General features: G+C 45.0%; 1 protein-coding gene across 1 annotated transcript; it reads left to right on the forward strand.

Annotated features, from left to right (window-relative positions):
- Nucleotides 1-27,250: 27,250 nt before the first annotated feature.
- LOC147663870 (astacin-like metalloendopeptidase) lies at nt 27,251-108,352 on the forward strand. The gene is made up of 12 exons (XM_086950140.1): nt 27,251-27,319; nt 29,527-29,557; nt 29,656-29,721; nt 39,611-39,748; nt 39,857-39,974; nt 42,986-43,161; nt 57,060-57,141; nt 93,279-93,406; nt 106,052-106,167; nt 106,324-106,549; nt 107,835-107,953; nt 108,086-108,352. Exons 1-12 carry the CDS (start codon nt 27,251-27,253, stop codon nt 108,350-108,352), a joined length of 1,536 nt encoding a protein of 511 aa, XP_086806266.1.
- The last annotated feature ends 35,034 nt before the right edge of the window (nt 108,353-143,386 follow it).

Raw genomic sequence — 143,386 nt, forward strand, 5'->3', positions numbered from 1 at the left:
CGGGTACCTTCTGTGAATTCTATGAATCACTCTACAAAGTAGACCCCCTAGCAGAGCGGGACCAATCTCTCTATTTGGACTCGCTTGAGCTCCCCCAGGTTTTCCCCGCCACCAATGAAGCGCTCAGTCAGCCCGTAACAAGGGACGAGGTACAAAGGGCGATAAATGCACTAAAACTTCAAAAAGTCCCGTGGCCTCATGGTTTTAGCGCCCAGTTCCACAGAACTCGCCGTCTGACTGATCTCTTTAATAGATAGCATCCTCTCAGCAGGTATCTCCATCGATGGGGAAGGCGGTAATTCCTCTGATCCCCAAAGCAGGGTAAAGTCCTCAACTGTACGCATCATACAGGCCTATTGCCCTTTTGATAGGGAAACAGGAGGTTTTTAGATCAGTTATTGGTGGGTGCACTGCCAGTTTATACGCATACAAAATATAAACACAATGAGTGTCCTAGGTGCTAATCGGCGAGTGGACAAACCTGAACCACTCCTTTGAGTAGAAAAACTACTACTGTCTAATACACGGATTGCCGATGCACTCTGAATTGGGTATATAGATTGTTCAGTAACAAATTCACAACAATTCAAACACCAAATCGACAGAAGTGACAAAACTCCAGCAGATGAGTGAATCTTGGAGTCTTTAATGCAGAATACAGCCAGCCGACACGTGTTTCATCGCCTTCGCGATTCCTCAGGGCTGAAACAAACAAATGAGTAGCATCGAGCATGTGTTTTGTATAAATTAATTTTACATACATGACCATGGTATATGGTCTTTACAAACATTATTTGCTTCCCACTGCAGTGAACATACAATGATTCACCTCAGATTTATCTTATTTGAGCCACCACAATACATCCGTGTCGAAAATAGGTGTCCAATACCGATATTCTATATGGACGTGCTTGTATATGGTGAGTTGTGATGGCTGTGTGGAGGGACAAAATTAATAATAATGTACCCGAGGCGGCAAGCAATGAAAAGTGTTTTACGTCGCAGCGGAAGTGTACTATCCGTGTGCGGCTCATTCATCCTTCATGCTAGTCATTGTGAAGCAGTGAAAACATGTGCCATTCTGAGAACATACCTAGATGGCCGTGTCAACGTCAAAAGGTCTGCATATTTGGATAAAAAAGAGAAAAGAAAAAACCGAAGAAATCTCATCACTAATAGTCCTTTTAGTGATACTAAGGCAAGAGATCACCAAGGTAAGACTGTCTGCCAAATATAAAGTGCAGGCTCACCGGTAAGCTGGTGATAATTCCGACCCAGCCGGGCCCTTGACCAATGGCACTCGGTATGAGTGTATACAGCAACGATTATATTCTTTGTTTCTGTGACAGAATAAAATAATATATGTCACCATACATATGTGGTATTTTATCATTACCACGATGCCCTGAGGTATTTATCCAAAACATATCCGAATGTCTCTGTAGTTATCTGACTTGTTTTACTTCATTTATGAAAACACCAAAGAAATTTCCCATACAACACATGTGACTATATGTCCTCGTATTCCTAATTATAAGTAATTAGGCACATTTTACGCTTTCAGTCTGTATCCTATCAATCCACTTACATATTTGTGGGTATCATGAAGTATAAATGGGGCTCGGAGGTCACCCGATATATTTCACATAGATGGGTGATATCCTGTTCTCGAAATGAGTGCTGTTAAGAGAAATTAAGCTCGAGTAAAAACATTTCTATATATGACTTGTAGTAGGTAAGCTCGTGCCCTGGATGACCGTTTGTTTAATCTTACCTATGTAAGTCTTGCGAGAGGATACCGGTTGTGGTTCCTGTCAAACGGACCCCAGGCTGGAAAAAAATCAATCATAAGGGTATTTAGAGTTATGGTCGATTCCGAGGACGGAATCATCGTATATAATCTCTTAATTCATTTGTGCTGGCGGTCGCGTAACTCTCTTACCCGTGTGCGGCTCTCCGAACGTGTCTAGCGGGTTCCCTTTTCCGAGCCCTTGTTCCTGTTTGGACACGTGACTGTGTCCAAGCAGACGTTATATGCGTCTTGACGTAATGCGTTTCATAGACTAGAGCGAGTGTGTTCATGGCGAATTCGTCCATGTTGGGTTGCCCGTTTTGCACAATGTAGATTAAAACGTAGCGATTACGGAGAGGTAGTTAGTGTGAACAACGGTATTATATTTATACCGTGAGCGAAAAAAAGGGCTTAATTACAAAGGTTTATACATTTTAAAACCTATGACATTTCTAGGTCTATTCCAAAAACGTAAAACGTTAAAGGTAATCTGAACAACAATATTATATTTATACCATATACTGGTAGACATGGTTCAATGGGAAATTAGGTGTTTCCAAATATTAACTTCGTGCGAAAAAGTGCAAAGTGACACTATAATCCTGACATACTTCTCAGTAGGGTAGTGTGCACCGTGGATGAATATGATTGACCTGATAGTGAATAGCCCAATCATACCGTGACTTAATATCATCTCTTTTGTCAATTACTATTCAAAAACATATTGTCTGCATTGTCGTTTACTCATTTCCTAGATCTAAATCCACAATATCATCGAGTGCAGGAGAGTTCTCCAAGGTTTAGGAAAGATTTAAATGTTAAAAAGTCCTTGCAATCATAAACACAGTTCTGCATAATTTGTGACTATCATGACAATCAAATGTAAATGAAATACAGTAATAAATTGATTCAATCTCCTAGGAAGTACTGCATTTCCTGGTCATAATTCAGTCCTAATTCCACAGATTTTAAGCGCATAATCCAGGTTGCTTCAGTGCGTCTAAGTCTGGGCGGCAACCGGGAATTGAGACTTAGACGCACTGAAGCAACCTGGATTATGCGCTTAAAATCTGTGGAATTAGGACTGAATTATGCATTATTCATATATATTTGAAGAGTTAATATAGATAACTCAAAAGATGTACTGACCATTGTTTACATTTACGGATTGGCCATTTGAGCAAAGGTACTTTCCGTTTCATTGAGGCCCGCTCTTACCGAGTCAAAGAGGAACATCCATTTGGCTTCACGGATGTTAAGGACATTGGAAACACTGCCTCTTCTGGCACCTAGTATAACTCTCTCGAGAATAACCCACCTAAGGCTCTCTGGTGAATGTTGTTTAGCTTTGAAATGGTCAACTAGTGGAGCTCCCACTACCTCGCATCTAATTCTACGTATGTGTTGCAAAATCCTGACTTTTGCTTTCTGCTGGGTCTGGCCTATGTAAATTAAATCACATTCACATAAAATGGCATAGATTACGTTCTGGGTGTTACAGTTCGTCAATGATTTCAAAGTGATTTTGTAATCCTTGTGTTCAAAAACCTTTGTCTGGATTGTGCTATCACATGCTTTGCACTTAGTGCATCTGTGATGACCTGTGACTGGTGGGAGATTCCAGAGTGATAGAATGGTTGTGGGTTCTGTAGGAGGGAGGAATGATCGAACAATATGATCCCTGATATTCTTACCCCTTTTAAAGGCATGTAGAGGTAAGGTTGGATATCCAATATCATCAGCCAATGTTTATTTATAATTTTTTTATCCTGTTACTCTCTGTTGTAAAAGTGGTCACACAGACCATCCGAGTATTCTGTTCATCATTACACCGTTTGAGTTGTAATAAACATTCTCTAGGGTTGTACCACGCTAGTTTCTTAGCCCTTTTCACCAGACGCCGGGGGTATCCTCTATGTATCAATCTATTCATAAGGTCATCTGCTTGCTCCATGTAATGTACTTTGTCTGAGCAATTCCTGCAAATTCGTAGGAATTGTCCGATGGGTAAATCATCCCTGAGGGACCTGGGGTGGTGACTGCCATACTGAAGGAGCGAATTGCGCTCAGTAGGTTTACGAAAAAGAGTCGTCTTCAGAATTCCATCATCATTATAGATCGTGAGATCCAGGAAGTCGACATGAGATGAGTCAGATTTGAATGTAAATTTGATGTCTGCAGACTGTAAATCCAACCAAACCTGGAAGGCAGGCAGCTCAGTATCGGTTCCATTCCAGATTAGTAGAATGTCGTCTATGTAATGGACCCACACTCCAAGATGGTCTTTAAATGGGTTCAGGTCATTGAGGATGATGTCTTCTTCGAAGGCCGCCATAAAGAGAATCACCAGATCTGGAGCAAATGTGGCCCTCATAGCCACTCCCTTAGTTTGTAAGTAGAAGTGGTCCTGGAACATGAAGAAATTGTGCATCATGGCCAGCCGTAGAAGTCCTATTATGAATTCTGTAGGTACTGGTACGGGAGCCGTCTTTTGATTTAGATAGCGTGTAATGATGGTTAGTGCCTCCTCTTGCGGGATACTTGTATATAAGGAGGTTATGTCGCAGGTGACCAGCATCTGTTTCTCAGCATCGTAGGGCAGACCGTCCACAATACTTATGGTGTGCATTGTATCGCGGAGATAGGTAGGGGTCGCCTCGGCTAGGGGTTTAAGAAAGAAATCAATATACCGACCCAATGGTTCCAGCATAGACCCACACCCCGATACAATGGGTCTACCCGGTGGCTCACTCAGGTTCTTATGAATCTTTGGTAGGGTGTATATAGTTGGTAGCCTTGGGGTCTGTTGATTTAGATAGTTGAATTCCAACTCACTGAGGAATCCTTTGTCAAGGCCCGACCTAGTCAAAGATAAGATATCAGATCCAAGTACCAAGGAGGGGTCAGTGTTAAGTCTTTTATTGCTGATGCCGTCATTTAGCTGTTTGTAGATTTCCTTCTTATAGTTCTTAGTGTCCTGGACCACAATGGCACCACCTTTATCAGCCGGCTTAATTATTATTTCTCTGTTGTTCCCAAGAAATCGAAGGGCCTTTTTCTCATTCCTATTGATGTTAAAGGGATGATATCGGCGTTTCTCCAGAATCTGGTTGACGTCACGTAGAACCACTGCTTCATAAGCTAGAATTTTGTGTGACATGGTGTTTGCAGGTGGTACAAAGGTAGAGGGAATTCTCAAACCGGTGTATGATTTGCACTGGAAGGGTACTTTGTTTTGAAAAAAGTACCTAAGTCGAACTTTTCTAAAGAACTAATAAAGTTCAGATCTGATGGTAAATTGGTCAGGGATGTTAGTCGGTACATACGAGAGTCCCTTGCCCAGGACACTGAGCTCATCCTCAGAGAGTTGGTAGATGGAGATATTTACCACCGGATTGGGTGGAATCACAACCGGTATACATTGCGGCGGGTGGATATCTCCCTGTGCTGTTCCGGTTGGAAGCGTACCTGCTTCTGGGGCCTGCCGCGGCCACCGTTCCAGTTCTGGTTCCCTGATTGTTGGCCTCGTTGGTATCCTCTGGACCAGTTTTTGCCTCGGTTCCTGGGGGGTTGCCATTGCCCTTGTCCCTGTTCTAAAAAAGGTTGCTGGCGGGGTAGGTAATTGTATTCTTGTCCGCTATGGGAATGGCTAGGTCCGGATTGGTCAAAATCCCCGTCGGAGCCGTAGGAGGAATCGGAGAACGTCTTATAGTTGCGTCTCCCTCGTGGGTGACCCGCGCCCTTGTTGGTAAAACGAACTTGAGTATCTTGACGATAATAATCCTCCTGTAAATAGGGGTAGGTTTTCTTCTTATCGTAAAGCCGTAGGTCACGGGCCAACTTCTTGAGTTTTTTATTATGCGTTGTCAGCTCAAAATCTTTAAGTGTAGCCTCCAGAGTGGTTAAAGCCTCTTTAGCATTAGTCAGTGCTTTGTCACCATTGATTTCAGCTTTGTGTGCTGCAATTTCTTTCGAAATGGACTGTACTTGTTCTCCAGCAGTCTCAACCCCCAGCAACATCCAGTGCCGGGAGCAGTTATTGGCCACATAGCTGAAACTCTCCTTGAATTTCGGGACCTCAACAAAGATAGCCGGTTCGATCTTAATTTGGAGGCCTACTGGGATAATGTTCTCTTGAAGATAGTGGGTGAACAGATGGCCGTGCCACCTTGTTCGGATTAATTTCTTTTCCAATCTCTCTAGACGGGCTATCTTATCTATCGGTCATAACGTATGTTTTCTCTGATGTATTCCTCGTGTGCTCTCAACATATGACCATGTATTTCCTCTCGGCCTTTTATTATTTTAGGAGTTTTTGGGATCCTATGTGACCCATAGTAATACTTATTTATCAATTTTCCATACAGATTCATTGCCCCACCTTCCATATCCCCTGTCCTGATGAAGACCCTCTAGCAAGGTTTATACTACGCCTGCATCCACTTGGGTCGAAACGTCGACACTTCCTCCAGTGTTCAGCCTCTTCCCTGATTTATCATTTGTGATTTTATTTGAGGCATGATTGCTAAATTAATTGATAAGTTATTTGTTCCATTGTGTTAACTTATCATTATTTCGGGTGTATTCAGGTCTCAGTGACCCCTGTTACAAATCCCATACCTTCACTATCCCAGCACTACCCTTCCCTACTCCATTTTTTAGGGGCATTATATGTGATTTACTATGTATTTATTTTATGAATGAGTTTTTACAATACACGTTGTGATTAAAAACAATGCTGTTATAGTTGTGTTTGTATTCACTCAAGTGATTTTACGGTTGAGTTAATTGTGTGATTATCTGGGACCACTTTGTCTGTAATACCGGCCATGTCACTCCTGGTCTACCTAGTGGAACGAGCCTGGTAATGTGATTTTGATGTTGTAGGGCGCCTTTAAACCAGAACTGATTCTCTTGGTAAGTTAATGGAATTTCAACGTCCTCATAAGGAACGTATTCCGTTGGAGGTTCCTCTACTTTGTAGTAGTGAAACTCGTGTGTGTCTCCATCTGCTAGAGGAAAGTGAATCCATGAATAGAATACCTCTGTATGCCGGTATTCATGTGCCTCTATAACAAAGATTACTTTACTACCTCTCAATGATTATTTATCATTTTGTAAGTTATAGTTTCCCTTACATTTCCTGGGATGATTATAGCATCCGGGTCATTCTCTAGGAGATTTCTGTCATCTAAGGCTGCTTGAGCTGCTGCTGCAGCTCTTTCTAATTCTTCGTCAGTAACCATTATTGTTACTGATTGAAGAGTTTGCAGAACAAGTTTCAAGGAAACAAAGATTAGGTGCGCAATATTTTGTAACACTGTGTCCTGCAACGTTGAACAAACCAAAAAACTAATACATAGAATTTTTCGTCCTACTCAGTTTTAGCGGATATTATCCTTTCACCCACTCCAGACGTCTAGTGTAGTATTAGTATTTTACGGGATAAAAGGGGTCTGTGTGAAAAGCATTACTGAGTTACTCTAGTATCTAGCGTTAAATTATCGCCTTACCAAATGTTGGGCGCCATGTAGTGTAGTTCCTATAGTCCCATAGGCTCTGAGCATCGGAATAATAAATCCTGTGGTTTAGACGTTGGACTGAGGTCGACTAGGTCTCTACCAAATCTATTAGACTTAATTGTGAGTGCCAGCTAGCTCAGAGGCCACTAGAAACTTTCTCGAATTCACAAGAAGGGATTCGTTTCTGACAACCGCATAAACATGACAACTTTGTTTCCCAAGAATAAGAAATCAGTCTCTAGAGTCACGGAAACAATAGATAACTATTTTACTCAGTCAATCGTGCATGCTTCGTTTCACCAGAGGTGCTGAGAAAATAGAGAGACGGGCGTTTTCAATAAAAAGTATTTATTGAACAGTCTTCTTTCTCGAGCATAAGAAACGTACCGCTACAATCGTAATACTGGTTATAAAGTACAAGGCATATAATACGAAAAGTATTATAAAGTAGTACTGTAAAAGCATGATATGGTTTCTAAGCCATAAATTGCCTAAAACATATAAAATACATGCAGTGATAAAATAATGACTAAAAGTACTCAACACGTGCTTCTAAAATATGCCTACCCCGGTGTACCTAACCTAAGTCTAGTGCAAGGGAAGTAGTAAGTAAGGAGTAGTTTAAGTTTAGTATTTCTCTGCCAAGAATCTATCCAAGAATTCTCTAAAGGTCTAATCAGCTCCGTACCTTGGTTTAGAATGAAGGAGGTCTTGTATCTCTATCTCAGGACTCGATTTCCCAGCAACCCGCAAGGGTAGCCTGGAAACACTGAAGCTGGATTGCTTGGCAGTAGAAAAGACAGCGTCTCTCAGTGCGTCAGCAGGAGGGTCTGCTTCCTTCGGCACTTGCTGCTGCAGGGCGTCGGGCAAGTAGTAAGTCGATCTGCTCCATACCACCATGTGCTTGTCTGGGCAAATCTAGGCATATTTATACTTTGAAGGTGCCGAGTTTGACGTATGATTGGACTTAATAACGTCATAAAAAACTCAGTTCTTCAAAAAGTCCATGATTTCCTAGATAAATTAGTATTCAGGCAAGGGGAAGTCCCTAGCTGCTGAAGGCGGGTTTCTCTAAGAAATCGTTGTTGATTCTTGGAATTTAGTGGAAGTAACCATGCCGCTTTTGGGCTGCATAGGCTCAGTCTAAATATGGTAATGATTTCTATGCCTATATAAGGATAGGATAATCTATACCTATATAAGGGCATGAATCGGGAAAAAATACACTAGAGTCCTAGATTCATTTACAACAAATCCAGGGTGAAATATACTAAATTTAAATACCTTTACAACACGTAACTCACCACCCACAGACTGGCACGCATGTACCCTATTGCCATGGACGTCTTCCCCAGATGCAGAGACCAAGGAGTTACTTTTACGCACATGTTCTGGACTTGCACTACCATTCACGTATTTTGGTTGGAAGTGGCTACTGTGCTCGCGGCGGGTGGAGGTGGAACCCTTCCACTTCCTGTTGGGAGTCACAAGACGCAAATTGTCGCGTAAGAAAATGAACAAATTCCTGGATCTCGCTCTGGGCTTGGTTAAACGTAAAATTGCCATGGCCTGGAAAGCACAAACGGGCCCCAAGATTGCTACATGGCTGCTAGATCTGCAGAGGGCACTGGTCTCAGAATGTACAAATCAATGAGAGGTTGCGGCAAGGGCATCAGCCCCTCCAAGGCCAGCCCCAGCACAGAGGTAGGAATATTTAGCAGTGGTTGAAACTAGAATCGCTACGGGCATCCCTCCTCTCTAAATATACCTACGTTAGCAGGGACGCGGGGTTATATCCCCCCCACTTGACTTACTCCTTCCTCCTCTCCCCCCACGCATCTACTTTCCCTCCCTCTAATACTCACTTTTATTCTTATCCTTGAGGTACATGACAGTACACAGCCCATCACACCCCTATGTTTATGTACATGTCACTTCCTATCGCACCAGACCGGCGAACCTACCTGCGATGATCTTTACATATAGAGATCAGTTCTTCTTCTCTTTTTCATGTTATATTTTATTTTTTTCTTTATTTTAATATTTCGCTGTGTTTCTCTTGTTCAGATTTATAATTTATTCCACAGATGTATGCATTATATCATAGAAATGGGCTTGAGGAGCAATGATCAATTCTCCTTTTGATAATTTAATTATAACTTGATTACGTTTGGCTGTGCGGTGCTGCGGAGTGAAGCAGCAAGCCACCCAGCATAGTAGACAGAGAACTGCTATTTTACTGAGTGTTTCCTTATGCCCCTACCTGTGCCATTCGATTTTATTGCTAATCTACAATGTTAACAGTATGCTTCAATTGTCATGCAAATGCTCTGCATGTTACTTTATTAAAATAAATAAACATCATTTATAAAAAAAATATTGTCGCTTGGGATGGGCAACTGCAAAACAGCCAGTAAACAATTTGCTAATTCTGGTACTGACATAGCTGTCCTTGTCAATACTGGTACACCAGAAGATTGTGCTTTTTTTTACATCACTATCAATATGTGACCTAAAATCCTCCCATATCTTGCCTTTGGCATCTTCACTAATTAAAAATTCTTTAAACGGTTGCCACGTAGATAATATAGCATTCACATCCTCTAGGATTGAGAACCTTCAGCTAAATGACACAGTTCGGAGGACACTTTCTCTGACACACAGCGCACAAAATGAGAAATATTTGATTTTTAGTTCCCGCGCATAACAAAACAGTGCACCAGAAAGGACTAAAAAGTAAATAGGATTATTCATTTACTCTGAACATTGTAAAGATGCTTTCAGTATACCATCAAGCAAGTGATAATGATCTCTTACAGGGAAGCACATCATCTCAGGTGTCAATTTTGACAGATCATCACTCAACTTTTTCACATACATAGCTGAATCACTGCAAATACAAACAATATCACTTCAATCTTTTTTGAACTCGGTAAGAAATGTTTGCAGCAGATTCTAAGTGACACTGCGTTCTATGCTTTCCAAAAGTTTGGTGTCATGTTTGCATCACTATCCCAGATGCTTGTTGACAGCACTCTTTTTATATATACCTGTCACTACACCTTACATTGAATATTTGAAGCCTCATGAATTCCGCTCCACAACCCCAGTCGGTCTCACCACAATTAATAAAACAGAAACCTCACATATCCTTGGTGAAACACCAAGGGCCCGATGTAGGTAGCCCTTTACCGATCGGAATCGGCCAAAAATACCGATTTTCGGCCGTTTCCGATCGGTAAAGGGCTATCGCGATGTAGGGGCACATTTTCGGTAATTTTACCGAATCGTTATCATTACCGAATCGGTAAATTTACCGAATCGGTAATATTTACCGATTCGGTAATGATAACGATTCAGTAAAATTACCGAAAATGCAATGTAGGTAGCCAATGTTCCATCAGCACATGGCTTACAGAATCGGTATTTTACCATGGAATACAAATCCATGGTAAAATACCGATTCCTGTGTACATGCACATCTGTGCATGTACACATGTGCCATGTGACAGACAGACGTGCCCTTAGGGCATGTCTGTGTGCCACATTGCACACATGCCCGTTTTGGGGGTGCTAGAGGGTGTCAAAGTGACACCTCCTGCACCCTTGCCAAATTCGGTATTTACCGATTCGGTAAATACCGATTCGGTATTTGACTTTAATCCTATGGGCTTCAAAGGCCCATAGGATTCAATAGCAAATACCGATTCGGTATTTACCGAATCGGTAAATACCGATTTTGTAAGGAATCGGCAACGATTCCAGATGTTGGGACCTACATCCCATTTACCGATTTTGAAATACCGAATCGGTAAAATTCGGTATTTCAAATTCGGTAAATGGGATTTACCTACATCGGGCCCCAAGTAACTCTATTATTACATGCTAAAATGCATATAATCATGTCACAAAAGTGAATATGGAAATAAAGCAAGCAGTGAGAGAGGTGATGATTTTGATGTCCTCACTAACCTAGTGTGATGACAAAGCAGATGCCTTGAGCCTGCCCTTGAGGAATGTTTTGATATTGGATACTATAATATTCACTAAAGTCTAGAATCTCGCCCCATAATGCTTTGCTGGGCCTTTGGTTGGTATTGTATTTTTGCCCATAACTTTGCTTGGGGTGGTCCTAGGAGGATGGGACCACCACAGTCATTGAGCATGATATGCTCTTTGTGTACAAGGCACCTGCTTGGTCCTCCCCCTAGATTAGGGGGGACCCCAAAATCATCACCTCTCTCATTGACTGATGTTTTTCAAAGTTCACTTTTGTGAGTTGGTTACATGCTTTGTAGCAAGTAAAGGCATAAACGTTTTATCAATGGAATGTGGGTGCAGTAACCTTTTCCCGAGTTTTTGTATGAACTCAGTTGTCGTGTAATAATATGTTTTAAACAGTCAAAGTCAAAGTCAAAAGAGACTTTATTTCGATTGATTTTACAATCATAAAAGTACATTATAGAAAAATATTTGCATCAAATTTATAAAAAATTTCATATGTACAATACTAACTAATACATAGACAAAACAGTAAATTAGTCTTTAAAAAGAGAGTCGCCTACACAATGTAACCCAGGTAGACAGTTAAATGTAAATTGTGCGTATAAAAATTTACAGTGCAGAAACCGCTAATTGAGATCGGATTTTCAGACATGCCTTTAAAAAGTGAGCTATACATTTGGCAACAAATTGTGTGTCTGAAAACTGTAGTGCCAAGAGAGCAGGTCTGCATCTTCTCAGTCCTATTTGTCGGAGAAGTGGGACCAACCAGCGTTTACGCGGGGTCTCGTAGAAACTACAAAATAAAATTACGTGCAAAGTAGACTGATGAGTATTGTCATCGCAGGGACATCTAGTTAATTCACGTGTCCAGTCTAAAGCCTCGGGGAACGAGACAAGACGATAGAAGGAATCAAAACGAAATCTTGTTAAAACATATCTATCATAATTTGACAAATAAAAGGACAGATATGGTTGGATGCCAGGGGTGGATTGAATCGCCATTAATTGACTATTTGATTGTTTACCGATTTCTGAGCACATACGAAGATCTCTTAGGTGGGTGACACATAGATTCTTCAGAGTCTTTCTGGGTATATCCATAAGTGAGGGAGGGTTAGTGAAAAAAGCTGGACAATTCAAATCATTCAGAAAGTTAAACACATAAAGTAACCAAGGAATCTTTTTCCAGTGGGTCAGGGACAGGCAATCGGTTATTAGCAACCGGGTAAGATGGCATTGCTCTTTGGTCCATATACGGTGCCAGAGGAGGATCGGTTGGTATCTAATGGTGTTAGTTAGATAGTCCAGACCGAGCTCGGTATGACTACCGTAATTTGGAGCACTTCGAGGGAGGGCTAATACATATTTCAGAAAATCATTTTCGGTTACTTGGAGCTCTCCGGCAGGAGCATAGCCCCATACGCCCGCTCCATAAGTAGCCACACTCAAACATTTGGCTTGATAGATTTTAAGTAACTCAGCGGGAGCGGGCTTGCCCAACTTCCTGGAAAAAGAGGTCAGCGCCGCTGTTGTGCACTGGAACTGCATTTTCTTACTGGTGATGGCAGGTTTCCAGGAGATCTGATCGTCGATGAGGATCCCCAAGTAAGGGTATTTCCTAGCGTTTTCTAATCTGATATTGTCAATACAAAGGGGTTTGCGTTTCTGAGCTTTCTTGCCTATATACATAACAAAAGTCTTGGATTTGTTTACTTTTAAACCAAGAGAAAGCATATAATGGCAATACTTGTCCAGCTGGAGTTGGAGCTGATTTAGGGTTCTCACCAGGATGATGGAATCATCAGCATATAGTAGTGCTGGAATTGGCCGGGGGTTTATGCAGGGGAGATCCTTGTTGCCTTCCAGCATCGCTTGCTCCAGACCATTTGTATAGATAGTAAATAACAAGCATTTACAATGCAATGGTCTCGGCAATATTATAGGTAGAGCTATTGGAATTGCTCATTATTTTTTTTATCTTTTTTGTATCCCTAAATAAATGGCATTGTCATTTGTATTGGCATTAGCTTTGTTTTTTGCATATGTGATACCTATTGCATTAGCAGAGAGAGAGTGAGGTAGTGAGATAGGGAGAGCGAGTGAGGTATTGAAAGAGAGAGAGAGTGAGGTAGTGAGAGAGAGTGAGGTAGATAGAGAGTGAGGTAGTGAGGGAGAGGGATGTTGTGAGGTAGTGAGATATAAGCATAGAGTGATGTTGTGATGTAGTGAGATAGAGAAAGAGGTAGTGAAAGAGAGTGAAAGTGAGTTAGTGAGATAGAAAGAGTGAGGTAGTGAGATAGAGTGATTGAGGTAGTGAGTTAGAGAAAGAGAGTGACGTGAGCTAGAGAGTGAGGTAGTGAGAGAGTGAGGTAGTGATGTTTTGAGAGAGAGAAGTTGTGAGATAGTGAGGTAGTGAGATAGTGAGGTAGTGAGATAGAGTGGAGTAGTGAGGTAGAGAGTTATGTAGTGAGAGATAGGTAGATAGAGAGTGAGGTAGTGAGAGACAGAGAAAGTGAGGTAGTTAAAGAGTGAGGTAGAGGGATGTTCTGAGGTAGTGAGATAGAAACAGTGAGTGAGTTTGTGAGGTAGTGAGATAGAGAGTGAGGTAGTGAGAGAGTGAGGTAGATAGAGTGAGGTAGTGAGAGAGATAGTGAGGTAGTGAGAGAGATAGTGAGGTAGTGAGAGAGAGAGTGAGGTAGTGAGAGAGAGTGAGTTAGTGAAAGAGAGAGTGAGTTAGTGAAAGAGAGAGTGAGTTAGTGAATGAGAGAGAGTGAGGTCGTGAGAGAGAGAGTTCGAAGGGACAGTATAGTGGAGCTGAGGAGAGAGTGAAGGGATGGTGCAGTGAGAGGCTGAGGAGAGTGCATCAGTGAAGGGACGGTACCGTAAGAGGCTGAGGAGAGAGTGCAGCAGTGAGAGATGGTGCAGTGGAAGAGTGAGGGCTGCAGCCTGGATGGGGGGGCGGGGCTGAGCAGAGAGTGCAGCAATTAAGGGACAATGCAATGGGGGGCTGAGCAGAGAGTGCGTCAGTGAAGGGATGGTGCAGGGAGAGGCTGAGGAGAGTGCAGCAGTGAAGGGACGATGCAATGGGGGGCTGAGCAGAGAATGCAGCAGTGAAGGGACGGTGCAGTGGGACTGAGGAGAAAGTGTAGCAGTGAAGGGATAATGCAGTGAGAGGCTGAGGAGAGTGCAGCAGTGAGTGGCTGAGGAGAGTGCATCAGTGAAGGGACGGTACCGTAAGAGGCTGAGGAGAGTGTGCAGCAGTAAGTGATGGTGCAGTGGAGGAGTGAGGGCTGCAGCCTGGATGGGGGGGGCTGAGCAGAGAGTGCAGCAATGAAAGGACAATGCAATGGGGGGCTGAGCAGAGAGTGCGTCAGTAAAGGGATGATGCAGGGAGAGGCTGAGGAGAGTGCAGCAGTGAAGGGACGATGCAATGGAGGGCTGACCAGAGAGTGCATCAGTGAAGGGACAGTGCAGGGAGAGGCTGAGGAGAGAGTACATCAGTGAAGGGCTGGTGCAGGGAGAGGCTGAGGAGAGAGTGCATCAGTGAAGGGATGGTGCAGGGAGAGGCTGAGGAGAGTGCAGCAGTGAAGGGATGATGCAATGGGAGGCTGAGCAGAGAGTGTATCAGTGAATGGACGGTGCAGGGAGAGGCTGAGCAGAGAGTGCAGCAGTGAAGGGAGGTGCAGAGTGCAACAGTGAAGGGACGGTATAGTGGAGCTGAGGAGAGAGTGAAGGGATGGTGCAGGGAGAGGCAGAGGAGAGTGCAGCAGTGAAGGGACGATGCAATGGGGGGCTAAGCAGAGAGTGCATCAGTGAAGGGACGGTGCAATGAGAGGCTGAGGAGAGTGCATCAGTGAAGGGACAGTGCAGGGAGAGGCTGAGGAGAGAGTGCATCAGTGAAGGGACAGTTCAGGGAGAAGCTGAGCAGAGTGCAGCAGTGAAGGGACGGTGCAGGGAGAGGCTGAGCAGAGTGCAGCAGTAAAAGGACGGTGCAGTGGGGGGCTGAGCAGAGAGTGCAGCAGTGAAGGGATAATGCAGTGAGAGGCTGAGGAGAGTGCAGCAGTGAAGGGGCGGTGCAGTGGGGATGAGGAGTGAGTGCAGCAGTGAAGTGACGGTGCAGTGAGAGGCTGAGGAGAGTGCAGCAGTGAAGTGAATTGTTTAACAGAAACCGTAAACGAAAAAGTAACATTACATTACAAACAAAAAAATTATCCATAAAGCAGCTCTTACCTGTATAACTTCCTTGAAGCGAACAACACAAAATGGCTACCGGAAATGCGTGCCCCACCCAAACGTCGGAAATACCGGAAAGGAAAAGAAAAACACTTTCGTCAAAAGTACAAAATGAAACCAAAAAAAACCAAAAGCACTTTCGTCAAAAGTGCAAAGAATTTAAAAAATGTTGAAGTATACTGTATTTAATGGTAACATTTCATAAAAACACACCTAATGCAATGCATGGGGGAATAAGAGACCTGTCCGGCCCCATTTCTTCCCGCACATAGACATTCTGAGAGTTACACACTCTGTAATAACCTAACATCTGGGCCTATTTGGTAACCACCAGACCTCCTCCTGTGCACATAGACTCGACCTTCTTCGTTCCTTATTTTTCTCTCTAGCACACACACCACACCCTCTGGGCGCTACAAAATCAGTCACAGCCTATTTCCAAAGTGTCCGTGTGGTATCCGGAGTGTAGCTCACACCACTCTAGGGGAACATACTGAACTCTGTGAGCTACAAATTAGCAGCCTAAGGCCACAATAGTATTGTCAGCAGGGCAGTCTGGGAAGAGCACAGACTCTCAGTGGAACACAGCCTCCATGGGCGCACAGAAACCACGGGGAGCATGCACAAGGAGCATCCGTGTGAGATGTACATTCTAATAGTCTAAACGCAGCTTGTTTGCAATGCTATTTATGTATATTCTTTTTTAAACAATTCAATGGGACTCGTTTAATGCTTTTAAGAAGTATGAAAAACTAAGTCTTTCCTGGCGGGATTTTAACTTGTGAACTGCAAGTTGCACCTAAAACTCTAAAGCAGGTGCATCAACCCACTGAGCAAGCATAGGGCATAATTCAAATCGTTGTACAAGGACCTCATTCCTGATATAAGAATGCCCTTGCACCCAGAGAACTTAGCGTATCTGGAAAATGTCAGGGAACAGAGACATCCCTCTGAGAACACGAGGGGAGGCGGTATGTTAATGTCTGGGTGCGGTGCTTCCTTCGAGCAATCAAAAGGGCTGTCTGGAAAGAAGTGTATTACATTGTGATTGAAGAGGTGTGAATTCCGTGTGAAGTGGACGTGAAGGCCTGTCCCCCACTGTGCCCTGGAGACGCGCTGGCGATGGGCGCTCTACTGTGCTACAACATACACCCACCCTCCACCCATATCTCCAGTCCTCTACAGCAAAGGTACATGGGCCTTTCCCGCCTAATACTACATGCCTTTCTACGAACACTTGTTTTGTTTGGGCATTGACTACAAGGGTCGTACATACTTGTGAGTGCAGTAAAAACAATATGCAAGTGCAGTGCAAATTATTATCGAATAAAATTGCAGTATCATGCAAGCGTGTTATATAAATATGCAGTCTACCTTAATTTTTGTTTTTCACGGCTCCGTTACTTACATATAAATGATGCTAGTAAGTACATCAACATGAGGTACATCTGACTTGAAAAACCAAAGAAAACGTAATTACATTAACCGCAGTCTTGCAAGCATAACAGTAGGAATACAATTGGAAAAAGTCGCTCTAAAATAAAGAGTACACCAAATTTTTAAAAATTTTTGTGGATTTCTCTTACCAATATGTCGCTCTGCACGTAGCTGTGTAGCCCTATGGTAATTTGAAGTCGGAACACGTCCCTGATGTTAAAAAGACTTTAAAGATAACTTACCTTATACATGCCCTTACACAGAGCTGAAGCAATGAGTACGCAAGTTGTGGGCCAAGGTAGACCTGTAACTGAAAAAAATAAGATTATAAAAGCAATCAGAGCGCACAGGACACGGACACACCGGAAGAAGGGGGCCATACATGGCGGGATGACGATAACACGGAGAAAGCCAGACAGCGACAACTGCAAACACAGCTCACAAGACACGGGCACACCGGGAACACAAGTGATAGAAACAAAACACAGAAACAGAAAAATGTAAGCAAGAAAGACAATATAGCTTATTTGACTGTTTGTGCATCACGGAGAGAGCGCTACGGCCACTACTGGAAAGGGAGGTCACAGGACACAGGCACACCGGGAAAAGAGGTCATAAAACAAACAGAAAAAGAGAGAATGGGAAAGATAAAAAAGGCTTACGTAATGCTCCTTGCACCACGGAGAAAGAGGGACGACCTCTACTGCAAACGGAGCTCCTGACGTCGGAAATACCTTCTTCACAAGGGGCACACCTGCAACCGAAACAAAAACAAAAAAAGAAATATCTGAATTGTTTGATAAACAGTAAACGAAAAAGTAACATTACATTAGAAACAAAAAAATTATCCATAAAGCAGCTCTTACCTGTATAACTCCCTTGAAGCACATGACATACATTCGTTCCAAGCAGAAACAAACAGCACACATACACAAACAGAAAGGAACAGACAGCCTCAGCACAAAGCGTATTCATGTGGTATAAACAAAGGCACATACACACATGCACAAAGTTTCATAAGCACACAGTCCAGTTTTACTCAAATGCGCACTCACGTGGATACAGGCATAGTTATTAAAGTTAAACACGCCACCACACGCACTTACGCTCCTCCATGTTTGCACATAACTCACAGATGGTAGGAGTTCTATATTTGTTTTATTTGGTAACCAAAGCTTTGCAGACGTGACGAAAAGTAATGTATGTACAAGTGTGCGTTTGGTGTGCTGTTGCTTCAGCCCGTTATTTTTGGCTGCTCTATTATGCTCAATTGTACACATGGCGTTAAAGTTTGAAGCTAAAAAAAAAAGGAATACATAACTTTGAAATGTATTGTGAAACTAGGAGGGGTGGGTGCGGTGTCAGTTGCTGGCTACAGCGGAGCGTGAGAGAAGGGGTGACATTTTGCCAGCATTAGAATTTTGCTGAGCTGAGAGGTGTGAGACCCATGCACTGTAGTCAGTGAGAGCGCAAGAGGCAGTGTGCTCCCTTTGGGACTCGCATCCTCAATCCTTCTTGGGCCTACATTTGAAAATGGAGCCTCTGGGTGCCATTGCCAAACGTTTAATGACGTTGTTTTGCAGCACACAGCGGGGGTGTTCCTTTCCACATAATATAGTCGCAAAGACAATGGGCGAGCTTTGTAAACACGAGGGCCTGACAGCTGTACTTTTAACCCATGCGCCTTAGGAGGGTCCCCGACCCTGAGAGGTTCGCCTTTACCCATGCACACTTTGTGGCCCGGCAGTAGCCCCCCATTTCCACTCCGCGTGTACCCTCGCCCCAAGTGGTGCTGTCTCTCACACAAGGAGTGCAGAGGTCGGCCTGGGTGTGATCCAACAGGGTGCCCAGGAGGACACACGACTCGTGAAATGCGCACTGATTACCACATAAATGAAGGCCGCGGAGCCGCCGGCGGTGGCTGAAGGGGGCACAATGCCCTTGGACAGCACTGTCCTAACCTGCTCTGGTACCTAACAGGGAGCCATTCTGCCCGAACACCAGCACTGCCTCCGCTCCCTTCTGCTGATAAAAAGCAGCCTCCCCATGAGGGACGGATGCCCGGCTGTCTGTAGGCCATGCTCCATCACTTTAACAAAGAAATAAAAAGCTTACTGTAAATAACTCCGGGACGTTGAACATGTGTTCGGGGAGGGCCGCTGGCTCGGGAGGTGGTACTTTCCTCAGCGGGGAGGGCCGCTGCTGCCCGGGCTCCGTGTGCGATCCTGCAAAGCGGGGCCTATTAATTCCCCCAGCCCTAAAGAAACAGCTTAGGATCGTCTGTCTCAACTGAATGGCTCTGACAAATCTGTGCCTGCAGCAGCCCGTGTTAGGAGAGCCAATGGCGGACACAAGCCAGGCACGGCCTGGCTCCGACTCCAGGGCTCGGCTCGGAAAGGGGCCGGGGACGGACGCGCCGAGGGTCCCTTTGTGCCGGGCCACGCTACGCTGTGTGTCACGATGCCAGGGAGGGAACCCGGACAGAGGTATGACTCGGTCTGCGGCGGAGGGAGGGGGGTAAGCGGGACGGAGGAAAGCTGCGGGCAAGAGGACAGCGAGACAAAATGGCGCGAGGCTGAATGCGGGAGGGAGGGGTGGGGGCCGGGGAGCGGCAGAGCACGACGGAGGAGAGCTGCAGCAGAGGGAGGGGGGGGGGAGGCGAGAGCACAACGGAGGAGGGCAGAGGGAGGGGGGAGGCGAGCGGAGTCGTGCAGCTCTTAAAAGCAGCATGGAAAGGATGCGTGCATCTACGAAAACACGACCACATCTCTCCGAGGCAAGGAGACAATGCCTCGGAGAAACACACGGCCATTTTCGGATTCGGGGGCGTGTTTTTGCGCCCTGAGTGACAGACGACGTCACAGGGCTAAAGAATGCAAAAAATCACGCCCCCGAATCCGAAAAAGACGGAGCTTCTTTGGAGGGACGGCTCTCTCCTTCAATGGCTGGCCTCCTTTTAGGAAGCCAGCCAATGGGAGATGAGACGAAAAGAGAGGTGGGATAAAGGAGCCACTCTAAGTAGCATTAATTCTCCTGACTTCCGGTCTTGGCCTTCGGCCAAGCCTACAGTCCCTCGACCTAAAAACGGAGCAAGGACGCACCCCTGTCTGACGCCTTTTGCTCTGCTGAATGAATCCGATAGCTCTCCATTGATGCCATACCTCACACATGCTTTAGCATCCGTGTAGAGCTCTCGAAGGAATTTCAGAAGTGGAGGCTCTACTCCCAAGTTGCTCAGAATCTCCCACATCTTAGAGTGTATTACGCAATCAAATGCGGAACTTAGGTCCACATAGACCAGATAAAGATTTCCGCCTTTGGCCCTAGCATATTTACCCATTAGTAGTGTCAAATTAAGGGCCTGTTCTACAGTACCCAATCCCTCTTGAAACCCAAACTGGAGGTCAGTTATGATCTTCTTCTCTTTGGCCCAATCCTGGAGACGCTCCAGGATTAGCCTCCCGGCGACCTTACCCAGTGAGTCCAAGAGGGAGATGGGTCTGTAGAAGGCTGGGTTATCGCGTTCTCCCTTTTTAAAAATGGGTAAAAGCACAGATGAAGACCAAGAGTCAATTAGGCCGGTCTGTGAAGCTGCGGACATAACTTGCGTGACAATTGGGGACCATAGGTCTAAGTTACTCACAAAGATGTCAAGAGGAACTCCATCGGGGCCAGGAGCTTTCCCGGTCTTCGAGGAAGTCAGTGCAACCATGACCTCCGCGAGATCGAAGTGGAGGTGATAGGAAAAATATTATCCATGGTAAGGACTTCCTCCTCGATTTGGGAGGTCAAGGTTGCAGAGGAGGAATCCCCAAAAATCTGTGAGTAGTGAGCCACCCATTTTCAGCAGATACGGCCACATCTAGGTGTCGAACAGCTGTAGCGTCCGCTAAAAAGGGGGACTTAACTGTTCGCCAAAATAGCGAGCTATCCTTACTCCTTGTGCTCTCATGCAGTTGGGCCTAGTGATTGATTTTTGTTTCCCGTTTTCGGGTTTTTTGGGCCAGTTTGTAATTCCTTCTTAATGTGGCTATTAAAGCCACGTCCCTATCTTGACTATGAAGTGCTCTTTTTAGCGCACAAAGGGCTTTACGGCAATGGGTATCGAACCACCCCCGGGAGTCCTTGTCGTGGGCCTTATGTTGGCGAGTGAGCTCCTGCTGGATAGCTTTTAGGATATTAACAAAACTAGAAAGGATCATATGGGGAGATGAGGTCTCCGCTAAACATTATTAGGGGAAGAGTTTTTTGGATAATCTTTTTAGTAACCTCATTGGGGTTGATCTTTGACCATTTTACTGTGTAGCCATTGATTTTGGCCATCACCAGAGATTGCTGGGTTAAAAGACTAGTCTTGCTGTGGTTTGGTGAAGCTAAATTAAGTATAATGTTAATACTGTTAGAATAGTGATCACTTGAAGGATCAGTACCAGTTGTGAAGTGTTTTAAGCGATTCTTTAGGGTTTGCGAACACAGAATGTAGTCAATGGTGGTGGAAAGACCTCTACCATGAAAGGTCGGCTTAAACTCGACAGGGGGACACAATGTTTCGTTCGCAAACTCAAGTTCTAATGAAATAAGACAGTCATTCAAAGTAGTACCAGTACTGGAGTGATTAAAATGAGAGATAGGGGAATCATGTTCATCTTGGAGCCCGCAGATACCTTTTTTATAGTCGCTACACAAATAAACATTAAAATCTCCTCCCCACACAACATAACATTGTAACTGCGGATTCTTAGCTTTCTGTTCATGAAGATATAAAGTGATTTCTGACAATGACTTTACACACTCAGCGGGGGAGGAATTGTTATACATGTTGATAAAGTAGTAGATGGAACTTTTATCAAAGACTAGCTTTAGGATTTGAACAGTTGGAGACACTAAAGGTACCTCTGTGGTCGTGGACGAAATTTTATTAGAGAAATAAATTGCTAAGCCACCCTTGGGTCTTCCATGCGTGGACGGACGGGCGGGGATGTGGAAAGTTTTGTAACCCTGAATGTGGATAGGGTCAATGGCCCAGGTTTCCTGGAATCAGACTATGTTATGCTTGTTAATCACATCAATCCATGACTGGAGGTGGATCCTAGATCTGAGGCCCGCTACATTCCAGTATATGACTGGGAGATCCCAAGTAAGTGGTAGGGTGGGATTTAAGTTCTGTGAGTTAGCAAGAGATGGTGGGTCTCGGGGCTGAGTATTTGGGAGAAGGGTGGAAGAAGAGAGATGTAATTCGCATAAGGTTGAGATGTTAAGTGGTTGCCTCTTGTATGGCTCTTCAGGAAGGGATGAGTGATCATGACTAGGATCTTGATCCAGAAGGGTTGTCGGGTAGAGGGATAATTCCGTCAGGGGGGTAAAAGGCTCTATAAGAGAGCCAGGAGAGGATGTGGGGATTGCTCCTGCCAACAGTGTTCCTCTGGAGATATAAATAGGTTGAATTTGGGTGTTGTTTCTGCCTTTAGCATTGGTGGAGGGAGCTGATGGTCAGTCAACCATATCAAGACATTCATATCTGTTGGTTAGAGGTGGGTCTCTCCAATTAGTAAAGTGACCAGGAGCTGGATTGCTGAATCCATAGCCTGCCCAGTGGCCCCGGTCTCTGTTCCCATCCCAATTCCCCACTCTTGTCCAGCTCCAAGGGGGACCAGCATTGTGTCGTGGGGCCGGGGGGTAGAAATATGACAGGTTATGGGTGGCTATCCCTTCAGTGGATGTGTGGTCTCCCCAGGAGCAGATGTGCTCAACTGTATTTGGGTCGGCGAAGTTCACTATAACGCAGTCACCCTGAATGTTTTTGGGCTCAGTGCCTAGCCAGGGGACTCTACGCACAATGGTGACTCTGTGGTCCAAAAAAGTTGGTAAAGGTCTATTATTGGACAACCAGTAAATTACTTTGTTTTTTAACGACCAGACCGGTTCATCCTGGTTGGGAGAAAGTTCCGGGACACCTGTCATAATTACTACGTAGGGAGATGCCTCAGGCGGAAGATGGATAGGATGCCCCCTCCTCTTTCTATTTCTCGGGATGGTGTTAAATCCAACAGGGTGTTTTGGGAGGGTGGGGGCCGGGGTAGGTAGGGCGGGAGGAGGTTTTGGTTGAATAGACGTCTGTGTCTTGGAGTTGGTAGAGAGTTGGATCGATAAGGGATTAGGTGGTTTGGGGAGTGCTTGGACCTTAGTTGTAACTAATGGTGGCTGTTTTTGTAGCTGTTTCTGTGGGGCCTTTTGGTTCGTATTAGGGGGATTTGGTACGGTCGAGCCTGTCTTAGGTGTTTTTGCATTCTGATTAAGGGGCCTCCCTTGAGCTGGGATGGTAACTTTGTTGGTAGCTTTACTTGAATTCAAGGCTAAGGTCGATGGACTGTATAGGGAGGTGGGAGGTGGGAGGGGTTATAAGGATGGTTTTGGGGGGAGAGTTAGCAGAATGATGAGGTTTATTAGTTTTCCTCTTCTTTTTTGGGGGGATTGCACCCTCACGTGAACCCCTATCTGCGGATGAAGTGGGAGCCACACCAGTTTGGCTTGTGAAAATAGCTGGAGATTTTTCCAGTGACTGCAGCAGATGTGATTCTGAGAGATCTAGGGATGCGGACAGATCCACCGTACAGGGAACAGTATGAATCTCCGCATGCTCTATCAGTGGAGGGGGTAACTCTGCGGGGTGCTGTTTTTTTTTTTGCTGTACCCAGCAAGCCCATTGAAGAGCGTCTGGCAATAGCCAGGTCCTGTGAAACTCTCCGTTCCAACAGGGTAATACCCTGCTCAATGGCCTCATTGGCTTTGGTGATAAATTGGTCTATCGGCCCGATAACTTGAGCTGCAGCCTGGGCCTGTTTTTTGACAATGTTCCTGGTGGTTTTGGGGGATATAATGCAGTGTGGTTCGTTACAAGGATAACAGAATTAGAGGTACTGACTGCAAACTAGAATCAGCTTGATTAAAAATTCGTACAGTAACAGGAGTAATGAAGGGGGAGGAAGCAGAAATAAATAGGATGGCCCAGTCCAGTCTTGCCCGGTCTTGAACGGGCTTAAACGGGCCCGCACTTGGCCCGGGCTTCGCCCCGCATTTTGTCCCGCGCGCGTCCCGCGTTGCGGGAAGGACTAGTCGATTTATGGTGCTTCAAGCAGGGGGGCGTGGCCGCCGGGAGAAGAGGCACCAGCTGACAGGAGTGAAGGCTGCTGGTCCTCGCAGTCCCCCGGTGAAGGCAGCAAGTAGTTCGTGGTCAAGCGCACGCTGGGAGCGTGCAGCCAGTCCGCCGAATGCGGAAATGCTCCCACCAGCGGCGCGACCCCCAAGGTGAGCTTTTACAGATGATTGTCCCTCCGTGGGCGACGAGAGTCCTCCTTTCAGCAAAGTGGCGAGTGTCAGAGCAAATGAGCGGCACCCGCGCAGCAGTTGTCGCGAAAAGTAAGTAGCGGCCGGTGGGGGGCGTGGCCGCCGGGGGAAGAGGCACCAGCTGACAGGAGTGAAGGCTGCTGGTCCTCGCAGTCCCCCGGTGAAGGCAGCAAGTAGTTCGTGGTCAAGCGCACGCTGGGAGCGTGCAGGCAGTCCGCCGAATGCGGAAATGCTCCCACCAGCGGCGCGACCCCCAAGGTGAGCTTTTACAGATGATTGTCCCTCCGTGGGTGACGAGAGTCCTCCTTTCAGCAAAGTGGCGAGTGTCAGAGCAAATGAGCGGCACCGGTGGGGGGCGTGGCCGCCGGGGGAAGAGGCACCAGCTGACAGGAGTGAAGGCTGCTGGTCCTCGCAGTCCCCCGGTGAAGGCAGTAAGTAGTTCGTGGTCAAGCGCACGCTGGGAGTGTGCAGGCAGTCCGCCGAATGCGGAAATGCTCCCACCAGCGGCGAGACCCCCAAGGGGAGCTTTTACAGATGATTGTCCCTCCGTGGGCGACGAGAGTCCTCCTTTCTGCAAAGTGGCAAGTGTCAGAGCAAATGAGCGGTTTTAAACAGAAATCTCACATACCTTTATTAAGAAATAATTATAATTGCCTGCTAAACCACATATAACCATCTCACAAAAATGAAAATATAGCAAGCAGTGAGAGAAGTAATGATTTTGGGGTCCTTCCTAACCTAGGGAGAGGACCAAACAGATGCCTTGACCACAAAGAGCACATCATGCTGAAATGATTCGATGGTGGTCCCATCCTCCTAGGACCACCTCAAGCACAGGTTTGGGCAAAAATACAATCCGAACCAAAGGCCCTGCAAAGCGTTATGGGACGATATTCTAGAGTGCAGTGAATATTATAGTATCCAATATCAAAACAATCCTCAAGGGGCAGGCTCTTTCTGGCTCAGCTGAGAGCTTATACTATAATATTACCCAAACTCTGGAATCTCGCCCCATAATGCTTTGCTGGGCCTATGGTTGACATTTTATTTTTGCCCACAACTTTGTTTGGGATGGTCCTAGGAGGATGGGACTGCCACCGAATCGTTCAGCATGATATGCTCTTTGTGTTCAATGCATTTGCTTGCCTTCCCCCAGGTAAGGGGTGACCCCAAAATCATCAACTCTCTCATTGCCTGATGCTTTTCAAAGTTCACTTTTGTGAATTGGTGATTTGCTTTTTAGCATGTAAAGGTAAAGGTAAAGTTAATTCACCAATGGGTTGTGTGTACTGTAGGTAATTCCATTGTGTAGCGGAGTGGGATTCTTGCATGAGTTCTGTGTTTTCAATGAAATGCGTAGTTACTAAATCTCTGCAACTTCCACTAACGGAGCGGAGTTCATTGTCCAGGGTTACTACCAATACTGACTCACGAGAAAAGAGGGCTAATGTATCAAGGGGTTTTACCCATTCTATGTAGGTAAATATGATAGTACAAATTGGGAAAGATTTTTAAAGAAACCACCCATTTTGCCTATCAGTGAAAGAATCATATGTAGCCCAAAAAATTAAACAAGATCTAAACATGCTTCTAAAATCAGCATCTGTAGAACACAGACCAAAAAACTGAAAAGAGCAAAAGGAAGAAGAAACAATATTTTAGTGACATTTCTAAATAACAAAACTCAAGCAGTGTAGTCCAGTCTTTCTTGCTAGTACCTTGTATAACAATGTTACATTGTATTGGCCCCTTCAGGAAGAAATAAAAACGACTCTTTCCCTTTCCTTTTCCTTTGAATGGCATTTAGTTTGTGGTTGTACAGATGTTTTTTCAGAGCTTATATGTTTACACTGGTGATTGCTATTTCTCTTTCGGTGGGGATTTAGCAGTTATTAAATGATTAAACCTAAAACAGGATAGCCTAATCATGCTTTTATTCATAAGAACCTAGAAATTTTCATATAGACAAATTGTTCATTTTTAAGAAAATTAAAAAAAAAATTTTACAAGCATAAATTGTTAATTTTTCAGTAACTAATAAAATGTATTGCAATGGTTTATAATTAACTGCGCAAATAAACTTAAAGTTAAACATTCATCCACACACCCTATTCATCCACCCATTACACTCCATCCTTCAGCCCATCCGTCTATCCATCCATCCATGCACCCTATCCCTTCACCCATCCAGACACCCACCTACCCATTGAACTCCATTTGTCCGGCTTTCCATCTAGCCATTCATCTAGCCACACACTATATTCCTCCATCCAATCAGCCATGCACCCACCCATTCAACTCCCTCCACCCATCTACACACCCTATTCATCTACCCAACAAACCCACCCATTCATCCATTGATCTCCCCACATATCTCTCTCAGTCTGTTTGACTTATGTCTATCTTCAGAACTATAAACTTAAAATACACTTTGTTTACATGAATACAATAGCCTTCTCAGATGAACTTCCAGCCAATTGACTGCTCTTCTTGCTTCACAGGTGATTTTCTCAGCTCCTCGTCTTTTGGTGCCCCGACGACTTTGGGCGATGGTTGAAGAGCCAAACCCTGGGATGGGCGTCTGTGTCCAATCACAGACTCGCCCTCTTTACAGAGGTAATAAACAGTGCTTGTGTTTTTCACCAAAGCTGCTATTATGGTGCAGGGTCTGTAACAACCAAAACGTTCTGCTCTAAAAACCTGCTAATTATTATTATCTTGGAATTCACTACCTCAGAGGCGGCCTGAGGCATCTCTTCCAGCACAGACACACCTTGTGATCTGCGCCGAAGCCCGTGTCATCCTTCATTCTGAGAGCTGATTGGAGGATGCGCATCCTCTTCGGGTATATAAGGGCTCGATCTGAAGTCAACAGAGCATCCACCTAATGGACGAAACATTGTGACAGAACTGGAGGATGGACGGAAGAGCATGGGCCCTGGTCGCAGTGTTTCTGCTGAGCACCTGCTGGAGCTCACCTGTACAGGTGAGAGCCTCTCAGCAGCGCTACGTAGAGCTGTGTGCATGTGCAGGCAGGATCCGAAGTAACTGTGTCATAATCACCTGTGTGCAACTTTAGACTCTGAGGTGCGCATCTCTATGAGTGCACCCGAACAAGTGAGAAGAGAAGTAACAGATTTTTTTTTTATAAACACATTTTTATTGATTTTACAAAGAAAAAACAGCCAATCATCAAGGTTCCATGACAGTAAAGGAATGCATACAATATTCTGGACAATCCAAGGGACAAGTGCATATAAGTCAAAAGGACCGCATTTGGAAAATCCCCTATTAAACTAATCAAAGCCCCCCAACCACTTCCCCCAAACCCTACGATGCTTCTTGGGGCAGCCACGTGCAGCATACAATGTTTTTTCTTGTGCGGCACACCAGTCGACCCCCGCCCGCCACTTTCCCACAGTGGGAGGGTCAGGACTGTTCCAAACAGAGGCTATTCCCTCTTGGCCACAACCATTGCTGTCGTATAAAACAACTTTTCATGTCTGGACCCGTCCAACCCATCCGTGATGCCTAGGATCGCATGCTTCGGATCGTGAGGAATCTCCCACCCCAGCACCTCAGTGAGCTCCTCCTCTATGTCTCCCCAGAAGTACGTCAAGCGCGGACATGACCACACTACATGGAAAAAGTCAGCCGGCTCGTGGCCGCACCTCACACAAGCGGGGGACAGCTGGAACCCCGCGCTGAGCACACGAGCCGGTGTCAAATAGGCTGCATGCAAAAAGTAGAGCTGTATCATGCGCAGTCTGGCTGAGGCCGTGACTGTCCTGGGTGCCATAAGGGCGTCGCGCCAGTCTTCTTCTTCCAGGGAGCCCACCCATTCCTACCATTGGATCCACAGCTGCTCAAGTGAGGTGGGGGTATTGTTAATGAGTGTCCGATAGATGCGGGAGACGCCCCCCCCCCTCCCCAGGTCCCCCAACATGATCTGTGCCTCAGGCGGGCTATGGTCCAGGGGAGGAAGTAACAGAGGTATATTCACCTGTGTGCAAGTGCAGGCTCCCAGGTGTGCATCTCTGTGAGTGCACCTGTACAGGTGAGAAGGAAAGTAACAGAGTTATATTTACCTGTGGGCAAGTGAAGGCTCCCAGGTGTGCATCTCTGTGAGAGCACTTGTACAGGTGAGAAGGGACGTAACAGTGTTAAATTCACCTGTGGGCAAGTGCAGGCTCCCAGGTGTGCATCTCTGTGAGAGCACTTGTACAGGTGAGAAGAGAAGTAACAGTGTTAAATTCACCTGTGGGCAAGTGAAGGCTCCCAGGTGTGCATCTCTGTGAGTGCACCTGTACAAGTGAGAAGGGAAGTAACAGTGTTATATTCACCTGTGTGCAAGTGCAGGCTCTCAGGTGTGTATCTATGTGAGTGCACCTGCACAGGTGAGAGTCAAAGTAACAGTGCTATATTCACCTTTGTGCAAGTGCAGGCTCTCAGGTGTGTATCTATGTGAGTGCACCTGCACAGGTGAGAGTCAAAGTAACAGTGCTATATTCACCTTTGTGCAAGTGCAGGCTCTCAAGTGTGTCTCTGTGACTGCATCGGCACCGGTGAGAAACAGTTACTGTTTATGGAGACCCACAACTTACAAAAACTCTCATGTTTGTTTAACTACGTGTCCACTTGCACAGGTGTGAAGTGCAACAACTGTATTATTTAGATCTGCAGCACATCTCGCTTACCACGTGTAGCAGAGATGGGGTTCTAGACAGGAGGGCATCACACCTGTGTTCACCTGTGCGCCCTGGAATGGGCATAGTGACTGAAACTATATGGAGTTAAAATAATCTTATCTACACATATCCTTGTAGCTTCTATGTGCTATAAGTGCAGTTGCATGTTTTGAACAGTGTGTATGAATATCAACACCTTTCTCCTAGTGTACAGATAGTACTGGTGTACCTACTCTCTGTGTACAATGTGCAGCTAGTTCAGTTGCCTTTATACCTTCAATGGCCTGTGTGAAGTGTGCACATGTAGGTACATACTCTATATAGTGTGTAGATAGTAGAGGTAAATTAACATTGTATCTGCTTTGTACAATTTGCACAGACTTGATGCTGTCTTCTGATCATTAGTATAAGTTATCTGAAGTTTAGAAGATTTGTTTCTAATACATCCAATAAAGTACAGTAACACATCCTAATAATTAAACATTTAAAACCTTTCCTTCAGCAGGCAGTCTTTGAAGACCCAGAGGCACATCATGGTAAGTTACATGTTATTCCCTCAGTACTATGTGTGAAATGTACACAGGGCCAGCAAGTTCAGTACTGATCGTTGATGGAAATGTGACTTTACTTCCAGATGCAGAACCCCCACATGAAGCAAAGAGCTTGGATTTGTTTGAGATCATCATCAACGAGAACAAAGGTAAGATACAAACAGGGCATTCTGGGACTGAGGTTGGGGGGTACCTGCACATGGTGCCAGCTCTAGTCGAGCCTTGGAACACACACATGTACAACATCACACACACACATACACGCAAAATCACACATGTAGAGTGCTACAAAACACACTCAGATTGTGGTACATCAGAGAAGCATCTGGTTTCCCATGTGATGTATCTGAAAATGACCTTAACTCTCTGGTGCGGAGTAAGCTTGTGTGCTTTAATAGGCTGTCATCTTTCCCCCAGTGCTCCTTCTAGCCCCTTAATTTTGAGCACCCCCTGATAGAGGTAGTTGTTCCTGAGGCAGAAGCCGGGAACTAGAGGGTATTAACTTATGGTTGGGTGAATTTACTGTTTTTAAAATACTTTTGAGAAACGCTTGTCTAGTGCAGAAGCGATTTTTATGCTTTGTGTGTAATTTGTTCCTAATTATCTGCTCCAGCCCTACTTACCCCACTCGCTCCCCCCGTGGGTCAATTTCCCCCAGGCAGCCGATTTTGGGCTTACCTGGACGCGTGATCCCTCTCGTAGGCGCTCTCCCACGGTCGCCATCTTGGGTGAGTGAGGTCGGCATGCTAGTGTTGCACCTGACGCTTGCCTCACCCTTCAAATGAGGATATATGATGTTACAACGCGTCCCTTTACAACGCATACCATGACCACGGATCCATTACAACGCAGGTCATGTTACAACGGATCCCTTTACAACGCAATTCACTACAACGCAGGTACTATTACAACGCAATACCATTACATCGTAAGTATAATTGCAGGTAAGTAAATAAAATTAATATTTAAAGTAAATAATTATTAATGTATTATTAATTTAAATTATTTATCATTAAAAAATGAAACATATATTTATACAATTAATTTTAATTTTTTAAATTGTAAATATATATTAAAAATAACCCTGTACCCCAAAACCCAACCCCAGCCCTAAAACCTAAAAATACCCCTGTACCCCAAAACCCAAACCCAGCCCTAAAACCTAAAAATACCCCTGTACCCCAAAACCCAAACCCAGCCCTAAAACCTAAAAATACCCCTGTACCCCAAAACCCAAACCCAGCACTTAAACTTAAAAATACCCCTGTACCCCAAAACCCAAACCCAGCCCTAAAACCTAAAAATACCCCTGTACCCCAAAACCCAAACCCAGCCCTAAAACCTAAAAATACCCCTGTACCCCAAAACCCAAACCCAGCCCTTAAACCTAAAAATACCCCTTACCCCAAAACCCAAACCCAGCCCTAAAACCTAAAAATACCCCTGTACCCCAAAACCCAAACCCAGCCCTAAAACCTAAAAATACCCCTGTACCCCAAAACCCAAACCCAGCCCTAAAACCTAAAAACTTACCTATAATTATACTTACGATGTAATGGTATTGCGTTGTAATAGTACCTGCGTTGTAGTGAATAGCGTTGTAAAAGGATCCGTTGTAACATGACCTGCGTTGTAAAAAATCCGTGGTCATGGAATCCATTGTAAAAAATCCATGGTAACAGTTGTACACCTTCAAATGAACCACGTCACCCGTACGTACAGCGGACAAGTGCAGCGGGCGCGCCAAAGGTAAGCCCGTCTGCGCCTCTCCGCGCCAGACCGGGCCCTGGGCCCTGCATTATCCCCACCAACACTCCTCAACCTCTTTTTTAGTCTAGGGATTTTCTAATGCATCATAGGCAGCCTCCTTATTCGATCTGCACTCACACTATTAGTATGATGGACCCCTCTACTCGTTGCCCCAGCTGCCCCTTCCAATTTATGGGACATGACCCCTGTCCCCCCCCAGTAGTTCCACTCAATATGGCCTTGCTTAATTGTCGCTCCTTGCCCAAACATGCCCCCGAAATCTACATGCTACTTCAAGATGGTCACCTGGAGGTCCTGTTCCTCACGGAAACTTGGCACTCACCGGATTCCAACTATGACATTGGGCGAGCCTTGCCTCCTGGCTTCCTGATTCAACGACTAGACAGACCTTCAGGGAAGGGAGGAGGAATTGCTATAATACACAAAGAGCACTTGTCCTGTCGACTTACCGACAGTCCGATTGCAGACTGCGATAACATCCTGTTCCTCATTCAAATCTCCCCTCTGAAATCTTTATCAGGGCTTCTTGTCTACCGTCCTCCGGGCCCCTTAGGGCAATTTTGCAGCTCCCTTCTAGGAGCCTCATTCGCTCTGGCTAGTACTTTCCCGAATTGTACCATCTTTGGTGACCTAAACCTTCATTTTGACAACCCAGGCGCTAAAGGGGCATCTGATTTGCAAGTTGACCTTGCAGCATACCAACTCCACCTGCTCAACGATCAACCTACCCAAACCAAGGGCCATCTTCTCGACCCTCTTTTTTTTAACATCCCGGATCTGAAGGTACAAAACCCTGTTGCCCTTCCTTGGACTGATCACGCCCTAATTGCTTTCTGCTGACATATTCCGGTGTCCTACCTGTTTAAATCGTCTCCCAAAACCCTGGAACGCCGCTGGTCGAAATTGGCCACAGAAAACTGGACGCAACTTCTTGAAAGCTCCCTTCCACCTCACGATCCCCTTATCCATATAGCGGACATTACGTTTTCTGCTTGGATTGAGGATTCTCTCGATATAATCCTCCCTAAGACACCGGTTCATACACCTGGTGGGAAGCCCAAGTCACCTTGGTTCAATAATGACCTCTGCATGCTAAAAAAACCTCTGCAAAAAAAACGAAAGAGCCTGGAGGATAGAATTTGACCCCCAAAAAAAGAAAGAATATAGTCGATCTATTTTAATCTATAAAAAGGCCCTTAAAACAACACAAGCTGCTTTCTTTGAGGAAAAAATCAGAACCGCCTCCTGTTCCTCAAAGGAAATTTTCCGTATAGTAAATGAGCTTCTAAAAATCCCACAGGCTCCCCCCCCCCCCGCAGACCCCACTGGTGACCGCTGTAATAAGTTCGCTGAATTTTTCAATGCGAAAATCCAAACCATTCTAAAATCCATCCCTCCCCTCACAGGAGAAATCCCTTCAGAATCCCTTCTCAGTACACAGCAACAACACAGTCCTTGCCTAAATTCCTTTTCCCCTATCAAAGAGGATACTCTTCTCCCCATCTTTCTCTCCATGAAAAGTGGCTCTCCACTTGACACAGAACCACCCAATATTTTGAAATTAGTTGCCCCTACTATCCTGCCCCCATTGGTCAAACTCATTAATACCTCCCTACTACAAGGCATTGTGTCTCACGGCTGGAAAAGGGCCATAGTAAAACTCCTCTTAAAAAAACCTCACCTTGACACGGCTGAACTGGGTACCTATCGACCCATCTCTTTACTGCCCATAGTCAGCAAAATAGCTGAAAAACTTGTCAACCAGCAGCTCTCAGTCTATTTGGAAACGAATGGGCTCCTGTATCCTTCCCAGACGGGTTTTCGCCCGGGTCAGGGCACTGAAACAGCCATGATTGCGGTTGTCGAGGAGGCTAGAAGGATCCTCGATTCAGGAGGATCAGTGGCAGTGATCCTCCTGGATCTGAGCGCAGCCTTCGACACAGTGAACTATATTACTTTGACCCACCGGGTCAGGGAACTGGGAATCTCGGGGTCTGCACTGACTTGGTTGAATTCTTTCCTTCACAACTGTTCCTTCCAAATTTTGGAGGGAACCTCTAAATCCCGTCCCACCCCTGCACACTGTGGGGTCCCTCAGGGCTCGTCCCTGAGCCCCACCCTTTTCAATGTTTATATGTCCCCCCTGGAGAGAATAGTCACCCCCCACGGGGTTAAACTTGTGACTTACGCTGACGATACCCAGCTTGTGGTCTCTCTCAGCCAGATCAATCATCCCCCGGATGATCTTTACTTCTGCCTCCAAGACATTTCACACTGGAAGGATTGTTCCCATTTTAAACTTAACAGTGATAAAACTGAGGTTTTAGTATTGGGCAACCAGTATCACTTCATTCCATAGAATTTGTGGCCTTCTTGCATGGGGTCTGCCCCGGCTCCAAAACAATCCTTTAAGAGCCTGGGTATGTGGCTCGACCAGGATCTCGCGTTTACTACCCAAGCCAGGAAGTCAGCGGGGGTCTGCTACGGCATCCTTAGGTCTACCCGCAAAATTCTTCCCCTGCTCCCCCAAGACTCTAGGAAGATCCTGATCCAGAGCCTTTTGCTATCTAGACTGGATTATGGTAACGCTCTGTACCTTGGTGCCCCTAAGAAAGTCCTCGCCAAACTTGTAATGTAAAACATACTTATATAGCGCATGCTGTCACCCAAAGGGTATCCTGGCGCTTTGACTCAACATACATCACAAGCAGAGAGGGATCACACAGCCCTAGGAAAAAGAATTGACTTCAGCCCCTTTTTTAAAAGAGACAATTCATTCATACTCCTTAAAGAAAGTGGAAGAGAATTCCAGAGTCTAGCAGCAGTGAAGCCAAAAGAGCGACCACCCATCCGTTTCCTCAGGATTCGAGGAACTGCCACTAAATAAGCAGAAGAGGAGAGTCGGAGTCTGGCTGCCGAGTACCATGTATATAGATTCTGAAGTGCCATAGGCCCCAGACCATGAAGTGCCCTAAAGACAATGCAAGATGCCTTGAAGCAGATCCGCTGATGTATAGACAGCCAATGAAGGTCCCTGAGTGCTAGAGAAGAAGAGGCTGAGTGCACCCGCGAGAGGGCCAACTTGGCTGCCATATTCTGAATCCGCTGCAATTGTCTAATCAGGGAACTAGGGCCACCTAGAAGCAGTGCATTGCAGTAGTCAAGTCTACTGAGTATAATACTACGCAATACTTCAGGTCTGGCCGACGCAGGCAGCATAGGGAGGATCTTGCGCAACATTCGTAGCAGCATCATACAGGTGCCAATGGTCTAGTTCACGAAGTCATCCAACTGCAGATGTGGGCCAAAGATAACACCCAGATTGCGAGCCGCATCCGCTGCTTCGACAGTGACCAAGGTAGCAGGAGGCCAGAAGTCCACAGGCAGAGGGCAAGGAATTTTATCCAATGAACAATGCAGTACCTCTGTCCTTGATCCATTGAACTGGAGGGAATTATGTCTCAACCAGTCCGCAGTGGCTAGCATACAACGGTGAAAGGTCTCTGTAGAGACAGCATCCTTACCTTCAAACGAGAAAATAAGTTGCGTGTCGTCAGCATAATTTATTACAGTAATGCCGAAGGATTTAATCAGCCTGATCAGGGGGCAGAGATAAAGATGAAATAAAATGTGGCCGATCGCAGACCCCTGGGGCACACCTTGCCCCACCATTCTGGTATCAGACCTAAATGGAGGTAAAGCCACCACTTGATGTCTATTGTGAAGGTAAGAGACCAGCCAGTCCTGAGCCGAGCCGACCACCCCATTCTTTTCCAATCTTCTGATTAGAGTAGAGTGGTTCACCGTATCGAACGCGGCCGACATGTCGAGCAGTACCAAAAATACTGCTCGACCACTGTCGACACGCGAACGAAGATCATCCAGAACAACCACCAGTGCAGATTCCGTGCCAGAGCTGGCCGGAAGCCAAACTGGGCTACATCTAAGCAGATATTTGCCTCTATAAAGCTTGATAGAGACTTAGTGACATATTTTTCCAAGATTTTGATTGGAAAGGGCAATAAAGAGATGGGCCTATAGTTCGCAGGACAAAGGGGGTCTAAAGTGGCTTTCTTCAATAGAGGGGATACCACCGCCAATTTCCAGCAGTCAGGAACCATGGCAGTGCTAAGAGATTGGCAGCAGATTGAATATAAGAGAGGAAAAGCTTCGCTTGAAACAGCTTCCAAAACTTATGTGGCAGCGGGTCCAATGGAGAACCCGAAGAAACACTATTGGCCAAGGTACAAAAAATCCTCATAAGATGGAAGGGGAAAGCTAGACAGCATCGAGTAAGCAATACTCTCCCTATTATCAGCTGGGGTCAATATAGACAATGACTAGCTAGTAGGCTGGGTGTTGAGAGTACTTGAAGCAGAGAGACCACTCAAAATGGCAGTGATCTTGTCCTCAAAAGTAGAAGCCAGAGAATCACACAGTTCCTGCGAAGCAGGAATACTATTAGTGGCACAAGCCGGGTTGGAAAGGTTGTTAACAATTTTAAAAAGGGTTTGTGACTTATTAGGAGCATGTGCTAGCGTGACCTCTAAGTACTTGGCTTTAGCGCTTTTTATCTGAGCTTTATAACCCAAGAACAACTGCTTGAAAAGAGTTTTATCTGACTCAAGATATTGCTTCCTCCAAGTTCTCTCTGCTTGTCTGCAATGCAGTTTCAGCTGAAATAGTTTGTTGGAGTACCAGGGGGCAGTATGCTTGGGCCTATCCTTCACTTTCCTTAGAGGAATCACTTTATCTTAGGATTCAGTAATCTGTTGACAGAGGCTCAGATAATTCTCCCCTCTGTAACTTCATTAGAGCAATTGTTCCCTCTTGGTGCTGGCACTACCATAACTGCCTCCATGGTGGGCACCATGTCCTTCCTAAGTGTCTTGCATGTCTGTTGGTGTCTGTACCCCTACTCCTAGGTGACACAGCCACACCTGCATACTCATATCACGGACCTTTCACACTCCCTGCACCTACAACCGCCTACTGGAACTTCCATCTTTGATTCTTCCTGGCTCCCTACATCTGGAAGACCTTCTGAATTTAAATCAGCTGAACCCCAGGTCCAAAGCTTTGTAGAATAACTTAAGTTTCTCAAGCTTGAAAGGTACTCTACTACAGGTGTCTTCCTTTGAACCCTCTCGACTGTCCCTGCCACTCAGCGGTGTCCTAGTCAGGAAGACATTTCCTTGCCTCCTACTGACCCAATCAAGGTTCTAGAGTCCACTCATCCTGCAGCTGATGCACACACGGCCTCTGTGAACTCTGTGCTGTCTTCTCCTGGGACTGGCACCACTGGGAACGATTGCTTTTCTCACCATCGGCATCATTTCTGTGTACCTATGCATAGGGCTTAGATTCAACATGCTTTACGAAATGAGTGAGTGTCAATAAAACAGGCAACAAGACCATAGCCAGAAACAAAACAAATAACAAATGGAACATTGAGTGGTGGCTGGATAGAGATGTAGGCAGAATGGTTGTGGGAGTTCATGTGCTCATATCACTTAGAATCAGTTTTAATAAAGGTACGTTTTCAGTTCTCTGGTAAAGGAGCTGAAGTCTTAGGACACAAGAGAGACACAGGAAGCAGGAGCTATGTTCTTGTGTTTATTCAAAACAGTGGCTGACATAGTGTCTGCCTCCCTTTAAAATATGGCTTCTCCAGAGGTAGGAGGTTAACACTAAAGCATGATTGGCTGTCGCTGGAGGCCATTTGCATTTTGACCTACCGGTGAACTTCAGTCCATACAAGAAGAACTTCTCTCAAACATTGGCCTATATTTTGTCTAACAACAAACTCCTCCCTCCACCCAACTGTCACTTTACTGTGTTGGAAGCGTTCTTCCATGAACTGGACAGCACTCAAGTGAAGCTTCTCTTTTTTTAATTGATATTTGAACATAACAATACAAGTTGTATTTGCTCAGAGGGGTCTAAGTAATAGATAATATCAGAAAAAACATTGCACCCAGAAGCAGTCATCTCTGAACCTGGGCCAGTATAACATAAAGGGCACATTGTCCATGATTGCGCCACGTTGCACCTTTAAGCAGGTGCGCAAGATGTAAACAGGGACTGTGTACCCTATTACAATGAATGCGCTGTCCCCAGGGCAGCGGAAACCTCATGCTGCCCTGGGGGCAGCACATTCAGTACAATATGGAGAGGCTGCTCCAAAGCTGCTCTGTGTTTCTCTGTGCAGGTGGCAACCCCCCTGCACTTTAAAAAGGGGTTTTACAGATCCCCCTGCTGGAGTGTTCAGTGACTACACACTCCTGCAGGTAGATGTGTGGGGGATCCATGGGACCCCTTTTCCCTCTCCAGAGGTCTGCTTACAGGGGGCGCACTGACAGTTGGCCTCCTAGGGCATGTTGGATACATCGCGGGCACAGAGGCAAAGAGCTCTCCTCATTTGCATACGGCAATGCCCCTATGGAAAAGAGGGAACGCCTTCTGAAAATAGTGCTGGCGCTACAAGTGAGCCAGGTGTATTGGTATTAGAGCTGTCTGCAGTCCCTTATATAAAACAATAGTGCCCTGGTGAGGGAAACTATGGGTGCACATGCCCTCGCACCCTAGGGGCATTACATATAATACGGCCCTGGTCTCCTTAGAGAAAATAAGTAAGAAAGGCGACCAAACTGACATTTCCCACCAGTCATCATTTAACATAACATCACATGTGTAGCACACGTCTATTTCGACCCTCCCATACATCCTTTAGGCCTGTAAGTGTATATTCCGCTAGAGGTGTAGCTCCGACTATTGGCCAGGTCCCTTCTACCCTCTATTATTAGGGCTTGTGGTGCTTGCGTGATTGTATGATTGTCTGGTGGGTTGGATTGTTATTTTTGTCTAGGGATATGGCTATCTCTGCTTCTCGTTCCTGGTGTCTCTCTCATCCTCCACTTGATGTGCTCTGAGTGTGCCTCATACATCTCTGGGTCGAGAGGTAGAGGGTGCAGTGAAGCATATATCTCAATTGTGTCTTTGCCTGTGGATACATCTTTCATCCAATTGTCTACTTCAGGAATGGTTCCCCATAGCAATTCACTACAATTCTGCAGTTGGCCTGTGATGCTGCAATAACTGTAAATCAGTTAATCCAGCGTGGCATCTTTTAAGGGCTACAGCTCCTGTGAGATGGTACATGTGATCCTACACGACTAAACTAAGTGATGAGTATAGGTACCAGGCTAAGGGGATAAACTCTGTATGTGCTGCCTGGCACCGCAGGCAGGTATGGGGCCCTGATGGATCAGGTGTAAATTATTTATGATTAGGGATCACGGTTTTATGGTATTTCTTTTTTGAACATTTCCATCTGTATTTATCTATGTTTATTGTTTACTAATTTTATCTGTATTTATCTACATTTATTTTGGGTTTTGTGGAAAAATGAAGCTGAAGTTAGTATATTTACACATTTATTTAACACTTGTGCGTGAATACCTATTAGGTTTCAATGCTGTAAACACCCGCAGAAGATAAGTCAATTAACTTATAAGAAAATATGCAAATTTCAGTATTAACCTTGTGCATATCTACTGCTTTTAAAGCCTCTTCACTAAAATTCCTTTCTGTTTTAACCCTGTTTCTTATCAATCCCCACAGCTATTTGCCTGGCAGTCATGGCAGACAGTATTTACAATTACTCAAAAAGCAACCCAATTTCCGTTTGTATCCACATTTAAAAATAAATACAGACAAGAAAATACATGTTTTCTGTCTTTTTTTTAATCTTTAAAAATCAGTAAAAATGGAAAATAGGGAGCCTTCTTCATGATGCAAAAATGTAGCAGTTTACGTCTATTATTCTGGGAGACCTTCTTGGTTTGCAACCAACAATATTTCCATTGTGTATCATTCAGCACCTCACAGATGTCTGCTATCCATGCCTGTCTGCTGTGAGTGGAGCCACATTTTCTAGCTGCTGTGAGCATTGTGTATAATTCAGAAACCTATGGTGTGGAATCTGGGGATCTGATTAGATTACCTGGATCAATGGTCTGAATTGCAGAGGTTCCTCCAAGAACCCTGGACCACTTTTCCAGATGTTGTATTAGTCTCATGTGAGAAATTACTGCTCAAATTCAAGTACCCCAGAGTTGTTATTTACATTTTTTTACTGGGCTAATGACTGGATCTCCAGAAGGTTTCAGCTTCCTTCCTCCCACTTTCCTTGCATGCCTTACCTACTGCTAGATATAACTATAGGAGCTTTGATTCCATCACTGAGCATATCTGCTCTAATTCCAGAAAGCAACCAGCTCCTGCAAGGTGGAGACATCGCTGTGAAACCTGGCCGGAGTGCCATGATATGTAAGGACGACAGCTGCTTTTGGCCCAAATCCAGTGATGGGACGGTTCAAGTGCCCTACACTCTCAGCGGTTACAGTGAGTGTCTGCTGTGGTGGTGGAGGTTGCATCTGGGAGAAGTAGTTACACTGCTTGGTCTATCTGCCCTCATTTCTCCCTTCTTACAAACTCTCCATTCTTCTACAGGTGACAGCGAAGTTGCTAGCATCACTGATGCTATCTCAGAATTTACAGCATTGACCTGCATCCGCTTTGTGGATCGCACCACGGAAACGGACTACCTCCAGATTGCACCGGGAGATGGGTAAAGACAGGGTCTGCTCCTGGGTGACCCCTATAAATGCATCATCATCTTGTGGCCACTGCCTCACCTGGGGGAACCAACTCTCTCAGTCCTTTAGTTCAACATGGTCCCCACATGTTCTGTAAAATGACAGTCCAATATTAGCGCAACATCAGTGTTGGTGGGTCCCTGATCTTGTAGGCACAAGTGTGTGATCCAGGACATTCTCTCAATCAATCCTCTTCAGTAGAAACTCTACTCATCACACAGTGTTTTTTCTCATACCACAAATCCCAAGTCACTGCCATTCTACTATCACATAAATAACTAATGTCTGTATCCTCTCACTGCCCTTGAAAGAATTGCTACACTGAATAATCATCAACATAGATCTGGAAAGTGGTGTAGACAGAAACAAGTCCTGGTACATAAGATATATGTGCAGTATATGTGGGTCCACAACTAGGTTGGTGATCTGTTTAGGATTGATAGGTAAGGTGGTAGATATTGATACCGCAGCATATCGTGTACACACAGTGGGGCATGTCCTTGAGCCACTTGCACCACCGTAGAGTCACTTTTTGTGATGCTCAGGAGGGGCAAACCATCAAATCATATTTATGAAGCCACTCAATTCCACTTTGCATGGGTTTGAATGGCCTCATAGAGATGGAGTAAGGCAGGGCAGCGCAGGTCACTGAGATTTCTTACTCTGTGCTAAAGAGGCATTCCATGGGCGTAGTGGTGAGTGTTGCTAGGCAACACCAATGGAATTTGATGCTTCCCCAGATTTAAAAGACCGTGTTCACCTGGGGATGTCCCAAAAACGTACGTCACACGAGGTGAGGCATAATAAGTAGAAATAACTTTATCTCTCCTGTTTTATTCCTTTATCTATGTGTGCTGCATTCTGCGCACACATAGAAAGATGAAAATGCCTCTATGGATTATTTCTGTGCACAAAGCTGCCTCTTCCTGCACTAAAACAATCCTCCCGACAATGCAGGGTGCCTGTATTCATGCTAGACTGCTGAAGCAGCACCAGCGCATGGGGACAAGGACTGGAATGCATCGTATTGGGTAAATATGGTGCCTTCCTGCCCTTTCACTTTGACGTAGAGCAGTACAGCTTGGTGACTTGCTGTACTTTCCTATGCAAAGTCCCCATAAATATCTCTCAAAGAATGTTAACATTCCTTTGCTTGCTCTGGTGGGACCGTAGCTAGTTTGGTGAAATTGTTTGTAGTTAAAGGTAAGGCGGTGGACACTGACACAACAGCTTACCATATTCAAACTGGATGCAACAGATATCATCATCATGCCTCTGCATGCGTTGGTGGGTGGATAACTAGTGTGGTGCAATGTTTATTGGGGTACAGATCAAAGAGAAAAGGTAGTTACAATTAATCTTAAAAGAACGACACTGACTACTGCGCATTTGTGTCAGTATTGTTGAAAAAAATAATAAATCCATAGCTTGATAGACGTATGCACAGGTATGCCCAAGTGGTTAATTGCAGAGGAAAGCAGTGTTGTTTGTCCATAAATATTATTCTATGAAGGCAAGGTCAGCAGCAGCATGGCAGATAAGAACTTCAGCAGGGCCTGCAGGCATGTCCTATTCAGAACAGGGATTCAGGAGAGATTTAAAAACATGGCTCTTCAATCAAGCTTAGATCATGCTGGCCACGTCTATACTACAGCCTTACCTGAGCACTGGGATGCCTCAGTCGAGGTAGCTGCGTGCTGTACAAATATCTTTGACTGCTTGATTGATTGATTGTTCAGATCCAAGAGGAAGGTAGGAGCACTGAGCTCCACCAACATCTGCAGGGAGCACACAGGTCCACTGGGATCCAAGTCCACAAAGTGACCAGGGGGCTGCAGAGCAGCTCCACCTTCTGTTTTCAAAGCCAGGCAGTGGACAGGCTGCCACTTCCAGTCTTTATCAGTGCATCTTTGCAAGTTTAAGCAGGAAGCCATTTAGGTGCAGGTGAAAGTTTCCCTCCTTTGAGAGGAGTCTGAAAGGCCATCATGCTACACTGCATTGTTTTGGACAGTTGTACGAAAAAGCAGCAGCGGACCTTAAAGTGCCGCACCTAAACTCCAGTTCCAAAATAAGTCAATATTCAAATCTATTTTTCTGTGCTGCCAACCCCGACACCAGCTGCTGTTTGGCGTCGCTGTGCTCTCCAGATCAATTAAACAATTTTTTTTGGGTGCGCCCCCATGAGCATTGAAAAAATTGTTTTGGACAGTGTTTAGGTGCAGATGTATGGAGGGGCTGCTACACTTTCCATGAGGCTACTCTAGTAGTAAACCTTTTGATTCCCCTCCAGTCTCTGAAATAATGGACAGCAGAGGAAGAAGAAGGAGTAGGAGTTGGGGGTTGAGTGCCCTGTGTACGAATGTCAGGTTCAACCTTGAAACTGACATCTACAATGAAAATATATTTGTGATTGGCCATGGGTCACCCTACCTATAGGTGTCCAAGTAGTGTTTGTGAAGCATTTACTGGACATACATGTTCCAATGATCAGTCATTATTGTCCATAATATTCACAAACCTAAACCAAATACCTTGAACCTCAGCCCATTGCCATACTTTGCATAGTGAGACAGGTAGATTACTACCCTGGGAAAATTTCAGCATCTCAAAACGAAGAGTCAGCACCCATAAGCTAGAACGTGAAGAGAGAAGTCAAAGAACATCTATGTTCTTAATGTTACAGGAATCTGAGACGATAAGAGAGATGGTCTCCTCTTCTCAGGGCGTGCGAAAGGGCGGCCCTAAGAAAGATGGAGAAGGGGCCCCACAACCTGCCAAAAAACAGAAAGGTAGGGGATTTCTGGGTTAAAAGCAAAAAGGTATCAGGAATTGCACAGCTGTTGTGGTGGGTCTGACTTTAATCCTTCTGTCTCGGGGGTATCTAGTACTCTGTGTTACTGAGGCTGCTCTCTCTATGAGGTCACTGTTCTCAGGTTTCAGGGGTTCTCAGAACTGTCTCTCTTTTGCTCCATGTCTGTCCCAGCTGCTGGTCTTTCATGGGAAGAACCGGCGGACCCCAGGCTGTATCAATAGGAGGTGGTTGCCTAGAGAGAGGAAGCATCCAGCATGAGCTCGACCATACCCTGGGCTTTCACCATGAGCAGAGCCGCAGTGACCGCGATGACTACGTGCAGATCATGACAGAGTTCATTTCAGATGGTAAAGTAACCCTCCACTCTGACCAATCACTGCTCCTGATCATAGAGAGCTGTTTTATGTTGTTAGATGAATCATGTTATTAACAATAATGTTCAGTTAAAGAGTGATGCCAGAATCACCAAAAGCCACCAAAGTGAAAGGGAAGGTGAGGCTGGGGGTTTTGCTGTTATCAGGAGCCTTCTTGCAGTATCTGCCACCCAGCACAACTCTCCTGCATTAAGCAATTATGACATTGTTGGATTAACTTAACATAAAGTTCAATAACTGAAAACACGACTGCTTAGTGCATGGCATAGCAGAGTGGAGAGGCACAGGTTGCACTCTATTATCTCAGAACCCACCCACGAATCAGTGTTCTTTGCACCCTGTGTGGGTCTTGTGCATTTACTGATGTGCATCTCCAAAACCAGGGCTACTCCTGTGTATCTGTGTGAGCAGAAAGGCATAGGAGGCAACTGTGCATCTGCAATGTTTGAATAGAATATCAGACATCAACCTGACCACTATGTATTTCTATTTATTGATATAAATAGATAGACAGACAGACAGACAGACAGACAGACAGACAGACAGACAGACAGACAGATAGACAGATAGATAGACAGATAGATAGATAGATAGATAGATAGATAGATAGATAGATAGATAGATGGATGGATAGATGGATGGATGGATGGATGGATGGATGGATGGATGGATGGATGGATGGATGGATGGATGGATGGATGGATGGATGGATGGATGGATGGATGGATGGATGGATGGATGGATGGATAGATAGATAGATAGATAGATAGATAGATAGATAGATAGATAGATAGATAGATAGATAGATAGATAGATAGATAGATAGATAGATAGATAGATAGATAGATAGATAGATAGATAGATAATCAACATCCCCATTATTCATCCTAGAATAAGGCACGGACACCACTTCACTTTCTCAAGTTTATTGCAGTATCTTCTGTCATGACGCATTTCGGCCAATCCTGGCCTTGATGACATACACGCTGCAATAGTAAAGCACACTTTTTTTATATTGATGACATGATGTGTGAACATAAACAGCATACTATAACGAACATGACATTGCGAAATATTTAGTTAAATCATGCAATTAATAAACTATCTAAAGCCAAAATATTGAGACATATTTCATTGCTGCACATAATTGGAATGAGTATATAATATATATCTATATATCTATATATATATTCACTGAAAAAACCATAGGTTTCACACCAGTTATAGTTACCTGGAAATTTTACTGACATAAAACCATTGAAATTCCCACGTTATAGTTAGTTGGACTCACTATAACTTGCGCGTGTAATGCACTGCTGATGACATCACATATTACATCACTCATGACATGATCAGTGACATCACTCATGACATCACTGATGACACCATCCTTGTGACAGAGTAACAGACTTCCTTTCAGTGTAATGTAACCCTTGAAACACATATTAAAAAAAAATGCTAAAATTTTCACTTTTCACTAGAATTTTGAGATTTAACATTGAAAAAAATCCTAACTATAACTACCTACTGGCGACCGCCAGTAGGTAATATACACATATATATATATAGAGAGAGATATATAGATATATATAAACTAGCTGTACCCGGCCACGCGTTGTTGTGGCTAAGTCTGGTTAAAAGGAAGAGAAAGAAAAAAGTAAGCGCACGTTTCTAATCTGTTTAATTTCACAATGCTTGTGGGTATACAATATGTTTTTGTCACTATTGTCTGAACGCGTCCCTTGTAGTTGTTGCGCAGCAAGCAAATCGATAGGGTCCGTTCGGCCTTTCGTTTAAAAACACAAGTGTATTGCACACGCGATTATTCTAATCCAACGTTGTGTATATATAAACACGTGCTAATGTTGCAAAGTGAACCAACTCCTCCCCCCTCCCTCCACCCACTTCCCGGTCTGCCATCCTGACACCAACTGTCCATCCTAATCTACTTAGACTATTGTCTCTATTCATCCTTTCTTAATGTTGCATATTGAACCAACTCCTCCCCCCTCCCTCCACCCACTTCCCGGTCTGCCATCCTGACACCAACTGTCCATCCTAATATATGTAGAATATTGTCTATATGCCTCCCTTGTATTTGTTGTGCAGCAACCAAATCGATAGGGTCTGTTTGCGTTGCAAAGTGAACCAACTCCTCCTCCCTCCCTCCACCCACTTCCCGGTCTGCCATCCTGACACCAACTGTCAATCCTAATATGTGTAGACTATTGCCTATGTGTGTCCCTTGTATTTGCTGCATAGCAACCAAATCAATAGGGTCTCTTTGGCCGTTCGATTAAACAAACGCGCGTATTGGACACGCGCTTATTCGAATCCAAAGTTGTGTATATATAAACACCTGCTAATGCTGAAAATTGAACCAACTCCTCCCCCTCCCTCGACCCACTTTCCAGTCTGCCATCCTGACACCATCTGTCCATCCTAATCTATGTAGAATATTGTTTCTATGTGTCCTTTCTTAATGTGGCAAAGTGAACCAACTCCTCCTCCCTCCCTCCACCCACTTCTCGGTCTGCCATCCTGACACCAACTGCCCATCCTAATATATGTAGACTATTGTCTCTATGCGTCCATTTTAGTTGTTGCGCAGCAACCCAATCGATAGGCTCTGTTCGTCCTTGCGATTAAAAACACACTCGTATTGGACACGCGCATATTCTAATCCAACGTTGTGTATATATAAACAGGCGCTAATCTTGCAAAGTGTACCAACTTTTCCCCCCTCCCTCCACCCACTTCCCGGTCTGCCATCCTGACACCAACTCTCCATCCTAATACATGTAGAGTATTGACTCTATTTGTCTTAATGTTCCCTAGTGAACCAACTCCTCCCACCTCCCTCCACCCACTTCCCGGTCTGCCATCCTGACACCAACTGTCTATCCTAATATATGTAAACTATTGTCTTTATGCGTCTATTGTAGTTGTTGTTCAGTAACCAGTCGATAGTGTCTGTTCGTCCTTTAGATTAAAAACACGCGCGCATTTGACACGCACATATTCAAATCCAAATTTATGTATATATAAACACGCGCTTATTCAAATTCAACGTTGTGTCAAAATTTCAAATCAATCGTTGAAGAACTTTCGTAGATTTAAGATTTTTATCAAACGCACATTGACATTTGTATGTGTCTGTTTCTGCTTTCGATTAAAAACATGTGCATATTCGACACGCGTGTATTCGAATCCAACGTTGTGTATAAAAAAACATGCGCGTATTCAAATGCAACTTTGTGTCAAAATTTCAAAGCAATCAATGAAGAACTTTCGGAGATTTGAGATTTTGAACAAACGACCAGTTACATTTTTATTTATATAGAAGATATATATATATTTATAAATATGTATATATATGCTCATATTCACGTAAAAAAAAGCAAAGGTTACAGGGATGTGATAGTTAGTTAATAACATTTTAAATCTCTTACAAATTCACTGAAAAAAACAAAGTTTACAAAAACCAGTGAAATTCTGCAGTTAAAATTACTTGAGCTAACAGTATATAGAGACATATAGATCTATATTGATATAGATATAACGATATATGCTATTGTGCAGGATTTGACTGCTGTGTGATCTCTGTCTAACAGTATGAATGGTTTTCCCAGAAACCAGGGTGATCTCTGAGCATCGTGTGTCAGATACTCAACAGTATCTTTTAGGAAAATTCAGATCAACAAACAAAAATTCACATGAATGACTCCTGCTATCCAATACTTCTCTATTCCCAGTGCACAGCCTTTAATATCTTCTTGCTCACCAGTCTAACTGATTTACTCAGCACACTCAAGACTATTTCTATGAAGGCACCATCCCTTCGTTGAGATGCCCTCATACCTCTTATCAACACAGTAAATTGCTCTCTCAGTGAATGTACTTTTCCTGACAACCTCATACTACAACACATTCTCGTACTGCTAAACAAGCCCAACCTAGGTCCAGACAACTTACCAACTACTGTCCTATGACTCACATCCGATCTCCCTGCTCACCTAACTGGACTAAGTACTTGAGAGAGCCATCACCCAACAGCTCACTGAATTCCCAGGCCAAAACCACTAGCTGGACGCCTCACAATCAGGATTCTGTGCCAGCCACAGCATTGAGACCATACTGACTGCCACCACAGATGACATCAGAATGTTATGTTATGTTATGTTATGCTATGTTATGTTATGTTATGTTATGTTATGTTATGTTATGTTATGTTATGTTATGTTATGTTAGCAGGAACTTCTAGAGCGCACGGTCACCAGAAGGTTTCATGGCGCTAATCTCGAAAAGTGTTGCGGCGCAATGGACTATGCCTGGGCTTGCTCAAACAACCAGGTCTTTAACGCCTTTCTGAACCCCAGCAGGTTGTCGCACATCTTGATTGCTAGTGGTAAGGAGTTCCAGAATTTAGGGGCAAGGTAGGAGAACCTGCACCCTCCCTGACGTTTGAGCAAAGGTAGTCGGTAGCTGAAGATGAGCTGACCGTAGGTTGCGAAGTGGGACATGCTTTACAATCATGCAGCTGATGAATTTGGGGCTCCTACAGTGTAATGCCGTAAAGACTAAGCACCCTGTCTTGAAAGCTGCACGTTGGGCCATAGGCAGCCAGTGAAGTTTGGATAGCCAAGGTCTGGCTGAATGCCCTTTAGGTTGTTTGTAGATTAATCTTACAGCCTGGTTCTTTACTAATTGTAGACGTTTAAGTAGGAACAAAGGCAGGCCAAGGTAGATGGAATTAGAGAAGTCGAGACGTGAGAGAACCAGTGCTATCACAAACCTGTATGAGGGCAGAGTGGGTCAGTAAATGGGCAATCTTTCTGATTTTACGCAATTGGAGAAAACAAGTGGAGACCACTACCCCCACTTGTCCTCTAAGCGAGAGATCTGCATTTATAGTGACCCCCAGACTTTTCATGGAGGGGGAGGGAAAAGGGGGTGATCCAAATTCTGTTGGCCAATAGTGTGGGCCCCAGAAGATCTCACTCTTCTCAGGCAACACTAATTCCGTCTTGCCCGGGTTGAGTTTAAGATGGTTGAGGTCCATCCAACGCTGATTGTGAAGCATAGTGGCCTGGAATTCAATGTCTGAGTCAGGAGAATCCAAGGTAAAGACTAGCTGAAGATCGTCAGCATAATTGAAGGTCATTATCTTTCTACTTTTAAGTGAGTAAATGAGAGGCCTAAGATAGAGATTAAATAGGTGTGGGGACAGGGACGAACCCTGTGGCACCCCACATGTGATGGCGAGCTTAGGGGCAGTAAAAGGGCCAAGTCGCAGTGCTAGTGTTCTGCCCTCAAGGAAGGACTTCATCCAGTTGTATGCGGAGCCTGTATGCCGGCCTGTTCGACATGGTCCATTAAAATTTTACGAACACGGCTGACAAATCCAAAAGCACCAGGGCCTGAGGGACACCCTTGTCCCCATTTGCTCTCAGGGTGTCCAATACTGCACTGACACCGTTGAGTGAGCGGGCCGAAAGCCAGCTTGATGTGGCTCTAGGTATTCTGATTGTTCAAAAAAATTGGACATGCACCTTGCCACATGGGCCTCTAAGATCATGGCCAAAAAAGGAAGGAGAGAAATGGGGCAATAATTTGAAGGGCTCAGGGGGTCAGCCCCTGTTTTTTTTAGTAATGTAACCACAATTGCGTTCTTGAAGGCACTGGGGACCTTACCCTGTGCAAGGGACTCGTTAAGGAAGGGAAGCACACTGTGAGGTAAGGCAGAGTAGGCGTCCCTCAGGATGCGAAGTGGACAGCAGTCTGACAGGGACTGAGGACATATGGCCGGAATCTGAGCCAAAATGGCTTGATTAGTTGACAGGTTGTCCAGTTGTTCTGTACTCACGGTGGTGGGAATGCTAGCTTTGATGATGGAAATTTTGTCCAGAAAGAAATTATTTAATGAGTTACAGAGCTCTTGGGTGGGTGTCTGACTGGGGAGTATTCTCTCAGCATTACAAATGTCATTGACAATTGTGAAGATTTCCTTAGGCTTATTATGTGCATTTAGTATTCTGGCTGAAAAATAGGCCGCTTTGGTTTCCAGTATGGCTTTTTTTATGCTCTTTATGAGCCAACGAAAACTGCAGTTTATCTTCAATGGAATATGCACACCTCCATTTTCTCTCTTTTTGACGGAGCTCGAGTTTTTGTTTTTTGAGCTCAATGGTAAACCATTTGTGTGCATCTGAGTGGCGAGCACGAGAACATTTAGATAGTGGAGCATGAGCATTACAAGCCAGCAGTAGCAAGTCCGATATGTTCTTTTCCAAAGAGTTAACATCTGGGTTGAAGATGGGTACTGAACTGGCCAAAGTTTTAACAAATCCTGATTTATCAAGGATTATCCACTTTCTTGTCAAACCTCCAGCCGCCGTGGGGGTTTTAATATTAAACTTTATAGTAGCTGTAAATTTTTTTAAATGGTGATCTGACCATATACATGGTGAGATTATGGGCACCGTCAATGTAAGGTTTGAGGACCAAATTTGGTCCAGAATATGTCCCTTTACATGGGTTGGGGAGGATAAGTGCTGAACCAGATACAGGTTAGAGGGCGATTCAGAGAGTTCTGCGGCATGTGACCCGCCAAGGGAGTCATGGAATCAATAGTTCAAGTCACCAATAAGCAGAATATTGGCATAGTTTGTGACAATGTTGGCCATTTGTTCGCTCAAGGAGAGAGGAAAGGTAGGCATGGCCTGGGAGGTCGATAAATAACACACAGATGACAGACCCAGTGCTAGTGTCAAGTTTAATAACAATATTCTCTACCTCCGGGAGATCGAGGGGAGTAATAGTGGTAAACTTGTAATTTTTGTGTATAATAGCGGCTACACCGCCACCAGCCTTCCTGCAGGCCGATTAACAGATGAGATATAATAACCTAAAGGGAGTGCCGCTAAGATGTCCGGAGTAGAGTCCTGGGTTAGCCAGGTTTCAGTGACCAGGAAGATATCTGTTTTTTTTAAGTAAGTAGCAAAAAAATATCTAGCTGGTGTTTAACCATGTTATGTTATGTTATGTTATGTTATGTTATGTTATGCTATGTTATGTTATGTTATGTTATGTTATGTTATGTTATGTTATGTTAGCAGGAACTTCTAGAGCGCACGGTCACCAGAAGGTTTCATGGCGCTAATCTTGAAAAGTGTTGCGGCACAATGGACTATGCCTGGGCTTGCTCAAACAACCAGGTCTTTAACGCCTTTCTGAACCCCAGCAGGTTGTCGCACATCTTGATTGCTAGTGGTAAGGAGTTCCAGAATTTAGGGGCAAGGTAGGAGAACCTGCACCCTCCCTGACGTTTGAGCAAAGGTAGTCGGTAGCTGAAGATGAGCTGACCGTAGGTTGCGAAGTGGGACATGCTTTACAATCATGCAGCTGATGAATTTGGGGCTCCTACAGTGTAATGCCGTAAAGACTAAGCACCCTGTCTTGAAAGCTGCACGTTGGGCCATAGGCAGCCAGTGAAGTTTGGATAGCCAAGGTCTGGCTGAATGCCCTTTAGGTTGTTTGTAGATTAATCTTACAGCCTGGTTCTTTACTAATTGTAGACGTTTAAGTAGGAACAAAGGCAGGCCAAGGTAGATGGAATTAGAGAAGTCGAGACGTGAGAGAACCAGTGCTATCACAAACCTGTATGAGGGCAGAGTGGGTCAGTAAATGGGCAATCTTTCTGATTTTACGCAATTGGAGAAAACAAGTGGAGACCACTACCCCCACTTGTCCTCTAAGCGAGAGATCTGCATTTATAGTGACCCCCAGACTTTTCATGGAGGGGGAGGGAAAAGGGGGTGATCCAAATTCTGTTGGCCAATAGTGTGGGCCCCAGAAGATCTCACTCTTCCCAGGCAACACTAATTCCGTCTTGCCCGGGTTGAGTTTAAGATGGTTGAGGTCCATCCAACGCTGATTGTGAAGCATAGTGGCCTGGAATTCAATGTCTGAGTCAGGAGAATCCAAGGTAAAGACTAGCTGAAGATCGTCAGCATAATTGAAGGTCATTATCTTTCTACTTTTAAGTGAGTAAATGAGAGGCCTAAGATAGAGATTAAAGAGGTGTGGGGACAGGGACGAACCCTGTGGCACCCCACATGTGATGGCGAGCTTAGGGGCAGTAAAAGGGCCAAGTCGCAGTGCTAGTGTTCTGCCCTCAAGGAAGGACTTCATCCAGTTGTATGCGGAGCCTGTATGCCGGCCTGTTCGACATGGTCCATTAAAATTTTACGAACACGGCTGACAAATCCAAAAGCACCAGGGCCTGAGGGACACCCTTGTCCCCATTTGCTCTCAGGGTGTCCAATACTGCACTGACACCGTTGAGTGAGCGGGCCGAAAGCCAGCTTGATGTGGCTCTAGGTATTCTGATTGTTCAAAAAAATTGGACATGCACCTTGCCACATGGGCCTCTAAGATCTTGGCCAAAAAAGGAAGGAGAGAAATGGGGCAATAATTTGAAGGGCTCAGGGGGTCAGCCCCTGTTTTCTTTAGTAATGGAACCACAATTGCGTTCTTGAAGGCACTGGGGACCTTACCCTGTGCAAGGGACTCGTTAAGGAAGGGAAGCACACTGTGAGGTAAGGCAGAGTAGGCGTCCCTCAGGATGCGAAGTGGACAGCAGTCTGACAGGGACTGAGGACATATGGCCGGAATCTGAGCCAAAATGGCTTGATTAGTTGACAGGTTGTCCAGTTGTTCTGTACTCACGGTGGTGGGAATGCTAGCTTTGATGATGGAAATTTTGTCCAGAAAGAAATTATTTAATGAGTTACAGAGCTCTTGGGTGGGTGTCTGACTGGGGAGTATTCTCTCAGCATTACAAATGTCATTGACAATTGTGAAGATTTCCTTAGGCTTATTATGTGCATTTAGTATTCTGGCTGAAAAATAGGCCGCTTTGGTTTCCAGTATGGCTTTTTTTATGCTCTTTATGAGCCAACGAAAACTGCAGTTTATCTTCAATGGAATATGCACACCTCCATTTTCTCTCTTTTTGACGGAGCTCGAGTTTTTGTTTTTTGAGCTCAATGGTAAACCATTTGTGTGCATCTGAGTGGCGAGCACGAGAACATTTAGATAGTGGAGCATGAGCATTACAAGCCAGCAGTAGCAAGTCCGATATGTTCTTTTCCAAAGAGTTAACATCTGGGTTGAAGATGGGTACTGAACTGGCCAAAGTTTTAACAAATCCTGATTTATCAAGGATTATCCACTTTCTTGTCAAACCTCCAGCCGCCGTGGGGGTTTTAATATTAAACTTTATAGTAGCTGTAAATTTTTTTAAATGGCGATCTGACCATATACATGGTGAGATTATGGGCACCGTCAATGTAAGGTTTGAGGACCAAATTTGGTCCAGAATATGTCCCTTTACATGGGTTGGGGAGGATAAGTGCTGAACCAGATACAGGTTAGAGGGCGATTCAGAGAGTTCTGCGGCATGTGACCCGCCAAGGGAGTCATGGAATCAATAGTTCAAGTCACCAATAAGCAGAATATTGGCATAGTTTGTGACAATGTTGGCCATTTGTTCGCTCAAGGAGAGAGGAAAGGTAGGCATGGCCTGGGAGGTCGATAAATAACACACAGATGACAGACCCAGTGCTAGTGTCAAGTTTAATAACAATATTCTCTACCTCCGGGAGATCGAGGGGAGTAATAGTGGTAAACTTGTAATTTTTGTGTATAATAGCGGCTACACCGCCACCAGCCTTCCTGCAGGCCGATTAACAGATGAGATATAATAACCTAAAGGGAGTGCCGCTAAGATGTCCGGAGTAGAGTCCTGGGTTAGCCAGGTTTCAGTGACCAGGAAGATATCTGTTTTTTTTAAGTAAGTAGCAAAAAAATATCTAGCTGGTGTTTAACCAGGGAGTGGGTATTAAGGTAGAGAATGCGCAAGGCAGTATGTTTAGTTCTTGAGGGGCCGAGGGTCGGGGAATGGTGAAAGGTGGTAAAAGGAAGGGCAACATGATGGTACTGAATTTGGAGGATACCGTTGTCCATGATGCGGTTGTGAGCCACAGAATCAAAGGGGGGACATGGTCGAGCTAACAATCTAAGTTCCTTAGCGGAATATTTAATAATTTGGCCATAGTTTGTGGTCCCTGGGCCCGTGAGGGCCCGGACAGGCACAGACGGGCTTGCCTTTGGCGCGTCCGCTGCGCTTCCGCACAATAGCGTGCATTTATGCCTGAACCCCGCCTCCGACTCCTCCTCCTTACAGCCAATTGGCTAGGCCTAGGGGTGGAGATCTAGCAGAACTTCAGGGATAGAAGCAAGGAGCAAGCAAGCTAAATTTTAAAAGAAAGTTCCCAATTCAATTTTAATTTTAAAAACAATTCTGAGCTCATTTAGCAGGTTCTAAGAGTGAAAAGCTATCAGCAGCGGTCCACGCGGCAACACAAGACAAAAGACAAAATGCTCCTCGAGCATGGAGAAACCATGGTCCTGATCCTCCTTGACCTCTCCATGGCATTCAACACCATCTCCCATAACACCCTCATCAATAGACTCTACAACATAAGCATATAGCAATGCACCCTCAAGTGGATTGCTCCTTTCTTACAGGATGCACAAAGAGGATCCAACTGCCACCCTTCACCTCCTCACCCAAAGACATCATATGCAGCGTACCACAAGGATCATCCCTCAGCCCTACCCTGTTCATCATCTACATAACCCCCCTCATAGATGCTGTCAGATCACTAGTACTCAACATAATCTCTTACGCAGATGACACTCAACTGAGACTCTCACTCACCGAGGACCCCTCCAATGCCAAAACCAACTTCTGCAATGCTATGACCAACGTAGCCAAATGGATGAGAGACAACTACCTCCAACCCAACTCTGACAAAGCTGAAATACTGATCTTCAGGAAGAGCACCACTGCATGGGACCACAGGTGGTGGCCTGCAGAACTCGAAACTACACCCACAGCGACCGACCATGCATGCAACCTCTGTATCATCCTCAACAGCCAACTGACCACGAAACGGCAAGTCAATGCAGTTTCCTCCTCCTGCAACCATACACTTCGCATGCTCCTATACTCTTCAGTTGGATCCCAACCAACAACAGAAAGACCGTCACTCAGGCCCTCGTGACCAGCCACCTCAAAAACGGAAATTCCCCCTAAGCTGGAATCTCCACCAAGCTCCTCAAAAGACTCCAGACCATACAGAATGCTGCAGCCAGACTCATCCTCTTCCCAAATGAGCCCACATCTCTCCGCACCTGAGAGAACTCCACTGGCTCCCTGTCCAGAAGAGATGCCAGTTCGAGATTCTCTGGCATGCCTGCAAAGCCCTCCATGACATAGGACCGCCCTACATCAACCATCGACTGAACTTCCACCAACAATCTAGACACCTACGCATCTGCTAACTAGCTCTCGTACACACACCCTGCAGCCGTTGGAGCGCAGAGGTGGCTGCTCCTTCTCCTAAATTGTTTCCAAAACCTGCTACAACCTTCCCCTTCAGCTCCATACAGCCCCCTTGCTGGAAGAATTCAGAAAGAGACTCAAGATATAGCGCCCAGATACCACTAGGGGTGACAGTATTGCACTTTACAAATGCTGATTGATTAATTTATTAACTTCCCCTTTATTGGAAAGACCATCAAAAAAGGTATCACCCTACAAATTCAATAGCACATCAACAATAACAGCCTCTTACAGTGTTTCTAATACAGATACAGATCTTGTTTCAAGACAGAAGCAACAACAATACAAAGTTAATACCAATATCCACACCCCTGGCAATACGCATGGTCTTTGATGATACGTTCTTGCAGTGGTTCATCTCCTACCTCACCAACCTCAAGCAACCATCTGAATAACACAATCTCTCGTTTATAATTTTATCAGAGTATGACATTCACTGACTCATATCTTGATTCAAGCTCAGTCAGAACTAGATGTTCATCACCTACCCAGAAGTCAACTCAACTGCAACAACTTTAGGCTGAAGTCTGGTTTAATCCTGGTAAGCATACATGAACCTTCATAGCTCCTGCCAACCTGACCACTAATGTGAAAATTCTTGAACTCATCCTCGACAAAGATCTCTTCTTCAATTAATGCATTACCAAAAAAACAAAGAGTATGTGGAATTACCAGTAAAGTGTACCTAACCTTAAACAAAATCAGGTCAGTCGTATAAGTACTACCAGTATCCCACTTTGATGGAGGCAATGCTCTACTCAGCGGTTGTACCAACTCCACACTTGCTCACCTGAAAGGAATTCCATATGCTGCAGCTCACCTCGTCAAAGTCCTGAGAAATGTGATCACGTCACTCATCAGTAAGGAACTTTGCTCTCTCTTTCTACAGGCCTGCTTCATGTTTAAACCAAGGAATGACAACACTTGTTTCGTGACTAATATATAGTTCCTTGGATTAATCTTGATAAAAGATCCATGATACAGTGCCAATGGCTATGATAATTGAAGGATAGTTTCTCCAGTAAGAGTTTTCTGAAATGTATTTCTCCATGATGACAGATCAATTAGAGGATATCAGAGCCCTATTATCAATTCAGAGCATAAAAACTCCTAACCGCATCTTTCTTTATTCACCACTTTAAATGAGTCTCCCCAATAATCTCTCACGATACTCCAGCCTACTTGTAACCACTACATTGACCTGTGTCAAAGCGGCTGGGAAGGAAGGTGGTGGTGGATATTTATGATATGGCAGGGCTGAACCCAAGCCACTGTGATCTTGGAGGTTTTAAAATTGTCCAGTGACCAGTGGTGAAGTGAGACGGTGTAAAGGTCTCTGGAGGCCTGGAAGACAGAGGAGGAGAGCGTCAGGGGAGCTGATGAACCAGGAATTGAACTTTAAGGAGTCAAGACCATCTATGGTCTGAAGGTTGGTCTACAGTTTGCAGAGAAACTCTGTGACTCAACAAAGGTGAAAAAGATATATACATCACTAGCATATCAGTGGTACGAGAATCCAAATGAGATGAGGATTTCATAAGGAGGGTATGAAGATGTCCCAAGACTGAACCTCAGGGTATGGACATAGACTGACTGATCAAGGCGGTGAAAGCTAGCAACACCAGGAGACTGAGAAAAATTGCAGATAGGAAGGTAATGTAGCAGTATAATTACCCATGCTGCATGGATAGAAAAGCTTCACAAACAAGATTGCTGCCCAATCATTTAAAACACTGCAGAGAAGACCAAGAGAAAGAGATTAGAGGAAACGCGATTATGATAAGGTCTGGAAGTAAGAGACGTTTAAGCTCTGTTTGCAGCAAGCAAAGTTGAGGGAAGCAGGTGAAAATGTATTACGTTGGGTTAAAAACAAGAGGTAATGACGGAGACAAGTCAATCACTTACAGTTTTATAGAAAAGAAAAGGGGATGTTGGTTTGATCACATGTTGGCATTTTTATAAAAAGTTAGAGCAGCCACAGATTTAAATCATTCAGCATAGGGCCCATAGAGGAGAGAACAGTTAAAGAGTGTGGAAAGACAGTAACCAAGACCCTAAATGTTAGGGATAGGATTTTTGTTTAGAATTGGATCAAGTCAGTCATAATACTCCAAGAGGAGATTGCAGATTGGTTCTGTAGCAGAAGCTAGATATCATAAGCGGTGAGGAGTGGTGTATTGGCTGAGTGCGGAAGTGATAAGCAAACCGTCTTGTTCTCATAATAGAAAGTTTGTAAGAAAGTTAGGGTTCTGTTTCCCTAGCAGTGAGACTGAACTGATATGTATTACACACTAAGGATAGATGATTGTTGGCCCTCTTTAAATGTGATACAGTGGCCTTGAATGCAGGAGTACTGTGTTTGTCAGCCCTGTCTCTTTTTATCTCTTCCTCACTGCAGACAATCTGCCCAACTTTAACAAAGAGAACACCAATAACCTGGGTCTGGAATATGACTACTCCTCTATCATGCACTACGGAAGGTGAGCCTGAGATATCACTGTTGCTAGCTGCTGGGAGTCTGAAATGCTGCTTTCAGAGGTCATATGGGAGTCTGATATATTTTTGCTAGTAGGCTCTTGTGGCTGTTTCCTCATACTTTTCAATCTTACACATTTAGTGCATGTTCTTTGTCTCTAGATGAAGGTTTGAGCCACAGTGTGAGCTGTACTAAGGAGTCCGATATGCTCCCTTACAAAGAACAATCACACATTAAACAAGCATTTGCAATGCAATCGGTCTCGTCTTTGGGACCTTCTATGTATTTAGCTATGCAGCACATTAGCCTGGGAGCTGAAATATCTACTGTTCTTTAACATGGAGGGAAAATAAGCACCAAACTGCGTGACACACGGAGAGAAATATTGGCTTTCAGCGGGAAATGGTATAGTCCAAAGCTTTGTTTTTAATATATAATCATGGCCTTCAGTGGCTATATCACAGAAAATACAAGATTTTAACTGTTTTTATTGTCTACGGGTGCTCATGCAAGACAATCTCTATGGACTCGAATGTAAAGAATGCTTAAGTGATTCTGGAATTTTACTGACCTCTGCTGGTCGTTTTCTATCAAAAAAGTTAAATAGAGGCAGTTGCCAGAAATTTTTTAAAAAGAAAGCCGCTCAGCAGAAAGCAATTCTGGTATTTTACTGACCTCTACTGGTCGTTTTCTATCAAGACAGTTAAACAGAGGCAATTGAACAAAAACAAAAGTCCCTAAGAGGAAGCATGCAAGTCCTAAGACTGATCTCCAGATCCCACAAAGTACATACACATTTAAGTATATACTAAAGTATATACAGGAGGTCTTGAATGCTCAACTTAAAAACAATTTTGGCAGTATTTCACTATCTAAAACCAAATTTGGCAGTATTTCACTATCAGGACATGCAACACAAATCAGGGCATGTCCCACATTTCACATACACTGCACCCTGCCGACAGGGATACTGTGGTCCTACCTTAGTGGAGCCTTGCATGTAAGAAGAAGGAAGGCTAGGGCCTGGCAAGTGGGTGCACTAGCCAAGTCAACAGGGCTGTACTAGAATACACACAGGTTCTGCAATGGCAGGCCCGAGTTACCCTTTCAGGGCAACTCATGTGGGTAGCACAATCAGTACTGCAGACCCACTAGTAGCATTTGATTGGCAGGCCCTGGCACACTCAGTGCACTTTACAAGGGGCTTACCAGTAAATCAAATATGTCAATCATGGAGACAGCAATCCATAATAACAATATACAACAGGAGCACTTGCACTTTAACACTGAACAGCAGTGAGAAAGTGCGTTTAGACACTAAACCAGCAAAAACCGGGAGGTCAGAAAGCAAAAAAGACAGGTAAAACACGCCAAACGATGCTAAGTCTAACAGTCCTCAAGTTCCACATACTTCTCTTTAGACAACACCCTGCATTAATGTCTCTTCTTTGCATATGAATGAACAAGTGACAATTTAATCAGTGTTAAATGTCACAGGAGTGTCTTCTAAACACTTTGAGTTAACTACTTTGTGGTGTCTTCGATACTATAGAACTCATCAGTTCCTCTTAGGGAAAAAAAATACCTTGCTACAGTGTAAACATCTGCCAATATGAGTGAGTTATGTTGTGTTAAATGTCATCCAAGTGGCTTCTAAGCACTATCGGTTTTCAACGAGGAGGGCAGGATACTCTAAAAAACCTCACTGCAACAGAAAAATGTTCTTATAAAGTGTTACCCTTGCACAAATGATAAGTCACGTTTTACTATGATAATGTTGTTAACCTTTTGCGTGCTGATGACAAGCTCGGCTCGTCATGCAGCACGGTGGCGCTGTGTGGATGACGAGCTGAGCTTGTCATGGCCTCAGCGGAACGCCCACGCGGGGATAATTCCCGCTGTGCTGGGCGTTCCATTGAGTGGGCGTGGCCATGACAAGCTCAGCTCGTCATCAGCACAGCGCCACCGTGCTGCATGACGAGCCGAGCTCGTCATCAGCACCGCAGCGCCTCGCGCTGCCCCCTTACCCCCGCGAGGCAGGGGAATTAGCCCTGCGGCGATGGGGTTAAAGACACTGTAAGTTGTTGCCTATTTACATGTATCTAAATGATATACAGGCCTCTTTGTTTACAAACATGAGTACAAAAAGCAAATAAATAACAAAAGGAACAATCTTTCTTCTCTCCGAGAATGCAGAGTTTGATGGAGTGATTTAGGCACCTGTGATTAGACTGATTGGCAGAGCTGTAAATGGATTTCCAACTTGTCTTCAGGTGGGGGGGGGGGTTGTGGGTATTTCATATTGGACAATGGCTTTATAGCTGAAGTGTGCCCCTGGCAAGAATCTGCAGGACAAAGACACCCGGAAGAGAGCTAAACGGAGGGAAGGGCTCCTTTGTCTCCCACGGAGCAGGCAAGGGGCACCCTCAGCCTCAGCTGCAAAATGGACCCATACCACTGAAAAAGCTCTAAATATCTCCAGTCTGAGCAAGAGATAGCCTTCAACAGCGGAGTCCATTTGCTGTAGTCTTCGAGGAGACAATTGGGGAGTTTGTCCAGATAGGACCGTTTTTGCTGCAGGACTTTTGGAGTGCTTCCTCGACAAACAGGGACATCCCCTACAAAACGAGTTTTTAAAATCACCAAATTGCGTCTGCGCATTTAAGTCGACGCATATCCCACTTTAGGCCTTGAAATGGAATTTAAAATGTGGCGTTCGAAATTAGAAACAAGACCTCCTCGCATGATAGGGGGCATTTGTTTGGACTGCAGTGATTTGAAAACAAGGGTGGAGTACATTTGGTAACCCGGTGATGCACTTATGCAATTTTCAGAGTCTGGCATATACGTCTATGGGTTCATCACTTTCCCGCGCTCGCAGTTGCCGTATCGAATCATCCCGCCACCGGACGTATCGAGCCCTGCTGACTATCATCAGACAGGGAGATCTTTTAATCTTTATCATCTTATCCAGTACCCTTAAATTAATTCACTGAAGCATCAAAAGCGAAAGAAACCACCGCTATAGGCAAGGAGGAAGTTACCAAAAATAAAAAATCTTGCCGACCGAACACCCTTTTAAATACTGAAGAATATATCAGAAACGTTTTGAGAACAGTACCATTATGAATAGACATATCCTATGAAAACTAGCGTCTCAGGATACCGTGCGAAAAACTAAGTTGGGAACTTCACAGAACTCGAAATCATACTAAGGGCTCCGGTGGCGGATGTTCTATATCCTTTGTCCACAATATCTAGGCGACTCCTGACGCCACAGAATTTTTAAAAAAAGAAGCAGACAACTGAACTTGGTCGTTTCTTTAAAGGGGAATTGTATTTAGGAATATTACGTGGCTACTCCAGGAAGAAGGCGCTGGCCGCCGGAACGCGCGTAGAGTCAAATTATTTCGCCACTCATCTTATCTAGATCAAAAAAATTACTGTTCATTGTTTACTTTTTTAAAGTGTTTTTCACCTGTAATTCAATACTGTATGATTTTTAATTTTGTGTCAAATGAATGAAATGTTTTCTGTTTTAATTAATGAATAAAATATGATGTCTTTTAGCTAGTTGTAGTTATTTGTTTATTATCTTTCACCAAGAAGATATTTAAAAACTGTTGATTGCCTAGGTTGTTACTTCACATATATATACGTCTATGCGGCCAGGCCTGCTAAAAATAGGTACGCTTCTATTGATAACGGTTTAAAAAAAATGTTTTTGACCTAGCATTGGTCCACTAAACTCAAGTAAAAAAACTGCTAAAGTGCATAGAAGACACAATTTTGGCGTTTGTAGCGTGTCAGTGGAACGTTTTTCTTCTTATGAACACTGGGCCAGTTCAAGGCTAAGTTGATTTTGTCTCTGGTGTAAGCTGGATTCTCCCCTTCTTTAAGTTTAGGACTAACAGCTAATAGTGACTTTTGCTCACTGGAATCTGTAAGTCCGTTTCTTTGGAGTATGGCTACTCATCAGGAGGGGATGGAACACAGAGAAAGTAAACGAAAAATGGGAATGGAAGTGGCAGCGCCCTCGGGTCTCGGCGGGGTGGATATTCAGGGCCAGGTAATATGGTTCACTTGCACAGTGCTGTACTGATAGATGTACCTGTGCGATATAATGCATAACGATAATGGCATTACTCCTAGTCCTACTCCCTCACCTTCCTTCAGTACAATTCAGGCCCCGCCTCCCACCCAGACCCACCCCCAGCATAAAAACTCTGCCCGCCTCCACCTGTACATAATCAAGCCGAGCTAGCACTCAGTTGAACCGCACCGGGAGGGAGGGTCCTCGAAAGAAGGCGAGGAAGTAGGACTAGGAGTAATACCATTATCGTTAGAAATGGATGCATTACCTCCCGTCGCTCCCTCGCCTTCCTTCAGTACAATTGAGGACATAGCAAGCAGAAGAAAACAGAGACGGACAACTGAGTGACAAAGAACATAAAACATTGCCCCCAAACACAGCAGATCAACTTCCCAGGCCCTGCAAAAGAGGACAAGACTCCGTGGCCCGAACCCCCACATGAGGAACCACCCCCACAAGAGGAAGAGCCACGAAGACTGTGGACCGAAACCAACAACCAGGAAGGCAAACAACACCAGAGACGGACTCAGCCAACAGACAAGGAGACCTCCACCTGGAAGGACTCCACAACCAGCAGGCACCACAGCAAAAGACACCGGATAGTCAAACTGAGCAAACGAGACTCCACAGTCAAGAAAGGAGCAGGACAGAACACAGGCAAAACCAACCAGTGACAGAGCCAAAACGCGGAGTCATCGGAAGGGACAAAGGACGGAACCGGACCCAAAATCAACAGATGCGAACAGCCCAGTCAGAAGGGAAATGACCAAGACAGGGCCCGCAACACCCCCAAGTGCCGGGCAGGGGCGACGGCAACCAAAAAACAACCCAGCAATAGGCCAGACACAGGGAAGGAGAGAGAAAACCCAGGAGGAAGGAAGGACCCAGCATAACAGAAATGCCAACACATAGGTCACCCACCGAGGCAGAGAGCCGACAGCCCCAGCACCCAGACCAGAGTCCACAGAAACAGGACGCAGGCAACCAAGGAACAAGGAACCTGGACACACCATGGATGCGGCAGAGGACAATGCCACCGGAATACCAGATGGAGCCAACACCCACAGACCCGCAGAGAGCCCTGAAAGGGCACCAGGGCAAGCCCAAACGCCACAACAACCGCTAGCAAGTGGACCCCCGGGAGAGCAACAGGAACCAGAACTGGAACCCTAACCCAGTCAAGCCCCGAACAGGCCGGTGACCGAAGCCACCACAAGTGGAGCTGGAAGAGCCAGCGAACACCCAGCCAGAAGGCAACAGCGGTCGAGCCACCAGGAGAGCCCCCCGTGGACTGACCGACAAGGGCAGCAGGGACAACAGACCCCGGAGACTAACCCAACAGGAGCCAGAGGGACAGGCGGAGAAGAAGAAAACAAGCCCAGGGAACTAGAAACACCGTAGAAGCCAGGCGTCCCAGCACTCTCAGCCACAGGACACGCCGGAGGAGCCCCCGAGCCACAAGGCCCGAACCCACAAAGGAAGAGAGACCAGGCACCCGCCGGACAAAGGAACGGGGTTGAGCACAGTCCAAAGAAGCGCCACGACAAACACCTCACCCCAAGAGGGGACCAGAGAAGACACTCCCCGGGTCACCAAAATACTGATCGCTGGAAGAACCACCTAGGACCTCCCGAACAGACTGAGCAAAAAGACACCCCAGCCACATGCCGCAAGAGGCTGACCAGAGAAGGATGAAGGAAAACTTGAAGGAGAGCCACAAGAACGTCTGGACAAGCGGGAAGACCCAGGGCGAAGAGAAAGGACGCAACACAGAAAACGGATGTTTCCCACCGAGAACAGCAGGAAACGCAGAAAAAAAGCAGCTACAGGGAAGCGGAGAGAAGCGTCCCCAAAACCCAGGGCAAGCCACAACACCGCCAGGCAGGGGCAGTGGAAAGACTGCCCGAAGGGCCAACACACGGAAGGGAACGGGCCGAATCCAGGAGCAGACCCCCAGGAGAACCAGGACGGGCACAAAGCCGTCAGACACCTCAGCCCCAGCAACAGAATGGAGCGGGCCACAGACCCGAGCCCCACCAACAGGAACCCAGCAGATGGAGCACAGGGCAAGCAAACAGGACACCCAGTCCAGCAGAGCCACCCAGCTGGAACCGGAGACAGGCACAGGAGGCAACCGAACCCCCGAACCGGACGAACCCGCACCAAGCCGACGCAGTACCTATGACCCACAGCACACAGGATCCCGCCAGCAGAAACGGACCGCTGCCACAGAGGAGGAGACACCAAAGATGACCACCCACAGTCAGGGAACCGACCAGACAGTAGTGACAGGGAACCAACAGGGCAAGGCACCCAGACAAGGAGGCAGCAAGCCAGGGCGAAAAAAACTGACAAAAGCGCACCCCCCTGAAAGATGGAGGAGACACCCACATCGGGGACGACGGAGGGGCCCCAGTGCAAGGCACGTGAGACAGGCAGGACGCCCCAACCAAGGCACGGCAAGCAGAGGGCCCAAGGTGGAGGCACCCAGCCACCACGAACCGCCGCTGCGAACTCCACGAAACCCCGCACCAAGGAGAGAACAGAAGAAGCAGAGAACAGGCCAGCCGGCGCCACGTCAGTAGCCAAGCAGAACAGACCCACCAAGCAGTCCAACAGCACATCGGGAGGAAAGGGGCGACCCCCACCAAGAAGCAAAGCCACTGTAGGAAGAGAGGGACACACAGCACAGAAGCGAAATCCCCTGACGCAAACTGAGCACGTAGGGAAACCTGAAAAACCTGAAACCATTCAGGACCAACACAGTGCAGAAGGAATAAGGAGGGCTGAGAAGAGACCACCAACGGCAGGCTCCACAGGAAACCGACAAGCAACTGTCAGCAGGGCAGCACCGTAGTGGACAAAGCCACAAGCACAATGCACATATAACAAGTACGAGCAATGTACGCCACTCGAACAGCACCATCTCCCACCCTGGGACCAAAGGGCAAGCCCAACCGGGAGGGCACAGAACACCAAGGAAAGAAACCCACAGTCCCCGCCCAGCAGGAAAGAGGTAAACCCTACCGACCAGCACAGGAGTCCAGCGACCCATGGCCCGAACGCTCACCACCCCGGATCCACACGCAGCGCCAGAGGCGGGAGAAGGATCCACAACATCCAAGGACCCAGTTGGGAGCCAGTCGCCCACAGGACCAGCCAGTTGAGAAGGGGACGCAGAAGGCACTTACCAAACCCCAGAGCACAGGACAGAGCTGCCACAATAAAGTCCAGCACCACTCTGAGACAAGAAAGGCAGAACACCCCCACTGAGCCCAGGCGACCAGGATGCCCAAGGGGGACCCGAGACCCAGCTGCAGAGGAAGAGAACACCAGCACGCCCCCAACCAACCCCATGCGACCCTGTTAGGATCAGACCCAGTGGCAGACCGCCAAGGCCAACACCAAAGGTAACATGGAGTGGAGATAGGACAAAAACGGAAGCCAGCCAGTGAAAACCAGTGCCACCAAAGGCACAAGAATAGTCACTGAGGCACAGCACCAAGGCCGGTACCACAGGGCAAGAGAAATGCCCAAGCAGGAAGGTAATCAAAAAATAAAACGGGCACAAACCCGTCCTACCTGGCCTCCGGGAAGACAGCACACCAGGAGGAGGCAGCCATGCAGCCCGACCCGAAAACGCAGCCCCATCCACAGGAGGACCGCCGACACAGCTGCGGAGTCCCAAGCCACCGCTCCGCCCCATACCACGAGGGAGATGAGGAGAGGAGGCACTGCCAGGAGATCTCTGCAGAGGGCTCTGCCGTTGCAGAGAACCAGACCGGAGACTCCCCGGCACCGCCACAGGGAGGAACTGAAAGGGTAAGTCTCACTAGGGAGACAGAAAAAAACAGGTGGAGGTGGGGGCGGGCAGAGTTTTTATGCTGGGGGTTAGTCTGGGTGGGAGGTGGGGCCTTAATTGTACTGAAGGAAGGCAAGGGAGGGACGGGAGGTAAGGCTGGAGTACACTGCGTGCCTCAGTTCAGCTGACAACAAACACACCGGGCACTCAGACACAATCAGCCCATGCTGCTACACCCTGCAAAAAGGTGCCTCTGCTTTAGGGAAATACAGAGCCCCGTCACCATCCTCACTAGCTTCAAAATGTAGGGCCAGTTACCTTTTGCAAAAGTAAAGGGCATATTAACAAGGGCTTTTATCGCTGCTTTTTTGGCTTTAAAAGCCAAAAAAGCGGAGATAAAACTATTGCCCTATTTACAAGAGGGTGCTAACATGCATAATCGGATGTTAGCACCCTTTTTCCTGATGCCTCCCTTTGCTTCTCTAATGAGATGCAAAGTGGGCGTATTTACAGGGCTGCCCCAGCATTTTAGCAGACGTTAGTTTTTGGTGAAAACTGCTGTCTCCTCCAAAAACTAACGTTTGCGAAAATCCTGACTTACCTATCTCTAATATAGGGGTGGATTATGCTGCTACGGCCACAGGGTCGTATCAGCAAGGTTATCTCCCTTTTGAAGGGAACATCGCTGGAAAACCAACGTCAGGATAATCTTCCTTTCATGCACTTACCACCGTTTTTTTGTGCTATCAGTGAGCAAGACTGCTGTGTAGTTGAAACGCGTCACTACACTGCACACTCAGAAACATACCTGCTCCGCTGTATTCAGGCGCCGAAGCACACCCGGGACACACTCTATGTCACTGGGTGGGCCCGATGATGAAGCATGCCACCAACCAGGTTGGTGGGTGAGGGCTTCATGAACAACCTAAAGGGTTTGTACACTGTCTTACAGTCTTGAGTCTATGTAAATTCACAAATAGACTAGTCCTTTTTGATCTAACAGTAATAAAACGTAGCCAGTGCCTTGTGCTAATGGCATTCCAGCGAGAGTTCCTGAGGTACTGGACTGGAAAGATTTTAGGAAGCTTGACACACACACTCACACTTTGAGGTACCTCCATTGCCTGTGAAGTCAGCCAGCACCATGCCTTTAAATAAAAATCAGGAGTTTGCCTGGTGTAACAAGTCTTGCGCTAGGGCACAGTGCTAGCAGGGAATGAATGCAGATACTCTGCAGGACTCCCAGCGCCACCACTTCTTGATGACAACAGGTACAGTCACTTGGCTCCTTGGCACTGGGGAGGGGTAAATGAAAGGGGTGGCACTTTATTCTTCCTAGGGACTGGCACTGACAGCAAGTGGGAAGCTGTGTGGTATCAGGTAAAATGGGACTTTCACTTCGATTCAATTCTTCTGATTATAGTAGTGTAGTGAGGGCCTGTGAAGAGCATTTCTCGGTGCAGCAGTGCCTCCTTGTGACCTCACCATCTCAAAGGTCAGCATTTTACAAATCCCACTGCGTGGAGCTGAGTATGGAACAATCCCTTTCTTGTCCATAGGAAACCCCTGTACTTTAATTCATCATGCTGCGGTGCATCAAATCGCTGCTCCGCTGATCCCTCATCTCTCTCCACCAGCGGGCGCGCAGCTCCAGCGTTCAGTGTTTGATTTCCACATCTGTTGCCCGAGCCACACTTGCTCAATCTTTCTTTCCAGATGGGCATGAGTCGCAGGGCACCAGAAGCTGGCCATAGCTTCAAAATGTGTTGTCAGGTTACTGGAACTCGCACTGGCCCCTTACCTTCGTTGGGAAGCCAGAAATGAAACAACTTTCACCCAGGACTGGTAGATGCTTGCACTGCAGTCCCTGGGGCTGGGTTAGGTGGCTGACTCATTGCAGAACCTTGGGCATGAGCGGTTCTGCCCCTCAAAAGACAAGGACCTCTGCGGGCATACTGCCATGCCTTCTAGAAAGATATTAAGAAAGGCATTCCAACTGTAGGAAGTTTGAGCTCATGGTGTCCTCAGATTTCAGGCACAACAAAGATGTCAGCTTGAAAGGATATCGAAGCTGTGGGCTCTTCCTTTTTTCGTGGTCTTAATTAGCAGGATCTCCATTCCTGTCTGAGAGCCCGCCCTGCAGAGTTGGAGGCCTCCGGTAAACTGGAGGAATCTTTGTGCATAGGCGAAAGGGTGCAGCGGTATATGCGGGGGATTCGAGGGGGCACTGGACTGTGGAATTGCCTCACCTCCCAACTTACTTTGACGCTGTGCCTGCTTTGACGACCACTCTGTCACCCCACGCAGCTTCTCCTTCCCCGGGATGCACCACATGGCGGCATTATGGGACATGTAGTCCGTATCCACAGGACTACACAGGAGAGCCCTATCAGATCAGGGGGCGGAGCAAGGTGTTTAAATCTCCACCAAGGCAGGGTTGCCTACGCCACAGCACATGAAGCATTTGGAAGAGGAGCGCTGACGAAGGCCGACACGCCGAAATGCATTCGCTGAGAGACTTTTCCTCAATAAAATGCTTCTTTGGATTCCCCACATGGGTCGCTACTTCTTTCTTTGGGAGGAGTTTACTGCCATATACTCATGCGAACAGCCAAGTCGCATTCAAGTGAACCCACGCAGCACAAGAGGTCAGGACGTCTTGGCTGGCTCGTCTGAGCATTTCGTACATTTGGATTGTGTTAGCAATCTCGTCCTGAACCCACCACGACGCCTGGGGGACACAGCAATGAGGAGGTAATTTTACTTCCACTTTGGGTGACCGGGTTTCCTGCGCCAACCCCCGTGAAAGGCTCCAGGCGAAAGGGTGCAGCGGTATATGCGGGGGATTCGAGGGGGCACTGGACTGTGGAATTGCCTCACCTCCCAACTTACTTTGACGCTGTGCCTGCTTTGACGACCACTCCGTCAGTGTCACCCCACACAGCTTCTCCTTCCCCGGGATGCACCACATGGCGGCATTATGGGACATGTAGTCCGTATCCACAGGACTACAGAGGAGAGCCCTATCAGATCAGGGGGCGGAGCAAGGTGTTTAAATCTCCACCAAGGCAGGGTTGCCTACGCCACAGCACATGAAGCATTTGGAAGAGGAGCGCTGACGAAGGCCGACACGCCGAAATGCATTCGCTGAGAGACTTTTCCTCAATAAAATGCTTCTTTGGATTCCCCACATGGGTCGCTACTTCTTTCTTTGGGAGGAGTTTACTGCCATATATATATATCTATACTACTATTATAAAGCAAGAACTGGGAACCTTTGAGGCGGGTAAACTCAGCAACCACAACGCCAATCCAAACACCCAAAGTTAAAAAAAAAAGTAGTCCCTTGGAAGTAGCACCGGCCGTGTGCACTAACGACGTGCGTGCTGACATCATCACAAGCGTGGGGAGGAGCGGCAGACAGGAGTGGTGAACTTTGGCAGACTGGAGCGGGCTGAGGTAGGTCAAGCGCGGGGAACTTTGGCGGACTGAGTGCTCATGTAAAGTGCTCTGATACCTTCGGGCCGGGTTTGACTATCCTGACACCTACCTCCTTCGCTTCTTTTTCTTCTTAAACAATGGCAGATATTTGCATTCATGTCATAAATGGGATCAGGCACCTCTGATCTATGGGAATCTGACATAAAAACCTTCCCCTTAAGATCCATTGGTCTTCGGTAATTTCTTGAGGCCATTAAAGTGTGCTGCAGTCCGGTACTACATTTTCAGCGTGTGGATGCGTTGACTCCACAATATTAGCTGCAGTCTTCCTCATGTGTTCGACAGTGTTATTACATTATATACATTAACAGCCTCAGTACATGCTAATATGATCCAATAAATATTGCATGAAGGGCGCTCACTTAGCATGGGTACCCCAGATCCGATTAGCAGCATTAAAAGAAATGAGAGGTTTCCTCGTTTAGTTCTGGAATGTGTTGAGTGTGCAAATCTTGTTCTCTGGGTTGCTTCAGTGAAACAGAAATGTAATATTTAGCAGAATAGTAGCTTTGTTTGTGGCTCTCAGGCAAGTTATTTTCTGTAGAAAGACATCATAGTTATGGGTGCGCAAAATTAACATAATTTGCTTTCATGGAATTGCAAGAAATCTGGGCAAAATTACGGGAAACTATATGAAATACAAATGCATCACGTAGAACAATGTAATAGCATTAAATGCGTCCTCACGTCAATTGTTGATGCAAGGGTGCATTTCGCAATAAACAATTAGTACAAAAAAACCAAAGCACAATGAACAACGTCTGCCCGCGCTGTGCTGTTACTGGACATTCCCGGTAAATTCCCGGTACATTTTGACCAAGAGTGTCATTTGTGGACATTTCTTACAACGAATGGCGCCCAGTTGCGTGCCATGGTGTAAAGGCATCATTTCTGTAATTTCACGCTACAAGTGCAACACGAAATGTCCCAAATGACACGAATTACAGACCTACTTCTAGCAGGCTTCACCTTCCCACCTTAACAAGAACTAATATTTCCATGCACTAAAAGATGCTTTGAAGGAGAGCAGTGTTTAGAGCTCAGTGTTGCAAACAGGCTGTGCCAAGCGAGTAGGCACACACCTGATCCATAAGAGGAAATGGTATTTAAAAAGGTTAGGGTACTCTAATAACAAAATTAACAACAGCATAATGCCACAATGCAAATAGGAAGTTTTATTCTAATTGCTTATGGATGTCTGATTAACATTATTTGGGGTATGTCTCTTATTCACTCTGAAAATATTTATAATTGTTGAGGTGTTCATTAATAAGATGGTAATACTCACTCCCTTTTACTGAAGAATTGCACATAAATGCAATTTGTTATAAAATGACAAGGTTTATGTGTGTGTACTGTTTGTAGAGGTTCAGGCGCCCCTCCCCCAGATCACCCAGTGTAAAATCAAGAGAGTCATTGTGAAGTTTGTCATATTTTAAGCACCCATTGACACCTTTAGGTATAACTTAGTACATCTCAGGCGAGTGTCTGGCAAGTAATTTCTCCACAATGGCCACAGTTTCCTTGGGGGCTAGGGAAATCACCCAGGGGTAACCCCCAGAAAGTGGGGTTCTCAAGACAGAACATTGTATGATTGATATATATATATATATATATATATATATATATATATATATATACTAATATAATGAAGAGAGAGCCCAAACCTTTGAGGCGGGTAATCTCAGGAACCACAGCACCAATCACAACACCCAATACAGCGTTGGAAAGGACAGTTGCAGCAGAAGGACATAGGCTATGCAGACGCCCACCATATACATTTAAAAGGTAAAAGAACCGTGCCAGCGAAGTAGTCCCTTATGGGCGTGTCTGCTTTGTGCTGTGGGCGTATACTGGGGCGTATACTGAGGGCGTGACAAACGCTGGGGGCGTGTGGTACGTTCCGTCCTTCATGCCATGTCTCATATTGTGTGCTGTGGGCCTGTGCAGGGCGCGGGATCACAAAAAAAAAAAGCGAGCGTTGTGCCCAATATTTCATTGTTTTTTCTTCCCAGGTTCTGTACATTCCAGCTCCGGGTGTCCACCCTGCTCCCTTTAAATACCCCTGCACCCCATAATCATAACCCACCCTTACTCCTTAAAATACCCCAACACCCTTAAACACTAACCCATCTTAACCCTATAAATAGACCCTGTATCCCAAAACCCAAACCATTTCCCTAAACCCTAAAAATACACCTGTACCCCAAAGCCCAAACCTACCCCTGAACCCTATAAATACCCCTGTACCTCAAAACCCAAACCTACCCCTGAACCCTAAAAATACCCCTGTACCCCAAAACCCAAACCTAGCCCTGAACCCCTAAAATACCCCTGTACCACAAAACCCAATCCCACCACTGAACCCTAAAATACCCCTAAACCCTTAAATTACCCCTGTACCCTAAAACCCAAACCTATTCCTAAAACTACCCCTGTACCCCATAACCCAAAACTATATCTGAACCCTTAAAATACCCAAACACCCCAAAACATATACCCCAGTACCCCAAAACATATACCCTTATACCCATACTTACCTATCCAAACATTGAAAAAAAAACATGCTTTTACCATTCATGCATTTACAACGAATTTCGTTGTAAATGTATGCGTGGTAAAAGCATATAAAATGTAATGCCATGCGTTATATTGGCATTGCGGAGTCATGGTACCTTCGTAATGAAAGTATGCGGAGTGAAAGTATGAGGAAAGAAAGCTGCAGAATAATGGGTGTTTACCGTCCCCCGGTAAGTACATTGGTGGTACGGCGGCCCACATCTCCAGCAACACTCATATTTTTTCACCACCGATTTGAAAAATGCACAGGTCTCTCTCATTGATGGCCAGCACCGACATACACTTTTAGACACACCTCCCGCCACAAGTTCTCGAATTGCGAACTTTAGAGCTGGGGAGCTACGTTCGAATCTCGGCATCAGCTCAACATCCTGTGATTCCAGGCAAATCACTTTGTATCCCCGTGCCTACCACAAATGTATGTGATCTTCTGTAATGTAGATGGACATAGGCTGCATAAAAAAAAAAAAAACGTAATTTAAAAAATTAAAGTTTAAAAACAAAGTAGTCCCCTAAAACAACTGCCAGCCGCGACGTAGCGCTAACAGCGACCTACACCTGCGTGATGACGACAGGCGGGGAGGAGCGGTGACGAGCGGCGACGTGCGGCGAGGAGTGACGTGCGGCGAGGAGTGGCGCGGCGCCTCAGGTAAGGCGAGGCGGGAGATGGGAGCCGGTCCGGGCAATGTCGGTGCGGGCGGGGGCCCGGGAGTGGGGGCTAAGTCTGAGGTAAGGCAAAGGCGGGAGGCGGGAGGCAGGCGGGCGGGCAGCGGTATACGCAATGTCGGGGCGGGTGGGGGGGCGGGAGGTGGGAGGCGGGCGGGCGGGCGGGCATCGGTATACGCAATGTCGGGGCGGGTGGGGTGCCCGGCCGGGACTAAGCAAATGCTCAAAATGCAGCCCCCGGGCAACGCCGGGGCGGGCTGCTAGTGTATATATATATATATCTCAACTCCATAACTTCCCAGTGCCATGGAGCACTTAAACAGGAACACAGACGGGGGCGGAGCTAGCCGCAAAGAGCAATGGCCGCACTTTAAGTGAGCTCCACGTGGGCCCACCAACATCATCCTGATCCTACACTGGCGGAGTGACCACCGCACCTAAAATTGGATGTACTTTGAAGCCTAAGGCTCCAACAACACTCGATGGACAATTTGGCATGAAACTGAGCGTCGCGAGTGAATTGTCGGCCTCGGCAACTGGATGCGGCCTAGAGGAAGACGGCATACGCGGCGCATCGGAATATAGTACGGAACTAGGCCGGCACGCACAGCACATTACCCGGACCGGGGGCGGCCCCGCCCACCGCTGCGGAGCGGAGATCACGGTCTGACCCGGAGCATGAGGCCAGAAGGGGTATCGGAACACGCCCCGGCGTTCTTCAGATACAGCGGACGAGGCAGCGGGGGTAAGTGCGGGATACAGCCCCCCCCCGGCCTAACTGCGAAAACTCCTGCGGTGCTGCTGGCAGAGTCGCAGCGATGCGGGGGTCCCGAGGATCAGTGGGGGACCTTGGAGCAGGTTAGAACAGCGCAATTCAGACCCAAAAAGAGAGGAATTGGGGCAAGAAACCATCACAGTGGGGCTGGCACCAAGCGCACCGCACGGGCCGACGCCATCAGACTCCTGAGCTTGGCACCTAGCGTGGTCCAGGGCGGCAAAGCTTGAGTGGATCGGTTGAGCCCCAGCATCTCACCTGGGTGGACAGCTGGACTGGCCCCAGCCCCTTCGACAGCGCCGTCGGCCTGCCGGTTCTGCAGAACTGCTGGACCCCTGGGGGTGCACAACGCGTGGACTTGGAAAGCACAGTCCCGACATCAGAGGTCACCTCGACACGGCAAAAAACAAGTGAAAATCAGAGTAACACCGAGAGATAAAGCAGCAAGACACCAAGATGGGCAAACCAGACAGAAACCAACCAAAGATAAACTACGATCAAGCAAAGAAACCTCAAAAACAACATGGCGGTGATCAACAGCAAACCGCTCAAACTGTGCAAGCAACGGCAGAAATAGCGTCAGAAAACATACAGTCAATGTTTCATACGATCCAAACAGCACTGGCAAACATTGATGGTAAAATAGACAACCTCATGCACAGAGTTGATCGAATGTCCAAGAGGTTGGACAGACATATGGAGAGGATCGATATGGCCGAGCACAGAATATCGGAGGTGGATGACGCGAATACCCAAATCTCTGAAAAACAAACGGGGGTGGATAAACAACTAGTCGCACTGATAGCCAAAGCCAAAGATTTGGAAGCCAGGTCCAGAAGAAGTAACATACGGATTATGGGAATTGCGGAAACCACCAACACAGGCCCGATGGAGCAGTATGTGGAGAAACTATTAATAACCCTGATGGGTAGAGAAACGTTCTCAGAAGTATTCCTGATTGAACGAGCTCATAGATCCTTGACCCCGAAACCACCAGTGGGCTCCAGACCGCGTCCCATCATTGCAAAAGTATTGAACTATGGAGATCGTGACGCAGCTTTGCGTAAAGCGCGAGAACTGGGGTCTCTGAAACATGAGGGAATGGACATAGCACTATACCCTGATTTCACTCAATCTGTCCAAGAAGAGCTTAAGCGATACGTACAGGTTTAAGCAAAAACTCCGAGATCTGCAGATCCCATATGCCATGTTGTACTCGGCTAGGCTGAAGATCACAGATGACGGAACTACAAAGATCTTCAATGATCCCAAGGCTGTGTCGAAATACCTGCAACTGCAAAAGCCAAAAGGAGAACGCAGGAGATCGCCAAGAGACAGACAACAAGAACAAGGTCCCATGTCACATATGGAATAATGCGACCGAAGTGAGAGGAGGAGGTTGCAGATGAAGATTGTGGCCATCTCCGTCTATCACGACTCCGCCCAGGGAATTATCAAAAGCCTACAGCACAAGCACCAGGCAGATGCGCTCCACTAACAGGCAGAGAAGAATTACGAATCCTGAAGCACTAAGCTCTCCACATCCTGAGAACCCAGAGATGACAACGGATGGATCAGATAAGTGGAATACAGGACACACTGCACTATACGAAGCAGAGAACTGTTGGTTTTTTAATGTTAATTTGGGTACAATACGCCTGGAGTTTGGTAATAATAGATTAAGTTGAGTTCAATTTGGGAACGTGGCCCACGGCCTCAGTGTACTTCCATATTGATAAACCAGGCCTACCCACCCGGATATTTTAGGTGAGGGGAGGGCTACGGCCAGGCAGATACCGCCCACTTGTGAGTACCACAACTGTGTTTGGTAACAGGAGGAGAAGGAGACAGTGGGGAGATGTCTTTGTCCAGGGGGTTGCGAGAAAGTGGGTGGGGGAGGGACAGGGGGGAAAAGTTGAAAATCCCCTAGCGGTAGATGGCATCACTAATTTCAGTTCACATGATCACATTGTCTCAAGATCGGACCCAGATACACGATCTGCCCGACACGATTGGGTAACACAAGATGGTCAGGACACTTCAGGTTAGGACGCGGACTCTCATATCCTGGAATGTAAGAGGCCTTCAGGACCTGCGCAAAATTAGGAAAGTAATCGCGTACTTAGACAGACACAAGATAGATGTCACATGCATCCAGGAAGCTCACACTACGCCCCGGAGGGATAACAGGATAGGGAGTAGATGGGCTCAATACCGGGTAGCGTCATCATATTCAAACTATGCCAGGGGTGTACTGATATTAGTAAAACGCAACATCCCGTTTACGCTACATAACACGGTCACAGATGATCAGGGAAGATGCATAATACTGAGGGGAGACTTTGGTGGAACTGATCTTACAATAGTCACGTCCTATGGCCCCAACACGGACGACCCGGAATTCTATGATAATCTCTGGAGCAAGCTCCGTGAAACATACCCAAAAGAAATACTATGGGGTGGTGACTTCAATACATGTTTGGACCCGATGCTGGATAGGGCTACTGACGCTGACAGACACGGGAGACGCGCGGCGCGATCACTCCTTGAGGGCATGCAAGAATGGTCTATGATAGATGTGTGGCGACTGAGATACCCGGGGAGGAAAGAGGGCACGTGCACTTCACTGACTCACAACACCTGGTCAAGAATAGATTACTGGCTGATCACACAAAAGGCTAGCACATGGGTCACCGAGGTGGAACATATGCCCAAGACCCTATCGGATCATTCACCCGTAAAGATGGTGTTGGAAATACCCACTCACACTCCAAGACAGTTCACATGGCGGCTCAGACCATCAGCTCTGAAGGATCAGACGTTTCGCGAGGACTTAAGGCAGGCCATTGTGGGGTTCTTCCAGACTAACGAGGGCACAGTAGAGAGCTATAGAACTCTGTGGGAGGCCTTTAAGGTGACCATAAGGGGCAATTGTATAGGTAAACACGCCGGAATACTAAGGGATATCAGACAACAGTTGCAGATGGTGGAGAGAGACATCCAGACACTAGAGTTGGAATATGCTAACACCCTACAAGGCTCCATTTTAGCCGAAATACGAAACAATATGAATAAATATCACGAATACGCTGACACAGAGACAAAATATCTTTCCAAACAGGACAGAGCCAGAGCACACGGAGAGGGAGGGCGACCAGGCAGGACGCTGTCGCAAATTATCAAGCCGATATCGGCCACTTCTCTGATAACGCACATTAGTGACGAGCAAAACTAACGGCTTTACGACACCCCCTCTATTTTGGAGCAGTTCCACACGTATTATTCCTAACTATACACCACTAGAACAACGCAAACAACACCAGACATTCACGAATACCTGGATGATGTGGGCCTGGCATGGCTGTCGGACACACACAGGGAGTATCTGGGACATCATATAACGGAAGAGGAATTTATAGAGGCGATAACCTCACTGCCAAATAACAAAGCCCCGGGGTTGGATGGGTTGCCCGGGGAATTTTATAAGGAATACAAGGACCTTCTGATTCCACAGATGGCTCAGATGTTAGAAGAAGCGTACGAGGAAGGTGCTCTTCCACCAACGCTACGAGAGGCACTATTGATAGCGCTTCCGAAGCCAGGCAAGGACCCCACGCTTTGTGAATCATACCTCCCTCTCTCCCTTATAAACACAGACGTAAAATTACTTGCCAAACTACTAGCTACCAGACTACAACCGCTAGTGAAGATGCTGATACTCCCAGACCAGGCGGGGTTTATACCCATGCGCTCTACAACCCAAAACATACGAACTATATTTACAATGTACCATAGTCTGAACCCTGAGCTACCGGCAGTCGCCGCGCTGCTTGACGCGGTGAAAGCTTTCGATTCAGTGGAATGGGACTTCATGATGACTGTACTATCCAGGATGGGCTTTCCACGAGCCTTCCTAAAATGGATAGCGCTCCTTTATGTAGAACCTAGAGCCAGAGTATGTATTAATGGGCATACCTCGCAGCAGTTCGAGATAAGTCGAGGGACAAGACAAGGATGCCCACTATCACCGATCCTTTTTGCGCTCACACTGGAACCGTTGGCCTGTAAAATCAGGCAGAACCATCCAGAAACGGCACTCCAGTTTAGCTTACGCCCTGTGAGCATATCGCTCTATGCGGATGATATGGTGCTGTATGTTAGACACCCGGCCACGAACCTAAACCCGCTGATGAGTGAATACATCAAATTCGAACAATATTCAGGTCTCAGTATTAACTGGGATAAATCTGTAGTGATCCCTCTAACGCCGGCGACAGCAGTGCCACAAATGGACTACCCACTGAAGTGGAGCTCGGACCCGGTGAAGTACCTGGGTGTCTGGATACATCGAGACCCGGAGACGGTCATTAAAGAAAATTACTGGGTGGCAGTGAGTAAACTGGAGGACCAAGTTGATAGATGGATTAAACTGCCTTTGTCAATGTCGGATCGCATAGCACTTCAAAAAATGGTGGTATTACCCCGATTCCTATACCTGTTCTGGAACATACCGATATGGCTCACATAAGCATTCTTCACTAGACTGCGCACAGCACAAGAGACTTACATGGGCTGAGAAGCAGCCAAGGGAAAGCTGGAAGATCCTCACTAAACCCTACCACCAAGGGGGCTTTGCCGCACCCGACCTACAGTTATACTATTATTGTGCACAAGCACAACATGCGCACTACTGGACTCGACCGCACTCCCACATCCCGCACATAGCGATAGAAACGGACAGTGTACTCACGCAAAAATTGATTCAATACATTTCAGATCCGGTAGGGTATTACGCAAACGACACTTGGCGCCGCACGAAGAAGGCCACAACATGCAGAGGATGCGGGTTAGCAAATGAAACAATTTTGCACGTGGTCTGCCTCTGCCCTACATTTAATTCTCAACGCAGGCGTCTGCTTAAGCCAGAATGGAACAGTCTGGGGGTTCGGTCCTGCAGGCATGCCATTACTGCTGCTTTGTCTTTAGATAATATTATTTTAAGCATAAATTTGGCCAAATTTATTCAGCAAGTATACCGTAACCTAGATAAAATGGACACTGCTGAGGTCTCTGCTCATCGCTAAATCTGAATATGCATTCTAATAGAACTTGCAAAGACCGGAAGGGCTAATCTTCAATTTGCAATGTTGTAACTGGCATGCTTTAAGCCACATTTTATTGTTTGCTTCTCTTTTAATCATTCTTTTACTTCATAAAATTGTATATAATGTGATTTGTGCGACCTTTTAAAGATATGTTTTATATCTAAATAAAGGAATTATTATTATTATTAAGAGACTTACATGGGCTGAGAAGCAGCCAAGGGTAAGCTGGAAGATCCTCACTAAACCCTACCACCAAGGGGGCTTCGCCGCACCCGACCTACAGTTATACTATTATTGTGCACAAGCACAACATGCTCACTACTGGACTCGACCGCACTCCCACATCCCGCACATAGCGATAGAAATGGACAGTGTACTCACGCAAAAATTGATTCAATACATTTCAGATCCGGTAGGGTATTACACAAACGACACTATACACCCTGTCAAGTGCACCTCTAAGGCATGGCATACACTGGCATCACGAGCGCAGAAAATGCCAATTTATGCACTGGCGATGCCACTGGCGCATCTTCCTAGACTGTCAGTCACGCTTGAACAAAACATGAGGGGGACCCTGGGCGAGATGGGACTAACAACGCTAGGTGCATTATTCCCGCACAACACATTCATTTCTATTAATGACCCGGCCTTGTGTGCCATCAGACACCACTAAAAATATTCATATACTACAGACTGAGGGCGGCAGTGAGAGATCTCTATAAAGAGTTCCCGGCGGAACCCACACATTTACAAGCTCTCCAGATGTTGCTCACTGCACCAACACGAGTAGCGCTGGTTACTAAAATATATAATGCATCACAGAATGAGCAGAATACTGACCAGGACAAAGCACGGGCAAGATGGGAATAGACGACAGGGTCCGTGATATCCGAGGAAGAGTGGGACTTTAGTTGTGCGCAGTTACGTCTACTCACGCCTAACTGCAATCTATGCATCATACATTTCAGATACCTCCACCAGACATACTACACATCAACAAAATGATATAGATATGGACTTAGAGCAGATGATAAATGTAAAAGATGCTCTGCTCCGGGAGCTGACTTCCTTCATACAGCATGGGCGTGTCCCGTACTGGAGAGGTTTTGGCGGGAGGTGACGGACGCACTATCCCAAATGCTGTCCAAACCAATCCCTAATTCACCTACAAACTGTCTGTTAGGAGTATATAAGCTTAAACAGAATGGGCGGCGTAAACTGTTGGCAGTGGCGCTCTTGTTGGCGAAAAGACAAATAGCCATAAAGTGGGGTAGCAGGCAACCACCCAGGTTCAAAGAATGGTTGTCTGACTTATCATATTGCAGAGAGACACTGAATACATATGAGGAGGACCTGCCACAGGCATCTAGGCCAAAGGACTTCTGGCATCCTTTTGTGGACTATTTGCTACACCAATCAGTAGACCCCTCAGAGGGACAAGGGAGGGAGGTGGCTGAGGTCACCCAAGGTTCTGCACCAGGGGAGTAGAGTGCACCCCCAATGGACATATAAATAGAATGATTAAACGCACAGTGGTCCTAACAGGTCGAAATAACGATAGGGTAATGGGTCTGAAAGAGACATTTATTTTGGACTGAACACATATTCCATTGTAATACCAATTGATGAGGATGTAACTATTGCTGGGTGAACAAAAATAAAAATTTAAAAAAACAGGAACACAGACTCAGCTATACGCCAAAATCAGATTTATTTCTTTATTTTTTCATTTTTTTCATAAATGCGTGGAACGGTGCATGCCTCCAAGACGCTTTTCAGACACGAGGCTGTGTCCTTGCTCACTTGACAAACGGGAGGCTAAAACAGTGTAATTTAAATCCCCTAGTGGCGCCAAACACAAACGCAACAGTATGGTAATAGAAAGTGGACTGAATGTCAGACTACAAATTCACGTTATTAGGCATCGCCATCTTATCATATAGCCTCTGTCAGCCTTTCATCTTAAAATCGTGCCGTAATGGTGTACAGTGGGGAATATTTTATCCTTATTTTCACAATAATGAGCATGCGTACCCTTCCTATTGGTTATAATTTATGTCCTGAACAAAGTCCATCTTTAGTTTAAAATCTTACTCCAGAGTTCAAAATCCGAACAGAAACTTAAATTATATGTTCAATACATTTGGTACAAACTTCCAATTTGGTTGAAGTTAAAAAATATTCCTGACTCAAATTCATATTTTTACACATTCCTAAGGACCAGTTCATATTCAGTGTATATAACAGGGCTTCTCATATATAAAAACGGGGCTGGTAATTAGGTACATCCCAACTACTATTCTGGCAACAATGTAGCCTATGCAAATAATATATTGAGTCTGATTTCAATAAAACGTGCAAAAATGTAATGTGCAAATACAATATGCAAATCCAATGTACAAATACATTATGCTCGAAAGGTCCTCAATTGTAAATCTATGCATCCTTATTTCTGACATGTGTCAATATGTTTCTCCAACAATATATCTGTGCAAATACCGCAATAGAAAATTCAGAAAACACTGTGCATTAAAATTAATTCCATTCTAAAAATTACCCTGAGCATTAATATAATACAACACTTGCAAGTCTGATCATGTAAATAGTCAATATGTTGCTCATATGGCGCCCCCCTGTAATTCACCCTATCGCGATCTAAAGTGCTTATGTGAAGACCTAAGTCCTATTTTAAAATGCTGGTGAAACCTGCATAGCCTGATATTATAATGACCAGCCAGTCACTGCTAAGTATATATTGCCTATAGTGTTGCAGGAGGGGGAAACCCCCTAAGGGATAAAAGGACAGTGGAACTGCCACATAATTAAGAACATATTATGGCATATTGTTGCCTATAAGAAAACATACTACTCGACTATATGCCAAGATTTCATCTGGTGTTATGAAGATTGGATTATGTTGGATTCTCAGAGACATGCAATAACATGATGGATACTTACAAGAAATTGTGTAAATCTTCCCCAATGTTCAAACCCGCTGGTGCCTTGCTGTTTAGATTCACTATATATTTCAACTCGAGTTGTCTAAGGCTCTACTCCCTGTTTTCTTCCTTTTTACTAAGTGATACAGCATCAATCACGAATTATCGCAAATGGCTCAGATCGTTGTTATGGGTGATCTTGAAATGCCGAGCCACCGGGTATGCCGGATCCGAATTTACTATGGCTCGTAAATGTTGCAATACTCGTATGTGTGCTTGCAGTTTCGTACTGCCCACATAGGACAAATTACAACTGCATCGTAGTATATGCACAGCAAAATCTGTGCGGCAGGTATAGTGAGCTCTAAGGAAAACAGGGGCATCAGAAAAAGGAGTCAAATAAGATGTAGTATTTACCTTAAATTTAACAAGCTCTACAAGATCTTTATTTGAAAAAGCCTTTGCGTGGGGTTAACCAGTTGCTTGTATGTCTCGTGTCTGGACTGCTTGTCACTAATTCATTCCTCATTGAATAAGCTCTTCTGAAAGTGATGGTAGGACTTTTTGGTATTACGTCCCTGAGGACTTGATCTGTCAAAATGATAGGTCATTCCCGTTTAATGATCCTAGTTATGGCTTTCGCTTGTCTACTGTAGCCAGTAATTAGTCTAATCTGGTCTATACTGTTTTGCTTCTCCATGGTGGTAATGAAGATTCTGTCAGGGTCCAACAGGGATGGGTGATCTAATGAATTGGCTTTAGCCATTGCTGTATCTAGACGTTCCGATGTATTGCCCCTCGCCATAAGTTTGATCTTTGCCTCCTGTTGGTAGTGTTATCTTGCATCCGCAGTGCTACACACCCTGTGAATTCCTAAAAATTCCCCATAGGGGATACTGGCTATTGTATGTTGGGGATGAAAGCTTCCTGCGTGAAGTATAGTGTTTCCTGATGTACTTTTCCTATGAAGGCTAGTTTCAATTTTGCCTTCCAATATTTGCACTTGAACATCAAGGGAACTTGTTGTATTCATCTCTATACTGGCAGTGAATTGGAGATTTAAGTCATTCTTATTGATGTCACTAACGAACTCCATTGCTTGTTGTACAACCCCACGCCAAATGATGAATACATCGTCTATGTACCTCCAGTACTGCTCAATATGGTTGTTCCATGCACTTGCATGTTGGACCCTGAGGACATGTTCCTCTCACTAGCCCACGTGGAGCCCCACGTAGCTGGGGGAAAAACATGCCCCCATAGCCACCCTTCTCAATTGTTTGAAGACAGAGTTATGAAACATAAATATGTTGTTGTTTAAACACCTGTCTATCATTTTCATTAGCATCTGATTATGCTGATGCATTTCAATCGGTCTCTTACTTAAATAGTAGTTCACTGCTCTCGTGCCATCATTATGAGCAATACTGGTAGAGAGACTGGATATGTCCATAGTTAAGAATAGCATGTTCTCTGACCATACACACTTATTCAAAAGATATAAAAATTCAGTTGTATCTTTTAGATACGCTGGTAAAGCAGTCACCAGATCTTGAAGAAAAAAGTATATATATTTAGAGGTGTTCTCAAATGTACTCCCAATAGAAGAATCAATAGGCCTACCAGGTACAGGTTTTATCGTTCTTATGAATCTTCTGAATTAAATAAATATTAGGAAGAATAGGATGTTCATTGCACAGGAATTTGAACTCATCTCTTGAAACCGAACCTTCCTCTCGCCATCCCTGAAGATCGCCCTTATATGTTTTTTTAATGTTTTTCACCTCCTTCATATCAATGTTTATGTAACACTGTTGATCGTCCAGGTGCCTGTGGGCTTCCATTATGTACGCCTTCTTTTCCCACAAAACGATATTGCCGCCTTTGTCTGATTGATTTATGACAATGGAGTTGTTCTCTTTGAGCCGTTTCATAAGGTCAGCATATTGTTTCATGTGGATACTTGGGCGCTTAAAAGATTTCTTGGTAGTTGTGTGTAAGCTCATCCGTAATGCGATCCGAATATATTTCAATGGCATCACGTGGCATACTGGGGATAAACGTAAACACAGATTTAAAAAGTGCATGCGATATTGATTTCTTGACTTGTAGCCGCTTTTTGGGTGCTACTGGCACTTAAATTGTCATGTTTTAAACCGTGCAATGTTCGCATTAGTCCCACTTCACTAGCTTGCAATCCGCATTGGTCTGATTGAATATCCCCTGTGTTTTCTGACCTATTGTGCAACTGGTTTTTAATTGCATAATATTTTCTTAACTTGATTTTCCGAATAAACTTGAAAACGTCTATGCGGGTATTGCAGTAATTGAAATTACTTTCAGGGCAAAATGATAGCCCTAGGGACAATAGTTGTTTCTCCACCTCATTGACCATGTCATGAGTGATGTAATATGTGACGTCATCAGCAGTGCTGCATTGGGGACGCGCGAGTTATAGTTAGCTGAACTAACTATAACAGGGGAATTTCATAGGTTTTGTATGAGTAAGATGACCAGCTAACTATAACTGGTGTGAAACCTATGTTTTTTTCAGTGAATTTCAAAGGTTTTTAAAATGCTAATTCCTAACTATAACGTGTGTGAAACCTATGGTTTTTTCAGTGAATTTACAAGGTTTTTTAAATGTTAATTCCTAACTATAACGTGGCTGAAACCTATGGTTTTTTAAGTGAATTTCAAAGGTTTTTTAAATGGTAATTCCTAACTATAACGTGCCTGAAACCTATGGTTTTTTCAGTGAATTTCCAAGGTTTTTTTAAATGATAATTTTCAAATGTATTAATTGTTATATTTTTTATACTGATTTACTACATTATTATAAATCATTTATTTTTAGATATATTATTTTTTAAATTACATTACATATTTTTAATATAAATAAAAAAAAAATTGTACACCTCTCTGCAACACAGCCCCCTGGCATGTTTGCAAAGGGGGAACAAATTCCCCTTACATATTGGGGGTCCCTGGGGGCCAACTAGCCCACCTGGAACCTCCAGTATGCGCCAGGGGACTGCATTGCAGAACGTTGTAATGAGGCAACATCATTTTTTACACCTCTCTGCAAAGCAGCCCCCGGGCGTGTTTGCAGAGGGGGAACTAATTCCCCTTGCATCCTAGGGGTCCCTGGGGGCCAACTAGCCCACCTGGAACCTCCAGTATGCGCCAGGGGGCTGCATTCCAGAGAGATGTAATGAGGCCACACTCTTTTTTACACCTCTCTGCAACGCAGCCCCCGGGCGTGTTTGCAGAGGGGGAACTAATTCCCCTTGCATACTGAGGGTCCCTGGGGCCAACTGGCCAACCTGGAACCTCCAGTATGCGCCAGGGGTCTGCATTGCAGAAAGGTGTAATGAGGCCAAACCCTTTTTTACACCTTCTGCAACGCAGCCCCCTGGCACGTTTGCAGAGGGGGAACTAATTCCCCTTGCATACTGGGGGTGCCTGTGGGCCAGCTAGCCCACCTGGAACCTCCAGTATGCGCCAGTGGTCTGCATGGCTTTGCCCCTGGGGGCAGCGGTCCCCGGGGCAGTGTGGGGGGGATTGGGGACCCCCCACACTTCTTTATCACTATGCCCTCACGATTTGATCCCACCGGGGGGTAATTTTTAAAGAAACAGACAGGGTTTTAAAAAAAAAAATGGAGCCTCTTTTGTCCTTGTGGGACCACCTGGGCAGGCCTTCCCTGCCCGCTTTTTTTGTTCTACACGTTTGTTTTTCTGCTTTCCTGTACCTCGGTCTACCTAGCACAAGATGGATGCCAACACTTCCTGGTTAGAAGTGTTGACAGCCAATGAGCATGCTGCTTTCTCGGGAAGGCATGCTGATTGGCTGCCACTGTCTGTCAAAACTCCAAACCAGGAAATGTTTGTAGCCATCTCGTGCCTCAGTAGAACCAAGCAGTACAAAAGGGGGTGGTGATGGACGGAGCATCTGAATCAATCAAACACTCACACCCATTCAAAAGATCTGGGTTTAATCCATCGCCCACTCTGCCGCCCCAGTTCAGACATGGCTATATGCAAATCAGTCTGACCCTGTGCCTCATGGGAACAGTCCAGCCCGAACTGCCAAGCCATGCATTCCCTGGACCGGAAACAAGCTTCCGGAGACCGGTTTCTGGCATTCCAGCCGTCTTCAGCCCGGCTTGCTTGAATCCAGTGGTGTGGAGTGCATGGGACTCATGTCTGAGCATACCCATCCCACTCGGGGTGACAAATGCAAAAACCACAGTTGATGGACAGAATGCAGAACAATGTCATACATTCACCCCAGTACAGAGATCTGGGCCCACATCCATCGTTTTTTTGCACGCCACACAACCCCAGTTCAGACATGGCCATATGCAAATCAGTCTGACCCTGTGCCTCATGGGAACAGTCCAGCCCAAACTGCCAAGCCATGCCTTCCCTGGACCGGAAACAAGCTTATGAGGACCAGTTTCTGGAGTGTTGACAGACAGTGGCAGCCAATCAGCATGCAGCTCGTGCACTAAGAGGTCTGCGCACGGTGCGCGCACCGTGCTCGCACGTACGCGGACCCATGCGCGCACGGTGCGCACTTATAGATATGTACATTTTTTCAAATTCGATTTTCTCAACAACTACTGGAGAGATTTACACCATTTAAACAAAATGGCAATCTGCGAATCAGATTCTACCATTTTGCCAAATATGGTGTAATTCTGTTCAGCGGTTCGAGCTGTAGCCATGTCTAATCGTCCTGTGGAAATTAACATGGGGAAAACACGTTTTGGGACCCCCCTTTTTTCTCAGCCTCCGCTTGACGAATGTTCCCAAGACTTTCAGGGAAGGAGCGGAGCGGGCCATCTTCTTTGAGAAATTCGGGAAGATTCAGCAACCGGCGCCAAAGTTATTCCCAATAGAATGTTGCGGACTTCCTATGGAAACTAGGTCCTAACTATAACTACCTACTGGCGACCGCCAGTAGACGGTCGCCAGTAGGTAGTTATAGTTAGGATCTACTTTCCTTAGGAAATCCCCAACATTCTATTGGAAATAACTTTGGCGCCGGTGGACGAATCTTTGCGAATTTCTCAAAGTTTGTGGCCCGCTCCTCTCCGCTCCTTCCCTGAAAATGTGGGGGGGATTCGTCAAGCGGGAGGCGAGATAAAAGGGGGTCCCAAAATGTGTTTTCCCCATGTTAATTTCCATAGGGCAGTTGGCCTCACTTTTAGCCCGAATGGCTGAATGGATTTTCACCAAACTTGGCAAAATTGTAGGGACTGGTAGCCCGATGTGCCTTTGCTATGTCTCAAGATATGTGCTACAGTGGATTTTGAGTAATTTAGGTTCAAAAAAATATATATATCTATAAGCGCGCCCCGGTACGAGCACCGGGGAGCGCACCGGGCGTGCCACGCGACTTGCGCACGGAAAGCTGATTGGCTCTCGGGTGTCTGTAAACATTCCAAACAGTCCGGAGCGGCCGCCATCTTGTGTTTCGGTAAAATCGAGACACAGGAGGTGGCAAAAACAAAGGGGGAAATGACCATAAGGGGCAGAGTAGACCCCCCCTGACCCCCTAGGTTTGATGTGGGGGCCATAAAATGGCCCCGCGGGGCAAAACATTTTTTTTTCTTTTCAATTTGCGCGGGGGGAGCGCCCTGTACGCGCACCGGGGAGCGTACCGGGGAGCGTACCATAGGGAAAAAAGAATGACAGAGTTTTCAAAAAATTTAGCATTTTTTTTATAAATTGGAGGTAGTTCTAAAAAGAACTGTTTTTTTATTCTTTTTGTTGTTTTATATTTTTTTCATTGTTTTTTGGAACATTTTTTACTTTTTTTGGCTCTTCTGAACACTTTTATATTTTTTTGTATTTTTTATGGGGAGAAGCAAAAAACAGGGAATTGTAAATGGCTCAACTGGAGCAAAAAAAAAATCAGGAACATTTAGGGTTTTCTTGGACACTTATGGTTATCACCAGCAACCATGATAAGTTTGATACTTTGCTCACCATAGCAAAGTGTCTTGTTGCAATATTTGCACACGATTTTGTAATCGGCAAACTTAGGTTGAATAGTAGCCAATGTGTCTCTTGCCCCCGGACCCGATGGAGTGGGTTGTTTTGATGTTGAGGGTCTAGACGTTGATGGGGGTAGCTTTTTGCAGAGGTCCCTTAACTCTGCATTAGAATAATTGCTTGGATGCAAACGCATCATGTGGCGAATCATTGTATGATTCCAGAAGAAATACTTTTTGTTAGGGTTCCCCCTGGACAACTCCGCTCCACAAATTAAACAAGTCACCTTTGCAGCGTTGACTTTTTTAAAACCCTTTGGGATTTTGTAGAACTCCCAAATAAAGTGCTCTTTTGGTTGGTAGGGCTGTTTATTTTCAGGCAGGAATTCCCTTCTTTGTTCCTCCTCTTCATCATTCTCCTCCTCATCCTCTTGACCACCAATGTAATCTTCTAGTGGTCTTTTAGATGGTGGTGGTGGTGGGGCAGATCCTCCAACTGCTGCTGCTAATGTAGCCATTTCAAACTAGTAAAGAGTAGAGATAGAACTCCAAAAGGGTCTTCCTCAGTCAAAAGACAAAGTCAGAATAAGGAAAAAAGGTGGGGGTTTTCATCATTTGGAAAACAAAACTGTTCTGGACCAATGAAAAGTGTTATTTTCAAGTCACATGACCCAGGCTTTCGTCATTTGGAAACCCAAACTGATCTGCACCAATGAAAAGTGTTATTTTCAGATCACATGACCTGACGCGCTTCCGCTATGCGCCCCGGGGCGTGCCCCGGGGTGTGCGGCTTAAGTACGTTGAGACGTTGCGCGATCGTATGCGATCGAGTGCTTCCGGGTGCGCTTACGCAGTTCGTCATATGACGCATCATGCGACTGCGCGAAACGTCACAATGTTGTTTTCGTTCGCAACAATAGCGCTAACGGGACGCTCCCCGGTACGCATCCCGGGGCGCGCTGCAAAATTGCGCTGACCGGGGCGCTCCCCGGTACGCGTCCCGGGAGCGCTCCGGGGCAAAAAAGAAAACTATATATATATAAAAAAAATATTATTACATAATTATACAATATAAAATTCGTTATAAAAAGTATTACTTTTCATACCTATAGAGATTTGCTATTAAAAAACCATTGAAATTCACTGAAAAAACCATAGGTTTCACATCAGTTATAGTTAGGAATTAGCATTTAAAAAACCTATTAAATTCACGGAAAAAAACATAGGTTTCACACTAGTTATAGTTATCTGGAAATTTTACTCGCATAAAACCATTGAAATTCCCACGTTATAGTTAGTTGGACTCACTATAACTTGGGCATGCAATGCACTGCTGATGACGTCACATATTACATCACTCATGACATGGTCAGTGACATCACTCATGACATCACTGATGACACCATCCTTGTGACAGAGTGACAGACCTCCTTTCAATGTAATGTAACTCTTGAAACACATATTCAAAAATAGAAACTTACATTTTCAAAAAAATGGACATACCCATATCAGTTACAACAACCAATTCAGTAATTCCACCATCTATATACACATACACTCATTCACCAACAGTTCTATATAATCACTCATACGTATACTCACTCATCATATGTAGTGATACACCTATACATCCTGTTACACACCGACAGTCATCCATAAGTTACTCACACACATACTCACACATGCAACTAAACTATTGAACATCCATTTATTTGCATATAGAGCTGTACACACACTACCACCTTACTTCTATGGAAATTTACACATATTTCTTCTCTTAAACAATCACTTATAGAAACATATACTTATTTAAACAGGAACTCTTACAATCTCTTACTCTCACATATTATCACTTATATGCATCAATATTCACATATTCTAGATTAAAACATATGTAGTTACTGATAAAGACACTAGTGAGACAGTCATTCACTCACTAACATACACATATACACACTATTCAACCATACAGTCCTGAACATATGCAGTCTTCAAAATACATACAAACAGAGAGTCAGTCACTCATGCATCAATGTTGTAAGTAATACCCACACTAAACAATACAGACACTCATACTGATACTAAAAAAACATCTAATAACTCATGTACATACACATGTAGTTACTCACCAACCCATGCAGCCACTTATACACAAAGTGAAACACTAATACATATATTTAAATATTTAAACATTACTCACTAATATTTATTTTTCAGAAAGACAGACATTCACTGGATGGTGTCATCAGTGATGTCATGAGTGATGTCACTGATCATGTCATGAGTGATGTAATATGTGACGTCATCAGCAGTGCATTGCACGCGCAAGTTATAGTGAGTCCAACTAACTATAACGTGGGAATTTCAATGGTTTTATGCGAGTAAAATTTCCAGATAACTATAACTGGTGGGAAACCTATGGTTTTTTCAGTGAATATATATATATATAGATATATATATATATATATATATATATATATATATATATATATATATATATATATATATATATATCTATCTATATATATATAGATATATATATATATATATATATATATATATATTCACTGAAAAAACCATAGGTTAAGGCCTGAAACCTATGGTTTTTTCAGTGAATATATATATATAAACCATAGGTTTCAGGCCTTATATAGTTAGGAAAAAGCAATTTAAAAACCTTGCAAATTCACTTAAAAAACCATAGGTTTCAGGCCTTATATAGTTAGGGATTAGCATTTAAAAAACCATTGAAATTGCTCCTAAATAGTTAGTTGTACTAACTATATATCGCGCTCCCGCAATCCACTGCCGATGATGTCACATATTACATCATTCATGACATGGTCAGTGACATCACTGATGACATCACTGATGACATCTCAAATGACATCACTGATGGCATCACTGATGACATCTCATTTGACATCACTGATCACATCACTGATGATATCATTCATGTGATAATACGATGCACCTCCTCACACTCTAATATAACCTTTGATACACCCAGCGTTAAATACAGAAACCTATGGTTTTTTAAGTGAATTTGCAAGGTTTTTTAAATGCTAATTCCTAACTATATAAGGCTTGAAACCTATGGTTTTTTCAGTGAATTTGCAAGGTTTTTTAAATGATAATTCCTAACTATATCAGGCGTGAAACCTATTTTTTTTTCAATAAATTTCAAAGGTTTTGTAAATGCTAATTCTATTAGCGGATAACGTTTATATATAATATTATCCTTCTGGGACCACCTGAGCAGCCATCTTGTTTCTCAGGAGAAGTGAGGCACAAGAGAGCACAAAACAAGAGTGGAAAACGCGAAAAGGGGGCATATACTGTTAAATAACACTGTTGTTCCAATTGCCCTCAACGGGTCTGCACTCCGTAATGTCTTCTTTCTGAATTAGGAGGTTAAATCTATGGACAAACAATGCAGAATGGGTAACATTTCAACTGAACAACAATATGTGTTTAATAAATGTGACTCATGCAGGAGAGGGAAGGGAGAGAGAGGCCCCTCAACAGAACACGGAAAGATGTGTGCCAAGGAAACAAATAGACACGGAAAAAAAGATATATTTTAGCCTTTTGTATAATTGTGTGACAGATTCCCACTAGTGGAGCTATGTGATATGTAGATTCTCTTCCCTAAACATTAGAATTCAACCCATTTTACAGGAACTAATACAATTTCTGCTATTTGCCATGCCATACAGAAGCAGCTTTAAATTCTGAAACCTATATATCAATTTAGGATATAACTTATGCAAAAAAAAATAGAATTAGAGTCACATTCAAATAGTTGTAGAATAAGTATTTGCTCCTTGGATCATCTTACTAACATCAAGGTGGTCCCAGTTTACCAAACTCAAATGTGTACGAGGACAGACGCTTGAATGCTATCCAAAAATGTCTAAAAATGAAGTCTTTGTGAAATAGGCACTGTTCAGATAAAACAACACCCCATCAGTCACGTTGACAAAAAATGGATTTACTATAAAGGTTAAGCATATTATCCAGGCTCAAAATATATGGTGATATAGCCACCTTTAAAAATATGGGATATTCGGAGCTCAAGATTTTGCACCATTTTACTGAAGTTTAGAAAGTTCAGATTTCAAGAACTCTTGAAGACTGGGATCTTATGGAATATTGGTACCAGTTGCCAGGGCTGGACAGAAAGTGAACAAGTCAGCTTGGTGGCAGGATGACTACATTTTTATTGTAGTTATATTATTGGTATTTTTTTAAGACATACATTTTTTTAAGTATCTTCAGCATATGGAGCTAGTACACTGAAAACAACACTTTTCAAACAAAACAGTCTAGAAGAAGAAGGACGATGGGGCCAGAGGACACATGTGAGCTCACTGGCTAGAGAAGTGTGGCTCACTGGTTAGAAGAGGCAGACCCTGAAGTAGAGGTCAGGCCCGGGACCATGGTTCAATTCCCAACGCGGCAGGGTCTTGGGCTCAATGTCTGCGGACTCGATAATTCTCGCCTCGGTGCCTACTCTAATCATGGGTCCCACTCTGCAACTCTGGGCAATAGTTTGCTTTATCTCCACAACGGCCCCAACAGCACTGGGATGCCTGGCTTCACCTTGGGGGTGCCCAGGAGGGGGCATCTCACAGGGAAAGCCAGCAAGGGATCCACAGCTGTATACAGCGCCAGGATTCCCCGAGATGGGGCGGCAGTGCGCTTTGCAAGTATACACACATTTACATGTGAGATTAGATGTGGTTGAGTTGGTAAAGAATGGGATATTACAAAATCTTTGATTTTTTTTTAAATAACATGACAAATCAGACCTGAGCCTATAGCAGAGCACCAGCCTGAAAACTGAATCTAAAAAATGTGATGCTGAGGGTCTAGTGAATATGTTGTGAGCATTCTTCCTGGCAGCAATATTTAACCTCTTTCTGGCAAAAGGAGTCCCCCTGGAAAGATGGAAAGACTCGATAATCCACTCAATCTTTAAGGGAGGTGCTACATCTTCACCAAGCAATTATCACTTCATTGCACTCTTGGACGCAGATCTTAAATTCTTTTTCTACACTACATGATCTGGAGGCATGGGGTTCAGACACTGGCAGATTCCCACTCAACCAAGCTGATACACTCAACCAAACTGGATTTACAAGGAGTCAAGGTACTATACCAAATCTCTTGGCAGTGGGGCTGATCATCAGTAGAGCCAAGGCCACAGGTAGCCGCCAAGGGCACACTGGCGAATCTAGTCTGGGCCGACAGAAAAGGGGAACAGTGAATAAATAAAAATACCATGAATAAAGCATTGAGATGCTTAACCCCTTCCATGCTGATGACGGCCCCCATCCGTCATGCATTACAGTGCTCGTGTGCTCATGACGGCTGGGGGCCGTCATAAAGCCATTGATTCTTCAATAAGCCTAGCACACGAGAAAAATCGGCCCAGCATGGAAGGGGTTAAGTTGGGTGACCTGTGGAACCTTACCATATCTCGTCAAGCTTTAAGAAGAGCGGTGAATAAATCAATTAAATTGCAAAGTTGGATGAGTGATAAGGATAAGGTGACCAAAAGGTTGCACAGGTATTTGGTACTGAAATCTAATGAAGCCCAAAGAGAGTTGCCCCTCCTGGAGGCCACCCACCTTGAAGATTAAACAGATATTATTGGCATTATGACTTGGTGATATTCCAACTTTAGACTTTCTTCCAAAGCTGAGGGAAGATGCCAAAAGAGGAGACCAGAAATGCTGCTTATGTCATCAGGAAGACCGAACCTTGCAGCATGTTATCTGTATCTGCCCTGCTCTGGCCATACAGCAAAGAGGCTTGTTGAAAAAAGAATTTAATAATTTAGGTATCAAGTCTTGTAGATCAGCAATAATTGAGTCATTGGATCCAAGGAATACAATGTTGAACATTAGACTGGTACAGTTCTTGGATATTTTTAAATCACTTGCCATGGTAGATCCATGGACACAGGCGGGGATAAAGATAAATGGTAAAGAAGGTCCCTGTAAGAACTTTTGAATATATTTATACCATGGCGGGTTACGAGGGGCCATGAATACTTCTTGTTTCCATTCCCGTTGGGTTGAGTACCAGTTTGATACTCCCCCAAATGTTTTGCTAAATATTAGCATCTTTTTGTACAAATGTGCACATTGCATAGGCCTTTGCCAGTCTTACACATCAACTGCACTTTCTGGTTAATTTGCTTATTGTGCAGGCACCATCAAATTCTGTATTAGTGGCACTGTCTAAATAAGAAAGAAGATTCACACGATTGCACTTTATGGTCTTCTTTGCACATGCAGGTAACACTAGAACCAGCCAAGCTGGTCTCTTGGAATATTTTTGCACATTGTATAGGCCTCAGCTGCTCTTTCTTTAGTGCACGTTGTTATGGAGCACCAGACAGGACTAAAGCTCTGGCTACTGACCAAATAAGAAAAAAGATCCATATGGTTGCACTTTATATACTGTCTTGTATACATCAACAACACTAGATTTAGCTAAAGTGAAATTTAGCTAAATCTAGTGTTGTCGATACTGATTGTATATGATTGATAATTGTACTCTAGAGTTTCATCTAGATATATACCCAGATTGGGTAATGTTTATGGTTTTTATTGACTAATAAATGAATATTTACTACTAGTGAATGACTTTATTCTCCCAGGTATGCATATACTAACACCACAGGACAGGCGACAATCATCCCCATAAAAGATCCTAATGCCGACATTGGACAGAGAGTTGGTCTCAGCAATCTGGATTTGGCTAAAATCAACAAGCTATATAACTGTGGTAAGTAACACTGTTCTAAAAATAATTTGGATATTTGGGATTAGTTCAACATTCCTCTACTCCTTTAGTATCCCAGGGCCATGCCTTCTGCTCTAATATGGTGTCCACCAATCCCAGAGAGATGAAATAAATACCAGCAGTTCTGTGAGGACCATGAACTGACTGTCAATGTGGACAAAACCAAGTACATGGTCCTGCACAAACATAAGCTGACTGTCGGCAGAGTTGAAATGAATGACGGTCTATTGGAACAAACCAAAACCTTTTCTTACCTGGAGGTTCACATTGATCGCAATGTGAGCTGTAAACCACAAGTAGATCTCATCTCAGTTAAGCACACCCAACTGTCAGGTGTTTTGATTAAAGAGCATAGATCATCATACACAAAACCGATAGCCCTGTCCTCTAAATATACAATACCAACATTGGTGCCTCAATCCTCTATGGGGCTGAGCTGTGGGGCTACGCTGACCTGGATAATCTGGTTTTAGCGCAAAAAAAGTTCATGAGGTCCTTAATTGGGCTCCCACGGTCCACTCCATTGCTACCGTTGTTTTGGGATTTGGGCTGCCACTCCATTAGGGATGTGGCAAAGTTCAAGCCAATTGCTTATTGGAGGAGGATTTGGGTGACTCCTGAGTTAAAACACTATGCACTGGCACTAAACGATGTCAAGAACTCGGATGTCTCTAACAAAATTTCATGGCTAAGGTGTGTGAGGAATACACTTAGTGAGATGGGTATGAATAGGTTATGGACCAACCCAGGGGATGTTGTTTTTCCGCCCAAGGCAGAGTTCAAGGCAGGGTACTGGATCATGGCTGTAACCAGGCGCTACGGGTCTACTATTGGGCCTTCCCTGTCTAGAGCATTTCTTGACCTAAAACATGAAGCTAAGTATGAAGGCTACTGGGATCTAATTACCACCCCCAGAGAAAGAAAATTATACCACCAGTTTAGGGTGGGCTCTCTACCCACTAAGGCATTTACAATGAAATGGAATGGCTCGAATACCAGTGTCTGTCCCCATTGTTTAGATGTGGTAGAGACAGTGATTCACATTTTAATTGCTTGTCCAGCCTATCTCAAACCTATGCAAAGATGGTTGAACCTGTTTGAACCAGGTCGAGCAATGAGGCTGTTAGGATTCTATCTACATCACTGGAAGAGCCAATAGTGATCGCTGTCGCTATGTTTTTGGGATGGGTGTGGGTTATTCGTTTAAAATCTAATATCCCATGATAAGTTTTGTCTTGTACCTGTTCCTTGCATTACGCACTTTATAATATTTGCACTGTGCCCTTTGAATGTAGTATTTGTAGTATTTGTGGATTGCTGCTTGTTGGAACTAAATGTCGTAAACGGTTTACATATTAGGGTTCTTCTTTGTTTTAATATGGTTTTAATGTGTCATGTGTATATTTATATATATTTTGACCAATTGTCTAAATTGTAGAAATTGATGATTAATTGTTAATTGTTATGCATTATTTTTTAAAGTGTTTTTTTATCTCACCACTCTTATGTGAACTGAACTGAACTGATTGCAGAATCTTCCTTTATGCGATCCCAACTTCCTCTATTCATGTAATCCCAATATCTTCTTCCCCTGTCTGTCCACATTATTCTCTCCAAGTTGAACCCAGTATCTATCACCATCTCCACTTTATATCAGAATCTTTTACTTGCATCCACTACTTCAAAAGACCCCAGAACCGACTCATTCATGCAATCATAGGATCCTCTCCCTTCATGTGATCCCAGCATTCTCTCTTTCATGTGATCCCAGCCTACACTCATTCATGTGATCATGGAATCCTCTCCCTTCATGTGATCCCAGCGTTCTCTCATTCATGTGATTCCAGCATTCTCTCACTCATGTGATCACAGAATCCTCTCAGTTCATGTGATCCAATATTCTCTCATTCATGTGAGGTCATCATCGGGGGCGTACCTATCTGTTAGAGCCCTGCCGCTCATCCCCTGAAAAATTAGCATTCATCCATTAAAAGCATCCCCAGGGCCGCTAAATTGCTCCGCTGATTCCCACAGAGCCTGGGGTCAACCCACAAGTTCAGTTATCGCTGAAAACTGGTGCAGCAGTGAATCAGCAGCTTTGCAGAGGTGCGGCCTGCAGCGGAGGTACGCGAGATGCGGACACGGCAGCTACATGACACCAAGGCCCTGCTACAGCCTGAGGTAAACCCCATAAGTGCTTTCTGATGATATCGGCGCCGGGGGCTCCCTCGGCCCCCCGAGTGCCTACACACCACCAGCAGCTGCTTGTACTTAGAGGACGAGACACAACTCAGGGGTGTCTCTTGGGGCCCGCACTCTGACCAGCAGTGTGAAGCGTAACGGGAAGCACATCCTGCCGAGACAAGATGGATCTGAAGGACGCGAGCCTGAGGTAAAGGCAGCACAATACACAAAGTTTGCTCCTGGCGCCGTACATAGCTGATGCATTTGAACCACACAGACGACTAAACTCAAGTACGACACAGACGGGAAGGTACTCATTAAGCTTGAAAAAGGTATTGAAAGGAAGGGCCAAACAGCGGAGGACACGGTTGTTGATGACTCACGGACTCTGGCCTCAAACAAGATTATGGGCAGTCCAGACCCAAGCATACTCACTGGAATTAGGGCCACGCGAGAGATGCCAATACTAAGGGGAAGGAGTGCAACTTACAGAGTGCCACATCCCCAGCGCATCATCCCATAAAATATCATTCAACCCCAACGCCAACCCTGACCCTCAGAGCGGAGGGAGTGCAAACAGTTGAATTCTGGACCAAGAGCAATTAACAGTTGAAACAGCACAGCGCCAGCACTTGCAGGAGATTCTTACCACTTAATACGCAGACAACATATGTATCACAGGGGCCGGCTGTGGTCAGGTGCTGGAGGCCCATGGGGACAGTCCTCCTCCACCCTCATTCAGTCAGACAAAATGTCCATGGAGGACCCCGCAGACCAGGTGACCACCAACATCGATGCTGTTCTAGCTGTGGTGGAGAAACTGAGCTCCACGATGGAACAGACGCAAACTTCCATTGAAAATAAAATTGACAAAGTAGCCCTTGATCAAAACCTCCTGCATGCCGACCACCGTAAGCTTACTGACAAAACATCCATGCTGGAAGCAATAATGGTGTAAATCTCCCCACTGGTGCAGGCCACTGAAAAACGCCTTAAGGATCTTACAGCCTGTGTAAACTGCCTTGAGAATTGAGTCAAAGACTCAGAAGGCCGATCCAGGGGAAATAATGTATGCGTCGTACGCCTACCAGAGGGTAAAGAAGGAAGGGATGGAACGGCATACATAGAGAGTTGGATCCGCTGTCTGTTGCCAAAAGGATCGCTGTTGCAGCACTTCATTATAGAATGGGCGCACAGAGTGCCAAGCAAACCCTCATCGCCAGGAGGAAACCCAAGACCTTTCTTGTTCCGTGTACTGAATTATAAGGACGGGGACGCGATTCTACAAGAAACTAGGAAGCTACCGAGAATACAAGAGTCAAATAACACATTTATGTTTTTCTCAGACTTCACTGCAACAGTGCCAAGGTGTTCCTTCAAGGAAGTGAAGCAACGACTTTGTCAACTAGACATCAAATGCTTGCAATTCCCTGTCCGCCTGAGAGTAGTTGCCAAGGGAAAATCTCACTTCTTTGACAACCCCGTAGAAGTATGGGAATGGTTAGAATCCTTGGTGTCAGCGGAGGGCATCTCACCCAATGGAAGAGCAGGAGAAAAACACCTGAACGAGGACCCGAGACAGCCTAGAGGAGGGAAAAGGCACAAAAAACAACTGTTATCTTAAAATCTCGGCCCAAACCAAGAGTAAATAAGACTGGACCAGCAAAATGCACTCCAAGCAGCAGCAGAGATAGGAAGTGTACTGGGTGATGCATCATCGGAGATAAGTGTACCGTACCAGGGAAGTGAAGCAGACTCAACACTAAACTCATAAGGAGGTAACTCCCCAGACTGCGGATGGCATAATATAACACACTATACCCGGGTTATTGGATTTGACCCACAAGACTTCAGCAACGGATATGCAAGTATAAAGGGACGTCAGGTTTATTGCCGCATATCTCAGCTGTTAATTATTATGATGTTTGAAGGGCCCCTTCTCACTTTTCTCATGCAATGCACAATGTATAATGACTTATGGTGATTTCAGAAACTATTGCCATGCTCTATCACGTGAACAGCCTTGTCCGATGAGGCAGCCCATGTAATAACCTACGAAGCCCCGGTATATGCCTGCCTTATGACACGATGGGGAGACAACATGTTTTTTCTTAGTTTCTCATACCTATAGGCATACATTGTCTTAGTGACCCTATCCTCCTTGACACTGACGACATGTCTATTTCTTCTAAGGTTTGAACCACTGCTTGTTGCATTCTCGCCCTTCTGGCATTATACGTTTTTCTGTGTTGTTTTATTAATTTAGTTGGTTCTATACTTAAAAGGGGAGAGGGCCAAATAGTTTAACCTCCGATACCCCAGGCCCCCAAGAATAACAAGATTGATCACACGCAAGGGGTATATAGAGTACACAATTACAACAAAAAGGAAAATCCTCCAATTTGGAAAAACTGCCCTCACTCACATACCGAAGTCTGTGACATGCTTCATCATAGGGCCTGCTACAAACGCCCTGGTGTAGCCACAGCCAGGGCGGAGCATTAGGGAGGGGGAAAAATAATAAATTCCATGTTACAAGACGTACAACACAATTAGTCAATACGTACAACAAATAACATACATGAGTGATAGAACGTGCAAGTGAACACCTCGTGGATCTGTTATTAGTGCGACGAAAAAAGTGCAGTGAGGATGTGTTTAAAACTGATTAAGGGTGCCAATAGAAAGAAGTACTTTATTAAACCCAATTTTGATACCCTTATCAGGATTAAAAATAGTGAAAAAGAATGGGAAGATGTCTTATTGGGAAATTGAGGTTCCTCAAGACTTCCCTCCTACCACTGCTAAAGCCAACATGTTTCGACCGCTTCAGTTGTGCCCGAGAGGTCACTTCGGTCTTCCTCAGGACTGTCGCAGTCAAATCCACTTATTTCCCATGACGCATTTCAGTCACTGGGTATCCAGAATAGAGTAGTTCTCGTAATTACGTACTCTTCCAGGTCTTCCCATCATTAAGTGGAGTAAAAGCCCCAAAGTCAAGGGGAAAACATTCACGAGTTTATGAGTTACACAAACTTGAACTGGTGTCCGTCAGGGGGGTCTGACCATGAACACAATCGTTCAGTTCGGCTAGCCCTGCCCAAAGAAATCCTGTACCTTTAGGCACCGCGAATACCTTATTAATTTAGTTACCCGCACATTAGGTCAACACAACAACCAACCTGGCCCAGTAGCAAGACACCAGACACCCCCACCCCAGACCATACTACTCACAACACTGCTGCCCGTAGACCCCACATGAGGCGTGAACCTAGTTTCTCACCTACATCATGACGCCAACCAAGGTATGTACCTGGAATGTAAGGGGGATACATACTTCCTCTCGCAGATATCTGATTTACTCATATCTTAAACGACAGTGGGGCAAATTACCAAGCAATAGCGATAATTATTGCTATTGCTTGGTTAGAGACAAAAAATTATCGCCGACCTGCAGCGATTTTTATCGCAGATAAACCTTGGTATTACCAAGGTTTATCGCAAATGCGATAAAAATCGGCCGCAATGCATGAATATCGCTGAAAAGTCCGCAATAATCATGCATTAGCGAGCTAATGCTCTTAGCCATGTTATCCACCTCCCATTGGATAACATGGCTATGAACTGCTCAGGGCAGGTGTTAGCTTTTGGAGATATTCGCGCTTAGCGCGAATATCTCCAAAAGTTGGTAATAGCGATGTTAGCGACTGTTTCAAGTCGCTAACATCCTGGCACGCCCACTTTGCATGTCATTAGTGATAAATATCACTGACATGCAAAGTGGGGCCCAAGATGGTCGCTATCTCCTACTAGCTGTCGCTAACTGGTGTTAGCGACAGCTAGGTAATAGGGAGCTAATTTTATCTCCGCTTTTTTGGCTTTTAAAGCCAAAAAAGCGGATTATAAACCCCCTTGAAAATATGCCCCACAATGTCCAAATAGTCATTTTGCAAGATACGCACCTAGAAGGGTCTGAGTCAAAGAACCTACAGAGGAGATGGTGGGGGCAATTATATGCCACATGCTTTTGAGCATATGCTAGAGGTACATTAGGTTGGGTTAGGCCAGGCACGCCATTTAATATAGAAGAATCACTTATAGACATGGCCGACTGGTACGTCATAGTGAAGGGCAGGTTGAATGGCAGGCCAGTTGTAATACCATCAATATACGCTCCCAAAACGGAACAATTCCCATTCCTGGATTCCCTATCGAGTAAATTATCGACCTGGCATGGCACCCTTTGCTTCTTGGACTACTATTGTGTATTAGATACATCCCTGGATCGCTCTTTCCCCCCATTGCCTGGGGCGCCCACTGTTACGGCCATGAGAGCACTGAAAAGTTGGACAACACAATGGCATTTAGTGGATGCATGGTGACACAGAAATCCCACGGATAGGGACTACTCATGTTGCTCAGGGGCACATGACTTACACGTCCGACTTGCCCGAATGCTAATCACAGATGACTTGCTATCAGTCATAGCAGACCCTCAATATCTCAGGAGAACAGACTCCAATCACAATCTACACACGTTACAATTAGAATGAGACACCAACACGACACTGATCATGAGATGGCGCATGCAACCAGAACTGTTGGAGGACGGCCCCTTTAGGTAAGCTTTAGGGGAGGCAGTAGCACATTACTTTGAAGAAAACACAGAGACTGCATCATCAACACTAATAGAATGGGACACTTTTAGAACAGTCCCACAAGGGCATTGCCTAGGCACACAGGCTGGCATTCGCAGGACGCTTGAGGCCGACCTCACCAAGTTGGAAAATAGACTAGCAAACTTCAGGAAGTGCGCAGCTAGCAACCCATGCTCCGGAAGTTGCCTGGGTGAGAGCAAGGCAGAGCATGCCGACTTATTAGAGAGGCTTCACTGCCTTATCTATGCCTCACACTCAGCATGTACACATAATACTGGTGGAGAGAAAGCTAGCAGGCTCCTTGCGTGGCTCATCCGACAGGAAGACACTAGATTTCCCGTCACATCCATTTGCACACCACAAGGCACAATATTGTACTCACAACAGGATATCCATCGGGAATTCACAAGACACTACACCGCATTATATAAATCTGCAGTTAGCGTAATGACAGAAGCAATTCACCAATACCTAGAAGGTATTACCATCCCTCAGAGAACCCCGGAACAGAAGACTGAGCTTGATGTTCCGATAAACATGGAAGAAATCCCAGGAAGCAAACATGCAATAGCTACTGGGAAATCCACAGGTCCAGATGGCTTGCAATCTGAATTATACAATGCTTATGCAGAGTTGCTGGCACCCCAACTCAAAAGGATGTATGACATCACATCAACAGATTCCATGCTCTCGGTCACACAAAGAGAGGTATTGCTGGTCTCCCTTCCCAAGCCAGGTAAAGATCCAGAGGTATTAGCATGATATAGACCATTGGCGTTACTTAATACAGACTATAACATTTTTGCATCTATCATCACCGCCAGACTGGCACCGCTGGTGGAAGCCTTAGTTCATCCTGACCAAAACGGCTTCGCCCCGCCCGGAGTCCGTCATTGAACATATGCAGATTCTTCAGGGTTCAACAATATGCTTTTGACTCATGGCCTAACTCGGGCTGGATGGTCTTGGACTAGGAGAAGGCCTTTGATTCACTTGAGTGGTCCTACCTCTTTGAGGTACTGTGCTGGTATGGGTTTGGAGATGCCTTTTTCCAAATGTTTAAACTTTTATATACACAGCCCACGATCAGGATGTGTACAGGTTGCATAACATTGGCAAGCATCCCAAGCAATAGAGGTACCAGGACGCAGAGAGGCTGCACGAAAAATGGGGGAAATCTGGGACAAAAGGAATGTATTTAGGGATAATCTGTGTGCTCCTCCAGTGGGGGTTACTCCCCTTGCCGTGGCTCAAGCAGAAACGATCTGACGCTGCTGTCTTTCGAGGAAACAAGAAGGCAGACTGCCCTGCTTGGCCTTGGTGGCTAGATAGGAGGGGACAAGTGATGCCAACGGTTATTAGTGCCTGTAAGCTTGATGATGTACTGCCATGATTTTGTTGAGTTACAATAAAAAAAATAAAAAATAGATGTACCAGGCAGGGCTGCCCCGCTACTTTTCTCACTAAGAATGGAGGCGCTGGCAAATTGATTGCGTGATGGAGGCGAGGACTGGGCCATCCGGCGGGGGGACAGCCTACATGTGATTTCCCTCTACGCAAATGATCTCCTGGTGTATCTTAGGGATTTACGCAACATACCAAATGCCATAGCAGAAACATTAGAGAAATTTGAGAAGATGTCAGGTCGCAAGGTGAACTGGGCCAAGTCATGTTCATACCCTGTCAAGAAGAGGACCCTATATCCCAATTTGCTAATAAATAATTCTCTCCTCAGCTGGCAGCCATCTGCCTTTAGATACCTAGGTATCTTTTTCTACCAAGATCCCGCCGTCATCCTGGAAGGAAAATTGACTAGAGCTATCTCTGCCATCGGGTCACAAGTCATGCTCTGGAAAGCGCTGCCACTAAAGATCATGGGCAGAATTGCCCTGACCAACATGGTAATACTGCCGAACTTACTGTATTATTTCTCCAATCTCACTGTTTATGTTCCCACTAAAACATTCCAAGAGCTGGAGCAATTGATTTGAGGCTTCATCTGGAACAATGTTCCAGTGTTACTGCTCCTGGGGGCACCGAGAAATGAAACGGGCCCTCCTAATAATGCCCTTACACGCTGGAATGCTGCTGAATACACATGATCGGTGCCTATACACCAAAGGTATCTTGGTCCTTTTCGGCAGATTGTCAGATGAGAATGGCCTGCCATCAGGTCAGTTCCTGTTATACAACTCGATTACACGATCACTTGCAACAGCTTGGGCAAATATCAGCACTGAACCAGAGATGCATCTCCTGGTCCAATACCTGCATGTAATGGGCAATGGGTCCCATATGGTGCATTGGCTGACAGAGGCACGCTAACTCACACTACACAGTCGATGACAGCATTGGGTACATGGTGGCAGGAAGACAGGGGAAATCCATGGACGGCTCATGAATGGGACATGACCCTGGCTATCCCCACGCAAATCCCAAGAAAGGCCAAATTTAGACTCATACAAAAATACATTACGCACAGGGCATATCTGTTACCGGACAAGTTGAACAAGTACTTTCAACAAACTGATTCAGCATGCCCTTGTTGCTCACAGATGGGTGCAAATGTTCTACATATGATGTGGTTCTGCCCCTTCTGAGAAGTGTGGCTCACCGGTTAGAGGAGGCAGACCCAGAAGCAGAGGTCGGCCCGGGACCAGGGTTCAATTCCCGACGCGGCAGGGTTTGGAGCCCAAATGTCCACGGACCTGATAATTCTCGCTTCGGTGCCTACTTGAATCAGGGGTTCACGCTCTGCAACTCTGGGCAATAGCTTGTTCAATCTCCACTACGGCCCCTGCGGCGGGATGCCTGGCTTTCACATTGGGGGTGCCCAGCTGGGCTATCCCACAGGGAAAAACCAGGACGGGTTCCCAAAGCAAGCGCTGAGATACCCTTTGTGGTGATATGTGCGCTATATAAGAAACTACATCACCATTACATTACCATTACCCTCCCTGCAAATATACTGGCAGGAAGTAACGGCGGCGTTATCAACCTACACTGGCAGGCCCCAATTACATACATGGGAGGAATGTTTACTGGGCGCTTTACTCAGATCCAAGAAGCACAGGGTAACTTCTAGGTTCACAGACCAAGGCATATAGTCGCCAAAAGACTAATTACTAAACAATGGAAAAGCAGAAAATCCCCCGTCCTCAAAAACTGAAAACATTCCCTAACGGTATGGGCACAGGCAGAAAGCACGGCTCTGCATAGGGAAGAGGTAGCAGGCCTGCACAAATACCCCATTGCCTAAAATTGGGACGTGATGCTAGTAGAATTGAAACAGAGAGATCAGGAACACAAAGGCAATAACTCACAAAATGGTGGCGGATTAGAGTTAGATACAGGTACCTAACTGGGTCACAACTCAAGTTACAGCCACAATACCCTAATACACATATTGTATAAGAAGGATAACATAAATAGAGGCTTGAACAATGCCAAACTACACATTACTCAGTTTTGTGAGGCTGGGGCGCTGTGGCAATTAGCCACCTTGAGGGCACAGCCAAATACGAATGCTAGGGACGATCTTTGTGTGACGAAATGTTGTTATTGTTTTATTGAATTTATGTTAAATGCACATTGTATTGTTTTAGTCAATGCAGGTAACGGGGTTGAGTAAAAGTCGAAATACACAAAATGGACACACTAGTCTTTTGGGAAATAGTAGACATTGGGCGCAATAGACAAATGTTAATATATCTGTTATACACTTAAAATGTACTGTAACCACTATGCATTATTTGAATACTAATGTATTTCCTTAGTCAGATAAGTAGTCCTACTTTGATACAACCCTATGTACCTACAAACGCAATCAAACACACGCCAACATGTATATTGTAACCCACCCCATATGGAAACTGCAACTTTTATACAAAAAGTGCAAATAAAGAAATGTAAACAAAATGAGAGGTCATCATACTCTTCTCTCATGGAGCCTAGGCATCGCACCCTCTCATCTGATCTCAACATCTGCTCCTCCAGTTGATCTAGTATGACTTCCTTTCATGTGATCGGAAAATCCTCCTTTAGATGATCGAATGAATCTATGAATTACCTCTGTATTCTCTATTCTTTGTGCATTCTCAGGATTCCATTGTTGAACTGATGCTAATGCATTTTGCTCCATGTGCTCCCAGCATCCACCCTTGCAACTGAGCTCAGTATCTTCCCCAAGTGATCTTAATATTTCCTTCTCACTTATGGTCTTAGCATCCTCTACTTCATGTGATCTCCTCTTTATTGTAGAATTCTCTTTGCCTATCCTCTCTTTTGTGAGATTACATCATGCTGGTATCTATGTGTGTCATGTGAGCATCCTTTATTTCTCCTACCGCCATGCCAAGACATGGAACTCTCTCCCCCTCCACCTCCAGCAAACAGAAGACCCTCAGATGTTCAGGAAACTACTCAAGACCTGGCTCTTCGACCACTAGTTGCACCCTCCCCCCCCCCAGCGCCTTGGGACCCTCGTGGGTATGTAGCGCGCTCTACAAATGCGCTGATTTATTTATTGATTGATTGATTGATTGATTTATTACATGTGATCCCATGATCTAAAATCAGTATCCCACACTCCACTTGACCCTACCATTCTCTCATCCTCAGGAACTAAACTTCCTCTCTTCTGGTGTCATCATGCAGTCTTTCTTCCCAGCAGTGCCAGTAATCCCTCTTCTAGTGATCCCTGCACCCTCTCCGTTCTCCTTACCATGTTACTTCAGCATCCTTTTCCGCATTTAGCTTTAGTACCCTTTTCTACTTGTGTACAATGTGAGATGTGCATCAACTCCTCCATGTGATTGCACCATCCTGTCCTCCAACTGATCCCAGCAGATTGTTCTTTAAGTGGCCTCAGTATATTCTCCTCCATGGGGTTTCACCATTACCTTCTCCATGTGATCCCACGTTACTTGAGTTTCCCATTTTCTATGTGATCCCAAAAACCTCTCCTCCATGTGATTCAACTTTCCAAGTGATCCTGTTCCTTAAGTGATCTCAGTATACCCTCTTACATTCTGTTCACCATTAGATGCTGTTAGCCTCTGCTCCATGTGATGTCAGAGTCCTGTTCTCCAGTGATCCCAGGACCAAATTCTCCATTTGATTCCAGCATCCTCATTGCGAATAGATCCCATCATCCTCTTCTCCACGTGATTCCAGCTTGCTGGTCTTCATTCGATCTTAACACCCTCGTTGACTTGTGATCTAAGCATCCCTCAAATTCTTTCTGGTCTCTGTGTTATTCCAGCATCATCGCCTACATGTTTATCACAGGATCCTTCTCACTAAGTGATCCCAACACCCCCATATGTGTATTACACCATCATAAAAGCCTCGGATTGTTTCCAAGAATTCTCTCTGCTCATGTGATCGTAACATTTTCTCCTTCCATTTCATAGCAATATTCTCTTTTATCATAAGATTTCCCCTTCTTGTGATCTCAGCTGATCATTTTGCCCTTCTTGTTATCTTAGCATACTCTCTTACCACTTGATCGCAGCAACGTCTACTCCTTGTGAGCTCAATACCATCTCCTGTAACTACTGCAAGTGTTACATCCTCCACCTTAGGATTTTTAACAAAGTTTCCTCTGTGTTGCTACAGGGTGTTGATCCTGTTGCTGCCTTGTCATTGATGTTAGTGTTACTATGGTCTCCATCAGAAAAGGTAAATACCCAAAGTCCCATGTGTTTTACTGCTTCTTCCAGTAGTAAGGAGGCTTAAACAGACCTGAACTTTAAAGGTCCCTTTTCTCCATTTGTCCTTTCAGGTATGTGCAGCACAATCTCCAGGGTGGGCTTTGGATTTCTGAACTCTAACAATTGCCCTTCAGAGAATCCAAGCAATACTGACTTTTTTTATCTGATTCGAGCTAATGTAGAGAAGGTAAGTCTGCAGAAAGTTCTTTCTTGTTTAAGCGTGTTTGACCACTAAGCATTCAGACAGTGGAGATTTGCACCTTTGATATGAAAGCCTCCCTTGATATGGAAGACTCAAGGACAGTGTCCTGATGCCAAGCCACTTCTCTGCCTTCTCTTCCAGATTTTACTCACATTTAATGCCTTCGATATTGAATCCTCTCCAAACTGTGAGTCTGATTATGTCATGGTTTATGATGGGATGACCAACGACTCCCCGGTCTTACTGGACAAAGCCTGTGGGAGTGGAAGTGTGCCACCAGTGGTGTCTTCAGGAAATGTAATGCTGCTGCAGTTTGTTACCAATGGAGCCATCTCTGCCAGCGGGTTTAACGCCTACTACCGGAACAGTAGGAGACTTTCTGTTTCTTATCTTAGTCACTAGGTGATTGTCTGCTTGAATGGAACATTAGATTATGCCACCTTCATTGAATAATATTTCAATCACTTTAAAACACATTGTGATAGCACTGGCCTTTTCTATAGCTGCATACAATGTTTCCATTTAATGTACTAACATATAAATCTACCCACAATGAGCCTCTGGGTCCTAAGCGCAGGGGTGAAACTAGCGTCAGTAAGGAAAGAGGTCAACGGCACTAAAGGAGAGAAGTGACATGATCACCTAGCAAAGTTCCCATCCAGAAATAAGGGGTCATTATAAGACATGATGGAATTTACAAGTATGGAATTTATATGTGTATGCTATTGATCATGGGTCTGATACCAGAATAGCTCTCTCATAATATAGTTCGACATAAATACTGTGGGGCCGATTCACAGTACTAATCTGAGATAAAATCCTAAAACGTACTACTTTTGGTATTCACAGAAGGCATTTAGTAGTAGTAAAGTTAGGAATCCTGACTTTACTACTACTAAACTTAGATAAAATCATAAACTAACCACTTTTGGTATTCACAGAAGGCATTTAGTAGTAGTAAAGTTAGGAATCCTGACTTTACTACTACTAAACGTAGATAAAATCATAAACTAACCACTTTCGGTATTCACAGAAGGCATTTATTTAGTAGTAGTAAAGTCAGGACTCTTAACTTTTCTACTACTAAATGCCTTTTGTGAATACTGAAAGTCGTAAAGTTAGAATTTTGTCTGAGTTTAGTAGTAGTAAAGTTAAGAGTCCTAACTTTACTACTACTAAATGCCTTCTGTGAATACCAAAAGTAGTAAATTTAGGATCTTATCTCAGATTAGTTATGTGAATCAGCCCCTGTGTCGTAATGGAGATACTAAAATATTTCCACATGGAGTTCATAATAGAAAATCTACACTCAGTCGGATTACATTTTTGGAAATAATATTCAAGACATAATATAATCGTCAAAAAGTCGTTTTTATCCATGATATTCTGACATGCAACCCTTATTGTTAGTAGCCAAGGCCTGCTACTGCTGGCACCAAACAACACTGTGGAACCTGTATTCCAGTTCAAAAATAGGTTTCGGGGTAATGAATGAATGGTTGAAGGAAAGATTACACTCCTAACACGCACTAGTGAATCATCGCTGCATGTTGCTACAGTGTTTGGAGCAAACCGGGGCTCCTAGAATGTAGCTGGTGATTGCAAGTAGATTTTTCTGGATGTTTGACGGTGTGTTTCTCTTTGCTTTCTAGTTAATTGTGCCCATGTGTACAGCACTTCCCCAGGGACCGTCACATCAGAAAACTATCCTCAGAACTATCCAGCCAATTTGGACTGTGGGTACTACATCTCGGCCCCATCAGGAAGCAAGGTCAGTAGCACTACACACTCTTTACTATTGCACTGGAAGAGCCTATGATACATCCCAAGTGGTAGAAGATTGTGATGATGCAACATTACTCCTAAATAAGACTCCTCTTTTCTTCTGTGTCTCATATCATAGATTTCATTGACTTTCACTGACTTTGACTTGGAGCCCAGCTTGCCCCACTGCCATATAGACTACCTAGCCATTTACAATGGTCCCACAAACAGTGACCCACTGATTGGCCTATATTGTGGATCTGGCCCAATCCCACCAGTGGTGTCCACTGGGAACTCATTGCTGCTCCAGTTCCACAGTGACAGTTCAGATCAGAGGGAAGGGTTCCAGGCTGCATACACCTTCGGTAAGTTGAGGCGGGCTAAATGTTTTAATGTGCTAGGTTGAGTTCAGTTTTGTTATGTTGTATTGCATTTTGTGGTACTGTATTACATGTTTCATGTAGCAATGTTTTCTGGAAAATGTATAACTGCAACAAAAACACACAAAGCTAACCAGCAATTACCACTGAAACTACTCAGGTACCAGCCATTAATTTGATTTACTAGTTGGGTGACTTTACCAAACATGATGTCATAATCCACAAAATTAAAGGACCACATGATTATTGTTTGAAGAAAAATTTGACAAGAATCACTGGTGCAAAATTCCACAGCAAAACCAGCTACTAGAATAGAAGGTATGAGCACAAGAAACTCAACACAAAGTCACTATACCATATTCCAGTGGGGTTTAAAATCAAATCCAGAGAGCTCCACATCTCACAAAAACCATTTTAGCACAAAGGACAATGATACTTGCAAATGATGGACCACTACTGCATACCAACCTAGCTCCTCCTTTTAGTCATTGCACCAAAAATCCCTTGAACTACAGCTCTGATGATAAAAGCACCGTCCAGAATCTTCACGGAGCATGGATCAAGGCAATGGGACATGTTCACCCATCCATGAGAACCATAAATCTTGAACTAGGATCCATCATATCCTTCCTGGTCTGTGTTGCACACCTGTGGCCACTGTCCGTTACTACTCCGTGAGGCCTTGAAGCACCATGATGTGATTGTGCAACAGTGTGAGAGCCATGAGAGAGATCCAGAGATCCTTACCCTGAATGAAGCCCTGAAGCTGACCGTCAGATGGCTCTCCTCCAATCAACTAACACTAAATGCCAAGAAAACTAAGTTGCTTCTAACCTCCCCACCCAAGAACAACCCCGACATCCAGACATGGATTAAAGCGTGAATTCAGCCAAATCTCTGGGAATTACCTTGGATTATAACCTAAATATGCAAGACCACATCAACACAATGGCGAAATCGGTCAGATTCCACCTGAGCTACTTATGGAAATTGAAACCCTTTCTAGACGCTCCGGACCTAAAACTCGCTGTCCAATCATTAGTCATCTCTCGACTGGAATACGGTTGCTCCACCCTCTCTGGCTTACCTAACATCTTCCTGGCACCCTTAAAAGCCTGCCTCAACGCAGCCGCCAGACTACTTACAGGCTCAAAAAAATTCGATCACATCACTCCTCACTTGAAAGTGCTAAACTGGCTCCCCTTCGAGGCGAGGATTCACCTCAAGCTGGCATGCATCACGCACAAGGCCCTTCACTCTAACTCCCGTGCGTTTCTTGCACAGAAGCTTGTGTTATCTGGAGGAAACAGAAAATCAAGATCGACCAAGGCCCTCCTACTCCGGCCTGCACGCTTTAGGAAAATAAAAACCTACAATTGGGCTTCCACCGGAACTGCACCAGGAATATGGAACGCCCTCCCTCCCGACATTAGAATAATCCCTTCCTTTGCTCGCTTCAAAAAAGAGGCCAAGGCCTCTTGGATAAATTCTCATGGATAAATTCCTTGGCTAATCTTGTTCCCTCAGCCACCTGAGAGACTAGTGCCTTATCCTGCATCCTTGTACATTACCTTTCTTGTTCATTGTATTTTATTTGTCCTGCTTTATAGCCTATCCTATCCCCACGGTACAGTACCTGTTTGCTACCCTGTCCCGCCTTCATCCCCCTGATTTTCTGTAAGCTCTCCTATGTACTAATTCTTATCGTTTTTACCTGTTTTTTTGTTGTGCTATGACCTGCTGTGACCCTGTATTATGCTATGTATCTGTAAAGCGCTCTGATACCCTCACTGGTCATGTTCGCGCTCTATAAAACCTTAAAATAAATAAATAAATAATAAACATGCATAACCGCCAAGTAAGCGAATGCGGCAATTGTTCGCATTCCTTCCAGGATAACTGCAACTCATCCTCACTATCTGGTTCCAATGTATCCATTGTTGTGATCTTTATCACGTCTCAGCTACAAGGTGAAGGCCTCTTTATAGTCACAAAGATAGCCATCTTGCAGATGGAATGTTTACCTACAACTGAGATGCTCTTATCTGAACTTGACCACCGATACTTAGAGCTACAAATTCCTATGAAGACTCTTGAAGTGTTTGAGTTCAGTGAGGTGAGAAAAAAGAAAAGAAAAGGTGCCTCTCACTAGAGAATGTTGTCTAGACACTACACTGTAGCAAATAAATATGTATTCCCAAACCAATAAAAGGACATTTCAAGAAGAATGTTACTGTTTTGATGCAATGAAAATATTTTTTTGAGTTCAGTGGCAAAAGGAAATAAATATACAGTGAGAAAGGCAGGCTACATTGAGGGGGAGAGAAAGGATGTGCATAAGAAGAGTCAATATACAATTATGCAGTTGATATAGATCATTCCTTTGCAAGTGAATAAATACAGAAACAGTTAGGCATAAATATTACAGTAAATCGCAGAAGGACTTTACAATGTTGAATACGTGGTACTCCAGCGTTGTTCATGCATATAATTTTTTTTTTAAATGAAAATGAACAGAGGATGCAGTCTGATTAAGGTACTTTGTTTTCTATGACACATTGAAAGTCATATCTTTATTTAGAAACTGATGCCGCTTGAAGCAGCTGGCATCGGTGTGATTATACGATTTTATAGTACTAGGAGGGATACGGTGTATGTATGAGATGTGCACAGGTGTGAATAAAACTAACATGTCTCACATGAATAAGGGAAGATGGTGGTAAGGGTGACCTTGGGGACTTTTGTAATGTTGGCGTGAGCGTATTTTAACCATTGTGAAAGGAGCTAACTGGTGGAGAGGGGAATCTCCTAGATGAGAGATCATGGAGGCTTGTGGATAAAGGTACTTGTGTTAAGCGCATTCCATATTACACAACGCGATAATCTCCATGGGGATAGTTGAAGAGCAATGTTATTGGCACCTCTGAGAAAAGTTAACCACTCTTGCCACATAGAGAAAGAGACCACTTTGCAGTTCTTCCAGTTGTTTAGTATAAGCTTGCTGGCTAGAGTGAGCATTAAGTCTAGTAGGAAACAGTTGTGTTTTTGAGCTGGGGATCCAGGAGGCCCAGAATAATATATGAGAACTCTTTTGTGGGAAGAATGTTCAGGGTATGTCTAATGCAGTCTAAAACATTATTCCAAAAGTCTTGGAGGAGGGGGTAATCGAATAGCATGTGTGCTAGAGAGCCTTCTGTCTTGTGGCAGCGCCAGCAGTTGGGATCTTGTTTGAGTCTATCTTTAAAGACTCTGGCGGGAGTCCAATATGTCCTATTTATTATCATATATTACGTTTGGGATAGAATAGGAGAGATTATAAGAGTGAATTGGGATTTGTTGATGGCGATCCAGTTAAAGGCAATGTTTTTCTTGTTAGATTCAGCTTCCCATTTTCACTGGCAACGAGATAGGGATTTGGTTTGGTTTGGTAGGAGTGTTTTGTGTATGTTAGAGACCAGATGTCCTACTTTGAGTAGGTGGCTCAGAAGGGTAGCGAGGGAGGTGTTGGCACCCGGACGATTATTTTTGGCAAGTCTTACTTGGAGCTGTAGAAACGTATAAAAATCTAGATTCATGAGATTGAACCTCTTTTGCAAAGATGAGAAAGGTAGAGGAGAAGTACTTTCAAAGATATCTTGCACTAGGTTAATGCCTTTACTTGACCAGTCCAACCAGTAAAATGAGGAACAGTCCATTTTGAGTGTGGGGTTATACCATAGAGAGGATAGGTAAGAATGTTGTATCTTGACCTCCAAAGTGAGTCAAGGATTAGGAGGGCACTTTTGGTGTTCTATATAATGTTTTTAGAGTGCCGCAGATGAGTTGTGTTCACTGTGACTAGTGCAGCAAGAGGGATGTTCTGTATGAGGGATCTTTCTATACCTACCCAGAGAGGTTAGTAAGATGGGTTATCAATTAACCAATTTGCTCCCTGTCTGCAAAGAAAGGCCGTTTGATAGTTTTTGAAGATGGGTAGGGAGATGCAATAAAAATATTTAGACACTATGACGCAATATTTCAGTTGCACCCCTAGCAATGTATGGTGCTTTGGGCAGGAGAGCTCTCACTGCCCTAACATATCTCATTGGGTTTGTAACTCCGCCAGGTTTCAGCAAAGATAAAGAAGTCAAAAGTTTTGTAGCAAAGCCTTACATTTCAGGCTTCTTAGATATTGCACTATGTGCCCCTTCATTCTTCTCTTAGCATGCATGTCTGTGTGCCCCACAAGTTGCCTCACTCACTTGTCACTCCCTATATAGCAGTACTCTTAAGTAGTACAACTCGCACACTAGGCTAAACACTTGAGGTAAACAGTTGGCTGGTTCTGTAATAACAAGATATACCTTGTGGGCAAGCCGAGGACGGTTTGCAAAATTCCAATCAGACTCAAAAGAAATAGGAGACGCTGACCATTGGTTGCAATATGCAAGAAAGCCAACCACACAAACCTAATCTTACAAATGATCAACCAGACAAAGACGAGAGTCTGACTGCAAAACACAACCATACAAATGTAAAACAGGACAAGCAGAGCATTGGTTGCACAAGCATAACATTGGTTGCAGAAACCTGCTCTTACAAACAATAGGCTGTGCAGTATAAATCATGTGTCATATACAGTAGAAGTCTAAGTATCTCAGTTCCATTAATGTTTTTTTTGTGTCCTCATGTCAACATTGCAATGCAAATAACAGCCTACCATCCGATCTATACCTCCCCAGGCTTTTGCGATATTTCAATAGCCCTGCGCTCGTGGTCATCCAGTACACTGGTTGCACGATCCACGCAGGTGTAATCATAGGAATTATGGGACTAAATACTTTCGGACCCATTCCAGTTCTGGAAAGCCTCCCAGATTTTACAATGAGTATTGATCTCCAAATCAACATCCAGTTTACATGTTCTTCTTACTGCTGTAGCCAGCCTATCCCATGGGGTGGTACCGCTTCAACCCATTTTTTACAGATTTCACGCCTCGCCATAAGAACAAAATAAAAGAGCAGGGCCTGTTTGTCACCGGTGAGAGACCCATTTAACTTATCTTCAACCCCCAGCATTATTAACAGAATATTTCTTTTGATGTTAGTACCTAAGATTCCATTAATAGTCTGTCCTACCACAAACCAGTATTCCTCTAGCTGAGGGCACTCGAAAAACATATGTCTATTATCAGCACTCATTATGCCACATCTGCGGCATTTGGGGGGGCTTCTATAACAAACTTTGCTAATTAGCGTGGCGTCCAATAAAGCCTGTTTGCTGTATAAAAGTGATTCATTTTCAGATTCTGTGGTTTGACTGTTTTATAAAGCAGTTTAAAAGAAAGGTGCCATAATTGTTCTGGTTCTGGAGTTTGCATCACTTCATCTCATAACTCATAGGGGGCTTTACGTTTTTTCTCCTCAAACGTCAATAATGTCTGGTACCATCCACTTACTTCCTTCTTCACTATAGTTTCATTCTGCAATTTTTGTTCAATTTCCCACACGCCTTCAGTCTCGTGCCTATTTGCCTCCCCCCGGGACTTCAACCGGAGAAAATGTAAACCTAGAAAGGGACCTCCCTGTTTTTAATCACTTCCTTCATCACTATCAGCTCCCCCCAAACCTCTATTCCTGCCCTCCTAAGTGGAACACTCAATTGGTCCTACAGGCAATCCAGCGTGCCGGGTGAGTCCCAAATTGGAGCCCCTCCTGAGTAGTAGTTGATTCCTACTATATTCCTAATCCTTACCCACAGAATTAGTGCTGCCTTCAACATCTTTAGCTTTATTTTTTTGAGGAATTTCTTTGCAACAAATTTAAACAGAAACCCTTTCCCACCCTACTCTTTAATCATCTCCTCGAGTAGCCCGCCCCACACCCTGTACCCCGGTGTACATAATGAAACCCTACAATTTTTAAACTGGAATGCCATACGGTATAATTTTAAATCTGGTAAGGCAAGCCCTCTGTCCGCTAATTTGCATCGCAATTTTTTCCAGGACATACGCGCCCCCTTATCTGCCCAAACAAAACTGCATAATTTACCCTGCATTTTATCTATCAGGCTGCTCGGGAAGGTGGGAGGAATGCAATTAAAAAGAAATGTAAGCTTTGGCAAGATCACCATTTTTATCAGGTTAACCCGCCCATAAACTGTTAATGGAAGATTTTTCCACCTAGTTAATATTTTCTCAATCTTTCTGATTCTGTCATGTTTATGTTGTTGGACATCCTGCAATAAATTAGGAATATTGATTCCTAAATACCTGATCTTTCTCTGTACACTCCCCCTCCAGTCTGTGATATTCCAGCACATAATCCCTGTTTTTTCCCTGTTTACTAGGTATCCGGACATGTCCCCAAATTCTTCTGCCAATTGCTCTACTCTTGGAATTGTTGTGGCCGGATCTGCTGTATAGATGATTAAATCGTCTGCATATAGGGAATTTTTTTTTACGAAGGTTCCTACCTGGAAAGCCTTCACCTGACTATCTTGTCAAAGCACCTGGGCGAATGGCTCGATATACAGGTTGAACAACAGGGTTGAAATTGGGCAGCCCTGTCACATCCCTCTCATGATCTTAAAACTTTTGGTGAGTACTCCATTTAATAGAATCCTTGCTGGGGAGGAAGTATATAGAGCTCTTAGTGTATTTACCAAAAAAAAAATGCCCAAATCCCATAAAATCCAGAACTGCCCATAAATACTACCAACAAACTCTTTCAAACGCCTTAGCGGCTCCCAATGTAGGCAAGCAGTGCTCCTGCTTTCTCCCCATATTAAAATTCCTTAACCATTCAATCTTTTGTTGACCTCTGAGGCGGAAGCCGGAGGACTGTAATTTGCTTTTAAAACTTGTAATTGTTTTGCTTTTAAAATACTCACTGGCCATTCCGGGCACTTGTCAATTGCGCCAAGCAACCCTCCTGACACCCCCTGACACAGCGGATCCTATCGCTGCTCCAGGGAAACTCCTCAACCGCCATCACGGCTCGAAGGCGTAGACACGCCCACACCTGAGGCCACGCCCACCTCAACCCGTACTTAAGCGCTGACTGATAGCGCACCACTCAATCTTTTGTTGACCTCTGAGGCGGAAGCCGGAGGACTGTAATTTGCTTTTAAAAACTTGTAATTGTTTTGCTTTTAAAATACTCACTGGCCATTCCGAGCACTTGTCAATTGCGCCGAGCAACCCTCCTGACACCCCCTGACACAGCAAATCCTATCGCTGCTCCAGGGAAACTCCTCAACCGCCATCGCGGCTCGAAGGCGTAGACACGCCCACATCTGAGGCCATGCCCACTTCTCTCTCTACAAATGTGCCTGCCACGCAAGCGCAGCGGACGAGCGCAGCGGGAGCGCCGTTTGCGCGCCGAAGGCGCGCCTAAGGCAAGCCCGTCTGCGCCCGTCTGCGCTCGGCCGGGCTCAGGGCCAGAACCCATGCCGGAGCCAGCTACTCGCGTCGGGACCTCCTTAGTCTCAGGCCCACCAACGACAGCACGTGCAACTATGTTCATGACTTAGACGGACTTTTTACTAGCTGTACACACTGCCACCCAGTCCAGCTACAACTCACCAATCCACCCGTCTCACACCCGGGCCTTAAACTTGCCGCACTGAACTGCAGGTCACTCCCTATGCATGCTTTGCTTATTAACCACCTAATAGAAGACCACGAGCTGGACATTATGTTCCTGACTGAAACGTGGCTCACCGACCACTCGGACTCAGACGTGGTCTTAGCCCTACCCCCGGGCTTCCTTATCCAGTCCCAACCACGCCCATCTGGCAGAGGAGGCGGACTGGCCATCCTCTACCGGGATCACTTTTCCTGTAGAACCAACGATGCCCACATCTTGGACTCTGAAAGCCTTCATTTTACCATCCAGCTAGCGCCGACTAGTACGCTGTCAGGCCTCCTAGTTTATCGTCCCCCTGGCCATTTTGGCCCGTTTGCTAGCGCTCTCCTAGAATCATTAGTATCTCTGGCCCATTCTACCTCCAACTTCTCTATACTAGGAGACCTCAACATTCATTTCGACGACCCCCTAGACACAGGGGCAGCCGACTTGATCTCCGACCTGGCGGCCTACGGCCTCCACCTTACCAACTCCGGAGCCACACACTTTAAGGGTTGTCTGCTAGACCCTGTGTTTACTAATATCCTCACCCTACAAGCCAAAGAGTCCCTCCCCCTCCCGTGGACGGACCATTTTTTGGTCCCTCTCCGCTTACCATGGGCATTCAGGAAAACCCACAAGCCCGCCACCTGTACCAGGGACAGGGCATGGTCCAGACTCTCTGCCGAGGACTGGGCCAGAGCCCTGAACTCTACAACCCCTAGTTCACCGGAAGACCCGGTCACCGCGGACAGAAAGTTCAGGGAGTGGATCTCCACCTCCCTCGATTCTATCCTCCCCATAAAAACCCGTGAGGATAAAAACGGCAAAATAGGATCAGCCCCATGGTACAGCCCGGAACTCAGAACTCTCCACAAAGAGTGCAAAAAAGCGGAGAGACTATGGAGAAAGGACTGGCTTCATGCCAGCAAGGACGCCTACTGTAGGTCGGTGAGAACCTATAAATCCACCCTGAAGCTCACTAAAACCTCTTACTACGACGCCAGAATAAAAAACTCCACCAATTCGGCGAGAGAATCCTACCTCATCGCCAAAGAGCTCTTGAAAATACCAGCGCCCCCTCCTCCAACATATCCCCTCCTGACAGAAGTGATGAACTGGCAACCTACTTTGACTCCAAAATTGCCCGTATCCTAGTCTCCCTCCCTCCTCCCAGTCTGCCTAACCACACAGACAACGTTGCACCTACTAACCACACAGGAAACATCCTGCACCCTCAGTTGACCGCATTCAGGGCAGTATCGTTGGACGAAGTAGGAACAACCCTGGACAAGATGAAAAGCGGCTCCCCTCTTGATCCCGCCCCCATCAGATTTCTGAAAACAGTGGCCACTCGTGCCATCGTGCCATCGTGCCCACTATCATGGAGCTGATTAACATCTCGCTATCCCAAGGCTCTGTCCCTCCAAGCTGTAAGAGTGCTCTGTAAGTCTGCTCTGCCAGACCAGCGCTCAAGGCCCTACACTGGCTTCCAGTGCGTCAGAGGGTAGAATTTAAGGCCTTGTGTACCGCCCACAAACTCCTCAACGGTCTAGGCCCTTCTATCCTGAGAGACATGGTCACCCCATACAAGGCCCCCAGACCCCTGCGCTCGGATAACGAGCGTTTGGCCAATGTCCCTATATTTAGGAAGGCACGCACCGGCGGTCGACGCTTCGCAGTAAAAGCGTCCTCAGGATGGAACTCACTCCCCCGCAGCCTGCGACTGGAACCCTGTCACCTTCTCTTCCGTAAAAAATTTAAAACTCTTTTTTTCCCAAAATAGTTCCCCTTCCCCCTCTGGTCTCCACAAGTATTATAGCGCGGGGATGCCTCCGGGTCACCAGGCGCTCTATAATCGCTAAATAAATAATAAATAAATAAATGTTTGCTGCTTGCCATCTTGCTTTACACTTTTGTTCTATCCTTATTTTAAATTCTAGTTGCGCATCTTCTAGCCTCTCTTCCATCTTCAATTTTTCCTCCCCCTCACCTATGAAATGCAGGACCTCCTCCAGAATCCCAATCTCCCTTTCCATCTTCTCTAATTCAGACCGTTCTTTTCGTTTTTTTAATGAGGTGAGATTTTTTAAGATCCCCCTTATGTACATTTTAAAGGCATCCCATACTATGCTCGGGGAGGCGGTATCCTTATTATTAAAAAAATATTCAGTTGCTGCTTCCTTCAAAGCTGTCTCCAACCTCTCTTCCAATAGCAATACCTGCTTTAGGGTCTGTCTCCTGGGTGGATGCGGTCCTAACGCTTGCACAGTTGCCATTACAGGTGAATGAACGGAGATATGGGCAGGGAGGTGTTTAATCTTCTTAATAGTCGCTGCAAAAGATCTGTCAGCTAAGAGGTAGTGGAGTCTAGAAAAATGATGTATGATATTTGTACCCCCTTGTCTTGCCCTCTAAATGTCTCCAAACATCCACTAAGTTAAGATCACGTATTATGCTTTTCAGGTCATTCTTCATTCTAGGGACATATACACTCTCTCTTCTTGTGAAGTGATCTAACACAGGGTCCAGCAGGACATTAAAATCGCCTCCTACAATTAGGGGGGGTGAAATTGCTGCCATCCTCAATTCTAAATCTACAATATGTTGGGGATTAAACTCGTTGGGCCCATATTATCCCATGCATAAAAACTCCCTGTCCGTCCACATTAAATGAGCTGAAGCACATCGACCTATGCTATCTGTACTCGACTTCTTAATTTCTATTCCAGACCCATTCCTAACTAAGATTGCAACTCCCTTGCAGCAATACGGTTGATCTGAGACAATAACATTTTGGACCCAGCCACACCTCCCAAACAACTTACTCTCGCTCGCCAGAAGATGTGTTTCCTGTAAAAGGATAACCTGCGCTTGACTGTTCTTTAAATATTCCAATATTTTCCTCTGTCTGGGTTTATACCTGAGACCATTCACATTCCATGTGAGAATATTAACACTCGGAATGTTAGCCATAGCCATCATGCCTCTCAATTGACTTTATTCCTCGTTTTGGGTTGTGCTTATTAAAATACGCCTGCATAAGAGGTACTCAGGACTTTTTTTGGTTTTTGTTCCCACTGCTCCCCACTCGTGCTCCCCCACCACCTCCCACCTCCCTTCTCTACCTACACCTACACCTACCCTGGGGAACCCTCCCTAATTTATTAGGCATAGTAATGCCTATGGGCAAACCATTCGGGGAATCCCACTAACACAATTTCAGTATTTTCAGAGCGGTTCATCACTTCGATGTATTTTCCTTACTATTTCTGTCAATTAGTGCTTCCACATCTTCTACTGAACGATAATTATACATTTGATTGTTCCACATAATTTGGAGCATTGCGGGGAATTTTAAATAGTCTTTTGCTCCCAGCCTACGCAGCTCCTCCATCTACCCGCCTAGCTCCCACTGTCTCCGCTCAATCGCCTTACATAGGTCCGATCTGACAAGGAGGGAGTATCGATTAACCAGAAAAGGCACATTTTTAAAAGCGCAACTAAGTATCTCCTCTTTAATAGTATAGGAGAGAAAATTTACCAGGATCTTCCATGGATTGGACCTTTGTAGGTTACGCCGGAACAGCTCTCTGTGAGCCCTCTGTATCTCCTGCTCGAGATTTATCTCCTCCTTGTCTTTCAGGATTGTTTTTGGTTAAGAGGGAGATGATGAAAGCCTTCATATCGGCCCCTTCCTCGCTTTCGGGTATATTTAGGAATCTTACATTGTTCCTGCGAGAATGGTTCCCGACTCTGTCTAGATCTTCTCTTAGTATTTGATTTTGTTTACCAAGTTTAGAGATCTGGGTCGCATTTTTCGCAACATCCTGTTTAACTGCGCCAACTTCTTCTTCCAAAATATTTGTACGGGAGGCAATCACGTCTAGCTTCTGCGTTAACTCAGAACAGGATGCCTGTTTGCCCAGTTGGTTGGCCTCTGATATCTCAAACCGCTTTCTGATATCCTTCTTCAGTTCCAGTAACAAGCTGGTTAGCTAGGTCTCCACCTCTTTATCTGTAACAGGCACTCCCATGCCTGGCCTGCCTGGGCTATTCTGCCTATCCCGATTTACTTCAAAAGGCAGGGGTTCCTGTTCTTCAACTGATGCTAAGGCTGCATACCTATTGCTCACTGGGACTGTTAATATATCTTGCACAGGGGTCCCGCTCTCCCCTTGTGAAGCATTCATATCTTCAACATCATTGTAATCCATGTCCAGATCCTTTCCCAAAGCAGCTACAGTGTTTGGTCCATTTGATGTATTACCAGAAGTGCGCTCTTCAGGGCTGAAGATTAAACTCCCTGTACCATTTTTCTGCATACTCAGCAGAACTCGAAGAAAAGATTTGATAGAAGGAGTTACTTTTACTCTCGCGGCTGGGACGCCAGATTTTTTTACGCTCTTTCCCTCGTTAGCATTCCCACTTACCGCCTTTTCTATCCCTCTGGCTTGTGGGCTTGCTCTTTGACGCCCCTTACTTGCCTTAATAGTAATTTTGACTCCTTCTGTTAGTTCAGGCAGGGCGTCTGGTAAAATTAGAATATTTGCCTTACCTCCCATATTTCTGGTCCTCAGCATGTACCTGGAGGGGGCCTCTTCCATGTTGCTCCCTGTCTCCATATGCTGGAGACTTCCCTCATTCCCTCTCACTTTATGTATCTTCTTCTGTTTCTCAGCTCCAGCGCTGCTCGAACCTCTCTCCTCAGCCCCCACCTTTTTCACCAACTGCAGGCAAGCCCTGCTAGTGCTGACTCTGCCTCCGAGGCCAGCCAGCCAGACAGATCCGCTGGAGGCCTCTGGCTGCCTCTCCCCAGCGCTTCCTCGGGGACCCGCGCTCTGCTCTCCGTCTTACTGCTAGTGGCGGAACGGACTCTGTTACCATCGTTTTCTGCTCTGGACCACCACAGGAGCCCCACAGGTGCAGGTTAGTTGCGTGATTCTCCGCAATGCCGATCCGCTGTTTCACTCTACATTTACCGCTCTCCCATCACTGTCTCCTCCCCCCGTAACGGCGCCCACGGCCGCTAGCTCCTAGCTAGTGGCCGCCATGTTCCCCATCAGTGAACTTCTTGGCTCCAGATTGACTGAGATCTGCAGTTCTATTAATGTTATTATTAAGCAGGAATCCACTTGGGAACCCCTCAAAATGTCTGCAAATGCAGGGGCTGAGACCTGTGAGGCACACCAGACATGGCGTCCTCTATCACTTAAAACGCAGGAACTGTTATGTTTTTTAAAAGTTATTGGCATAATGCAAATTGATATCAGGGTAAGCAGGCATCAGTCTTCTGAACCACTGTCGGCTCTCCCTCTCATTGCCCCAGTACTAGCATGTCTCATTCACAAAGTGCAAGCTGCCTGTTATGGACAGCTTCTACTTTGTGAATGGAAACCTTTTCTTTGCAGTGACGGCATCTATTCAATGGTTTCATATACAGTTGTGGTTGCACAGGATTGATATATCTCCTTCCATCTTGTTACCATCATGCCTCTTTCATGCTACTTCCTTCTTAGGAATCACATGGATTCAACTGTGGACATTGCGATTCACAAACCAATTTCAAAAATGATATAGGCCCAAAATACTGAGGTATATAATTTCTGATGCTGAGCTCTTGAAATAACAGGAAGCACCTGGATACCCTCTATGGTGATTAGTGAGCTATACAAATCAATATAACATGACATAACATGAAATATAAGGAAGCAGTTCCAGTGCAGATAAAGTGCACAAAGATCTTAAGTTAGTAGGGTTTTTGAGCGAGGATGTTTGGAACATTGGTAACTTCTCATGCAACGTGCCACTGAGCCAGCTCTTACACTGCAGCTGACAGTAACAACTGATCAACACATAGTAATGCTTTACTTCTGTCGTTCCTTGTCCATTCATTAATGCCTTCAGCTGATCAATTTTATCTATTTTCTTTGGCACTCCATAGATAGGTAAACTGAGCTTTCTTTCTGGTCTGCACCAGCCACTTCCTTCTCTACAGAATTACTTTGCCATGTTGTGTAGTTCCTACTAAGGGTGGGTGTAAAATCCGTTTTGCGGGCGAATTTGCGGATTTTCTGCGATTTCGCGATCCGCGAATCTCGCGAAATCGTGGTAAAATCCGCGAATCAGCGGGGACGAATTTTCAGCCAAGCAAGGGTTACAGCAGCAGGTGCAAAAGTTGAACCTAATTTCTTTGTAACCTTTTACAAAAGGGTTACAAACAAATTAACTTTAACTTGGACACCTGCTGCTAATTGCTTCCTGGCGCCTCGTTGCCTACTTGCAACTATTCTCTGACCCTGCTCTGACCCTTGAAGCAGGGTCAGAGAATAGTTACAAGTAGGCAACGAGGCACCTGTCCAAGGAATTAAACCTCATCAGGAAGCACTTACAGATATAAAAAACAGGAAGAAGGGAGAGGATGGCAAATACACCCATTTTGAGTTGTCAGGAGGGGTTAAACTAAAAGAGACCTTTACAGCACATTTCATATGCATTTTGCTAAAAATAAAAAGCTGTATGTTCTGTAGGGGCAACTCAGGAATCTGGCCCTTCAGAGATCCGGCCTCTCTTTCTTTCTCTCGTTCTCTCTCTCCCTCTCTCTTTCCCTCTCTTTCTCTCTCTTTCTATCTATCTATCTATCTATCTATCTATCTATCTATCTATCTATCTATCTATCTCTCCCTCTCCCATAAACGACTGCATGGGTAACTTCGCTATGCAAGCGGCTCGCGAAGACGCAAAAATCCCCGCGAACATGCAAAAAACCCCGCGAACACACAAAAAACCCCGCGAAAACAAAAATCCGCAAATTCGCACAAAGTCGCGAATTTTGCAGATCGCGAATTCGCAAATCCGCAAATTCGCGGATCGCGAATTCGCAAAATTCGCCCATGCTTAGTTCCTGCAAATCTATATAGGAACTGCACGTTTAGACAACATAAACAAAGGTATTGGTGTCCAGACTGATTCTAGACAACCCCAAAGTATATGTTATTCTTTAGACCAGCTAGCTCACAGTGCCACTATAAGCCTCTCTTACCGAGGAGTGAATAGTTTCTGGCAACAATCAAACATGAAAACTCTGACCCTTAAGGGATTATGAAAACAGTACAATACTTTTCACTCAGTCACTCATCCTCACCTTTGTCTCAGAGAAATACAGATGATAAACAGTGGGGACGTTTTCAATAAGTACTTATTGAACCAACATTATTCTAGTATAAAATACGTGTGCTGCAGCAACCCTGAGACAGAAAAAGATATATACAGTTATAAGCACCAGCAGAGTAAAGAAAAGGTAGAATTCTACCATAGTGCTAACACATAGAATATATGCAGGCATATGGGTACATAGCAATAATAATGCGTACTCCTACGATGCAAACCCTAACTAGATGTACCTAAGTGTACCTAGCATGTATGAGGTATATAGCCAAGAATCCCCTTAGGATAAAGCCAACTCCATTTGCTGATGTGGGAGAGTGAAGGACCCCATCTTGGTCTCAAGATGGACCCCCCGTGAGGAATGTCACACTACTGCGTACTAGAGTGTCTGTGTGCAGGGACCTCAGCGTCTCATGTCAGCATGGAAGTCTTTTTTTCCTCTGCTTTGCCCATCAAAGATGCTGTGCTTATATACCCAAAAGGTACCCTCAGGGTTCTACCTAGAAGTGTACTATGGGAATGTGGGGCAAGGATGACGATACTGGTGACCCTTATACAGAGTTATTATGCAGAAGATGGCAATCCTGCTGTGATACTGATCCTCCTGCATAATAAATGAGTCTAGTTTTCTGAGAAATCCACACAACATTTATGTAGCTCCTAACTAGGTAAAAGGTCAGCGCTATTATAACACTGACTGTAGATGCTAGAAGACTATGTCACTGAATTTAGAAGTGGAAGGGTTAAATCACTGAGCATAGAATAAAGAGGGTTATAGCACGAAATCTAAAAGAGGTGTATAACACTAAGTCTAGGATTAAGACGTTTGTAGCCCTGAGATGAATTCAGACAGCAATGGCACTGAGTCAAGAAATAAAAAGGTTATAGCACCAAGTCTAGAATTGAGGAGGTTGCACAAAGTCTAAAAATAAGAGGATTATAGTACCACATGTAGAAATAAGAGAGCTGTTGCTGGGAATCTAAAAATCAAGAACTTTAGCTCCAAGTCTAAAATTAAGATGGCTGTCACACTGAGTCTAGAATCTAACAACTTGTCATCAGTCCCATGACACGCCACATTGCTTTACATCCCTGCACTTCACATATTCAGTCATCTAACCTAGGAGCCTGCAAGGGTCACCTCAGTAGTTTGGCCTCCACAAGCACAGTTCCAGGATGGTCTTTGCTGTGGCTGGTATTTAGGCGCTTCTTATATTTTCAGTCTGGGCTGAGTATCCAAGGAATCAGCATCGTACAAACTCTTGCTCTTTTTGACATACTTTGGCCCAAATGCAAACAGCCTACAGCAGCAGAACCTTGTGAGACATTTTAACTTAACTTGTGGTCAAACGAATGCAATGTTAAAGGAAAGAACAGGAAACATCATGGCTGCAAAGAAGCAGGTTCCCTATCAATGAGGCTGTGGCAAGGAGAGGATCCTATGGGGGTCTGCAAATGCCGGCTTTATGTGGTGATGGAAAAGAGTTCTTCTCCAGGCTGTATTGGGTCAAGACAATCTTTTTACACATACAACATTCTCATATGTGAACTCTGGTGTTTAGATGGATCGACTCAGCAGAAATCAGGTAAAAAACTGTGGACGGCCTGCAAACAACATATGCCTAATGACTTGAATGTTTCCTAAATCTGAACTGATTGGGAGGAAACAATGTTTTATATCAAATAGATATAACCTGTCATGTATATACATGGCTAGCTCTCTGACAACAGCTATGCTCCCTCTCGGGTAAGGTATACCCTTGACCAACTTCACAACTGACATTTCTCTCCCAATCTTTTATTGCAGAGGAACCCTAAGAAGAGATGTGGCGCATTGACTCGGTGATAAAAAGACCTACCAAAGTCCCCATCTCAAGAGAAGAGGCTCCTACTTCATTCTATATAATATTGTCTGACACTTTACATAGCTTTGGTGTTGTGAATACGGGCCCCTATTTAAAGTTTGACCGAAGGGCTACTTTTCCAAAGAAATTGGTGGCTATTCCATCCCCCAAACATGAGTTTCCAGGATCAATTTAGAGTCTCAATACTACCATGTTTCCATTGTCAGAGTGTACCCTCTCTCCCCCAAAGGAAGTGTCTCAAACCGTGCACTCTATTTAGGGTTATCATTCTGACATACTTGTTTCCTGTTCTGGACTGCCTGGTAAGCCTGGAGGCCCCAGACAACAAACCAAGGAAATGACCTCAACATCCCAGAGTGCTTTGTTTTTCAAAAAGAAGCATTTACTTTGGGAGTTTGTTTTTGAAGAACAAATATCTTTGCCGAGCCAAGATAAACATGGCACACACTCAGCAAAGTTTCAGCACCTGCAATGGAGCCACCGCAATGGCCAATAAGACCTCTAGTGTTTTGATAATGTGTGTTGTTGTGCTTTTCCTCTTCTGTAGAGCTGTGACCGCCTTGCATGTGATTTGGGCACCTGGCCTGAAATGTTTATTCTGCTCTTAAATATAATATGAGTGTCAGAAAGAAAAACCCAAATAAAGTTGCATTGTCAGGTGAAATATGACTGGTTGTTTTATGTTTACAGACTGCACAGTAAAAACTCTGTATTATGTTCCAGACAGGGTGGGTTAGTGGGGAGGCAGGTGCAATACTATGGCAGCTTCCTAGGATCCAACAGAAAGGCTACCAGATTACTCACATGAGAATCAATATTTGAGTGTCTAGCCTCATGATTGCATTGTGTTATAGATGCTCTGGGGTGTAGCGGGTGGGGGGGATGTGATGGTAGTTAATGGGTTGTTTGTGTGAGTTACTCAACTTACACCAGGAGTTGGGGAAGGGAAAAGCTGTACCTATGGGCTAGTTTACAGTAGTGTTGGACCTAGCAGTGTGGCAGGCTGATGCAACCCTCATGGCCTGCACGGTGTTCAGACAGACAATGATCAAAATAAATCAGGAACATTTATTTAGCGCATACATCACCTGAAGGTCTCATGGCGCTGGCGGACGGCTCCTGGATTGTCAGCATAAGAGCGACAGAGCTAATGGTCGAACAGCCATGTTTTTAGATTCTGGCGGAAATGGTTATGGTCAGAGATGATACGTAGTTGTACAGGCAGTTTGTTCCACAGAGTAGGGGCAAGAAAGGAAAAAGCCCGACCCCCGTTTCTGACAGTACGTACTCTGAGCGGAGTGAGGAGACATTTATTATTATTATTCCCAGAGAGCTGGAAGCACGCAGAGATCAGCGCACTCCTGAAAAACCCACCGCGGACCCCACTGACCTCAAGAACCTTCGCCCCATCTCGCTCCTCCCCTACCCCGCTAAAGTCATCGAGAAGACCGTCAACAAACAGCTGACCGCATTCCTCGAGACAAACGGCTCCCTCGAACCATCACAGTCCGGCTTCCGAGCGAACCACAGCACCGAGCTGCCCTCATCCTCCTCGACCTATTGGCCGCATTCAACACAGTCTGCCACCGCACCCTAACAACCCGCCTCCACCACGCCGGGATCCAAGGAGGATCCCTGGACTGGATCACCTCCTTTCTATCAGACAGAACACACAGAGTCCGCCTCTCCACCTTCTGATCAGCGGCCATCAAGATCATCTGTGGGGTCCCTCAAGGATCCTCGCTCAGCCCCACCCTCTTCAACGTCTACATGAGCCCCCTCGCAGCCATCGCACGCCAGCACAACCTAAACATCATCTCCTACGCTGACGACACCCAGCTGATCCTCTCCCTCACCAACAACCCCGCCACCACCAGAGCCAACCTCCAGGAAGGAATGAAAGAAGTCGCGAAATGGATGAAGCTCAGCCATCTGAAGCTGAACTCAGACAAGACGGAAGTCCTCATCCTCGGACCATCCCCCTCTGCATGGGATGACTCATGGTGGCCCCCGGCACTGGGCACCGCCCCCAAGCCTACGGACCATGCATGCAACCTGGGCTTCATCCTGGACTCCTCCCTCACGATGACCAAGCAAGTCAACGCCGTTTCAACACTTTGCGCATGCTCCATAAGATATTCCAATGGATCCCCACCGAAACCAGAAAGACGGTCACCCAGGCCCTGGTGACCAGCCGACTGGACTACGGGAGCACCCTCTACGCTGGATCCACGACAAAACTACAGAAAAGACTTCAACGCATACACAACGCTTCAGCACGACTCATCCTGGACATCCCCCATCACAGCCACATCTCTGCCCACCTGAAAGACCTGCACTGGCTCCCCATCAGCAAGAGAATCACCTTCATACTCCTCACCCACGCACACAAGGCTCTCCACGACAGGGGCCCCACCTACCTCAACAACCGCCTCACGTTCTACACACCCACGTGCCAGCTCCGATCCGCCAGCCTCGCCCTCGCCACTGTCCCACGGATTCGCAGAACCACCACCGGAGGAAGATCCTTCTCCTACCTGGGCAGCCAAGACGAGGAACTTCCTCCTCACCCACCTACGACTGACCCAGGACCATCTCTCGTTCAGAAGGCTACTCAAGACCTGGGTGTTTGAGCAGTAGCAGCACCCCCCCCCCCAGCGCCTTGAGACCCTAGCGGGTGAGTAGCGCGCTCTATAAATGTCACTGATTGATTGATTGATTGATTAGAGGATCTTAAGGGCCTGCTTGGCTGGTACCAGCTGAGTTGTTTTTTCCAGTAGCCCGGACCTCTACCATACATATTTGTATGTATTAGGCATAGGATCATAAAACAGGTTCTCTTCTTTACTGGCAACCAGTGAAGATGTCTAAGGCTGGGCCACTGAGGACGTTCCTGAAGGAAGATGCAGCACCAGCATGGCTGCTGAATTTTGCAGAACCTGAAGTCTGGAAAGGAGGTCTACATTTATTTCCGACAGCAGAACGTTGCCGTAATCCATACGGCTGATAATCAGTCGCTGTACCAGTGGTTTCCTGGCTTCTAGCGGGATCCACCTAAACACTTTGCGCAAATTGCGCATGATGCCAAAACAGGAGCCAATTATACGGCTGACCTGTTTTTTCATTGATAATTGATTATCAATATGAATTCCTAAATTCCTCACTGTCTGCTTTGGGGGTGGGCAAGGACCGAGATGTGGAAGCCGCCAGTCGTCAAGACCAGTGCTCATGAGCTTTACCAAAAAGTGCAATCTCGGTCTTGCTTCCGTTTAATTGGATGCTATGATGCCTTTCCTATTGTTTTGTAAAGTTCTGCCTAGGAAAGCATGGATACATCATGACGTGAAGTAAAGCTACTCTCTTCTCAGTGGAGTGTGAGTGTCATTAGATAAAACATACACAAGAAAAAGCACAGCTTAATTTGCTACTACCATGCAGAATATAAACATGAATGCAGTTAAGAGCTACTTCACACAGTTTCTCCCAACCACTCCACAACATTCCTGTGTTAGCACGAAGTGCATGCAGCAGTCACAGAAAATAACAATGAAAAATGGAAAAGAAAAATATTTTTAAAATACAAAAAACACAATATATTTAATCTTCTCTCCTTTAATAGAAATGTTTCAACTAAACATTTTTAAACCTGGAAGAAATTCACACATTGTGAGCATGTGACTCATATCTACCACACTCAACCCCAAATACATTTTCTGCTGAGTGGGACAGAGAGGTGACCCGTTGTTTGAGTATGACGATAGCAAGGTTCTCCAGTAGGGATGTGATTTTCTTATTGTTTAAGTTGTATTTATTCTAAACACATCCCTCTAGTCTCTTTATGAGGCTACAGGGAAAAAGACATAAGGAAAACTTAATAGCACACAGTAAATTAGCACAATATATGTTGAGCCCTAGGGGCATACCAAACCATATAGTAAGAAAGTGGTATAAGAACCACGACTTGCATAAACACAAGGCCTAGAGCCTGTAAAACTGCTGGGGCCACCAGGAACCACCCAAGGTAGTGACACAGGGGACCCCCGGGGGCCACGTGCAGTGTGTGAACACAGCCGCGAATCACCTTTAACTGCTGTGGGGAAAGTCGCGGTTGGTATTTTAAAGATAAAGGACACTTAGAAGAGGACTTGGAGCAAACCCCTTTAGAACTAGGGGGTTCTAGAGCCAACACCAACGGGAGCACCGGAGTACTCGCCCAGGGAAGCCGGGTGCATAGGTGTCTTTTGGTGTCGGGTTTCGTCATCATTTTCAATGATGACCAGCTGCAAATTGCTGCTGGTGTCCAAGTGGAAAGTGTCTTGTGTGATGAAAGTGTTGATCCAAGATGAGAGGAACTTGAAAGCAGAGGGGACAGAGTCTGGGTCACTTACTTGCCAGTGACCAGGGGCACGATAGTTGAATGCCCGCCGATGTCGGGTGATTTCAGGTGAAGAAGGTGAAGTTTGACTCTTCAGCAGCGAGGACCAGGAAGCGTTGATGACAACCAGGTTCTGGATTCGAGCTGTCCCACAAAGGATGCCGAGTGCTGCTCTGTCGGTTTCCGGATTGGACCCAACAAGCCTTGGCAACAGCAACCCATGCAGGAATCAAGGAAATGCTTCGGTGCAGACCAGCAAGGTCTGAGGGACTCACCACGCGGTGGAGAGTCAGGGCACGTCTGGAGCAACCAGGGAAGCCCAAGGAGAGGACAACTGTGTGTTCCAGGCAGTCCCTCTAGGCTCAGAAAGGAGGATAGATATATAGTCAGGTTCTTTGAAGGGACCCAAGGCAGGCACACATTTCACATTTGTTGTACTATTCTCCACCCTATGTCTGGCTTGAGTGAAATGGATTTAGGGCAAGTCACGACTTGGTGGCGTGGACTTACTTCTTCACTGACTGCACACAATTGCAACTCCAATCCGGCAATAAAAGAGTAAGACGGTGGTGATGGATTTGTTGTGATTCGATCCAGAAAGACAGTGGCACACATCAATAATAAAAGTAAATAATATTCCTTAGCTATATCTTTTGGGGGCTTTTTTGGGGGAATCAAAGCAAGGAAGAAAGTAACTTGAAAGCCTAGTTGTCAGGGAAGTAGAGCTAATCCTCAAAATCTGGTGGTTCACCCAGAAGTAGGTCACCTAACACACTACTTCCATGACCTGAGTCACTGTCATCATCCTCCTGTTATATTACTTCAGGAAAGGTGTAATCCGGTGGTAGAAAGAGCTGATTCATTTTGATCATGGTTAATCTCCCCATGTTTTGCGGTGAGAGACTGGTCCTTCTCAATGTCAGAATGGCACCAGCAGCACTGAAAACACACTCAGAAGAGACACTTGCAACAGGGCAAGCCAGATAGTTTATTGACAGCCTGCTTAGCACTGGCCATTGACGCCTTTTCCCATACCAATACAGCAATGGGTTTTGATCAGAGTAGACCTCTGTTGAGTCATCCAGATAGGCCTGGACCGTCCGCTCAATGCTCATGGGTGCTCTGCTTTGCTCGGCCTCTTTTCCCTTTGCCTCAGCACTGGGCTTAAGCCCTTGCTGTAGAAACCATTCCTGTGCCGATTTTGGGGCTGATGCTCCTCTTCTTCTTGTTGTTGTTGATGTTGTTGTTGGTGATTTTGGTTGATGTGAGCCAACCGCACGGCACTCAGACTCTGAAGATGAACTTCAACCCAGCTGCCCTGCAGTACTTGTTGTACCCTGGAGTAGCAGGCCTATAATTCCCGCCCATTATTTTTCTACCTGACTGGCTTCGTCAGCTATCCAAGTTTTGTAGTTGGCAACATCCCCATAAGAAAAAGGAATGAAAGTGTGCAGTAAAATGGTTTGTACCGTGGGTCCAGAATTGTGGCACAAATGTAATGGTTGGATGACACAATGCCTCCTTGCACCCTCATATTTTCACATAAGCGAAGGGTTAAGCTCTCCACCAACTCATACCCTTCTTTTTTACTGCACACTTGCATACATTGCAGACACCCCCTTCAGCTGTTCCTGTAGCATCTGCAGCAATGGGATAGCTTATCCTGGCTGATGAGTGCTGAAAGCCTGAAAACGGACCTAGAATGCTTGTTTCCAGTCCAGGGAGGACCTGGCCTGGCTGTTCAGGCTGGACTGTTCCCATTGGGGGCAGGGTTAAATCTGATTTGCATATGGCTGGGTCCAAACTGGAATGGCATGGTGAGCAAAAAAATAAAAAAATGATGGATTGAGGCCCAGATGTCTGTACTGGGGTGAATGTATGACATTGTTCTTCAATCTGTCCATCAATTGTTCTTTTTGTATTTGTCACCCCGAGTTGGACAGGTATGCTCAGACATGAGTCCCATGCTCTCCATGCCACTGGAGTCAAGCTATCCTGGCTGATGAGGGCTGAAAGCCCGAAACCGGTCCTAGGATGCTCGTTTCCAGTCCATGGAGGACCTGGCCTGGCAGTTCAGGCTGGACTGTTTCCATTGGGAATAGGGTCAACACTAATTTGCATATGGCTGGGTCCAAACTGGAATGGCATGGTGAGCCAAAAAACTATGGATTTAGGCCCAGATCTCTGTACTGGGGTGAATGTATGACATTGATCTGCATTCTGTCCATCAATTGTTCTTTTTGCAATGGGAAAGCTTGGCCCATGGTACAGTCCTCCTTGCTGACTTCACATGTGAAGACCTCAAAAGTAAGTAGCATCTCTGTCAGGCATTTAACTAGGCCCCATTGGTCTATCTCAATGATCATGTCTTTCAAAGTAGCATCCCCTCTTTGCTTGACATATTCATCGATTGGTCTGTACTGCACAAACAGACATTCAAGCATGTAATAAGTTGAGTTCTAATGTGTTGGCACCTCTTGAGTGAGTGCTTTAACTGGCATTCTATTATCACGTTAAATGATCCTCAGCTGCTTCCGGTCTTTAAAAGAATGGCTGAAATGTGTGCAGATTATTCTGCAGGTGGTCAGTAAGTTGCTGACTAGGTCTTCTTTTTTCAGAATGTCTGGAACAATGATGTTAATGCAGTGCACCAAACAAAGGACCCTGAAAAAGCCACCATCGGTCATGGCCTTAACTATATTACTGCCATTGTCTGTGGCAACAAAACCAATGTTAAGCCCTCTTTGTTGCAGCCATTCAAAGACCTTGCTGTCAAAGTCTTCCAAAATGTTTGCAGCAGTATGAGATTTTACCATGAGAAGATAGCTGCAGTTGCATGTTTCAGAGCGGCATTAAAAATCTCAGCAGAGTCAACAACGCCTGCTGCAGAAATCTTTTCTATAACCCCCACAAAAGATATCCAGTGTGCAGTGAAGCACATGTAATTAATGGCTTGGCAACTAGTACACATGTCTATTCATGTGGATAGTGTGAACAGCACTCTACTGCACAGCTTGTCCAAGCACTTCCAGCACGCCGTGATGTAGTGCTGGAATATCAACTCTGGCGAAAGGGGACCAGCTGGGAACCTTACATTTTGGGCAGATGGCTGCCACAAATTCAAGAAACCCCAACCCTTCCACAAAAGAAAAAGGGAGGATGTCCAGTGCTAACATTTTAGCCAGCTGCGCATTGTACAAACATGCCATTGGGTGAATTTTTCTTTTCTGGTGCCAATGATGCAGGTGACTTCTTAACGCCAGATGTTAGGCTCAATGCATGTTTTTTTGTTCCGGTACTCTCTTGCCTGGGACCCCTTGGTGTCTCAGCCTGACTCTTGTGCCATTAAAATGTTGCTGATGATGATGTGGGTGGTACCTCAGCACTGCTAGGGCAGGGCTGATTTATGTAACAGAGAAAATGTTTCCCTCTTGTTCACCTTCCACCGTGATCGGATCATCTTCTTGATCTCCTCCACCAACAACATGTGCAGTTTTTTGGCCGCTAAGGTACACCTCCCACTGGATCAAGTGTTTTTTTCTCAGATGGGTTGTTTGGCCTCCAGTACCATAGTTTGTACCAAGCTTACCCTTAATAACACCTTGTCCACAAATGGAGCATATAGCAATTTTCAGCTCCTTCCTGCTAACCAAAAAGAAGTCCCAAACTGGGGAGATCAACCTTCTGGTGCTGCTGCTGCCACTTGCAATGTCAGATGAACTGGTAGGTGGGCATGAAGTTTGGCTCTCTGCAGTACCTACTTCTACAGAGGTGTTTGCAGTGGATGCAGGTCATTGCCAGCGAAAGATGGAAGCTGGAGGTGGTATTGGTGGTATCATCTGTATTGGTGGTATCTGTGCCACATCCCTCACTGCAATTTGGGATGGGGTAATGTCAGTCTCAACTGGGATGGGAGTAATGTACATGATGACTGGCTTGTTACCATCTTCCTCTTCTACATCTACCTCCATAACTCTAAGGCTTTCTGAAACCTTCCTTTTGTGTAGACTTGTCTCATGGCATGTCTCACTCTCAGACTGAGGTGGCTTCCAAATGGCATCTAGATCATCAGAAGGGGGGCTTATTGAAGATGCGGATGGACTAACCCTCCTTTTCCTTGCTGGGGATCTGGAAGAGAATGGATCTTCTGAAAGAGTGGCTTGCTCTTCTTTTTCCTCTGCAGGAAGCTCGATCTCCTGAACTTCCCCTACTACAGAAGAAACAACTACTATTGGGGGTGGTAGCGGCTGTTGTTGCCCACTTATCTGAGTTTACTGCATTGATTGAGAACTACTTTGTGATAACGATAAGTCAATTACAACATCACAGCTCGTTGGCATTGGACTTGTGATTAGACTGTCTGCCTTTGCGACAGATATGGGCTTAGGCCTAGGTTGGTGTGTTGGGTCCACTGATGCGTGGGTGCTGTTCCCAGCCTGCTCCCTGGACACCGCTGCTGCAGGTAAAATTTTTGGTTTCACAAAAGAATGGTCTTGGGTGACATACTGGTCTTGCTAAGTGGCAGTGCCTTCTTCTCTCTGGCAACTATCTTGGTACTGAACCTGGTACCTTACTTTGGGGGCCATCTTGAAGATGTCAGCACGCAGTGGCACAAGTTGAAGAGATGTCTGTGGTTACATGTCACGAGACGTCGTACGTATGCTTTCTGTCTGGCAGTGCAGTGGGTGATGTTGCCTCCTCCTCTTTTGTGCACCAATAGCAAAGAAACAAGAAGAACATCAGTGAAATGTGGCACTCATTGTTGTGGTTCAATTACTTCTGGTCCATACAATTATAATATAACTTAGTGTGTGGTCACACTTGTTAGTGTTATTAATTAATATTATTAAATGTATTACCCCAGTTAATACAACAATTAACAATACAGTGTAGCCATTTGTGAGACTATGAGAACAACTAGGGCTTTCATGGTGTACTGTACAGTACACTCAGGAAGGATATGAAAGAAGAAGAAGAACAACAAAAATAAAAATGCAACAGTTTGGCGTTGTGCATCACATGGTGTACAGCATTCAGGGAGCTGCAGCCGACAAATGGCAATGGATGGAAGCAATAAGCCAAGAGGAACAAAGGAAAAGACATGCAGGCCTATGGCAAAAGCACACTAACTGCCACCACAAAATGGCCGCCAGTCATATGGTCACTCACAACAAGCAGGAGGCCTGGAAAACATTGAACTCAAGCAGGACTATATGGACACAGCCTTTACAAAATGGCTCCTGACCACATGGGGAGGCTCAGCCAAGGCAAATGCTGGCCCACTATTACAAACACACTCACACACTGGCTGGTTACTGTCCTGCACCTTCCCTGAGTAATGCCCCCTGTGAAATTGGAATAGTAATCGATGCTCCCAGTCACTGTCCTGCATCTACCCTGAGTTATGCCCCCTGTAGAGTTAGAATAGTAATCCATGCTCTCAGTCACTGTCCTGCACCAGCCCTGAGTAATTCCACCCTGTGGAGTTAGTTAATTGTGCTCCCATGGAACTGCCCTACATCTGCCTTGAGTTATGGCCCCTGTGGAGTTAGAATACACATTCAAACCCCCAGTCACTGTCCTTCACCTACCCTGAGTAATACAGAGTTAGAAAAGTAATTCATGCCCTGGTCACTGTCCTGCACCTGCCCTAGTATTGCCCCCCTGTAGAGTTAGAATATTAATGTATGCCCTTAGTCACTGCCCTGCAACTACCCTGAGTAACGTTCCCTGCACAGTTAGAATAATAATCAATCCTTCCAGTCACTGTCCTCCATCTGCCCTGACGTATGCCCCCTGTGGAGTTAAAATAGTAATCAATGGTTTCAGTCACTGTCCTCCATATGTCCTGAGTTATTCCCCATGTGGAGTTGGAATAGTACTCTATGCCCTTGGTCACAGTCCTACAACTACCCTGAGTATTTCCCAGTGCAGAATTAGTATAGTAATCTTTGCTCCCAGTCACTGTCCTGCTCCCAGCCTGCCCCGAGTTATGCCCCAAGCGAAATTGGAATTGCAATTCACACCCCAGTTGCTGTCCACAACTTGCCCTGAGTTATGCACCCTGTGGAGTTACAACACCCCCCTCTGTCATTGTCCAGCACCTGCCTTGAGTTATGCCACCTGTCTGGAGGCATGTTTAAAAACACGGTTGGTCTATACAAAATATAAAATAAATTAGCTGTCTCTTTTTTTTCCCCACAATATCATCTGAGGCACTATGAGAGCAGACTTACATTAGTGCCATACCTATATTGGCATGCTCAAGATCCAATATAAGGGCTAGCGACAGATCAAATATTTCAAACATTTGTTGGGTATCACCACTCTACATGTAAAATTCCTTTACTTATTAGCGCTTTTTAGAAAGATGTGTCCCTCACAACATTGTACACTACTTGTACAGAACAGTATGCTCATTATTCTTAAAATAGTTCCCTTTTATTAATTATTGTAAAAAAACTGGTTTGCTCACAGTTGGCTGTACTTACTTATATTATTTTTCTTTTGTTCTGTAATAAATGCAGGAAGTGCAGTAACCAACAACAATATTGGATAAAAAAGGTGGAAAAAAAATAACTGTATATGTATTTATACAATGTATTATGTACAACTTTATGTCATAATGTTTGTAAAATAATGAGCTTACTTTAACCACTACGTGGCAGTAGCGCGTTGTAGAAGTCTTTTCCTCACTGGAGCCCTCAAAAACGTGTAATATAGTTCAGTGTCAGGCAGCAACTGACTTACTTTTGAACAATTTCACTAAGTAGAATTTATTTTTAAAACAAAACATGTTTTGAAATGCATTTTTCCATCCTAATTCAGCATGACCGAAGGTGTTCCTTTCAAATCTTTATTAGTGGAATGTTTACCGTACCGGTTAATTAGATAAGCTATTTTGCTTTGGGGAGCAATACACAGCATTTCTAGACAGTAAGGTGGGACTACAAGTCCATACCTATACTGAATATATGCGTTGTGCACAAACATAGGAATCCTGTTGTTTAATTAATCTAAGCATATCACAAAAGTGGAGATGACCTTTTGACTGGAAATAATCGTGTAAGGAAAAGTGTAAGGTTTGTTTAATTTACAAACAGCACATTTAGAAAGATTGTTTCCTGTACCTAATTATCATTTGTTGTTCAAATGGTAATCGGTACAAATGAAAGCTTTAATATGCAGTTCTTTCAAACGGGACTTTAACGCTGGTAAGCACATAGTGCAGTGAAAATGGTTTTCAGTAAAAAAACTGGCGTGCTAATGCTGCTGGCATGCCAAAACATGTGTGCAAAAACATGTCGGTAAAAAGGCATTCGTTCTAACATCATATATTCCCCCAGTTACCTCCAATAACACCACACAGCTTGGGGTGAATAATGATTATGTAACTTAATTTGACCTTCAACTCTAGCACCTGCTTTACTTAATCTATTAGAGCTTCCTGTTGAAGCTCTTTGTAGCTATTTTAGAATGGCGCTGGCAGCTTGCCGGCACCATTCTAAGTGGGGCTGAGGGCAGAAGGGCACAAAAGTGGGACAGAGGGCAGAAGGGGATAAAAAATGAGTGGGGCAGAGGGCAGAAGGGCACAGAAACGAGTGGTACAGAGGGCAGAAGGGCATAAAAAACGAGAGGGTGGCAGTGATTAACCAGGCAAAAAAAAACCGCGAACAAGCAAAGCGCCCCGCGAACACCCGCGAACACGCAAAGTGCCCCGCGAACACGCAAAAATAAAATAATCTGCAAATTTGCACGAATTCGCGAATTTTGCGGAGTGCGAATTTGCAAATCCGCAAATTCGCGGATCACGAATTTGCAAAATTCGCCCATGCTTAGTGCTGAGTGCTGCTGTGGTGGTGCTGAGTGCTGCTGTGTTGGTGCTGAGTGATGCTGTGGTGGTGCTGAGTGGTGCAGTGGTGGTGCTGAGTGATAATGTGGTGGTGCTGAGTGATGCTGTGGTGGTGCTAAGTGATGCTGTGATGGCACTGAGTGGTGCTGTGGTGCTTCTGAGTGGTGCTGTGGTGGTGCTGAGTGATGCTGCGGTGGTGCTGAGTGATGCCATGGTGGTGCTGAGTGGTGCTGTGGTGGTGCTGAGTGATAATGTGGTGGTGCTGAGTGATAATGTGGTGGTGCTGAGTGATGCTAGTGTAGCGCTGAGTGATGATGTAAATGTAAATGTAAATGTAATGGGCATTTATAGAGCGCTGCTACCACTCCAAGGAGTATCTTGGCGCTTACACAACCCAGGTGGAGGAGTTGGATAGGGAAAGAAGTCCAGTTTCTTAAACACAGCCACTACACTAGGGTTCTACACAGAGAGTCAGACATGGAGAAAATCCAAGTTTTCAATTCCTTCTTAAAAGGGGCTTCTTGGGAGAAAGACCGCAAGGAAAGGGGGAGTTTGTTCCAGGCCTTGGTTCCTAGTACAAAGATGGATTTGCCACCCTTTGTAGCCAGTTTAAAGCGGGGAATGGTAAGTAAGTTCTGACTAGCGGATCTTAGGCAGCGTGCTGGGTAGTATCTTTTGAACCCCCTTCGTAAATAGGTCGGGCCACGCTGATGGAAAGCCCTAAAAGTAATCAAGAGAAGTTTAAACAGAATTCTCTTTCCTATTGGCAGCCAGTGTAAGATATTTAGAGCTGCAGAGGCAGATGATCTACGGGGCAGACGCAGTACGAGGCGGGCAGCTGCGTTTTGGATCATCTGCAATTTGTGGAGCACGATTTTGTTTGCTCCAGCATAAAGTCCATTGCAGTAATCCAGCCTAGAATTTATTAAGGCCACTGCGACTGTTTTCCTCGCCGAAAGAGCAAGGAGGTCAAAAAATGTCCTAAGTGCTTTAATAATTTGGAAGCACATACCTGCCACTGCTACAGCCTGAGGTTTGAAGGATAGGCAGTTGTCAAACTTTATGCCTAGGTTACGGGCGGATGCAATTGTGTTAGGTGGAGCTTCTGCATCCGATGGCCAGCATACTGTGGGGGAAAAAGGATTATTGATCCCTATGGGTAAAATTTCCGTTTTTCCGGCGTTGCACTTTAGATGGTTGTTATTCATCCACTTGAATGTAGCTGCATTGATGTGGTGTGCGTGATGTGGGGATGCAGAGGGCGGAAAGGCACAAAAAGCAGTCTAACAAAGGGCAGAAGGGCAGACAAACAAGGGACAAACGAGTCTAACAGAGGGCAGAAGGGCACAAAAAACGAGTCTAACAGGGGGCAGAAAGGCACAAAAAACGAGTCTAACAGAGGGCAGAAGGGCACAAAAACAAGGGAATAACAGAGGGGAGAAGGACACAAAAAACGAGTCTAACAGGGTGCAGAAGGGCAGAAAAACAAAGGAAAAACAAGTGTAACAGAGTGCAGAAGGGCAGAAAAACAAGGGAAAACGAGTTTAACAGAGTGCAGAAGGGCACAAAAAACGAGTCTAACAGGGGGCAGAATGAATCCCGCCCTGCGTGTTTGTCCACGAAGATGCCACCTTTTTGTGCAATACCTCTACTCAACTGGAGTACTTTCTACTGTCTAATCAGTAAGTGCTCCCTCATTGGCTAAATGTATAGGGGCAGATTTACAATATCTGGCACATCCCCAGGGATGCGCCAGTTATTGTGCGCCGCAGCTCCGCCACCCATGGGTCGCCGCATTTACAATGCGGCGCACCATGTGGGAAAAACGGCACAGATGCGTCACGCATCTGTGCCGTAAAAGCAGCGCATTGCTGGAGCAATGCTCTGGGAGTCCCTATCTCCCCAATGCTGCGTCAAGCCTTGCGCTGCTTCAAGCAGGCGCAGGGTTTTGACGCAGCATTGGCCTAAAAGTGACTGAGTGAAATCTTGTAGATTTTACTCAGCCACTTTTACGAGGTGTTCCTGCGCAGGAACACCCTCCCCTGTGTCGGAACGCCTCCTGATGGCGCAGGGCTTTACAACGTGACGCATCTCTCAGATGCGTCACGTTGTTAATGCCCAGCACCATGACGCATCTTTTGTGCTGCCGCTGTGTCACAAAAGTGACGCAACTGCGGCACAAAAGAGGCTCAAGCGGCTTGTAAAGCTGCCCCATAGTGCTTTTACTACACTGTAGCTGCATAAAGGGCCAGAAGATGTGTCTCCAGTGATCATGTGTGCCTATGTTCCAGGCACACATGGTCACTGGAGACACATCTTCTGGCCCTTTACGCAGCTGCCGCGTAGTAAAAGCACTATACGTTTACCCAATGAGGGAGCACTTACTGGATTAGCCAGTAGAAAGTACTCTGCGATTTCGCGGGAAAATTTCGCCCATGCTTAATAATAACAGTTGATTTACAAATCTGAATTACCCTAAGTCTCTCGATAAAAACGGTACCTCACTTGTGTGGGTCGGCCTTGTGCCCGCGAGAGGAAACGGTGCAAAACGCAACGTGGTCACACCTCAATCTGGCAGTGAAAAATGACCCTTTTTAGCAGATAGCCTTGCTGTAGTTTTTGTACCCTAGCTCTGCTGGCACCTAGGGAAACCTAGCAAACCTATACATTTTTTAAAACTAGACACCCTGGGGAATCCAGGATGTGGTGACTTCACTGCCTCCCATCAGGTTCTGTTACCCAGAATCCCTTGCAAACCTAAAATATTGTAAAAGAAAAAACACATTTCCTCCACATTTCTGTGGTGGAAAGTTCTGGAATATGCGTGTATTCACTGCCTCCCATCAGGTTCTGTTACCCAGCATCCCTTGCAAACCTAAAATATTGTAAAAGAAAAAACACATTTCCTCCACATTTCTGTGGTGGAAAGTTCTGGAATATGCGTGTATTCACAAATTTCCTTCCACCGGGCGTTCCCCAACATCTTTTGAGAAAAATGGTACCCCACTTGTGTGGGTCGGCCTTGTGCCTGCCTCAGGAAATGGTGCAAAAAGCAACATGGTCACACCTCAATTTTGCAGTGAAAAATGACCCTTTTTTGGCAAAGTGCCTAGCTGTAGTTTTTTAACCCTAGCTCTGCCGCACCTAGGGAAACTTAGCAAACCTATACATTTTTAAAAACAAGAAACGCAGGGGAATCCTGGATGGGGTGACTTGACTGCCTCCCACCAGGTTCTGTTTCCCAGAATCCCTTGCAAACCTAAAGAAATTGACAAAGAAAACACATTTTCTCCACATTTCTGTGGTGGAAAGTTCTGGAATCTGCGTGTATTCACTGCCTCCCATCAGGTACTGTTACCCAGAATCCCTTGCAAACCAAAAATATTGTAAAAGAAAAAACACAGTATAAGCGACCATGCTCAGGCCCAGAAAGCTACGTAAGCTAGCTTTAGGAAATAAGGGGAATAAAATAAATAAATAAAAATAAAAAATTTTAAAAAAGTATATAAGTGTGCTTTAAAAGAAAAAAAATACATAAAGGGGGAAAAGGAAAAAAAAAAGATGATAGGAAAGAAAAAAAAAAAAAAACCCTAAACTACAAAGCCAAAAACCAAAAAAAAAAACCAAAAAAAACAAAGGGAAATATACAAAAAAAAAATTACGCGGAAAAAGGTGGATAGGAAAAAGAGAAACAAAAAATTAACAAATAAATAAATAAACAAAGGGAAGAGGGAAAAAATCAAAAAATAAAAAGGGGGAAAAATGGGAAAAAAGAAAGAAAGAAAAAGACCTAAACAGGAAGGGGGAAAAAAAATAAAAAAATATACACACACATAGAAAACAAAAAAAGAAAAAAAAAAGGTAATAAAGTTTTATCAGAGACAATGAGCTAAAGGCCCTTTGCACACCTATACCTTTTTAATGGGCTGACAATAGCTCAAAATCTAAAAATTAACTGCAGTGAGGATAAAAGAGCATAGCTGCAGCGGGCGTGAAGATGGCCAGACATCAGGCCACAGTAAGTAGGGGGGGTTTTCCCAGGGGGGAGGGAGGGTGGGGGGGAAGGGGAGATAAAATAAAAAGTCCTCAAAAGCCTAACCAAAACTGTAGTCTAGTGTGCCTTAGGTGTAACAAATCAAAATATAGATGTTACCAGTGGAAGAAAAGTAACATGAAGGAGGGGGAGGAAGAGGAAGATAAAATAAAATGACATCAATCCAATATATATCTTGGAATGTCAATGGACTCCGGGTGAGGGACAGAAGAGAGCGTATCTTACAATACTTGAGAGACTCTCAGGCACAGATTATTGTCCTCCAAGAGTCACACCTACTTAAATCAGAGGCTGACCTGATACTTAAGAAACACAAATGGAGAGACAAATTTTGTTCTACAGATCATAATGCAAACATCAGGGGGATAATCTTTATCTTTAAGAAATCAGTAAAAGCTCAAATCCTTGATTATAAAGAGGATCACACAGGGAGATGGCTAATACTGAGAGTATCGCTGGAAGGGCATATTTGCACCCTGGTGGGCTATTACGGCCCCAATTCGGACGATCCTTCACATTTAGATGCAGTCAGGAGTCATTTGGTATCAGTTCAGGACCCAGTGATCTGGATGGGTGATTTTAACATCGTACTTAATCCCAAGCTGGATAAATCTACAAAATCTAAAAGCTGTAGCTCCTCTAAATCTAGGCAAACCTCTTGACAATAATGAATCATCTAGGTCTTGCAGACCTGTGGAGAGAGAAAGTGGGTAACAAAATGGGGGTGTCTTTTCGAAATAGCCGGTTTAAGCACAAGTCAAGAATTGACTATGCTTTCTTCAGCTATTCGTTGAAAGAATTTCTGATAACAATAGATTACCTCCCATCACATCTTTCAGATCACTCTGCATTAATATTCACAATGAAATTAGATAGCAAGACTACATTTTCAACGTGGTCATTTGACCGGACACTATTGCTTGAAGACGAAGAGGTCAAGTTTCTGGCAGTAGAGTCCTCAACATTTTTTGACTTAAATTTAGGCTCCTCAAGATTGGAGGTTGTCTGGGAAGCTTTTAAAGCCTTTTTGAGAGGCCAGATTACTAACAGGGCCTCTTACAGGCATAAAATATATAGAGAAAGAATAGCCAACCTGGAGCAGGAAATGAGATTATTAGAACAACAAATTGATACACTACAGGTAACCTCACTAGAGCAGATAAAGCTAACAGAAAAAAAGGCAGAATTGGAAAATATCCTACAAGAAAGAGTCAACAAAAGATGGGAAGCAAGTAAGATCTCCCAATTTGAATTTGGAGAAGCTGCTGGGAAAGTTCTGGCCTGGAAAATTAAGTCAGATCAAGCTCTCAAATATATTAAAGAGATCCAGGTAGAGGGGGAGGCTACAGTAAGATCATCAAACTTAGAGATAGGTAAGGCCTTCCATGATTTCTTTGAGGAAATATATAAAGAAGAACTTCCCAACGACCAGCAGACTAGGGATAACTGGCTCAAAGACATTCTGCTCCCTGCTCTTTCAACAGCACAGAATAAAGCTCTGGAGAGTGAGATAACAGAGGATGAAGTGAGGAAAGCGCTACGTCAATCCAAAAAAGGGAAGGCGGCCGGCCCAGATGGCCTCCCAGGAGAGATATATAGAGCCCTGGAAGATGTTATCACTCCGGTGCTGAAGGTTTTATTTAATGACATTTTAATAGAAGGGAATCCAACACCTAAATCATGGGGGGAAGCTACAATTGTGCTTATTCCGAAACCAGGCAAATCGCCTCGGGAATGTGGGTCATATCGACCCATATCCTTGCTCAACAACGATTATAAAATCTTTACAACCATAATGTCAACAAGATTGAGTAGTGTAATAAGTAATATAACACACAAAGATCAAAAGGGCTTTATTAAAGGCCGACAACTATCGGAATTAACACACGACCTGATAGGAGCCATAGACATTGCATCAGCCTTTTCTTTACCTCTGGCCACTCTCACGCTAGATGAAACCAAGGCGTTTGATAGAGTTAACTGGCCCTACCTCGAGGATGTTCTTAAAAAATTTAACTTTGGAAGTAGATTCTGTAGAGCGATACTCCAACTATACAGTGCTCCTTCGGCCAGGATATTGATCAACGGTGTCTTGACGGAGGCATTTCATATCACCAGAGGTACAAGACAGGGCTGTCCG

The sequence above is a fragment of the Lissotriton vulgaris genome, unplaced genomic scaffold, assembly GCF_964263255.1.
Source record: "Lissotriton vulgaris unplaced genomic scaffold, aLisVul1.2 SCAFFOLD_613, whole genome shotgun sequence".
NCBI classification, from domain to species: domain Eukaryota; kingdom Metazoa; phylum Chordata; class Amphibia; order Caudata; family Salamandridae; genus Lissotriton; species Lissotriton vulgaris.

Bases quoted from the DNA above. Each gene is read 5' to 3' on its own strand.
- LOC147663870 (XM_086950140.1), top strand. From the start codon at position 27,251: ATGGACGGAAGAGCATGGGCCCTGGTCGCAGTGTTTCTGCTGAGCACC. The intron at 29,722-39,610 runs GTAAGATACAAA...CTCTAATTCCAG, and splicing joins CATCATCAACGAGAACAAAG to AAAGCAACCAGCTCCTGCAA. The intron at 106,168-106,323 runs GTAAGTCTGCAG...CTTCTCTTCCAG, and splicing joins TTCGAGCTAATGTAGAGAAG to ATTTTACTCACATTTAATGC.